Source organism: Rhinolophus sinicus, chromosome 9 (assembly GCF_057876585.1).
Source record: "Rhinolophus sinicus isolate RSI-liver-muscle chromosome 9, RSI-T2T, whole genome shotgun sequence".
NCBI classification, from domain to species: Eukaryota; Metazoa; Chordata; class Mammalia; order Chiroptera; family Rhinolophidae; genus Rhinolophus; species Rhinolophus sinicus.
In genome coordinates this window covers 32,084,163-32,228,341 of record NC_142509.1, presented here as the reverse complement: position 1 = coordinate 32,228,341, position 144,179 = coordinate 32,084,163, and the positions used below count along the sequence as shown (strand labels likewise).

Genomic DNA, 144,179 nt, shown 5'->3' with positions numbered 1-144,179 from the left:
CATGCCCAGCGAGGCTCCTCAAATATAAAAGAGTGTGGAATATGGGAGAATGACCTTTGCCTCTCCTATCATAGTCCAATCTGCCAACCTCCCATTGGAGGCTCCCATTGGCTGAAACTAACCAGAAGCAAAGGACACTGGGAATTGTAGTTTGCAGTAGTCAGCCATCTGCTATATAGAAGTGAGCCGAGAAAGGGCAGGAAATGGACTGAGGAGAAACAGACAAGTGACTGGCACAAAAAGAGTGAAAGAGCCCTCTCTCTGATTGGTCACCGTTAATGTCCTTCTTGGCTTCCAACATGGCGGCCAAAGGGGACAAACTCAGATGGAGAAAGAAACAGGCACGTTCTGCCATTGCACTGCCCAGCACAATCCTGCCCTCCACCAAAACGTCTCCGTGTGGGCCCCTGACAGTCTCAGTCTGGGCCAATGGCCTGGCCACTGCTCCCCTTTCCACTCCCATAAAGTCCAGCAGGCCTGCTGGTAACCAAAGGCCTGGCTTTGGCTGTGTACCAAGTAACTGGAGGAGACAGCGCCACTCAGAGCTCTGGGCAGTGCCAGGCAGCAGAAACCAAGCCCTTTTCCTGTCTAGAGTTTGATGAATTCTCTACCAGTTGCTTCTACCCTCAGAATTAAAAAATAATGTTTGTGTAGCCTAGCTCATTAGCATGCTTCCCTGGTGACAGAGCCCCCTCCGCCTCTCTGTGGCAGGCCTACCTTCCCAAGTTCCAGCCAGAGCGCTTGCTAACATGCTCTCTGAAAGTCATTTTTGGACCCAAAATGAGGAAATGGGGCCAAAGCTCACTTTGTGGAAAGATTTTATTTCCATCTGAGTCCACTTCAAGGAACAGCAAGGGATTCGTTTTGTTAGCTTTTTTACCTCCAAAAAAATTGCTGGGCCTTTTCGAAGCAGATTTATGGAATTGCTCGGCAATCATGTTTCAAACTACGGAGAGCAGGAGCCCCTTCTTTGGGGATGTGTCCAAACTGGCTGGCACCACTAAATATAGGCTAAATGAAAAGCATTCAGTAAGCTTGGCGTGGGGAAACCTATTCCGAGGCAGGTTTACAGAGGTTGGTGCGATGCCACAGGGGCCAGTGAATTCCCCACATGCTGGTCAAATTGGAGACAATGAGAGGAACTCATTCAAGCTCAGGTAAGAAGACTGATAAGGACACTGAAAATGGAGAGGTTTCTCCCAATTATGTTCCTGAGACCAGTGGCTCCCCAACGTCAAGGCGCACTCAACTCCCGTAAAAGAGACGTCAAATGTCCAAAGCGATCTTCGGGGATGCTATTGGTCTCCTATGGCACACTTGAACATCTGACACCCTCTTCTGGGAATGTCCTAATGATTGCAGAGCTCGCCATGACAACTATGGCCATGGTTATATTTATATTCAAACCAGAGACAAGACAGACTCGCACCAGCATTCACACGAGCAGTAGAGTTGGACAACGCTGAGCGGTGTGGCCATGGGCTCTTGGCCTGATGGAACTTATTTTCCTCATCTGCAGAATGGGCAGATGACCAACTTCACTGGGTCGTTGTGGAGATTCAACCAGATAATGTCCCTAAGGCATCCTATACGGTGTGTGGCACATAGGAAATGCTCACTGCGTGGTGTCTTTTAAACTAATAATGAATCTGGGCAGTGTATAGGAGTAGAAAAGGTCCTAAGGTAACAAGGAAGGGAAGAGGAGAAACTCAAGGATGTCTGTCTAGAGATAGAAGCTGTGGTAGAGAGGACAAAGCGAAGTCCCAGCCAAGAAGGGGCTGGGAAACTGTATCAGTCAGGGCTCCGGTGACATCTCCTGGAAGGAAACAGAGGGCCGGCTCAAATGGGTCAACGGGAGAGTTTAATAAAGGTAATATTTATAACGATTGGGGCAGAATTTAGGACACCAGCAAGGGATGGGAAGCACCCAGGGGCTTGTGACATGGGGAAAGCTCATCCTGTCACCAGTCCTGAAGGAGCAAAGAAAAAAAATGTCATGAGAACCCAGAGAGAAGGACAGGGCTCCTGATCAGGCTGAGACTTTTGGTCAAGACACTGCCATCCCTAGACAACCTGGTAGGGAAGGCACCAGGGAAATAAGGATCCAACTCCACTGTCCTCCACCCCTTGTATCTCCTACTGGTGCCTCCCATTGTCTGAATCCACTTGGAAGCCAGAGACAAGAAGTCCATTGGTGGAGTCTCCATGGGTCAGCCACATTGGGGGCGAGGGGAGAGAGGAGCTGGAAGGGCAAATACAAGGCACCTGGCACATAAACCTAGTGGAATAATGTCTCTCTCCAGATTGCATTCAGCTGCTAGGCAAAGAGACAGAATGAGCAACAGAGATGTATCTTGTCGTATGCAAAAAAAACAAACAAAAAAAAACATTTAAAGGTAATGAGGACCACCATATTGCATCGCTCTAGGGCTGACCTAGAGTTCACAGCAGAGGTGAATGGCACCTCTGGAGTTAAACGACTGGGGTTGGCTGGGCTGGTTGGGCTGGCTGGGTGACGGTATGATGCCATCAGGGTCTCAGGATGCTTGTGTCTTTCTACTCTACCATCCTTAGCACTGACTTTCACCCTCAAGGTGGCCTCATGATCACAGGTGGCTGCTGGATGGAGAGGCAGCCATCGTATTGGAAAGAGGAAGAAACGAACGAAGGGCAAGAGCTCTCTGGAAGCTCCACTCAATAACTTCTGCTTCCATCTACCGCCTTTACCGCTCATATCTGCAAGGGACGCTTCACGCTATCATTTCCCTTTTTGTTTTCAATTGGTTTTATTACTCTCCTAGAGAAATTTTTCTTTCAGATTTATTGTCCAATGTAGTTTCAAGGAAGTGGTTTCTTTTTTATTTATTTATTTATTTTTATTGGGGCACAGTGTGTTTCTCCAGGGCCCATCAGCTCCAAGTCAAGTCATTGTCCTTCAATCTAGTTGTGGAGGGCGCAGCTCAGCTCCTAGTCCAGTCGCTGTATTTCAATTTTTTAGTTGCAGGGAACGCAGCCCACCATCCCATGCGGGAATTGAACCGGCAGCCTTGTTAAGACCATGCGCTCTAACGAACTGAGCCATCCAGCCACCCCACTGGCAGCTCGTTATCTTCAATCTAGTTCTGGAGGGTGCAGTCACTGGCCCACGTGGGAATCGAACCGGCAACCCTGTTGTTCAGAGCTCACGCTCTAACCAACTGAGCCATCAGGCCGCCCCTCTAATTTCTTTTTAACTTGGCATCATGCTACTTCCAACAACACAGGGAACTTTTATTAAAGACAAAAGAATAGTTATTGTCTGAGTTGGGAGTCAGAGGACCCAGGCTGTAGTCTGTACTCTGACCCTACTTAGATGGGTGACTTTAGGCAAAACGTGGTACATCTCAGATTAACTGTTGATTCTGTGGCTCCCACGATAGCTTCCCATGCCGATCTTCCTCCTGCCGACTTCTAGGTCCCAGCACAGGCCTAGAAATACTAGTTCCATCGCTACCCACTCCTTTTGGTGTGGCAGGGATGGAAGAAAGGACAATGAACTGTTCACCTTCCAGTCTTTTCTCTATGTCAACAGGCACTATAGTTTCAAGCGTACAGCCAATTAGCAACAGACAGGGGTGTGTTGGAGGGCTGGTGCCATCCTTGTTAGCTGGATGGCCTTCAGCAAGTCCACTTAGCTTCTCTGAACCTCAGTTTCCTCCTCCGGAAAGTGGGGCTAACAAAAGCACTCGCCTAATGGAGCTGGAGAGAATGAATGAGATCGTGTGTGTAAGATTCTCAGTACGTGATAAGACACGCATGAAATGACAGCTCTGAGTATTGTAAAAAGAACATCCCTCCTCCCCACCAGGGCTGGCAGATTCTCAGCCTGAGAACATCAGGGAGAAAGAAGGGAATTGCACATCGGATAACAGGGTGCTGAAAAGTGTGAGCAGCTGCTGCAGCCAGGGGGGTGAGGCTTCTGCATCTATTTCTACACTCTTCTTACATCCCATCAGACAAGCAATGGGAAGCAACCAATTTCTGACCTGGAACACTTCCCATCCGAAATGTAAGGCCTTCATGTTGATATTCCCCAAAATGCTCTGAAAAAAATGTAGGTGTGTGTTTATTACAGAGAAAGTTTCCAAGTTCACTTTTTTAAAACTATAGGACTTGTCAAAGCCTTTAATATGCTAATAATATTTCTAAACCTTCCATAGGGGGTATCATATACAGTGTGCCCCAAATATATTTGCCGAATAACACCTTTTCCTAATAGTAATAATAACAATAACAGTAATAGTAATAACGATTTATTGAGTACCTACAAAGGGTTAGACCTTGTGCCAAATGTTTTACATTGCATCATAGTCAGCTATTATTGTGACAATGCTGCATAACAAACAAGACACAAGTATCAATGGCTCACAACAACAATATTATTTCTCACTCATTGTCCAGTGGTTAGCTGGTATGCCTCTGCTTCAGGCTGCAGACTGAATTCAATTCTGCTATCTGTGTCTATAACTCTGGAACCCAAGTTAAAGCTTCATCAACTACCCAAGGCATGCTTTTCTCATGGTTTAGGGCAGGAATACCAAAGAGCAAACCAAAACTTGACAAGCACATTTAAAGTCTCTTCTCTAATGAAGCCTGTGTTATGTCTACTCACATCCATTGGCCAAAGTAAGCCATAGGGCAGCTGAAGTTCAGAGACAAAGCGATTTGTTGGAGGTCACACAATCCTAGGCGTCAGACCTAGGGCTTGAACTATCTGAATCCTTTTTTAGGGTGGCTATACAAATGTCATTTGACTTTGATGTTCCTTAATTTCACATTTCCTTTAGTTCTTCTGTGACATTTGCCCATTTACTTTCAATGCAATGAAATGTTTTATGATGCTTTAGCCCAGAAGCTCACCTATAAACCCACAACATTTATGTACATACTTACATTATTAATATTACATGAGCCCTGTTCCTAATTTACTATGAAATCCAAGGTTGTCATCTTTAGAGCTGTGTCTCCCATAAGTAGAAATTGCACTCAGCGATGAAACAAGTAAATGTGAATTTATGGATTCAGGAGATCCCGTGGGGTGTTCACCCAGATGCTCTGAGCACACACCCTTCTTATGTATGCTGATGGCTTCCTACTGCAAGCATTTGCAGCTCTCCACCTGGGAGCTCCCCCTGGCCTTAGCACACAGGGTAGGCCAGCAGTCCGGGGAGCCGACACCTCCAGGAGTAGCCCTCAAATAATGACAAACTGAAGTTGGAGGAAAGATACTCCAGCTTCTGGTACCCCGGGGTAGGGCTGGGGGGAACAACTCTGAGACATGTTCTGAGAGCGGTCCCCAGCAGGACTGAGCCTCAGTTTTCCACAGCAATAACTTACTGATTAACACGGTCTGAATTGGCTGCTTTTCTTCCAAATTTCTCTGCACCCTTACTGGTGCTTCCTGGGCTCACCTCCTAAAGCAAAACAACACAAACATTACTGGCACTCAGATCCTTGTCTCAGGGTCTGCTTCCGGGGGAACTCTACCTAAGACAATAGATGAATATTATTAACAAAAATAGAGTCGGCGTTCACTACCTACTTCATAGTTGCTCGCATTTTTTTCATTCATTTGTTCCAAAACACGTTTTGCCTTTCTCCGGGGGGGGGAATCGCAGAGGCCCTGATACAAACTGCGGGTACTCTCAAGAGAAAAATGCACCATCACACAAAGGGCACCGTCCAGGACTCTGTGGCCCCAGGTTGATTTTTCCAATATGGGGACACACAGAAAGGAAGTAACGGGCAAGACAGCCTCAGGGACAAGAGAGCCCAGAGCGCTAACTCTGGGGAAAGCTCCTGGACAAGTGCTGAGTTCATACTCCCTTCCGTTTCTGGCTTAGCTGCATTTAGGAACATCATTCTTCATAGCTCTAAACACTAGACTAAGGAAGCAAACCCTGGTGAGGACCTGCTGTAGGAAATTCCTCATTCTGCGGCTGGGAGGGCGCTTATGGTTGTTTAGGTTGCTTATCTGCTGGCCTGGTGTTCACCTCTTCCATAGTTCCTTGACGCCTCGGCCTTCCACGATGTCACCACGGACATCAAAGGCTTCCCCACCCTTGGAAGTGACTCCTGGGTGTGTGGGTGGTGGGCGGAGGAAGCTGCAAGGAAGGCTCCAGCCTCTGGCCTCTTGACAAGGAGGGAGGGCTATTGCAGAGGCCAGAATTTCTCCAGCTAGAAGGGGGAGGGCAACACATTAGGATAAATCAAATACCCACCATCCACCCGCAAGGCCAGGCCTCCCTGTTTTCAGGTTCAAGCTCCCCACTCCACATTCATTATTCTGGCTTGGCAATATGATAGCAGGCATGGGGGGGAGAGGGGGGAGGAATGGGCTTGAAAAGCAGTCAGCCAGGCTTGAATTGGAATCCGGGGCTCAATGGAGAATGACTTTACTTGTCTACTCCGCACTTGGCTCAGCGGTAAAATAGGAAATTGGTATCTTTCTTGCCGGGTTGTTTTAAGGATCAAAGAGGAACACGAAAACCTAGTGCTGATGAGAACAGAGCACATAGTAGGTGCTCCATAATTGCCAACCTTTATAGCTGTTACTGTTATTACGACGTCCCCAAAAGGCCCCTGGCTGATTTCCCTTACTACATTTAATTCCATTTTTATGTTTTTCGCTCCTTCCCTTGCAACCCAGAGTAGGTAATTCATCTTGCTCCCCACCCCCTAAATCCTTCCTCGATTGAAATATTCTCCTGGGGTTTTCCCAGAGCCATGCTAGCCCCTGGAATTATCCCAGTGGCCCCTACGTGAGGCAATAAGATCTTTCTTTATAAAATAGACAGCCCTGGGGAAACACACACACACACAAAAAAACGCGGAAGCATTTTAGATGTGCCCTCTTGGTCCACTCAGAACAATATCCCCTCTATTGAGGCTGCGTCGTAAATATCTTACTTGCTTATCCTAGCCTAGGAAGTCGTTTCCAGGGCCAAGAGATTGCTTTCTTCCCACTTATTTATGGGAAGACTTTTAAAATTCCACTCTTTGGGTGTGTAAAGCCCATTATAGACATGGAAGATGGGAAGGTTTGACTAAAGCAAGTTACCTTATTGCTCAGTGCCTCAGTTTCCACATCTGGAAATATGGCATGATCTACTATTACTAATTATGAGGACTACTAATAAGATTATGTACTACCATTAATAATAATATTAAGAGTAACAACTCCCAGTTACCAAGGGTTCATTTAGTATGTTCAAGGCACTGTGCTAAGTGTTTAATAACCCTGTGAGATGTAGGGCATCACTATGATATGATTCCCATTTCTCAGATGAGAAAACTGAGGTTCAGGCAGGTTGCATAAACCCAATCAAGGTTATATGGTAGTAACAGATGGAGCCAGGATTTGAACTGAGGTCAACTGAGACCCAAAGCCTTAATCACCCCCAACAAATCACCACCCAGAGTCTGTTCCCATAGTGATCAAGGATCCAATAAGAAAAACCCACGGAGCGAGACCAGAGCCACTGGGCGAGATGGGGTTTGTGTTGTCCTTCTATTATTTTTATTATACGATCAGATTACCCTAGTAACTACCAGCCCCCGCAGCCCAAACAGGCGGTAACTAGGATTCAGTTAGTGTTACCGTCAGCCTTACCCAAGAACTAATAATACAACATCTGCGCCTTTTCGTGACCTTCCAGTCCCTTGGAGCTATGAGCAAGCTCATTCCCCTATAAAAACAGAGAAGCCAAATTGCTTGTAGAGCAGCTGTCTCCATTATCTGGAGGCAAGGAAATGCTGGTGGTAGCTCTCTTGGGATGCGGCCTGGTTTAGCTGTCCCTCTGTGAAAGACCTCGGGATGAGTGACTGGTGAGTTAATTCTCTCAGCCCCAGTGGAGGGTGGGCACGGGCTGCCTCCAGCCTTGGCTTCAGAACTTACATGTCCCCAGGGTCCTCTGAGAAGCTATAAGCTGACCTCCAGAAGAACTAGCCGTCAGAGCCTCTAATGCCCAGCTGGAAAGAGCTCCCCAAGGCCTGTGCTGGGCGGACTCAATTCCCTGTGCTCCTGGGCTGGTCAACAAAGTCTCTATCTTCCGTCTGCTCAGACTGAGACTAGGAGTCTGATTCCTTTATGTTTCTCTCCTACAAAGGGCGGTCCTGCAGCCAGAAGGCTCCGCCAGACTTTCCTGTAGGTGCCTCATTCTCAACCATCACATCTCAACCCAGTTGTCACCTCCTCTGAGAAGCCTTCCCTGACCACTTGACCTAGAGTATGTTCCACCCAGGTATGCTCTGTTACATCACCCAGCTTATTTCCTTTTTACTCTGAGAAATTACCTTCTTGGTTAGTTATCTGATGGCTTGTTGCCAGTGGCCCCCACTAGATTATAAGTCACAGGTTCCTTGTCTGTCTTGTTCACGGCTGTTTCCAGAATTTAAAACGGTACTTGGCATGTAAACGGGATTCGTCGAAGGAGTGAATTCAGCAAATGTGTAAGTGACCCGATGAGAGACGGAAGATGAGTACCCATTCAGCTGTTTGAGGAGAGGCAGGGCTGGTGAAAGCAGAACAAAACAGACAAGCCAGCAGCCCTGTGAGCTTCTGGAACCCTCCCTGCTTCCTCACACCCCACCCTGGCCATTTTCTCTGTCTCTACTGGGCAATCAGTTCTCCTGTCTGAGCTCCTGGAAAGAAAGAGCCTTGTTTCATTTGGCTTTTCTCCCCTCATGAGATAGAGCAGGGCTGGGGCGTCTGACTCCCTGGGTTTAAACCCCATCACTCATGTGTGATTTTTTGACAATTTATTTGTTCTCGCTAAAGCTCAGTTTCCTCATCAGTAAATGAGGATCGTAATAGAACTTGCCTCATGGAATCAACGTGAGGATAAAATAAGACAGCTGTGTGTCGTCTAGGCCAAGTTCAGTAATTATAATATTAATTACTATTGTCACTAAATGTTTTAACATCTTAAATGTGTTCTTCCTACGTAAGTGTTTGAATATGTATAAATACTAGATAAATGTTTTAAGTGTCTGATTCTTACTATTAGATATTTCAATGTTTTAAATGTATTAGTAAGACATGTTTTAATGTTGAAAATGTATGGTTATAAAATGTTTTCATTTTTGATGTATTAATTTTAATAGCTGCTGAATAAATACATTTTTTAATAAATACATATTTTTAAATGAATGCTTTTGGTCTCTGCCTGTCTGATTCCCACCGCCTCCCCTTCCCTTCCCCTCTGGAAACTGATGGCTTGCACTCTGAAACTTGCACTATGACAGCTCCATTTCTGTTTCTAGTCTTAAACCCTTTTTCTTGAACACATGTTTCTTTCCTTGCAGACGGGTCTAAAATGAGCGTTCATATGACAGAGCAGCACGAACAACAGCTTTGAAGTCCAACAGATAGGGGTTCAAATTCTGACTCTGCCACCTATCTCTTTAAGCTTTTCTTTTATTATCTGCAAAAAGAGACCCAGCAAATCTATCTACCTATTAGGTCTGTTATGGGGGTTAAATGTGAGAGTGTATGGGAGAGGACTCAGTCAAGGGTGCACATATTTCTTGAGCACCTACTATGTGCCAGCCCCAGTGCTAGAGGCTGGGAATAGCTCAGTGAACAAGGTGGGCAGAGCCCAGCCCTCATGGGGCCTCAGTGCAGCAAGCTGGTGTCTTGTCCTTTCTTAGCACATGATTCCACTGCCCTGGATCCCAAGATGCTTAAGCCCTCGTCTGGCCTGTAGCTCTCTGCCTCCTCTGGTGTTCTTTCTTCTCCATCCAGCTCTCCTTCCTCTCACATGCTTTATCCAACTCACAGTGGCAGACATTTAGAGATTGTGCAAAGCTGACAGTGCCGGGCACATAAAACTAAAAAGACATGACCTTGAATGGTGGGCAACGAAGAGCAGAGTCCACATTGTAATGGCTGCCGTGTTGTGCTGCCCATTTCCTCCCTCGGGACTAAAGGACTTATTCCCTCACCTGCCAAGAGTGTTGCCAGCGGATGGCTCTGAGCTTACAGCCTCTGTGAAAATTGCCCTTGGCTGAAGGAAGCCCTTTCTTCCAAGGTCGCACCCCCTCCTTGGGGCAACCCACACCCAACAACTGGTCCATGCTGGCCTCCTCCCAACTCAGGACAACTTAGAAAGGCCATCCCAGTTCCAGCGCTTCCTATGGGGTGAGCTTTGGCCTTGTAATTACATCACAGCTCAATTTCTCCCATTGCCTCACATTGCTTCCTTCCCTCTCTTTCCATAGCTGTTGGTTCCAAGGGCCAATAAATATTCTGTACCCTAACCTCCCTCTCAGAGTCAGCCCGGCAATGAACACAACTTGCAACACCATCGTATCCTCAGTGCTGAGCATGTGAGCAGACTCAATATCTACAAAAAGTGTACCTCCAGTATCTAAAAAGTCAGAGCCTGTCAACGTCCTCAGAACTTGGTCTGTCTCTCTTTTTGCTCAGCTCTGTTCTTTTCCCTATTAGCTCTATTCCCAGTCTAACCTTCTTCCCACGTTGGCCTCCTGGACCTCCAGGCTTACAGCCACCCAACTTCAAAACCTGCAGAAAGAGAGAGCCTCCCTTTCCCAACAGTATCAGCAAAAGTAACAAGGCTGAGTCTCGTTGGCCTGTTTTAAACTCACATGACCAAATCTAAACTAATCACACTGAATTTCACTAGGAAATAGAATCCTCTGATTGGCCAGGCTTGGGATATCTACACCCTAGGAGTTAAAGAGTACAGTCAACTCCACCTAAACCACAATGGAAATCAAAAATAGATGGATCTGTAAAGGAAAATTGAGGCAATTGTGCCAGAAAAATAGGAAATGAATGTAGGATAGTAAAAACTACAAGACAACCATTACAGACTTTGTGCAAAGAAAGTCCGTCTCATAACTTCAGTTATCCCACCTTCTTTCCATCACTCACACTTCCCAGCACTTAGGTCTTTCTGGAGACACTACGGTCTTCCCTGAAGGCATAAATGATGCTGTCGGCCAAGAAATTTTATAGGCATTCTACCCATCAACTGACAGAAAAGTTTCAATAAGCAGGAATCTTAAAAAGTGCCTGCCAGCTTCCTATTATCCTTACAAACCCAGCTCTAATGTCACAACCCCCCGGAATTCTTTCCTGGATCATTCCAGAAAATGATTTTCCAACCACTCCTTTCAGGGTCACCTCCCTCCATTCCCCACTGTACTGACTCCATCAGGTGCCTTTATCAGATAATATTTTCAACCATTTGTTTATTTAAATGTCTCCTTCACTGACCTATAAAGATATACACAATGGAGCTTTCCAGAGGAATAACCTCCAGACAATAGAAACTAAATACGGACTTATTTATTCAGGCTCAGTTCTCCAACTGGTTGATGGGAGTTTGGCTAAGATGTGCAAAACCTGCTAAAAGAAGCATTAACAACAGTTTGTGGGATTTCTAGAACTTATCTCTTTGACATAGGTGAGCTTGATCTTTAGGTAACAACTGGTAACAAGCAATGGTAACAATTGCTTATGTTTGTAAACACTTGTGTATGCATGCCCTTTATCCATGTATAATACTAGTATTATCAGTAGTCATTATTTAATGTCTTATTTGTTAAGTTCATGGTGTGCAGCAGCCCCTGAGGTAAGCCCCTTACTTATATCATCATATTAATTTCATAGGACATTCAGAAGTAGCTATCACTTATTTCATAGTTGAGTAAGCTGAGACTCTCTCAGAGAGGTTAAGTAACTTGCTCAAGGCTGCACAGCCAGTAGGGAGTGAAGCCAGGACTCCAGTCCATGTGTGTTTAGCTCTAAGATCCTTGATATTAAGCATTAAATTAGTATGATGCTTGCTTTCTTACAAGTGAGGAAAGCAAAAAGGACTTACTTATCCCCACTTTACAGGCAAAAACTGGAGGTATAGACAGTTGATACAAAATTCACAAGAAGTCACCAGTATGTCCAAAAGGGCACAAGAATCAGCTAAGCTCCTGGAAGAGAATGTTCGTATTAACTCAGAAAAAGAGAGTGAGGTTCAGAGAGCAGCAAGCTGGAGGAACACTCACTCTCCCAGAGATGTCTGGTTTCAGACACGTGTGTGAATTAAGCACTTGGCACCAAGTAGACGCTGGATGGACGTGAGCTGAAACTGAAGCAATGGACACCAGCAAGCACGGAGGGCTCCTGACAGATTGGATATTTCATGTGGGACCATTCATCCACATGATGAATGCAAGGCAGCAGGGCTGAGCCCTGGGTCCCACCAAAACCAGCATCCATGGGAGAAGCACTCCAAACCCCCAGCCCCCTCCGCACTTGGATTTGGAGCCAGCTCTCCCAGCACTGACTGTCTGGCCCTTCCCCCTCCTCCCTCAGCAATGAGCTCCGCTGTGGAACCTTAGCAAGTGTTTCCTGACCTAGCAGTAAGTACCTAACATCGCCTGTACTCACCCTGCCCACCCCCCTGCCCTGCGCACCTTGGCTACAATATCTACTCCTCATAAATCATGCAGCCATGTTAACTGTCTCTCAATCAATCTCTTCCAGGTGTGGGCTCAGACAGTCTCTCAAGGCAAGTGTCTCTCCCCTCGAGGCTTAGGCGTTAGGAGCCCCCTCGTCTGGGAACAGTTTAAAGCCAGATAGCCTCTCTCTCCTCTCGGGGTCTCTTGGTTCAGACTTGAGACCCCCAGGATCCACACAGACTGCAGAGAGCTTCAAGAAACCCGGGAGAGGGTCAAACAGACTCTGGAGGCCTGAGACGATGGTGTTTAGCAATGCCCCAGGCTTGGTAAATACGAGCCACTTGATTTTTCCACCAGCAAGTATTCCACAGGTAGGATGGAAACCCCAAAGCTGAGGCTTGAAGGGGAAAGTGTGGGGTCTTCCAAACCCAATTGTAAATACTAGTTAGTTTTAGAGAGTTGTCGACTCATGTTATCTGCCCCCTTTTTGGACATGTTGGTGGGTGTGGTAGAGATGATGCTGTGTTCATAAAATTCCATTGCAAACTTTTATTTCCCGAGATCCCTTGTGAGGCTGAAGACATGTGCCTGGGTCTTGGCCAATGAGAGGGAGACAGAAGTATATATATCCACTACTTCCAGGTTCAGCCATGGGACTCCGTGCACAACATCTATAATCTTCTGCTCTTTCCTCGATGACTTAGGGTGCTATTTGTTTAAGATGGAGGGAGCCTGGATCACTGAATCACCACTTGGAGGAGAACAGCCCAAGATGGCTGCCCAAACCATATTAGACTGTGATTGAAAGTAAGAGTGTGAAGCCACTGAGTTTTGGGGATTTGTCACTGCAGCATTACCTAGCCGACCCTGAGTCGTACAATGAGATTCAGAAAAGACAATCAGCTTGCGAGCTATGACTACAACCCACGTATGTCCCACCTTCCATAACCCATCTTTACTTATAAATGCCACAGTGGCCGTGATAGCAGTCTGTATATCTGATGGCAAGGAGAATCAACCATTGGGAATACTCCTAGCTTATTGCAAATTGGCTACCGTGTTTCCCAGAAAATAAGACCTAACCAGGAAATAAGCCCTGGCGTGATTTTTCAGGATGACATCCCCTGAACATAAGCACTAATGCGTGTTTTGGAGCAAACCCTAATATAAAACCTGGTCTTATTTTTGAGGAAACACCGTATCACTTTGCCCCACGATTAAACTGTAAATTCCATCAGGGACTCATAAAGCAGTGGTTAAGCGTGTGGACTCTGCAGTCAGGCAGGCTTGGGTTAGGTATGGTTAATTACTTGTTATTGTGTAGACTTGGGCAAGGCTTAACTTTCACTTCCTCATCTGTAAATAGGGATAATGTGTGTAACAGATCCTGTTGGCTGCGTACTGTGTAGCTGTGGCTCCTAGATCCCCCATTCAAGACTGAAGGACCAACTCCCCCACTGGAGGGATTGTCAGCTGAGGGCTTAGCTTTCAGAAATTGCCTCATCAGCAGAAAGTCACCTCATCCAAGGTCACATCCTTTCCTGGGACCGCCTACATCCAATGACAGGTCCGTGGAGAGGTATAAAGGCCTGACCCCCTTGATCCTACTTGGGACAAGTCTGAAGCATCATCCCAGCCTCAGAGTTTGTGGCAGACAGACCTTAAGATGCTCTCCCCATTATCCCTGCCTCTTGATTCTCATGTTCTTGTATAATTTCCTCCCCATGAGAATGGGTAGAACCTGTGACTTGCTTCTTCTAACAATTGAACGTGGCAAAGGTGACAGATGTCACTTCTGTGAGTACATCATATAAGATAGTAAAGTCTGTCTTCTTAGCAAACTCTCTCTCCCAGGCTGGCTTCAATGATGCAAGTGGCCTTGTTAGGGAGGTCTCCTGCCAGCAACCAACAAGACACTGAGGCCATCGCTCCTCTAACCTCCAGGAAACTGAATTCTGCCAACACCCATGTGGGCTTATAAATAAGTCCTTCCCCCAGCTGAGCCTTCAGATGAGACCCCGGCCGGGTCTAGCCCCTTGATTGCAGCTATGTGAGAGACCCTGAACCAGAGGACAGGAGAAATTATACCTGGACTCAAACGTGTGCTATTTTAAGCTGCTCAGTTTGTAATTAATATAAGGATCTCTGTGGGTTCCGCTAAGACCTTCTTTAAGACTGCATTACAGTTCCTTTCCTCCTTCTGCCCATCTGCTTCCTTCTCTCCTCTTCCACAATTGCTAATCCCAAGAGCACCCCCTAATATATCTCTCGCATGCTAAACTCCATCTCAGGGTCTGCTTCTCAGAGAACCCAGCCTGTGACATCTATCCAATACCCACGTGTTCCCTTTTCCACGTTGCTGACAAAACCCTGAACTGTTGGCCAAATCATCCTCAAAGTGACCCTGTGTTTCTGGATAGGCTGGCCCCAACCCCTGAGTGGAATCCTACTTAGACTAAGCCTATTATGAAAATCCCATTCTCCTTGCTGGTGATCCTTTTAGGAAGAGACTACCCCCAAGCCAATTCTGACCAGTGGGACTTGAGAAGGTGTGTATCAGGGGCTTCTAGGAAATAGACACAGGAGCACAGCCTCTCCTCTGCCCTGGACATGGTTAGATCTTATTGTAGGAACTGCAGCTGCAGAAGGCAGCTGACACCCATCCATGCGGAGAGCAAGAAGACAGAAGGAGGCTGGATATTTGACTGGATTGTTGTGAAATGCACCAGCCCTCGTGCTGTCCTGCCTTGAAACTACTATGGGACATAATATGCTTTCTTTTCTTTTTTTTTAATTAAATTTATTGGGGTGACAATTGTTAGTGAAATTACATAGATTTCAGGTGTACAATTCTGTATTACATCATCTATAAATCCCATTGTGTGTTCATCACCCAGAGTCAGTTCTCCTTCCATCACCATATATTCGATCCCCCTTACCCTCATCTCCCACCCCCCACCCCCCGCCCCCCTTACCCTCATGGTAACCACTAAACTATTGTCTGTGTCTATGAGTTTCTGTTTCTCATTTGTTTGTCTTGTTCTTTTGTTGTTTTTGGTTTATATACCACATAGATGAATGGATAAAGAAGTTGTGGTATATATACACAATGGAATACTATTCGGCAGTAAGAAAAGATGATATAGGAACATTTGTGACAACATGGATGGATCTTGAGAGAGTAATTCTGAGCGAAACAAGTCAGACAGAAAAAGCAGAGAACCATGTGATTTCACTGATATGTGGTACATAATATGCTTTCTTTAGGACAGCTTTCTGCATTCAACCGAATCAATTTAATTTGCTAGTTCATAGGGTAGTTTGGAGAATTGAGTGACATGGAGCTGTGGCGATTAGGAAAACGCCCCTCGCAGACCCTCACCTATAGAGGGAGTCACTGACCAAGGGCTCAGCTGCTACACTCTGAAACCCATCCCCAGGTTTGCACCAAGACCACACTTAACCTTGGGCTGCTTCCAGCCAAGGACTGAGCACAGCAGGGACACTAAGGCAGGTGTGTTCCTGGGAGACGCGGGATTCTTAGATGGATGACTTTGGCTCAAGGACTTCCCATCGGCCTTGCTGAACTGTCCTTAGAACTGCAATCTGAGACTCTTCCTACCCAAACTTCCTTCCTTCCGTTCCCCTCTCCTTCACAGGGACAGACTTGCATGAGACCTAATGGCTCTCCCAGCCTCCTCGGACTCCCTCCCTGTTTGCCCTCCTACTGACATGGATGCCCTCAGTAAATGTCCTGCAGGTCCTGTGTCATCTAGTTCTCAAAGGATCTGCACTAACACAGATGAGCTGAGTGTACAAGCAACACACAATCAATGGTGACCATAGCAGGTACTATAGGGTCCCGCTCATCATTTACCTCTAGGGTCCAGCACAGAGCCTGGCACAAAATGACACTTGGTAAATAGTTTTTGAATGAATGATTGGATGGATGGATAATGGATGATGGATGGATGGATGGATGGATGGATGGACGGACGGACGGACGGACGGATGGGCAGACAGGAGGGTGGATGGATCGATGGATGAATGATGACAGTACTTCCTTCCTTCCTTGCTGCCTCATGTCTTTACACCAAGGTGTGATGTGTCTTAAACCCTGGCCCATGGGCCTAAGTTAATATGCATGGTTTTTTTAAGGACTTTTTATTTCCTCGATGTCCATGGCAACAAGAAACCTAAGATCCCTCTGGCTTCTTCCTTAATGCACCTGATGTCGCTGGAAATGGAAAATGGAGTGCGAATGTACATTTCCCGAATGTTCCTGTCATCCACTGAGATTTTCCCATAGACTCACAAGCAAGACTGCCAGGCTGGGATAGCCTCTGTTCCCATTTAGACCAGGGAGGCAGAAGTTCTTGCCATCAGCTCTGCCATTGATTTGCTGTGTGCCCTTGTACCAGCCCCTGCCCCTCTCTGAGCCTTAGTGTTCTCCTCTGTCCAAGACGGGAATTGAACGAGGTAGTCTCTACGCCTCCCATTCTCCCTGTCATGCCCAGTCATTCAGGATATGTTCAGCTGCAAGTAACAGATAAACACATCATAACAATATTAAAATATACTGTATTTTACAATGTCACTTAACAAGAAATCTGAAGGTAAAAATTGCCAGAGCTCCTCAACAATTTCATCAAAGAGTCAGACTTTCAATCTTTTCTCTTCACCATATTTAACTTGTTGGCTTCCAAGTTCATCCTTGTTGTCTCATGGTCACATGATAGTTGCCAGAGCACCAAATATCACACTTGACTCCAGTATCCAAATCAGGGAGGAAAGGGCCAACAGTAAGGTGTTTCCTTTTTTAAAAAAGGAAAAGTTTCCCTAGAAACTCCCCAACAGATTCCCTCCATGGTTCTTTGGCCAGAACTAAACCACATGGCTCGTTCTTCCTACAAGAGAAGCTGGGAAAGCAAGTACTTGATCGAAAAAAGGCATGACACTGCCCTGGGCCTATGGCTGCCTTGATCAGGGTAAAAGAAAACGGGAATAAACTGACAGTATCTGCTTGAAAGGCCTCAGATGTGGGTATCTAGTCGTCTGTACCCCGATCTACTCAGAGAGACAAGACAACTGTGCATGAAACAATTTGAGGCTACGTATGGGCACTGATACCAGAAAATGGGGCAAAAACTGAGTGCTGAGTCAGTGTGGATTATTTGGGCTGTGGTGGGGGGATGTGGCAGGGGCGGAATCAGGGGTGTCGATTAGAAGGGAATGAGCATGAAGAGAAAGGAGATGCTGACCTCTCACGCTTCCTGACTGGGTTGAGTCCCCACCTTTGCACTTACTGCACTAAAATCCCCCACCCTCCCTCCTCACTGCGTCCAGAGTGAGCTCCCTTGCTGAAAACCTTGCCTTGGGTTTTCTGTGGTCTGAAAAGTAAAGACAAAATTCCTTACCCCAGTCTCCAAGGCCCCCTGAGGCCTGGCTCCTGCCAATCCCTCTGGCCTCGTCCCCGCTGCCCCCAGCTCTCCTGTGCTCTAGTCACATTGACTTTTCTTCCTGTTCCAAGAATTGACTAAGCTTGGGACCCACCTCCGGACCTTTGCATATTCTGTGTCCTCTGCCTAGAGAACTGTTGTCCCCCTGCTTTTGTTACTTAACTTCCACTTGCCTTTCAAATTACGACTTGAAGAACACTTCCTCTGAGCAGCCGTCACTGTGTCCCCACACTACAACATAAATCAACTTAATGTACAGGTGCTTACTCGGAGTCTAACTTCCCCACTTCCCAAAACACACAAACTTGCCTTTTAGCTACAAGAGGGGCAAGCATGGTGTCCACATTTCTTAGCAAAAGCATAACAGAGTGAGTAAAAGGAGAAGCCTTAGAGCTAAGCTAGCTGCATAGGTTTAAATCTTAGCTATTCCACATGCCAGCTGTGTGACCTCGAGCAAGTTTCTTAACCTCTCTGTGCCTCAATTTCTTCCTGTGTATAAGGTTAAGAATAAAATCTACTTCATAAGGTTGTTTTAAAATGAAGTAAGTTAATGTATATTAAAAGTTTAGCACAGTGCCTTACCTGGTATGTCTTAAGTATTCAATATACTGCTAATAATAATACATATCATTATTATTGTTAGCTCCACATTCCAAGTACCTAGCAAATGCTGGCACAGAGTAGGTGCACAACAAACACTTGTGGCATAGAGAAATAAATGTTTGTCTCACTGGAAGGGGAGATAATTACATGTCTTGCCTTCATCGCTTGGCATAGGACCTGGCACTTAGTTGATGTACAATAAATGGGGTGAAGGTGGGAACGACTCCCTAAAGAGGCCCCCTGCCCCTTCTGCCTGACTGAGCCACCTCGACTCCCAGCCTTGCTACCTGCCTCAAGCCTTTCCCCTCTCCCTTCCTGAATCCAGGTGGGACTCCTCAGTGACTTGTCGTGGGACAGTCTCCCCGCCCCCCCTTCTCCCCTACCCTGCCCAGAGACACAGAACAGCTTTGATCACTGACAGGAGTCTTCCTGGAAGAAAGAGAGAGAGAAATATGGCAATTTAAGCTCCCTGGACATGACACTTATTAATAAAACGAGTAGCTGTCAGCCTCTGCTCCAATCAACTGTCCATTGCCTCGGCAGAGGTGGAGGCTTGGGGCAGCCGAAAAGCTAGGGGTGTGGGGGGACAGCGAGCGAGAAGTTGCTGCCTCCAGATATTAAAAACATAAATAAAACCAGGCCTCAGCTGAGAGAGGTCTGGGGCCCCTGCAATATCCGACCTCACTGGGTTTTGACAGACTTAAGGGACGATATTCCCAATCTCCTCCTGTTTTCCCATTGTAATTGAGTTTTACTTATGCAATCATGAATACATTCTCCTTGCGTAAAAAAATTAATCTGACAGATAAGGCCGTAGGGACCCCACCTCCACCTTGTTCCCCTCAACATCTCCCAGGAAGTAACCATTGACGGCATTTAGGGTGTATATATCTTTCCAGAACCTGTTGTATGTTTGGCCTCCTCTGGACCTCACACAATAGGTTGTCTTGTTTTTCATGTGGATATATTATTGGTATACTCATATAGACTTTTCTGATGGGGTGGGTTGCTTTGTTTTGTTTTCTTCCGAATGGTCCCACCTTGAACATATGCTTCTGCAACTGGCTTCTTTCATTCAACGATGTGTGGGAATCTTGCCTTCCAGGTACATACAAATCAACCTCACTCTTTTTCACTGCTGCATAGTATTCCTGAAGGGAGCCAGAACCCAGGTATTCATCTCAGGCTGTATATTAAACCATCGAGGTGTGTTAGGGAGTGGTCCTTTATAAAATGTGGATGTCTGGGCCCCTCCTCAGACAAACTGAGTGAGAATTCTGCGGTCAGGGCCTAAGTATCAGAATGGTCTAATTCCCAGTGATTTTAACTTGCAGCCAGGGTCAAGACTTATTTATGTACCCAGTCCCCTATGACTGCATATTTAAGCTATTTCCAAGTCTTTGCTGGAAAAAAAAAAAAAAAGTCTTCTGAGCTTCACTTTGGCCCCTCCTCCTTGTACATCTGTGCTGGTATTTTTCTAGGGCAGGGTATCTCTACCTTGGCACTGTTATACCAACAGTATAACAGTGGGCCTGGACAATTCTTTGTAGTGGGGGCTTTCGTGTGCTCTGCAGGGTGTTGAGCAGCCTCTCATAGATGTCAGGAGTAAAACACACACACCACGACAATCAAAAATGTCTCCAGACATTGCTAAATATCCCCTGGGGTGCAAAATCGACCCTACTCTGGAGTAGGGACCCAGAAGGAAAGTGGCCGGATTGCATGGGGCTGTTTCTTGGAATCGACAGTGCTCCAATGTGCCTGCAGTAATTCACAATGTCTCAGTTTCCAGGACTACCCTGCAGGCAGACATTCTATGCCCTGTGAGTCTGGATTTAGCATGTGGGCTAGAACCCTGAGCACCTCCACTGTCACACTGCTTCCGGCAGCCCCAAAGCCCAGAAATACTGTCATGCTTCGGAGTACAATTCTAGAATCTAGAATGTGAGGTCTGGAGTACAAGGGGATATCAAATAAGCAAAAGGAGGCACCCCTTCTTTCTTTTTTTCTTTATTTCTTCCCCTGTTTTCTTTTCTTTTTTTAAGTAATTCTGCTGAGGGGAGGAGAGGATACTTTCCTCATCCTGGCCCCACCTCAAATTTCCAGAATCTACTGTCAGCATCTTTTAGGCCACAATCTCATGCCTTGGTTGCTCTCTGAGTTTTATAAGTGAGAAGATTAATGGACAAGAGGGAGAATGACAAGGTAAGCTTTCCTGAGAAATAGAGGCTTCCCAGGGTCTGTATGCATGTATCATGCGTGTGTGTGTGTGTGTGTGTGTGTGTGTGTGTGTGTGTGTCTGAAAGAAAATTAAATTCACAGGCTGGGAAGGAAGAGGAGGGGGAGAAGCAACAGGCCCAGCCGGTCATGTCTCTTTAAGCAAGATAAGCTGCCTGTCCCATCCATCTCTTTGACACTATCGGCCTGTTGTCTAAAGTACTAACAGTTCCCTCCTCAAGAGGAGAAGGCCTGACATGGGGATGCTGGGGGAGGGGAGGAAGTGAGACATTTTGGACAGGGCACCCTGGTCGGCCCGCTTCCCCAGACAGCAGGGACAGGGTTTGCAGATTAAGGACGTCACCTCCATCCCCCAACCACCACAGGGTGGGGGGGAATGGGTTGAGGGGGGTTGGGCCTGGCCTGTTTTTAGATCAATCCTGAGTGCTGGCGAGATGGACCCGCCCTGGCTCCCTACCTGGGGCCCTGTTCCCAGGGGAACCACTTGAAACCAAAACTTGTTCTCAAGTGGCCAGGGGAGAGTGTGAAACCCGGGAAAGAGAGAGTGGGCAAAAGGGAAAGGCCTTCTATAGCTGCTCAAACCGACCTCAGCTCTGCCCCATGATCCTTTAACAACTTGCGTGGCTCTTACAATACTATGGAATGGGTGCTCAGAGATCAGGAAACCAGACCCAGAGAAGTTAAGTCACTCCTCTAGGGTCACACAGCTCACTAGAGGGATGGATGGGATTTGAACCTGCATTCCTCTGAATTTGAAAGCTGACTTCTTACCCCTTTAACCAGAGTATTTCTTGCCCTCCTCTGTTATGAGAAATCATGTCAATGAAAGATTGTCTGAATGGATGTACAGACATTTATTCTTTACTCATCCAACAAATACTTTTAGAGCATGGCCTCTGTGCCAGGATCTGCTCTGGGTGCTGGTGAGAAAAGCCTGGACTCAATCGCTTACTGATGTCCATAAAATACTCCCCTAGATTAAACCAGACCTATAGAGACCTTGATAACCAGGTTTCAACATTTTAGCTTCTGGACCACTTGATTTTGCCCAGTTGTGATTTGAGGTTTGGTAACATATCAAGGGAGCCCAGGAGAAACAGTCCTATCATATTTGTTACTGGGTTTAACATGGTGGTCTCCTCAAGAATGTCACCCAAAAAAGTACATAACGCGACATCGTCTTTACAAGAACCCAAGGGAAAATTCCCTCCTGGCTTTTAGCAAACATCCCCATTTGTTTGTCTTTTGCGAACTCTTTGGGCCCTTGTAACTAACTATAATTCTCTCCTTGTTTTGGCAGCGAGGAAGCTCAGAGCCAAATATACTTCTATGAACTACACAGGATGTTCCAGTTCTGAAGGCCAAGAATCAAAACATCCTAAAACTCCGTGATGTAAACCAATTTTTTCTTATGCTTCTGGATTCTGTGGGTCAGTGATTCGGAGAGGATGGGGCAGGGCCACTCCATCTCTGTACCATGATGTCGAGAGCTGGGGACAGAATGACTTGAAGCCTCTTCACTCACATGTCTAGTGGTGAATGCTGGCTGTAGGCTGGGGGCTTCAGCTCCTGTCCAAGTGGGCTCTCCCCGTGGGCTCGTCTGTGCTTCCTCACAGCATGGCAGCTGCATTTCGAGAGCGCATATCAGCATTCAGGGGCAAGTGAGGCGGAAGTGGTGTCATGTCTTATGAAGACCTAGCCTTGGGAGGTTTTCCTACTGAGCAGGTTACCACCTGTCCCCTACCCTGGGCTTGGCCTGTTTTAGCTCAGTGCTTCATTCTGGGGAGTCTCACCACCCCTGCACCCAGTCTATTTGCCAGAAGTAAGCCATGAAGTCCAGCCTGCAATCAAGGGGCAGAATCAGACTCCACGTCTTGATTGGAGAAGCATGACAGTTCTGGAAGACAACACAGGACAAAAATATTGCTGTGGACACTTTGGGAAAAAAACCATCTGCCACCCAAGACCAAATGGAATTCACTGATATGTGCTAATCACTCTTGGCTTTATTGTTTTACGAATTGTTGTCTGTGGGTTGCATGTATTTTTGCAGCCAAAGAGTCTTTATGGAAATAGGCAGCAGACGGACATCTGTAATCATTGTTGTCTTCTGAGGGTTTGTTACATGCTGGGTGCTGTGCAAACAGATCTCTCCTTATGCCTTCATTGGTTTAATACACAAACAATCCTTTTATCAGTATCTTACAGGTGGAGAACCCAGAGTACAGGAGGTGGGAGAAGTGTCCTAGATTTGGCCTAGCAGAGAGGTGGCAGAGGTGGGGTTCCATTCCAGGCAGCCTGGTTCAGCTCTGCCATAGGAAGAGTCACCCCACGTGTCTCCATTCTCATCATCTTCACTCCACACCAAGACCCTGACTTGACATTGTCACCTGAAGCCTCTACCAAATGGAGCATTCTCCTGTCCCCAGGTATCTCCTCTGATCATGAGAATATTCACGGACCTTGGTGTATATATCAAATCAGCATTCTCTCCAGCTTAGATCAGCCAGCCTGTCAGGAATTCGGGAATTTGACAAAAAGTCTCCGAGCACCAACTTCCTGCCAGGCCCTGCGCTAACTCTCAGGAATCCCGACACAAGACATTTAATGATACATGGGACTGGGATTTATTGGAGGGCGGGGATCGTGGCATTTGGCTTTGTAGTTGGACACACTGCAAGACCCCAGCATCGCGAATGGAAGAAGTGAAAGGGTTTGTCTGTTGCAATAATGAAACCCTGGAGGAGTGACTACCCCTCTGAGCCTCCACTTGCTCACCTGTAAAACAGGGATAAAAATGGTTCCTGAACACCTCACAGCACTGTATTGGGAATCTTGTCACTGAGTAGGTCTCCATTTTTGCATCGATTTCTGAAAAGTTCAAAGACAAGTTTGGGACCTATGCATGGTAATACCAGGGGTGCCAAAAAAAAAAAAAATGTATACACATGACTCGTATTCATCTTTTATTATTGGTATATATTGAATATTACAATTTTAATACAGTTTTTTTCCTTTCTTAAAATGTGTATACATTTTTTTGGCACCCTCCGTATATAAAATGCTTCGCATATAATCAGCTCTCAATAAACAGAGCTATAAAAGCACGCTGGGTCTTCAACTTCAAACTCAATTGGTAAAGGGGAGGAAAAGAGTATAAAAAGTCACTGGTCTTCTCCCATTCCCACCTCTGGAGGTGGCAGCCTCAATGCAATGGAATGGAAGGGATGGGGGGCTAGTGTTTCAAGAACAAATGGAAATCTCCTAAAAACATTATTTTGGAAACCCTTGATCTTCCAAACCAAGGTTTTCAGCGAAACATCTGAGTCAGTGGATTTAACCAAATGCAGTCAATGACCTTCAGAAGTTGCAACTCCATGGTGAGTGCCTGGTTGAGGTGTGTCAGGGTGACAGTGGAATGGCAGCCTCTTTGAAGAACATAAGAAATTAGCTCAGCTGACCAGGGGTGGCGTTCTTTCTTGGCCTAATGAGCACCCACCTCTGTTTTTATTTTTGATGTAGAATGTGGCTGATGAGTCAGGGAGAAAGGAGAGTTGCATTCTTTGCTCTTTGCTAGCTCTTGGAAATAGCAAGAATATTTGGCCCTCCAGACAAACCCCAGCTCTGGGCCTAAAAGCTAAGTCCAGATATGTTATATATTTATTCAAGGCAGCAATTGGCCAGGAAACGACTATAAAACACACATTTTGAATAAAAGGGAGATTTATGGTGCATTTGCGAATCTGAGTCATATCTCTCAGCCTCCCCCAGGCCAGGATTCCTATAATCACTAACATACCCCCAGCTTGTACACTCGGTGGGCACAGAATTGCTTCCTTCTGGTCCCGTCCCCGTTAAAGATGTGATGGGGATTGTGCTACTTTATCTGACAGTCAGTAAATGAATTGCCGATTCATTCTGGGGGCTGGTTTTCTCCCTGGGAAGAAAAAAAAGTGGGGTCCTTTCATATGTATCTTTGATCAGTCGGGACTTGACAAATTATTTTCCTAGGAATTTCTCTATCCTTAATGCCACAGGGAAAAAATGGATTTACTCTAAAAGAATGGCTTTTATGTTTCAGAAATTAGAGCAATGTAAAAGCTTTTCTTGGGTCTCTCTCTCTCTCTCTCTCTCTCTCTCTCTCTCTCTCTCTCTCTCTCTCTTTCTCATTCTCTCCCTCCCCACCCCTTCTTACCCTTCAACTGTATTTTTCTCCAGGAAAAGATGGCAGGTAACATAGTTGGGAAAGACTACTGGCAATGGCTGGGCTTCTGGCTAAGTTATTTCAAGTGTATAAAAGTTCCTTGAAAATAAGGCTCAACTCCTTTATACCCTCAGGATTGAGAGAGCAAAGTCAAATCTTCTGCCTCAAGTTCCTCGTGTGATAGCTGGTTTTTTTCTCCCCTGTTTTAGGGACAGACTTTACCCCAAAGAATACCTGGATGGTGGTCCCACAGGACTCAACTCTACTACAACTACCTCGTGTCCATGGTTTAGAAAGGCACTTATCTGAAGGCAGACAACTAGAACAGAAGATCTGAGTTATTTCCATATTAAGGTTTTTATCAGCTATTTTAAAGAAAAGAATGAAAGGTATCAGTGGTACAGGGCTGCCATGAACAGTTGGGCATGATGTGCACTGCACAACTCCCAGAGGCACCATTCAGAGAGACTACAATTGTGCATGTTGTGCTCTGAGGGTTGCACCACATTCAACCTCTACAACTGTGGAGGGCAGCTTTGAAAGGGAAGTTACAGAGGTGAAGGGAAGCCTGGAGAGCCATAAGTATAATAAAGGGACAATCTTGGGGATCTAGGTGGAAGGAACTGAAAACGAGTTTTGTTAGAGATTAGACGGATGAGTACCATCAGTTTCAGTCTGTTTATTTCTCCACTCATGATTCTCTCCCTGGGGGAGAGACAGAAGAGATAGAGAAGAGATGGAGCTGGAGCTGGAGGTGGAGATGGAGGAAGAGAGGGAGAGATAGAGAGATAAAGAGAGAGAGCGAGAATAAGCCTTTCCTGTGTCAAGCATTCCCACCCTCTTCTCTAAGGGGGAAACTCATGGATTAACAACTTTACTCTCTTAGTTTAGGTTTTCCTCAAAGCAGACCCTAGAACAGGATTGGGGTGCAATGTTTTATTCGGGTGAGTGAGTGGGAAATGAGATGAGGGAGGGAAAGAAGCCAGTGAAAGGTATGGTAGAGACAGGTCACGTCTGTGAGCAACTGGGACTGTCTTGCTGAAGCCCCTATGAGAGACTCTGTAAAATATACTCCAAATTGTCCCAGTCAGGGGACAGGAAGCTGGGTTATGTACAAACCAACATTTGTCCCTCATTACTTAATTCCCTAGCCAAGCACACAGCTGAGGCCAGAGAAGAACTTCAAGCAGAGAGACACAGACACTGGAAGCAGGAAGTCGCTGGTGTGTGTGTGGTCACCAAAGCTGCAGGTGACCTGGAGAATGGGCCCGGGAGATAGCGCTGGGCAAACAGCATCTGCCCACCAAGGCTACACACAATGCGGGAGAGAGAACCCTCCTTAAGAAATAGGGGTGTCCTTGACTTGCTCGTCAAGTCGTGACCTCTGCTGAGCACCTCTGTTGAGTCATTTTATGAATTGATTCCAGACATAATTAATGAACGCCTTCGAAATGAAAATACAAGCAGACAAGACTAGAACGTTCCTGCCTCCTGGTCCCAGGAAAGGCCTGCAGTTAACGAAGAAGGCTGAGCTGTGATGAGTGTTAAGGAAAGAAGGGGTTCTCCCCACTGGTCTTGGGGACAGCAAAGCCTCCTAAGAAGGTCATGTCACCCTTAGATCTGTTCTTCAGCCTCTGTTTATAAACTGTGCAGGTGTCTTGCTGGGCATATACTATAAACTCTCTCCTTTAATCCCTAGTCTAGGCTTGGGAGGCAGATCTGATTATCCTTACTTTACAGAGGTGGAGACGGAGGCTTGGGAACTGAAGAACTTGCTCGCATGCTAGAGGGTTAGCTGGGCATTCATGACCAGGAAGCCAAAAGGACTTGCCCTTTTGAGGCCATCAGCCTTCAGCCACAAAGTCACAAAACCTCCTACACTTTTCTGGAGATTGAATGTTCCAAGGACTCGCCACCTGAAGGCACAGAAACTGCCCTAGCACACTCCAGCTGCCTGTCGCCCCCTGTTCCCCCCTCTCCTCTCCTGGGCCCATGGGAAAGAGCAGAGGTGACATGGCTCTGCCCATCTGCTAATTCAGGAGCTGGCAGCATGCAATGGCAGCCAAGCCACTCACAAGCAGAGTGACCTTGGATATGTCACCTAACCTCTCTGCCAAGGTGCTCCCTCATTTGTATCATGAGGATCAGATTGGCCCCTACCTCTCAGTAATGGGGTCACATAATATGCTGCTTGGTATAGAGACCCGCACACAGGATGGGGTCAATAAATGAAAGCTGTTATTACTAGTTCCGCTACTGATATCAATAGCAGAGGGTCCATCAGTAACATATTAAAACGGCACTCCCGGCTGTCTCCCAGCCCCAACACCCACAGTTCTAGGAACAGGGACCAAGTTTATAAAATTAATCTATTCAATAGGTTTAACATGAGTGGCTGCTTTTGACAGAGGTATGGGAATGCATCCTGAGGTCAGAAAGGACGCTGGATTGTCAGCCTTTCGGGATGTAGAGCGTTCTGTCCCCTCTTTGTTGTTACAGAGGATCCAGGCTTGAGTCTCTTACAAAGACAGCTATTTAACTCATCGTTGAGATGGCGCGTGAGTGGAAAGCTGTGTTTTCGTTATTGTTGAAGGTGATGATGATGGTAGTGGTGATGTTTTCATAACCCCCAATGAGCTTAAGTCTATTATCAAAATAATAGAAGCCCATGGGGCAGATTTCCCAACAAGACCACGAGGAGAAGGAAAGAGAGGAATAGCCGTAATAGTAATAATAGCCAGTACTAATTAACCTTTTTATTAGCTAACAGTGAAGGAGCCTTTCCTCTACACCAGGCACCTGTGCTCCGCGCTTTATACGCACGTTCTCATTGAATCTTCACAGACTAACTCTCTGGGGTGAGTCTCCTCATTTCATAGGTGATTAAATGGAGGGTTAAAGCAGTTACGTGATGTGCCCAAGGTCACAGAAACAGTAAGTGGCAACGTGAATTTTATAAGCCAGGTCAGGTAGAGAACAAAGGTGAGATTCTTACAACTGCCTTATTCCGTGTGTGCGTGTGTGTGTGTGTGTGTGTGTGTACACAAGAGAATAATAGTTCACCCCATGACAATAGCCCAACCCCTCAAGAGGAGTACGAAAGCAAGCAGCCATCCCAGAAACGGGAGAGAGAAGCATCCAGGCGTCTCCTGGCTTCTGAGGTAGAACATCCCGTGACCAGCCGTCAGCCTACTGGCACAGGTACCCAGGTCTGTCACTGACCAGACCAATGTTGCTCCTTAATGGATGGCCGTCCCTTCGTCCTCAAAAGAGAACAGGGTGCCCCATCTTCCTCACAAACTCGATTTTATCAATGGCCAAAAAATGAACTAGGTTTTATCTTACTAATTCTATTGCTAGTCACAAAGATCATTCATCTTCGTAACAAAAAATGAGAATTGCCCAGAGACAGACACACACAAAGGTAAACACTCACAGTCCCTCCACGGTTATTTGGTGTTGGACGGCCTCCCTGGGGTTTTTTCCCCCCTCTCAGAGCGTGAAGAATGCAGGTGCATTTAATAAAACTGGGACGCTGTTGCCCATGTTACTTGTAACCGACTTCTTTACCCATAATTTACCTTAAATATCATCTTCAAGGCATTTTCACAAACGTGTTTTTAATGGCCGTGTGGTATGCCATTGTATGAGTGTACACTGATTCATTTAACCAACCCCATATTATTGGATAACAAGGCTGTCTCCGGTTTCTTATGATTTAAGAAAATCATGATGAACTTCCCAGAAAAGAAATACTTATGGACGTCCCTGATTATTTCCTTAGGACCAATTCCCCAAAGTGGAATTATCAGATTAAATGACTGGCACTAGTTTAAGGCCATGAATATAGCTTTTGCCAAACTCTCCTCCCGAAAGGTTTATCTATATTTGTTCCAACAGGCGGTTTATGACATTTCCTATTTTCTCATTAGCAAGAAGTATCATTATTTTTAAAACATACATCTGCTGTATAAAATATCCATCTACTGTGTTCGTTCCTTTACTGGGCATTGCCACAGATACGATCTCACTTAAACCTCCCAGAGTCCTTTGAAGCTGGTAGAATATCTCAATTTAGAAAGACTGGGATGTAGGCTGCATGCTGAGCGCTGTCACACAGCAGCTGTGTGATGTTGGGGCGTGTTGCCAACCTCTCTGAGCTCAAGAACACTAATGATCTAAGTCTCTGAAAGTTCTGCTGATCCTTCTGCCCCATAACTCTGAGTCCCACACTAAAGTGTTCAGTGTTGGACCAGGAAGCCAGAAAGGTACCGTAACACCCTTCTCCCAAGTACAGAACAGCCTACCAGCTCGCAAATCCAGTCTGTCCTCTGCAGCTGTGGGAATAGCTGGAAAAGAGCAGAGTACGAGCAATAGGGCCTCAGTGAATAAGGGTTTATCTACCACGTAAAGTGGGCCCTGAACACATGCTTGCTGAACAAATGAATGAATGCAGACGGGGTGATCACTACACATTCATGAAGCAACATCTCGCTCCGCCATCACCGTGTCTGCTTTTGTCGCCCTTGTTTGGGACCCAAAGAGGTTACACTTGCATCTGTTAGGGAATGAGAGTGTCTCTTCCATGACTTATGAAACTTGCTGTGAACCAGTTTGGAATGATTTTCTAAGGGTGGCCATGGTTTGCCTGCTGGGGCATTAATTCAGTATTCCTGTCATGTTCTTATGCAAGACTAAGACTATCTTGTATAACTGGTCAATTCATTTGGAAGGTAATTTTTTCAAAAGTCACCTTTTTTTCTTTAACCCGTCAAAACAAATATCTATTTAGAGCACAGTCAGAAGTTATCCAGTGAAACTTTACTAATTAATTCTCTGTGGGAACAGAAAGGCCATTGACCTAGTTTTTCCATTGTACTTGGAAAAAAAAAAAGCCTAATTGTCATTTCTCTATAATTAATTCACGCTGCTCGGGGAATTCTTGGATTAGGAAAGGTCCCAGGGAGATATGATTAAATGAACAATTTGTAATCAACATGCCAGTTATTCCTGTTTCAAGGGATGTGACATATTGATGGTTCTTTGTAATTGAGTTTTTGTTTTTTTAAGCAGGGCTCATTTACTCACCATTTCCTCCTCTGTCCTGCCCCATAGGTGTTATAGGACCAACTCACAAATCCTAAATTTGTGGGTTTTAAGTAAATATCCATTGATGGTCAATAAAGTTTCTTACATTGGGATCTCTAAAACACTTGATTCCGGCAATTAATTCAAAGAAAGAGCTTCTTCAGAAAACCAAGTATTGGGTGTTACATATAGCGTGACTGATACCATTTTTTGATCAGGTGGAATTCCTGATGATTTTTTTCCCCCCAATGCTGACACAAATTCAATGAAAGCAAATAACTCCATTCCAGGGATATAAGCCAGGGGATAAATATATTCAGCTCTGTCACACTCAAGTACAGGGATTCTAAATACCTCAAAACAAGCAGGAGAGAGCAGATGGCGTGAAAAATTCACCTGCCAGACCTCATGGGCTCATTTGCTCCACGTAATTCCCCTTCTCTTCAGTCGGTAGAAAGAACAGGAAAAAAAAAATGGGTGTTCAAGTCCCTTGTACTTTTTTAAGCACATGGTATTTATTAGGCATTAATTGGCACACAAATATACGAAACGAGTACTGAATTCTCACCCTCCCCCCCTTAGCAACATAAAAAAGACATAATCGCTTGAAGACACTCACATAGAAACATATACTCACACACTCTCACGGACTTGGACATACTCAGCCTCGCATATTACCCTGTTCTCTTTATTAGGGTCAGTTAAAAAAAAAATTTTTTTTTCATCAAGAAAGCAAAGCACATTCGAAAGAAAAAAAAAAAAAAGAACGCAAACTTGGTTTTGAGTATCAATAAAATTAAAAGCTCTTGGCCAGCTCCCATGCTGGATTTCATTTCATGTTATTACTTAATTAGAACTCCTATTTATAAATAAATAGTACCAGTAAAATATTACATCTGAAGAACCCTGCAATAACGTTTTACTTACACACTTTTTTTATACTGTTTTCTGCTTTCCATAACCACAGTTTCGTGTCGGCGTTTGGCGATTTCTTTGGAGAGAACGAATGGGTCAGCAAGTCTTGCCTCTTCTTTAGGAATTGTGGATTTTGTTTTGCATCCAGTTGGGTCATCAGCAACAGAGGTTTGGAGGCTGGGGGCTGGCTTTGTTTTGTATCAGGACGAATATTTATTTTGGCTTTTTCACAACTCTTGTCAGCACAGAGCTTGCTCCTTGCTTATCACAGTTTGGCCCGCATGTAAACCAGGGCTTTTTAAGTTTTTCAAAGCAAGCTTTCCGGCCAGGAAGCTATAGGCCACGTTTTAGCGACAGATGGCTGGAAAGACCCAGAGCTGGGAAGACAGGAGGGCTGAGTAAGATATGATGCCAGATGGAGTCCAAAGTTATCCTGACACCACTAGAAGGCAACGCGGGGCTCCGTGATGATGAGAAGGCAGGACACAATTGGAGAAAAGCTGGGACGTAGGGAACCTTTTCAGAAACATCACATGGCAGAGGTAGGTAATTTCTTAGTCAAGGGAAGGGTGGCGAATTTAGGTTTTAGGGGTGGTATATATGAAGGGAACCCCACACATATGTACTTTGAAACGTACTTGCCTCAGACCACCCCCAAAATAAGGGACTGGGTCCCGTTAAGAAAATTGAAAGAAAAAAATATATTATTATTTATTATATAACAATGTCAACATTAACACCAAGACAGGAAAAGACTCCGCATTAGGATAAAACACTCGATGAGGCCAGACTTTCTGGAGACCAAAAGAAGGAATCAGGGAGGACATCTGGAGGTGGTGTGAACGTGGCCGGCTGAGGAATGTGGTGGTCGTGTGGGGATGGGACTTATCTTTTTTTTGTTTGTTTTTTAAGTTTTGAGAAGAAACAACAAAGTCACATTTTTTGAATTGTGGTTTCAAGCTACTGATTAGATCAGTGTCTAGGGGGTCTCGAGTGCCGATGTGAACATGGGGTGAAATGAAGAATCTTGTCCGTGGGGTTCTCTCTGCTACCGTCTCTCTCCCTCTCTCCCGCGCTCTCACTCCTCTCTCTAGCGAATGTCTGTTAAGAAGCAGACCTTGCTTTAGCTATTCTCACTCCACTCTGGCACCATGCCAACCCCATGCACGGAGTGGTACTGGTGTGGGGACAGGGTCCGTGGTACGCCATGAGAGTAGAGGAACTCAGATGGTTGGAGGCCGCCAGGGGACTGCAGGCCAGTCTGAGGCCCACACTGCCTGACCACAGGCTGGTGGGCCACGGAGGTCTGGTGCTGGAACATTCCCTCTCCGAGCTGTGGGGAGCCATGGTTGGCAATGCCAGCCAGCCGGGGGACCAGAGGCCCCGAGGTGAAATGAGCAGAGAAGTGTTGGTAGGGTAGTCTGTCCATGGGCTGCACGGTGGTGACCGTGCAGCTGCTGTAGGAAGGCATGCTGGGCCACGTGTTGCAGCTGATGTCCTCCAGGCTGGGCACCGGCTCGCTGGGTGGCGCAGAGCTGGCATACATGCAGGCCTGCCGCTGGGCGGACTCTGTCCTGTAGGAGGCGCTCAGGCCCTGCTGCTGAGGATAGCCGGAGCGATAGAAGGGGTCCTCTTCACTAGGCGATGTCTCCATGTAGGGCTTCTTATAGGGATGGTCTGCAGTGGAACATTCTTCATCTGCTGAGACAGGAGGGAAGAGACGAATGAGGCCAAGACCAGCCACCCCACAACTAAAAGTAGCAACAGCCATGTGGCTGAAGGCCTGAGGCTCAAGTCTAGATGATTAGCGCCAACTTCCATTCTGATACAAAGAGGTGGACTGTCACGGTTAAGACCTTGGGGCTAGGACGGCTGGTCTGCTCAGTGGTTAGAGCACACTGCTCATAACACCTAGGTCGCTGGTTCAATTCCCATATGGGCCAGTGAGCTGCGCCCTTCACAGCTAGATTGAAAACAACGACTTAACCTGGAGCTGAGCTGCGCCCCCTACAACTAGATTGAAAATGACTTGACATGGAGCTGATGGGTCCTGGAAAAAACACACTGCTCCTCAATATTCCCCAATAAAATAAAATTAAATTTAAAATTAAAAAAAAAGTTTTTAAAAAATGACCTTGGGGCTATGGAGTTTTAAGCAAACAGTTTGACCTTTCTGACCTCAGTTTCTTTATCTGCAAAATGGAAAGGGTAATAATAGCATTTTTCTATACAGGGAATTACTGAGAATGAAATGGGAGAATGTATATTAGTCCAGAGCTCTGTACAAGGAAACACTCAATAAATAAGAATCATTATTATTATCTTCCCTCCTCCCGGGCATATGAAGTCCACAAAGGCAGGACATTGTCTGTATTATCCATTACTACATTCCCAGAACCTAGCTCATCCCTAGGAACAAAAATAACGATAGGACCCGCGATGACAATACACAACACAGAGTGTTTACTCTAGCTGGCACTGTTCCAAGTACTCGCCACGAGCTAACCCATCTAATTTTCACAACAACCCTATGGGTTCTATTGTGATCCCCATTTTACAGAGGAGACACGGACGTGTCTAAAGCGGACATGCAATAAAGATTTGTGCAATGGAGGGAAGGATGGAAGGACAAACAGACGGGAGCTCGAATGAATCCTCAAATCCTTTCCTGATTACGCAAGTGCCTAGTTAACATCTGAGTCAGTACAAATTAATGCGTCACTGTTGTTCTGCTGGGCATGCCACTCCCTTAGTTCCAGTGTAGGGCAGTGGACATAGTTCTGTCCCCGAAAGGGGGTCATCCTTAACCACTTTGGGGTCGCTGACCCCTTTGGGAACTAACAAAAGTGCTGGGCTCTCCCCTAGAAAAATACACTGAAACACAAAGTTGGGAGACTCGTACGTGCATACAACTTCCCTAAAATCCAAGCACTCCCTAAAATCCAGATTAAGAAGTCTAGACACATCTGGGATTGAATATGGCTCTTTGACTTAATATCTGTGGGACATTAGCATCTACCTGCTCGGAGACTTACTTTCATCATCTCTGAATCAGAATTAGTAATTCTTCTTCCACTGGGCAGCTAAGAATGAAATAAGATCAAGCGTGTAAATCTCCTGACATGACATCATGAAGGGCAGCTCTTGAGCAAAGACACCACCACCATCAGTTTCACAGCAGACCCATCTGTAATAACACACCTCCAGGTATGTCCTTCAGGGGAAGCAAACCTTGGCAATCCCTACCAAGGTGTAAACCACAACCCAGATTCATTCCTTAGCTAGAATTCAACCCCCAAACTGGAGATTTTCTTTCTTCACCTTCCAATCTCTTTCTAATCAATAAATGTCCAGAAATATGTCTATCTTTAGGGGGTGTGAAGGAAAATGAAACACTGGGACATTCCCGCCACTCACCGTGAGGGTTGACGGTGTGAGGGGACGGTGTGGGACTCAGTGATGGAAGGAAATAATAGCTATTATTTATTGAGGACCTCTGAAGCGACCTTACTCTAATCTCATAATAATTCCTCAAGGTGGCTACTCTCACGCCTGTCTCACAGAGGCAGAAATGGAGGCTCAGGGAAGTGACCTACCCAAGGTCTCACAACTGGGAAGGAGCAGAGGCTGACATCAAAGCTAGGTCTGACTGGCTCTGCCTTCCACACCTTGCCGCCAGCTCTCTAGATACCTATCACGCAATGCCACTCACCCAGGCACCCAACAGATATGTATGAGACCCTACCAAGTGCCAGGTCCTGTGCCAGGTGCTGGCCACGGAGTGGTGGACAGGTTGTCCCGGTCCTGCTGTTGACAACACACAGCCTCGGCCCCTCTTCATCCTACCCCAAGCAGTGAGTGTGGAAGGCTAACCCTCTGTGATTTGGAGGTGGTCCTCAAATACAAAGCTCCAAGGCAGTCATTTCCCTCACAGGAAACCCTTTGACTTTGGACTGGATTATAAAACAGCTCCCCAGCAGAGGAAGGATAGCCTGGGTGTGGGTTCCACCCAACACCTCCATTTGTATCATTCTCTGAGTGACACCCACAGGTTAAGTCTAAAATCTCCCAAACAAAACATATCTATGCTAAAGTTTTACCCAGCGAACTGGGAGCAAATTTATTTCCAGCTAGACTCTTTCTGGGACACATCTGGGACCCATAGGATGCCCAAACATTTGTCCAAAAAAAAAAAAAGAAAAAGAAAAATACAGTCACTCTTCCAGGTGTTCTGTCTACATCATGCCAGATGTTTGAAGACATCCAGAAGAGCCAGTGACCACATAGTTCACCTTTCCACTGGCCGTTCTGTTAGCGTCTTGAAGACATTGCTACACTCAACTATTTTGTCCTCGTCACTTCCTCCCTTGGTTCCTCCCCTCCATTCTTCCTTCCACCCCCAGATCCATAAATCTGAATGTTTCCATTGTCGCTGGAATCGGAACTTTCGGGTTTTCCATTTAACCAGGGCGTTCCCCTTTTCAATAATAGAAAGTACAGCTGCAGGGTACCCTTGGCAAGAGAAAAAAAAAATAAGGCAAACTAACCATTCCCGAGTTTCTGATCCCCTTCCAGATTTGTTACAAGTAAAAAAGGAAGAATAATATGAAAAGGGCTGGAGCCCATTTTGGAAAATCGTAAAATTACACATTCCAGTCTTTAATACCCCGAAGATCTGATGCAGAGTCCTCAGAGAAGCTGGATGCTGGCTCATTGATGAAAGCAGGTCCTGGGCACTCTCAAATTCCTCTCGAACCTCACCACATTGTAAAGAAATTCCAATGCAAGCATCCAAATTTCAGGTTGTGATAAATGCTTTGGATGTAATCTCTGCGTTTATTTTGGTTATGGTTCGGTTTCTTTTCATTGGGAGACCACTAACTGATCAACAGCAAAGACCTCTCTCCCAGCCAAGTCATGTTTACCTCCCACAGTTGGGGAAGGGGCTGTAGTCACGTGTCAAGTGCTTGATGCGATGAGGCCACAGCTCAGTTTCAGAGATTTGTGTATTATGTGTGGTCCTGAGCCCAACGGAGTATCTCGGAGAGCAGTAAAGCTCTTCCTGATTCTGACCACCAATCACTGCATAGCACTGGGAAAAACCCTGGTTCCTTGCATTTTCGGGATGCTATTGATTCTGGAAAAAGTGGCTTTAATGACGAATCCAGAACACAGATTTTAGGGCACAGAGTTATGTCTCTGGCTCTCACTGGCTATGTGACCTTGGACGAACCACTGGGACCATTCCAATCTCAGTTCTTGACTGTACATGAGAATTATACCAACATTTCATGTTGGAATTGAGATAATAATAAGCGCAGTCTAGCTTCTGTCTATCTTCCTTGCACGTAACGTGTTTAAATCTTAACTGTCTAAATCACCTGGGTTATTTTACCTCTTTTCCCCCTCGGAAGATGGGACTGATGGCTCTGGCATGGTCATCCAATACGTGAAGGCATTTGGGTGGATTCCAGAGCTGGAACACTCACAGAGCTGCTTTCAAATCACAAATCCCATTGAGTAAATATTGTCACCATTCCCAAATGGGTCATTTCCCTTGGCGATTGAATTCATTCAGCCAGAGACCCTGGAGGTAGAGTGGTGAGCAGCCTCTGCCTCACTGAGTGACCTTTAGCAAGTCAGAAGTGGAACTGTGATTCAGGTCTTCTGACTCACCCAACAGTGGTCTTTCTGCTAGATGGCACTAGCCTTTCAGCTTTCGTGATACTCTTGTTCAAAAAACAGGATAGAGAGATGGGTGGATGGATGGACAGATGGACACGGACAGACGGATGAATGGATGAATGCATAGATGGATGGATTTTAGCTCTTAGCTTTAAGTAGAAAGGACTGGAACGGTATTGTGGGAATATCCTTGATTGGGAATCAAAGGACTCCAGTTCAGGTCTCACTTAGCCATTATCTGAAGCCATTACATTTATTTACTTGCTTATTATCTGTCTCCCCCAGTGATATACAAGTTTCCTGAGAGCAGAGACCTCTGCCATCTTGCCCTCTCCGTATCCCAAGTACCCAGCACAGTGCCCAGTACAAAGTAAGTGCTCAGTCAACATTTATTTGATGAGTACATCCCAGATCTGCCACTCACCAGCCACATAACCTTGACAATCTAACCTCACCTCTGAGTCCTCTGCTTACTCACTGCAAAATGGGGATGGAGGGCATCTCCCCTTGCTCAAAGATCGCAGTGAGGGTCCAGTGAAGAAAGCAATGTCAAATGGCTCTAAAAAGCACACAGGACTGAACAAATGCCCCTGCAAAGCCCTTTGCTATATCCAATTCCCCTTCCCCTCCCACCTCTGACTTCCTCTTGAATACCCAATGTTGTACATGGCTTTGCTGAAATCTTTATTTGGGTCACCTTGGGGTTTTAATGGGGTAGGGAGGGGTCGCCTGAGTGGGAGGGAGAAAGAAAGACAGACAAGTGCTCTCCCAGGCCCCTGGGTCCTGGCTGTGATTGAGTGGCATTGATAAAACACCTTCCCATCCATCGGGATAGATAGTTTGGAGACAGCTGGGTCCAAACACAAGGAGCCCTCTGGCCTGCCTAGCCCTTTGACATCTCATTGCACCAGCCTCCTGGCCTCGTTGGAAAGGAGACAGACAATGAGGGGAAGTCAGATAGCGAGTGGGGCAGGCAGGGGCCGAGGGGAAAACCACCCATGGAGTTATCACTTAACGGGAATCCCAAACTGGAAGGAAACCTCCGCTGACTCCTTATCACTCTACAATGGAGGCTGATGATGAATTGCTTTTTCTCGTCTCCTCCGAGGCAGGCAGGACAGACAGAGCTTGGCTGGAATGTTCCCTGGCCCTGGGAGCTTTCATTTGGGGGCGGACGGAGGTGAGAAGGACAGAGGTTTCTGGAAAGTTGAAAGGTGTCCTGCAGGGTGCATATGCCATGTACCCCGAGTGCACAGATGGAGGTATGGATTTGGGGCAGGGCCACTCACCAGCTGGGTGAGGCTGGGCAAGTTACTCAATCTCGCTGAGCCTCAGTTTCCGCATCGGGAAAAGGAGGTCATTCTTCACTTTGTTATCTCCGGCCAGTCACTAAGTCCTGATTCCACCCACATCTCCAGCTCATCTCCCCACTCCCAGGTCTGAGCCACCATCAGCTCACGCCCCAGAGTCTGCAACAGCCTCTCAACAGAGCTCTGGTGTCAAATCCAGTCCCTCCTTATCACAGCAAAGTGACTGCTTCACAAGAAAATCCTAATCCTGTCACTCAAGGCTTCGAACCCCTCTGATGGCTGCCCACTGGTGTTAGGATAAAATCTGAGGTCCTTCAAACGGCTCACGAGGCCTGGCATCATGCTGACCCCTACCTTTCTCATAGCCTGATATCCTATAGTTTCCCTTCACCATGCTTCAGCCCCCCTGGCCTTTTGTTCACCCTATCCCATCTTCCAAGGGGCTGCACACGTGGTTGCCTGGACACCCACCGTCTCCTTCTTCTCCTACCCAACTCTTACTCTCAGCTCAGATTCTTCCCTGATCCCCCACTCTAATGTGATACCCCCATGTTATATTTGTTAGCTCTTTGCATCTTTCCTTTCTAGCATTCAATCACCATTGCATCTAAAAATGTTACACAATTATATGCAATTATAATATCTGGCCTGTTTGGGACAGTGTGAGCTAACAGGACAGCAGCTAGCTAACATTCCCTGAACACTTACATATGTCAGGTACTGTTTTAGGTGCTTTCCATGGATAATCTCAAATCCCCATTTTGCAGAAAACATAGTTGAAGCTCAGCAAGGTGAAGCAACTTGCCCCGAGCCACGCTGCTGGAAAGAGTCAGCTACTGGGATGTCCTGCAATGGGCCAGTCACCAACTCCAGCTCCCCAGTGGCCATCTGACACTGACCTTGAGTCCACTCAAAGATCCCACAAAGTACCCCGTGAAAGTCAATGGCTTATGTAATCTAAAGCGGTTCACCCGTCTTGCATTCAAAGCCTTCCCACTGCACCCTCCAGGAGTGCACTTACAAGGATGCTGCTATAAATATTGAATCTAAAAAAGTGCCTTGATTCTTTTTAACTTCTTTTTCCTCTTCTTTTGGTCTGGCATTAATTTAATAGACAGAGCTCCCTAATTCAAACCTGGTGAGCTGGCAATCAGCACGTTTGACCCAGTCTCTAGAACACATCTCTAGTGGAGACTGAAATTTTTTGAGATTGTAGCTGATAAGCCAAGGAAACAGCATCGAGTGGTGGTTCAGGGCCCAGGCAGAGTCTGTAGCCCAGGCTTGGGTTCAAATTCCACCTTCAAGAATCACCAGCACAGGATTTTACTCTGCTGAGCCTCAGTTTCCCCATTTGTAAAGTGGGTTAATAATAGCACCTACTCCACCGGAAAGGTTGAGGTCTGGAACCTAGGCAAGGCACCCTTCAATATAATAGGAAACAGAATTTCCATGCAGGGACCTATGTTCCGTGAGACATTCTTAACCCCTGCTCGTGCCTGAAGAGGCAGACATGTTTGCAGGCATCTGGTCTCCAGCCCATCTGGCAGCAGACGTGCTGGGAGTTGGGCCAGGGGGCCTGTTGGGGTGATATTGTTCAGGCCTTTGAGATCCAAGGAGCTTGGATGGGCTTCAGGTAAGTCTGGAAACCTCAGCCTCACCCAGGTCAGTTCCCCAGCTCAGGCTTGGACCAGAGACTGCTCTTCCCTCGTTCAAAACGCAAGATTAGTAAATGTCAAAGAGTCAAACTGCTAGTTTCCGCATGTCACCCCAGCTCCAGAGAAAGCCACCAAAGCGTCCATTCCCATTGATTCTCGTGAGTGAGTCTTTTTGTAACGGTCCAGACACTGGGCACTGGACTTCCAAAGGCATCGTGTTGTCTCCTGAGGCCATGAGATACAACAGGCCACTCTAAAGATTAGGATTTGGGCCTGCGGGAGCAAAATAGTGACGGCTTATTGAGTCAACCCTGTGCTAAACATGTGACATGCATGATTTCGTGACATCTTCACCTCAAGCCTCTGAGGCAGGTCCACTCATGGGCCCAAATCGACAATTTTTTTTTAATGGGGCTTAGAGGGGTTGAGTAACTTGCTCCTAATGATAACAACTTGCAAATGACAAAGGTAGGATTCATCCCCATTGTCTGATTCTAAAGACGACAGGCATAACCACTGGCCTCTAGGGCCCTCTCCCCCTGCAAAATGGGGGTCCGTTTTCCCAAGCCGTCACCAGACAAGCAGCCTCCCTTTCACTTCCTCCTGGGACACGCTTTCTGGAGCGATACCTGCCACTTAGGCAACCATAGCTCCCACTTACTGGGTGCTTATGAGTATCAGGTGCTCTAGGGAACTTGGCTCCATTTACAAAGCAGGAAACTGAGACACAGAGAGGTGTGCAGCTCACACCAAGCAAATGTTCTAGTAAGATGACCTCAACCACACCGCCCATGACCTTCGCTTTGCTTCGATTCTGGCTTGAAAAACATGCTAGCAGAAAATTTCCTTCCTTAACCTAGTCCCTTTGGACTCAGCAGACTCAGGAAAAGTCATCCATTTCTCATTGGGCAAAGGAAACTATCAGTGTCTCAGACACCAGCCTAGTAGATTGAAAGAGGACATGCAAAGGAGAGAAAATCAGTTGTGATTTTGTGTGTGGGGGTGGGGAGGCGGGGGGTGGGGGCTGATTTTGATCTGGAAAGGAAAGAAGAGCTCAGAATCCACCTGGGAGAAACCCTGGCACATGAACTTCAGAGGGACTCCCAATTAGAAAGAAGTTCCCTGTAGTTTGGTTTGTGAGACCACCAGGAACATCGAGCAACCTCCCTGTCTGTGAGTGACAGTGACAACACAAGCTCTGCTTCATCCTTTTGAGGCAATACTCCCTCTTCACCAGGTAACAATAATGAGGAGGCTCCAGTTCATGAAAAGAATCTACAAGAATCTACAACATTCTGAAGTTTAAAAAAAAAAAATGCCAGTTGCAAAATCAATACAGTATGAAATCAACTGTTAAAAGGAAAAACAAAACGATTTTTATTTGTGTGTGTGTGCACATGTGTAAATCAATAAAATAGGTCTGGACATGTCAAATAAGTTTTCCCCAACGAAGGGGCTAGAACTGGGGGAGAGACATGTGGAGGGAGCCTTTAGTTTTACTGGTATGGTTTGAATTTCTTGCAGTCTCTATGTATTTTTGTATTGATTACATTTTTTAAATAAATAAATGTAGCTTTGTGTCCTTTTTTTTTTTTTCAAGGAAAGGAAAGAAGGAGTAGAGAAAGGCAAGTTGGGCAGGGGTTGTCACACTCACCTTTCCTCTTGGTGCAATGGTAAATTTGACCGTGCTCCTGGGGCAGTGGGTACGGGTTGGGTGGGGGCAGAAGGTCCTGGGAGGGGCCGGACACACCATTCTCACACTGGTACTGGGATCCCAAGTTAGATGAGGTGGAGAGAGCTCGAGGCTCACTGCTGAAAGGACTGTGGTTGGAGGCCACTTTTTGTCTCACTGTGCTCCTGGGAACCACGGGATATTCTTTACTAAAAGAGAGAAGATGGGAAATAACATTGATCGGTGCCCTGATACAGATCACTGCGCTGAGTGAAGCATGGGGGTCAAAGAATTCACCAGAAAACTCACAGAATGAGAAATGAAAGGGGTCTCTGATGAGCAAAGTGTGCCAATTTATACTCAAGTGCATTATCTGCCTTGGATATATATGTTTGGGCACTAACTTTTCATGCCTTATACATTAGGCAAGTAAGTTTACCAATAGTTCTATACATTTTCAGAAAGGTAAGTGAGCAGCTCCAGGTAAGAACCCCCTCTTAATGATCAATAAATACATTTGGCATTTGGCAATATTCCAACCTATTCTATGTCTTTGAACTCAAAACTAGAAGAACTGAGCAGTCATTCAGACTTAACTTCTGGGTCTCCATCATTAAAGCAGGGCTGAGGTTTTTGTCCCCCATTAGTAAAGAATGGTAGCTGACCACCTAGGACAGACAGGGGTGATCCTAGGTTACCCAAATCTGGATAATTTGCTGTTTGTGCCACAGAATTTTATTTCTTTTGAGCTGCTGTACTTGTCGCCACTGACAAGGTTTAACTTCTCCATACTTTGGTTTTTCCCCATCTGTAAAATAGGGGTAACAAAAATCCCCAGTTTAAAAGGGGTGATGAGAGATAAATGAGTGAATACATGTGAAACACTGGACAATACTTGGCACACAGTGAGTGCTTAACAAATGGCCACCATCATCGTTGCTGTCGTTAACATAATTGGTTTCCTTTGCAACCTACGCGTTTTATTTTATGCATTTAATCATATTGTCATATTCTGAGAAGTGACCCACAGGCTTCACCAGATTGCCGGAGAGGTCCATGGCACTTAAGAGGTTCAGAATCCCTGCCCCCAAAAGAAGTATGTATCAGTAGATCCCAAACTTAGCTGTGATTTTTGCCATGGACCCGACCAATTCCTCTTTAACTTAGTGTATGTTTTAAATTAAGTTTTTGCCCAAATAAGGTTAGCCTCGCTCTGAGCAATGATATCTGTGAAATTATGGGCTTGTAATGCTAAGTAGAGCTCTTCTGATGCAGCTAAAATATAAACACTTACCTATTAAAATCAAAGAATCCACCTGAAATCATCTCCCATACAAAGAGCACTACATCTAACACATTTTGAAGGATGGTGTATTAGCCCATTTCATCCTTTCCGTGACTGTAGGAAGTGGGTACTGTTCTTGTCCCCACTTTAAAGGTTAGGAAACTGAGGCCCAGGGAAATTAAGCAACTTGCCTATTGTCACAGAGCTACAAAGAGACACACCCAGAAATTGCACTCAACAGTCCTCTAATTACTTCTGTCAATATTTAAAAAACAATATGCTTTTAAGGGAGAGAGGATTTGGGGTGTAAATCCCTCTCCCACTTCTCCCACCCGTCAGGGGTGTTACAACCTCCACCCTGGGCCCCTGCCTTTGTTTGTCATGTGAAAGCACGTCAGAGTAGCCAGGCAGGGGACAGCGAAGTGTCTGCCAAGTTTCCATGAGGCTGCAAACACCCTCAGGACACCAGGGGTCTCTTAACAGAGCTTTCCCGTGGCATGGACCATCTCAAAACCAAAGCTGGAGCCATCCTGAGCAGCCACACCACTCAAAATCTCCCCCTGGGGCCAGGAGGCTGAAAGGAATGAAATTAGCTTTATAGTTCTCGCTTTGCGGCTCAAGCTACGTCATGGAAAATGAAGAAGAAAAATTATAATAATCATAAAACATAGCAGTTGTCAAATCTGACCAAAAATTCTATTTAGGTCTGCTTAGTTGAAGTACTGGGCTGTTGGAGCACAAAAAAGGGGGGGCAATCTTTTAGTTTTATATTCTTAATGGGGATGGTTATTATTTTTTAATTAAAGAAAATAACTCCCCAAAATGTTAGCTGAGGCAATTTACAAAAGAATGTATCAGTGGGCTCTGTGGAATTCTCCATTCCAGCTTTGCCAAATTGCAAAATTATTCTCTGGAAAGGGCAAATCGTGCCTTTGATTACTAACACTCACAGAAATGGGAAAGCCATCTCATCCCAATAACCAGTTGTCCCTCACAGCTTGCTTCTCTCCAAGGAGCTTGAAGCATCGTTCCCACCGTCAACCGTGCACATCTCTCTTGGTGCCTGAAATAAAACGTCCGCAAGCCCATCTGACAGGTGTCAACATAGGACCATGGAAGAGTGAACTGACTTTTCAATCAGTCTGAGATGTTAGAGGCAATGGGAAGATAGTGCTACAATCAAACGATATCTGGGTATTTTCACCAGGCTCATCACTGGACCAATCAATGGGACACAGTGAGGAGCAATACAGCAAAAGTCTCTAAAGCCCTTGTGATGAGAAGATTAACTCTTTTCCTCTACAGCTGGACAGCATCATTGAAGAATCCAGGGCACAAAAAAGTTGAAAAGCCCTTGTGTGTCTGGGAAGAGGAGCAGCAACAGAGGGTTGGTGTTCATCATCATCATCATCACCACCATCAGCACCATCATGACCATCATCATCACCACCATCACCACCATCATGACCACTATCATCACCACCATCACCACCATCACCACCACCATCAGCACCATCATGACCATCATCATCACCACCATCACCACCATCATGACCATCATCATCACCACCATCACCACCATCATGACCATCATCATCACCACCATCACCACCATCATGACCATCATCATCACCATCATCACCACCATCACCATCATCTCCATCATCACCATCATCTCCATCATCACCATCACCACCACCCTTATTCTCATCTTCCCCATCATCATCCATTGTTCTGTAAGTCTCCTAATGTCCCAGCCACTATCCTGGTTGATTTACATACTTTCTCTCATTTGATCCTGGCAAGAATCAGTATGATTAGATTTACACTGAGGTAAAGAAATTGAGGTTCAGAGATGTTAAACAACTTGCCCCAGGTCACACAGCTAAAAAGTAGTAAAGTTGAGCTTCACCACAGGGTCAGTGCTACTCCAGAGCTCTTGCCAACTTACTCTTCATAATAAGGAATTGTTGCCTTCACAGCAACTGCTGGGCAACAAAACCATCCTGTGATTAAAAACCATTCTGGTGATAACAGAGTTGGATATTGGCTATACCAGTCAATGTCAAGTTCTACCAGTCAATTTGTCGATCTCACTATTTGAGGAACCTTTCATTTGCCAACTGTCAAATCCCACTGCTTTCTGCTGTATCAACAGCTGTCCCCACATCCTGTGGACACACTCTGCTTAATCTTGGCTCACAGGACACCAGCCGAGGGTCCTGAGCACCTAGGTTCACCCTGAGTGTCAGAGCCCACAGACCAGCTTCTCCAGGGCTCGGCCCCCTCTCACATTCTGTTCCACGTGAGCGAGTGCAATGAATGATGCCATTGTCGCTGGGCCTGGGTTATAAAACGTTACAAGGGAATATTGAAATCCGCAGCCAAACTGCACCCACAGCGTGCCGCCAGCTAACGAACGCCCCTGAGAACCTTTTTCCACTGCAGCCGGCTGAATTGGCCTTTTCACAAGAGCAGGTGGCCGGGCTGCTGGCATGCTGGGGGATTTTGTTGTTGTTTTGCCCTGCCGATGCTTACTCAATTTCTGGCAGCCTTTCTCAAACAACCAAAGCAGTGCACTGGGGCAAAGCTACGAACTATAACATTCCTGTTCTCGGGGAGCAGTCCTCCTCTTGCTAGCACTTTAAGTTATGATTAAAATTTACAGAGGGGCCCCACAATCCCGCGAGAGCTTTCGCGATTTATTAACTTTCTAATATGCTTGGGGAAGTTACTCTGATGTAACATGCGTGGACATGCAAGGAACTGGGGATGGTTCACCCCAAGCGGGATTTAGCTCAGTGCAAATAATAACCGCTCTCTCCTTCACGTCTACAATCGTTTTATTACTCCGTTCATGCCACACCAGCAAGCTGCAGAAGGAGATAGTAAATGCTGGCCATTCCATCTCGAGGGAACACAAAAAGTTACCTAAATTTGCCACTGTTGATTCAACCAGGGCTGTCTGATTTCAGGGGCACCAAGAAACTCACAGACACCTCCCTCTCTGGCCTTGACCACGCACCACTTATGACAACTTTGATTTGAGACCTTGGGGCCCCTTGTTAAATTTATAAATAATTTAAGGGTGGTCAATTCAAGTTGGGGCTCTGAGGTCAGGTTGTGTGGATGGGCCTTACACCCAGTGAACTTGGCCACGTGCTGCTGGCTCGGTTCTTCCTTTATCTGAGCCTCCGTCTTCTGGTTATAAAATGGGGATAATAAGATACACCGCCTTTTAGGGTTGTAAGATGACACCGTGCATAGAAAAGCTTAGCATATATTTGGGGCCCACTGCTCAACAAACACCAGCTTAAAAATCACCCATTTTTCATATTTTTAAGCAGAAGTTCTTGCTTTGCAAGGGCTTCAAATGTTCTATATTCACCCACCAAATACCTGACATTTAGAGCTCATCAATTTTTCTACGGAGCGGTCCATACTTGCGTCAGCTACTCAGAAGGGATTTGTGATTCCAAAAGAGGTTTTGGGCAACACTACAGAGGCGGCTCTGGAGCCATGGGAAAAGTCCTGCACCAGCTGCGTGGACGACGATTCATGACATAGCCCTTTGCCTCAGTTTCTCCATTTGCAGAATGGAATAACAAGACCCGGGTCACATGTCATAGAGGCAACCTCCCAAAGTAAAAGCTGGATGTACACCTAGATTTAAAAGTTCCATGCAAACTAAACTTTTGATGGGTTCATGGTAACAGTATGTGGAATGGTGTTGCCAGGTACCTAGTACTGAATTAAAGAGCTCAGTATTTTAGTTCGGTCTTGTAAAACTAACAACGTTTTTCACAAATTTAACCATATCTCAGTTTTAGGAGGCTTTTCTTTTTTCTTTTTTTTAATGATTTTGGAAGGAGGGTGGGAAGGTGCAGAGAAGCGTTCAGAGGCTGAGCCTCCGTCCTTCTGGAAGCCAGAAGGCCAAAAGGGCTGGGACTAACTAACCTTCCTCAGACTGCTTCCCGTATTCAAGGGGATTGCGTTGAGGCATGTTGTGTTCTGAGGGGAATCATATGGGGGCCCCTGGTCAGGCAGAAGTAAGTCAAGGACCTCTGGATGACCTTCAGGTCAAATGGTGACCTTGGCAAAGTCACCCCAAAGCAACAACCCTACAGGAATGCTAAATGTTCTGTATACCATTCTACAAGTCTGCCTTTTCCCCCAGGGAAGAAAGGGGTCAAAAAGAACACCAACAGAGGAATGGGTCTCTAGAAAAAACGATTTCTAATATGGGAACATTACCTATTGGGATGGGGGTGGTTGAGAAACAGGGCTGAGGGTGGGGATAGGTAGAGACGGGGAAATCTCTCTAGGGGAGTGGGTTTCAAATTTGGCTGCAGAGTGTAATTACCTGTAGAATTTTTTTGTTTGTTTGTTGGATGCTGGCTCCTGAGCCCATCCCCCAAACAGTCTGATGTTTTTGTTCTTATGCAATGCAGCCTGGACAGAGGGAGTTTTAAAAGCGCCCCACGAGAAAGAAACCTTGTGCAAAAGAGTATATACTGTATGATTCATTGATACTAAATTCTATCACAGACAAAACTAACCTACAGTAAAAAGAATATCATAACATTGATTGCTTCTGGTGGGGAGGTGGAGGCAGGAATTCACTGGGATGGCACATGAGGGAAATTTCTGGGATGGTGGAATATGCTGTATTATGATGGGGGCTTGGGTTTCGCAGGTATGTGCTTTTATCAAGAAGCGAATGGTATACCTGAGTTTTTTTATTTCACTATGTGTAAATTCTACCTGAAATAAAGAATCGTGAACAAAAACTGAATTCTAGTTAACGATAATGCAGGCTGAAGTATATAAGGGTGGAATGTATTCATGTCTGCAACTAAGGTTGAAATGCACCCCAAAAATGTAAGATAGATGGATAGATAAATGGATGTACTGGTGGAAGGACGGCTGGATGGATGGATGGATTGGTGGATAGATGTGTGACAGACCAAATATACAGCCAATTATTAATGGTAGAACTAAGCGGTGAGTATAGTGTGCTCACTGTACAATTCTTCCATGCTTTCTATGTCTTACATTTTTCATAATAAAACATTGGAGAGCACTCCCTCCAGGGACTTCTAATGTTCAGCCAAAGCTGAGCATTGCATAGAGAAAAGGGTTCTTTTTTATAAAACAGCCCAGCACAGGAACTCTATTTCCAGAAAAATAAGATCACAATTACCTGCACGTCACTGCTCATTCTATAGGGGCCCCGGATTATCCTGGTGCCACCAAGGGACAAAGGGCAGCGTCTGACCCCTCCCTAGAGCCACTGATTCAGAACCTCTAACGGTGAGACCCAGAGATCTGCTCTTTTTAAACAAGCCCCTTCCCTCACCCCCAGGTAACTGTGATATCTGCCCAAAGTTTGAGAAACGTTGTTTAAATGTGGATGAATGAGTCACTGGCCTGTGGACACTGTCCCTGCAGAGCAGATATGCTGGGGCAGGGGGTCAGGGGAGAAAGGGGAGGGGACAACGTTGCAGATGAATGAGAAAGGGGAGGGGGCTTTTGAGCATTCATGTCTTTGCCAGACAACCATGAGCCACCATGGACTCCTTGGGACCAACGTCAACTTCACACCCAAACACAACCCCTCTCTTGTTTTACATAAACTGACACTTCCCTGGGGGAAACGCTGTGGCCAGCCAATAGTACAGCAAGAAGTGGGGAGTCAATGCCCTCTCCAGAACCTTCTCTTGGAAATCACTCCTCATTAATTGGGCATTCCGATTTCCTTTAACCACAAGCATGAGAATACAAGGGCGCTAAGTCTTCCATTTGAAAAATGACCATCTGCGGTTAGGAGCTGACTGTTCATTTAAAATCAGTAAGGAAGGCCTGGAGAAGGAAGGAAGGCGCCCGTGGAAGGGTTGTCATCTTTTAGGGGTCCCATGAATCCCAAAAAATTGTTTGATTTTTCTTTTGTACTTATATCTTGACTTTTTTCAGAGAGTCCCTCGCTTTAATTGGATTTTCAGATGGGGTCTGGGACCCCGATTAAGGAGCCACACCCTAGAGGAAGAAGACGGAGTAGGTGGTTATAAACACTAGAGAGCCAGGTGAGAACGGTCTGTTTCCAGTGTGGGTGTGTAGGGACATCCCTGGACCAGAACTGACAAAACTGACCTATTCAGTCTAGGACATCCTGGGCTCTAGTTTTCCTCTCCACTCTCTGGTTGGGGGAGGCTCAAAATCCAGGCCAGCCGACGTGGAGCCTCGGGGTACCCCAGCTACAGAGGCCACTTCCCCCCCAGTGCCTTGGTAACCCCGTAAAAGACTGACAAAGTATAAGCAGCCTCCCTTTCCAGGAGGTGCTCTGAACCAAACACAGACCCCCGAGTGTAACATGGCCACCAGCTGCTAGCCCCCCATCATGCTCCATAAGTATGGTGTATGGTGGAAAGCCCAGAGTTGCACATGGCCTTTCTGTGGTGAAATGAAGCAAGAAGGGCCAGGGGGACACACTCTGTGGTTGCCGATCTTACTCTGGGGTTCATCCGTTGTTACAGAATGACCAGCAGCGGCCTGGTGGGGCGGGAGGGGGTTTGCTCCATCCCGAAGAAACCAAGCTCACAGCCAGGCCTCTGCACCTTGGTTAGCTGTGTGACCCTGACCAAGCCAACCTAGCCTCCGGCTTCACAAGGGCACAGACCCTGTCTCACACCTAAATCACTCCAGTGTCGCTCTGGGCCACTGTGCCAGCTGCGTCTGCGCATGCCAGGGCAGTGTTAAAACATGCAGGCACACTCTTTGACTCTCCTTCTATCCAGAGGAGGGATCTCTACCCTTCCCCCTCGAATCTCAGCCCACTTGAGTGAATCCCTGGGGCTGTTCAACCAGCAGAATGCCTCGGAGGTGACACGACATGTGAGTACAGGCCACATGGGTTCGCCTGGTTCTTTTAGGGGCAGCAAGCCAGCTAGCCATGGAAGGAGCCTTACTTTCCAGAGACCACCATGCTGGAGAGGCTGTGTGCACACGCTCTAGGGAACAGCCCAGCTGAGGTCCTAGCCGAGAGCCAGCATCAAATGGGGGTCACAGGAGTGTGCCACCTGAACGTCCAGCTGGTCATGCCTTCAGATACCGTCTGCCCCAGCCAACAGCTGACTGCAAACAAGAACCTCCCAGAGGAGTCCTTCCCCAGTTCCCGACCCACAAGTCATGAACAAAACCAAAGTGCATCACTGTTACGTCTTGCTTCACCTCTCACACAGTGACAACGAGCAATGCCTACTCTTTTCACCACAAGTAGCATTTACAGAGCATTTCTGAGGGCTGGCAGATAGGAACTGAATGAAATCCAGTACTTTGATGGCCTCTGAGCACTTCACAAAAGGACTGAGTTTCCCTGTACTTCCCTGTCCCTTTAGTGGATGCACTGGGGGAAAGTGGTCTCTGGAGCTTCGCCTGTCCTAGATGTAGAGTCACACACAGAGCTGACAGCAGAGCTCGGAGCCCAGGCCTTCCCAGGTAGTCGAAGTGAAGTTTGGGAATAATTTGTTAGGTAGCAACAACAATCAGGACACACACATTACCTCATTTCATCTGTGCAACAGCCCTGGAGGTCGGTTCCATAATTATCCCCATTTTACAGATGAGGACATAGAGGCTCAGTGGAGTCGAGGTCCTGGAGCTACTCAGGAGGGTAGCCTGGACCCCAACTCCAGCACCTGCTTCTCCATCTGTGGGCCCTGCTACCCTTGGTGTCAATTCACCTTTGCATCCCAGCACCTGGCATATAGTAGGCCCTTAATAAATGTGTGTTAGCCGAATAACAAATCAACAGATCAAAAACTGAATACATGCAGGAGTCTCCAGGCCTCAGTCTCCCCTTCTGCAAAAGGGCTTGAAAGTCTGGACGGACGAGATGTCCAGAATCTCGTTCTATCTCCAGAATCCTATGCTTCTAGAAGCAGCTCTCCTCCGTGTCACCAGTCATAGCACCCCTCCAGCTTGCTTCCCAAGACCTTCAGAATCTGACCTCTCCTCCACATCCCAAGACTTTTAGAGCCCCTCCCTCTTCTTCCCTGCTCGCACCCAGAAAACCCTTCTTCCCCACAGATTCAAATCCCTGTCTTCCTGCAAGGCCTAGTACCCATCTTCTCCATAAAAGTGTCTCTCCACTCATCTCCCCACCTCCCACCCCCCGGGCCTGGCATCTTTGACCCCCAGGAAGTTCAGAACTTGTCTGAGCACATCTTAAAGACTGGAGCGAAGTTTGAAGAAAACAACGTTCTGCGAAAACTCAGCGTCTGGATCATTTCCAATAGCAATGAGGCTCCCACACCTTCGTTCCTAGGATGAGCAGGTAGGTGTATTCCCCAAATTTCTGTCATTTGTACATCACCTTGACAATGTGCGTCAAATCTTGATACCAGCCGTACTGCTATTTCGTAAATACAGAGGGGGCCCAAAAAAAGTATACACATTTTAAGAAAGGAAAACTGTATTAAAATTGTAATAGTCAATAGATACTGACAACAAAAGTTGAATACAAGTCACGTTTGACTTCTGCAATGACAAGAGGTGCTCAAAGTGGTTCCCATCAGCGTCCAGACACTTCTGATGATGGTGAACTACTGCTTGAACAACGCTGACCAAAGTGTCCACCTGTATACATATTTTTGGTACCCCTGGTATATTTCTTTAAATAATCAACCTTAAGTTAATTCCCCTTTCCTTCCTTCCATTCCTTCAAACTTAGTCTCATTCTAAGCAATAATGTCTAAGAAATCAGTCTCAATATGCTTGTGTGTCTGTGCACCCTCTAAAATCATTTCATTTGTCACCAGGGTAGGGGTACTACAATTTGGGAAATATTGATTTTTAGGATTAGATGTTTTTTTAAAACCACAGATTAACCTTTCAAAGTAATCCTGGCACTCATTTTAATTAGTCCGCGAGAGACAGGATTTTTAAATGATTTTATGTTCTTCTTTGTGCTTTCCCATAGCTCTCCCATTTTTATAATAAGCAGTTGTTGTTTCTGTAACTAGAAACCATAAATGAATGTTGGAAAATAACTAAGACACCATCTGCATTTTTCCAAACACAGAAAGTTAGGTGAAGAGAGATAGTGGGGTGAGTGCCCAGACGTTTGCCACGCTAATCCAAAAGTTACTTCTGTGGGCTAACTGGGAGTAACGCTTGGCCCGCCATAACCCCACCCCTCTCCCTCCTTCCCTTTGTTGGAATTAGAGGAAATTTCACCCCTCCTGCTTTTCTCCCTGAGCCAGCTGTCACCGGGTGTGTGTGGAACAGGAAACAGGATTAGAAGATTAACAGTGAGCCTGCCATTCCAGCCTGCCTGTTATCACAGCCGAGACTTCGGACAGCCACCTTCCCCACTTGTCACTACCTACTGCAACCTGGGGGTTGGGACCACAGCCCAGAATAAATTCTGACCAAGGGCAAAACTGAACATAATGGGGAGTCTTGCCCCAAATCATTTTATTGAACTTGGACTAGGAACCAAGCCTCCTCCAAGCATTCTCTCAAACCATCCTTACAAGAACCCTAGAGAGTGGAAGCTGTATTTATTGCCGCCCATTTTACAGATGAAGAGTCTGAGGCTCTGTGAGGTTAAATCATTTGCCCAAGGTCACAGGCGGATAAACGCAGAGCAAGGAGTGCACCCAGTTTTGCCTTCTGTTGGAACCACTCTGCTTCATTCCCTGTCCTTCCCAGGGGTCATCTCCAGGGAACTGAGCAAGTGACCCTGTCCACTACCCCCATCTGGTCATTGGTTAGTTCAGCCTTCTTGTCCCCCAATATGATGCCTCACACAGCCACAAAGACACACCTGGCTCTCAGGCTGAGCATTTTGATCCAACGTGTCAATTACTGAGTGCCTGCAATTACCAGCCACCCTTTCCTGCTGTCCATGTGCAGTGCCGACCCAGGGAGGACACCTACTCAAAGCCTCGCCAATCTGCAATGACGAGGGGACGATTAGGAAGGCCCATTCAGACCAAGCTGGAGGCAGCTGCCTAAATATCTAACCAGCTGTGTTTAGCATTGTAAGGGAGACCCCCGGGATCACTGACATTTGAGCTCTCAAACGCCTGCACTCCCCACCTGTCTCTCCTTCCATGTCTATCATCTGTCTAATCACCTTCCAAAGTGCAGGGCCCTAGCCTGACCCAGGAAATGTGGCCAGGGGAAGCTTCTTGGAGGAAGGGAAACTTAGCGATGGGCCCCAGACGGCCAAGTGAGGGATGAGGGGAGGAAGTCTGAGGCAGACCAAAGATGTTGTTCAAAGGCCCCCAAATAATAGAAAGAATAGAGGTTTGGAGAACGGCTGAAGCAGAGAGGGGGCCCTGGAGAGGGACAAACTAGGGGGAGCGGCAGGGCTTGAGGGGAAAGGCGTGGGAATCTGAGCCTTTGTTATGCAGGGTCTCAGCTCCTGCTCCCTGGTCTCTGTCCGCTTCTCTGCCAACCAACCAACCCCCTAGTGTAGCCATGGCAGTTATATTAGTGGCTAATGGCTAACCGGTAACAACTGATGGCCACCCAGCCACAGCGGATAGCCATCTACTAAGCCAGCACCTTTCCACGTGAGACGGAGAGCCTGGAAACTGCTCTCTGGGACTCTGTCCCCACCTCTTAGTTCATTAATTCTCAGTTCCCACCTATCCAGAAACTGTGTCCATTGTGTTACTTGCATTTGGAATCCCGAGCACAAAAATACTGCCATCAGGCAATTTTCAGAATCCTCAATCATATTTAAGCAAGACAGAGTCTTAGCACTCGGCTTAGAATTTCTTGAACTTAGTTTCATTTTGATACAGATTGTTGAGTGTCATGCAGGGGCTCAGCTCCCGCTCCCTGCCCAAGAACACAGGACAGGGTGAGGCCAAAAAGGAACAACAACGGAGCCACAGATAGGGGGTTCACACCACTATAGTCTCATTGGCAGCTGGGTTGGAGACACAGGGAGCAGGAGCCACACGATGCTCGACCTGCCGTCTGCTTCTCTGCCAACCAACGAACCCCACTTGCTAACTGCAACCCGCCATCCACACTTGCGAACCCCACTTGCTAGCCGCAACCCGCCATCCGCTTCTCTGCCCACCACCCCACCCCCTAGTGTAGCCATGGCAGTTATATTAGTAGCTAATAGCTAACTGGTGACAGCTGACGGCCATCTACTACTCGAGCCAACACCTTTTTACGTGAGGCCGAGAGCCTGAAAACTGCTCTCTGGGACTCTGTCCCCACAGCTTTATACTGAGGGCAGTAGGAGGCCGGGGGTGTTCTAGGTATGGAGTAACTTTGTCTGATTTGTGTTTTACAAAAATGTCTTTGGCAGCTGCCTGGAGAATGTCCTGGAGAGGAATGGGACTGAAGTCAGTTCTAAATCAGGAGGCTGCAGCAGGTAAGGATGAGGTTGGCTGGAATAGGCAGTCTGGACAGAGAAAGGGGGTAGATTCTGAGATCCACTAAGAAGGGAGAATCAACAGGGCCTGGTGACTGGTTAAGTTTGAGGGCGTGATTTGCAACACCTTAAGTCCATTACCCCACCTGCCCTTGACCCTGTGGGAAACAGGGAAGAAGTGGCAGGTGGAAAACCCCTTCATTTGCAGGGTGGAATGGGGTAACTCCTTCCTAGTCCCTATCTACACAGCCTGGACCCTTACCTGCAGGAGGACTGAAATGAGACTGTCTTCAATGGCTACGCTGCCTGAATGACAGGTAACCGTGGGGTGGGAGTTTGGATACTGTAGAAATAAACACTTGGCACTGAGACTAGGGCCCTTCAGCTTTAGGTGATGTTTGTTGTCACCTTTTCCACTGGCCATGGACTCAATCCAGCTCCAATTTCAAAATGTAGACACTTAGCACCAACTTTTTTGTAAATGAGAGTTTAAGACCTTGGTTATTTTAGCCACAAAAAGCATTTTGCTAACCCACAATCATGAAGGAAACCAATTATGACTGCAGGTGTATACGTATGAATGTGGTGTCCGTGTGTATCCCTGACGATAATGGCATAGTTATTTATATTTTTATTAAAATATAGTTGATATACAATATTAGTTTCAGGTGTAAAACATAGTCAGTACTAACATATACCTAACAAAGTGACCTCCACACTGAATCGAGGAACCCTCTGTCATCCTACAAGGTTATTACAGTATTATTGAGTATATTACTGTGAGGACAGAGTCCCAGAGAGCAATTTCCAGGCTCTCGGCCTCACGTGGAAAGGTGCTGGCTCGGGTAGTAGATGGCCGTCAGCTGTAATCAGTTAGCCATTAGCCACTGATATAACTGCCATGGCTGAGCTAGCAAACGCAGATTGCAGTTAGCAAGGGGTTGGTTGGTTGGCAGGGAAGCGGACAGCAGGCTGCGGATTGTGTGGCTCCTGCTTCCTGTGTCTCCAACCCTGCTCACTGCGCCATTTGTCACGCGGGGTGTCATGCGGGGTCTCTAGTCCCGCTCCCCGCATAAGAACACAGGATATGGTGAGGCCAAAAAGGAACACCAACGGAGCCATAGATAGGGGAGTCATACCACTATATTCTCGCTGGTGGCTGGGCTGGAGGCACAGGGAGCAGAAGCCACAGGATACGTAGCCTGCCGTCCCCTTCTCTGCCAACCAACAACCTCTTGTTAACTGCTATCCACGCTTGCTAGCTCAGCCACAGCAGTTGTATCAGTGGCTAATGGCTAACTGGTTACAGCTGATGGCCAACTAGTCACAGCTGATGGCCATTTACTACCCGAGCCAGCACCTTTCCACGTGAGGCCGAGAGCCTGGAAACTGCTCTCTGGGGCTCTGTCCCCACAATTCCCTATGCTGTACATTACATCCCCGTGACTTGTTTATTGTATAACTGAAAGTTTGTGCCTCTTATTCCCCTTCACCTATTTTGCCCTTTGTTTTCTTAAAAGTATGAGAAATTAAATCTGATAAGCCTGCTCTCTAAAAACAATTTCCATGGCATGAATTTCTAAACCCAATGTTAAAACCACAAAGCTGCGGCCTTTCTTCCTCTTTCTTAGGTTTTGTCTTCCTTTGAAAGAGTCTGTCTATCCACCTGCCTGACTTTCCTTTTTCATGTCTTCCAGAAAGGATAAGGAAAAGCTTCCTAAATGACCTCATTTTATTTTGAAACACGAAACCCTCCAAAAGAGGGGGGGAAAAAACTTTCTTGGTCAAAGGGATCAAGACGTATTTCTAGCTCTCTTGCCATATGGTAACTTATTTTGGAAGCATACCAAGAGGTAGAGAGAGTTTGACAAAATTGGCAATGCTAGTACAATCCTTTCAAATCAGACCAAATTCCCACTCTATACATTTGCTACAGACCCTTCTATTCATCATATCAGCAACTGTGACCACAGGATATGTAAAAATACCGAGCAATTTTTATCACCAGCTCTCAATCCCCCAGTGCCCTGGACGCCACATGGTGTCAAGTTTGTGCGTATTTCACCCCCAGGAAATCGAGCCATTAACTTCCCTTTCATTTACCAAGAGCTCTTGCCAGAAAGAAAATCATTCATCAGCTGTGACTTCTGGGAAGAAAGAGCGCGAGGACTTTACCAGAAGGACAGAGAGAGCGAAGGAAGAGGAGACCATGGCAGTTAGGCAGCGGGAGGCCACCTAATGCTCTCGTGCATTCTCCCCACGGGAGGCCCTCTCTCCAGGTTGCCTGGACGAGGAAAGCCCAGGTGAGGGTTATCAGAAAGTGGGATTCAAGAGGCTCATTCTCCTTCTTCTCAGGGGCTAACAGGGCCCCATTTCTCTGTGCCTGGTCTTCGGTGGGCAGGCTGACGGGTGGAGGAGGCGTCATGTGGCCGCTGGCTCACCTGGGTTATTTGGGGGGTACGCAGACAGGAATCCATTTTCTTACCTTTGCATTCTTGACATTCTGTGCAGCTCCATGTCATCGCTGCCCCGGAATCCTTTGGCAAAGGGATTATTCTCAATCTTTAATTGGGTGATCTGAAGGAAGGAGAGAGAGCAAGAGAGCTGGTTTTCACTTGATTGCTACAAGACTACCTCGGAACCTGCGCTAAGAATGTGTCGTAGACAGGCAGCCTCTGGTAACCAAAAAAAAAAGGGAATTATGTCAATGGGACCCCCCACTTCATTTGGGCGGAAGCTTTGGAAAAAAAATGTCCTAGATCAGGCAGCTTTGAAATAGGGGGGAAAAAAACCTAGATTCGGTTTGAAGATTAATTAAACTCATTGTGGGCCTCATTACAGCTGGGTTTTGTGGGTGGTGGTGTTGTTGTTTTTAATTAAAGTTTACTGGGGTGACAATTGTTAGTAAAGTTACATAGATTTCAGGTGTACAATTCTGTAATACACTATATACACAATGGAATACTAATCGGCGGTAAGAAAAGAGGAAACAGGACCATGTGTGACAACCTGTTGTTGTTGTTTTTAAGCTTAGGATGCTGTGTTTCAAACACCAACTAGGCCTCCACAGTGGGTCCCCCCGCCCCGCCTTTGGAAACTTGTGCATGCCGGCGTGATGTTGCCATCCCGCAGGGTGGGGATCCCCATTTTCAAAATGTGACTACGCCTCATTTCACCATTTCACACACTTTGCTAGCTCAGGTGGAAGACAGTGTCTAATGAAAACACACTAATGAACAGAAGTATAACATATATGATAGCTAATGAAACGGCTTCCAAACCTCTTTACTTTTATAGGTAAGGGAGAGAGCCCTCTTCTTGGAAATGTGTGCTGCAATGTACAGAACTTAATAAGAGAGCGGGGTCTGTAGTTTGAGGCCCAGAACGTTCACGGAAACCCTCCTCATGTACTCTATTAGAGGGAATGAACAGTAGTAGCGGATCCAAGTGAAAAGAGGTGTCCATATAGTGTTGGCTAGAAGTCGTTCCTGAAAAGCTGCGTGTGAATTGAATTTTTATCAATCCAATCACTTTATAGACACCAGAGCAGCAGTCATCAAAGTTCAGTCATTCAAGGTTCACCTTCACCATCACTGTCATGTCGATATAGCACCTGTGTCTGCTTAATATCTTTATTTAAATCTAACCACTTTTTACTTAAATTTATTCCATACAAAATATTATATCACTTCTCTATATGTCAAACTTGAATCACTTGCTATTCACTACAAAGAAAATTGGATCAAATTCTCTCTACCGGTACTCACAGAAAGCTCTAAACCCAAGGCTTCCCTTTTCTTTGTTGCCAGGGAAGATGAGACACTTTAGAGCAGTATTTAACACAAATGACTACTGAACTAAGACTCTCCCCCAATACTCGAATAGAAAGATAATCAAAAGAGAACAACTTTCTATGATTCCATCGTATTCAAGTAACGCCCCTGCCAAATTATCTCATCTACCTCCAGTAGTATAGTTATAGACTTTGAGAAACTGTGTACTAGGGACAATTAATAAGACACCCTCTAATTTGTCCATTTGTGGGTAGGGCATTCTGATGTGTTCTGTGTTCTGGAAGAGATTGCCTATTAAAGTCTTCTAACTCCAGGACTTTACAGTGAATACAAAATTATTACTTATGTATACGTTCACAATAAAAAGATATGTAAATTGAACATTTAAAAAAATGTGATTCCAACAATATGACATTTTAGAAAAGGCAAAATTACAGAGACTATAAAAAGATCAGTGCTTGCTAGGCTTAGAGGGGAGGGACGGATGAATGGGCAGAGCACAGAGGATTTTTAGGGCAGTGAAACTATTCTGTATGATACCACAGTGGTGGGTACATGTCATTACACATTTGTCCAAATCCATAGAATGGACACCGCCAAGACTGAATCCAAGTGGAAACTATGGAGTTTGGATGACAATGATATATCAGTGTAGGTTCAGCGATTGTAATAAATGTCCCCCTCTGGTAGGGCATGTTGATAACGGGGGAGGCTGTACGTTTGCGAGGGCGGGGGCTATGTGGGAAACCTCTATACCTTCTGCTCAACTTTCCTGGGAACCTAAAACAGCTCTAAAAACCCTACTAAAAAATATTTAAAAATATGTACGGGTATTTATGTGTATACACATTCCCTCCTCGTCGTTTTTTTTTTTAATGTACCCCTTCCTGCAGCTTTCTGATTTTGACTTAACTCTTCAGAATGAGTAGAAAAGTCTATAAACTCCCTGTAAAAGACAGGGTTTGAAATGTGCGCTCCTGAATCCAGTTCTATTTTGAGTCTCAAAACCCATCAACTAATGGAGCTTTCTTTCCTACTCAGATTTTGTCACAATGAAAGGCATCCCACTTGACCACAAATCATTTACTTAAAGGGGGAATTCTCAAAAATGCTAACTGAAAATTAGATCATTGAGAAAAAGGGGTAGAGGGAATCTTTGCTCCACTCTCTATGTCGCCCGCCCTTCCTGTCACTGAAGCCAGTCCTTTAGACAAATGGGGACGTGGCATCAGCCCTGAAGTAATGCCCAGTTTCTGATGTCACTGCTCCACCAAGAGTTCGGCACAAAAAAAATTACCCAAGAAAAAATAAAAAGGGTGGGTTTTCATATTTTATCACACAAAATCTTTTGCTCACACCATTCCTTGTACCTCATTCTTGCACTTACCGTGTTTCCCCCAAAATAAGACCTAGCTGGGCCATCAGCTCTAATGTGTCTTTTGGAGCAAAGATTAATATAAGATCCAGTCTTACATTATATTATATTATAATAAGACCCAGTCATATATTATAGTAAAATAAGCCTGGGTCCTATATAAGCCTGGTCCGGCTAAGTCTTATTTTGGGGGAAACAGGGTATCACCATGGCCTCCAAAAATATGATTGCATAGGCTAAGCGCGATTTGCTGTATAGACACTGAGGTGTATCGATCTTACATATGTCTTGCTTTGGAGACTGAGTATAGATGCCTAGAGAACATGAGAAGTTCCCTTAATAAACGTTAACATACAAGCTTAACTGCAGGTGAAAATGTCTATCTTATTTCATAATAAAAATGTTGTCTTTATTTCAGTATGTATGATAAACCTGTCCTTGAAATTCCCTTCTAATGTACTGCGAGTCAGCCAACTCATTCATGGGCACACAAACACACCAACAGATACCCTAGGATGCCTGAGTTCTACTAGAAGGTTCTCCTGAAACTGATTTCCATTTGTCATACAAATGTGCTCCCTCCAAAATGAGCATAAAACCGGATATCCGGGGGAGAGAGAGGGGTGGGGGGAAAAAAAACAAATATAAATGCCAGCTCCAACCAGTGAGACAGAGGTTGTAAAAATTAATGAGAATAATTGTTGTGAATTCTTGCTTTTGAAAAAAAAAAAGAAAAAACCCTCACGAGGGCCAAAAATCTTAATTATGTCTCTCTATTAGGGGTTCATTTCCTGGTCCCAACCAGAAAGCTCATACCTCATAAATACAGGCTCCTTACACAATGATTTAAGCAGGAGGAAAATGCCTTTTAATGGCAAAGTGAGTTAATATCAGGGGATAGACATGCTCGCATACACAGCCATTGTTGCAAGAGCAGGGAAATGAAGTACCCACGTGACCTTTTTTTAACACCTAAATATTTCTAGGGATCGCTCCGGGAGCTGCTGACAACTGCAGTGAAAACCTTACAAAAACGTGTTTCACAGAGCAAACGTCGCTGGGGAAGATTCGAGTTTTTAAATATCTTTTTCAAGCTGTCAACCATCTGGGGAAATAACTCCCAAATCCAGCTTGGGATCGCAGCTGGGCTGAGGAAATATGTCGTGTCATTAGCAGCCTGTGGTACACGGTACGTGACTACAGCCTAAGAAATGAACTCTGCCACATACCTGCCTCCACCGGGTACCTGCCTCCAAGCAGAGATCATTGTGAAGGCACTGAGCCCTTTTGACCAAAAATGGGTGGCTCATATTTTCCCAAATTGTACCTGCAATTTAATCACACGGTTTGCTTTCCTTCCCTGCTCCCCACTGCCCCGCTCACTTATCCAAAGTATAACGTTGGGCAAATAATTCTTGAATTGACAACATGAGCAGCGAGTGAACTAACTAAACCCCACCTTTTGTGGTTTTTCAACCACAGTAATAAGAATTTATTTAAAATCTCAGTCTTTCAAATTCCAAAATAGGGAAGGAAACAGTTTTCCAGAGCCTGCATGTTGGATGGAGACGCCCTGTTAATAAATTGATCGGTGTAACTAGTCAGTCAATGGAAACACCACGGCCATTCTGTGCTTCCTCTGGGCCAGAGTCCGCACTACACTTTCCACGGATTATCTCATGTAACCCTCATGATGATAATAAATAATCCTCTCGCTACCCCCATTTTACAGATGGGGAAAACTGAGTTAAGTAACTTGCCCAAAGTCAAATGGGTTTGCACGCGGGCAGTCTGCCCCAGAGTCCCACCTTCATCCTACGAGATGGTGAATAAGAGCTCAGATGACTTCTACCCGTGAAGTCAGAAGTCTCAATCCCCAGTCCAGGTGGGACAATAAAGTAACAAGACAGAGTCCACAAATCACACTCAGCCTGGCCCGCTGCTTTAAGTGACACATCATATATCCATGTGGGGAACATTTGCAGCAGCCCTGGACTTGAACTGGAAAACTGTACTGCTTTAGACTTCCTCCTGACAAAGAAAGTAGGTGCCTTTGCAACTAAAAAGTGGGGAAAAACCTCACATGGGGAGAGTGATGGAAACTTGTCTCCCGTGAAACCCCTCTTTTGGATGTCAGGCTGGCTAAAAAGTCCTGTAGGTACAGCTCAACTGGGCTTCCTGGACCAACCAATAAAGAAAAGGAGCGACTCCTGTGTATGAATCCTTTGTGTGGTCGTCAGATACACAAATATCCAAATGCGTGTTTGGAGACGCATGTCGCTAGACCCATGAGTATTTAGACACACACTCTCCTAGATTTTGCTTAAAACTCACGTGCACATACCCCATTGGGTAAGCATTCCTTCACTCACGTAGGTCATTGTAGAAGACATATTTTCAAAAATAGAAATTTGGTAGAGCAAACAGATATCAAATTATAATGTTGTACACCTGGAATTTATATGATGCTATTAAACCAATGTTACCTCAATAAACTTAATTTTTTAAATGAAGGGGAAAAAGAAGTTGGGGGCACGTTGGGTATATTCACAAGTGGTTATGGTGATAGTTTCCTGGCTATACACGTGTGGAACTTATCAAATTGTATACTTCCAGTATTGCAGGTTATTGCATGACAATTATGCCTCAATAAAGCTGTAAACAAAGAGAGCGAAAGCTCCCAGATTTAGCCCCCGTCTGATGGACCCCAAGACCGTAACCACACAGAGCTTAGGAATTTCCTCCAAAGGATCTGAGCACCCACGTGTTTCTTTAGCAGGTCACTGTCATGTACCCAGCACTTCCTGTCCTCTGTGTATAAACCTGGGCTCCCTTGGCAAAAATTAAATAAACAAATAAATAAATCTGACATATTTTTGGACCCACTGTCAGGTCTGGGAGCCTCTAAGCATATATATATATATATATATATATATATATATATATATATATATATACACATATATATATATTCATATATATATATTTTTATATATGGAATGGAGCGTCCTTGTTGCTATTTTTTCTATTTGTTTTTCCCTGTGACTGTCACCACAAAGTTAAACATAGGTTTACAGTTGCCGTAGAAAGAACAGGTTTCTAGCAGCCCAACTCAAATTAGCCTGAAATAGTTTTGCCTTAATGTTTTTGCTCTTGTTTGTTCAACAAATGGGGAGAACTCAGAAAAATCCTCGTTCCCCTTTAAAAAGTAATTGCACTTTGGGAGGGAGTAAGTTTTCTTCCGGAGGGAAGTTCTCTCAAGACCTGGGTTCCCAGGTAGGCCTTGTGGCCTAGAAGGGACCAACCATCACAGCGTGGCCTGGTCACTGACAATCTGAATCTGGAGATGACCCACAGCATTTTGTAACTGCCCTGGCTTCACTGGGGGGGGAGGGGAAGGGGCTTATCTGATACCCAGTTTGTACTGGAATGACCTTCACTGGGTGATGGGCGGCTTTAGGGTGATCTCACGCTGCTTGGCCTCTCCCACCTGGCTCTACAGCCCCTGTAATTTCCTTATCTTGCAGGTGGGATAGGAGCTGGGGGGGGAGGGGCGTCACCATCCCATGTCCATCTCCTTAAGTTGTCCATGTGACCTGTCCTCACCGGTCCCATATGGAACCCCTCCTTTCCTCTCCAGCAGCCTTCTAACTCCAAATCACTGTTTAATACTCTTAACTTTGTCCAACCCCACAGTGGCAGAGGCTACTCCCCAGCCCCCATATCTTGCCTTTTCAAATTCCAGATCCTTTCATAATAAACTTTAGGAATCATTCAATCCTGCTCCCCCAATACAATGAAACCGCGCGCACTCAGATTTCTAAAGAACACATATGAACCATGACAAGTCAAGCCAAGCCCTTTCTCCTAAGGAAGAATAAATGATACACACACCCCAAGCTGCGGTTATGGGGTGCCCGGTTCTAATGTTGCTATCAAGCTTTGAAACGCTCAAAGCAGGGCCTGGATTTTGAACAGCATGGGGTTTGAACAATCAGTCTGCTACCGACCGTCCCACCTCGATCCCAAAATGCAGCCACTTTCTCCCAAATAACCCATTGGCTATGTGCACGTCCCCCAACACACACACACACACACACACACACACACACACACACACACACACCAAGCTGTGGTTTTGCAGGATCCTGTCTAAGTCCTGGGAGGTGGTCTAGGCTGCTGGTGGCACAGTTTGCTCAGTTTTTGTTTTTGTTTTAACAATGCAAACCATGCTTTCGCATGTGGTCTGGGCTCAGTAATCACTGAAACCAATTAGAGAAGCATCTGGAAAATCCAAGCCCAAGGTTTCCGGTAACTTTGCCACCTGCCCCGATTCAACTTGAAATGCATCCAAAAGGCAGAGTGGAGGGGAGAAAAGAGGCTGATTCCAACAGAAAAGTGGCCCCATCCAAGAGCACGGACGGAGTCCTCCAATAAAGTGATGTCTCTTCTCACTGATCATTTCATGAGTGCAGTGAGATGGCTTCTTGTTGTATTTGAGTGCATGAACATCTATGGTGGGACAAGTTTGTTTGTTTGTTTGTTTGTTTTGTTTTGTTCTAGTTGGTGAGAGAGGGAGAGAAGGGGGGAAGAGATCATGCCAATAGTACAAAGAGCTACGTTCCTTCAGCTGCAACTCTGTCCCAGCCCCAACCCCCTGGGGTAGAAGTTGGTGCCCACTGTCCAGAAGAATGAAGCCACCCTTGGCCTGGAGTCTCAGCAGGAAACTCCTGCAGAGTCACGCAAATGAGCAGGCAGCCCCAGGCACTCTGGTTCCTGGGCACTGGGCTTACCTTGTGATTCTGGTAGGAAGTCACCGCGATAAACGCCGTCTCAGGAAAGACGTGGGTGCAGAATGCAGTATTCTTTGAGCCAAATCCATTATTTTCGTCCGCTTTCACAATGTGTAATCTGGGCTGGTATTTGTGCATAGAATTGAGAATAATCTAAAAATAATAAAGAAAATGAGATTGTAAGAAAAATGAAAAACCCTTTGTTTCCAGATAAAACCACCGCTCTCCACCCCCAAAATTAGCCTCCTTATATAGGCTCTCGAAAAATAGTCTGATTTTTTTTCTCTCCTGTTTTGAAAAGGGGCCAGTGATTTCATTAAAAAGAAACATTTCAAAAATGACAATTTCCAACCGAAAAAGCCAGGGTAATATTCCAGGAATCTACCCAAAGCACACACGGCAGTAAATCAGAATTCTTAATAAAGTTTGCTTAATAAATTAACTCCCTGCGTAGGGCACTTCCCACCCCCAACGGGAGCAATGTAAGTCTGGAGTAAGGAACTGGCACCCCAGGCAAGCCTGGGAGACAATTTTGGAATGAAAGGGGAAAAGAGACGAAAAAAATAAACAATCAAACATACAAATAACTACCCCCCTAAAAAAAAATAAACTCCAAGAGATGCAAAGGGGGAGACCAAGTGTTTGCGGAACTGTAATTAAAATCACGGGCTTGGCCCATTGTTTGGAAAATGTGCAAAGTGGAATCAATGAAAAAAAGAGGATAAAGGGACAATGGGTGGGACTCTAAGACTGGTGAGATGGGGGCAGGGGGAGACAGCACCCTCCCCACCTTCACCATCAAACAAGGACCTGGTTGCCCTGAGGTTCCCTTTCTCCAACTTGAGCAACATTCCAGCCTCCATAACGGGCATTATCTCCAGACGTCGTGGTCAATGACAGAAGTGCTGCATCTAGTTTGGGGGGAATATTCTTTTTCTCCTCCCTTTCAATCTTCTCAGGGTTTGGGGCACTCCCAGGAACACGGAGGGTCTGATTGCTGTGGCTGTGCTGTGACTACCACCACTAGAATCAATACTGGGAGCCAGGGGAACCTCAGGGGAACCTCCAGGCCCTGCGCTCTGTCCCGAGTCATTGGAGATCAGCCTTCTTACTAATAAACTGAGTTTGTTGTTCTGAGGACACCTGGGTTTGGATGCTCCCAGGAGGCTGTGAACGCTACTATTTATCAAAACGTTCTGATATATACCCACCGAACGGGCGAATCGCCGCGTTGGACGGGCTGAAAGTCTGGCTTGCGTTTTCCCCAGGACCGCAAGCTGGAGTGGGGAGGTTGTCTCGGTGTCTTTGATTATTTGCATTGATGACCCTGGGGCAGGGTTCTCGGGCCAACCCTTAAGACCCGCCTGGAGGAGGGGGAAGGCCCCGTGGCTCCCCAACCCCGGGCGCAGGCTCTAATCTCGGGCCGCCATGGCCCGGCCGCCTCCCTGGCCGATAGCGACGCCGGCCCGGGCGGCGTGGCGACAGAGAGACGCAGCGGAGTCTCGCAGGCCGCCGCAGCCCCCGGCAGGCGCAGCCATCGTCCCGGCTTAGCCAAATTGCTTTGACGGCAGGGGACAGTGTGGAGACATCAGCTCGAAGGCGATCTAATGGCTCCTAATTTCATTAGGGCAGCTCGAGACTCCAAGTCCTCAGTTTGGTGTGGGAATGCGTGGCAGCTGGGGAATCGGGGCAGCTCAGAGCACCACTCCCTCTTCCTGGCTCGGAAAGATCTGCAACTCGCACGAGTGCCCAGAGCTTGGTTGTATGGCTGGGCGCCTTCCCCAGGTGTGCACCCCAGCTCGACAAAATCGCAGGCAGAGCCACAGAGGGAAAACTAGGAGCCCAAATGGGGCTGGAGGACCGTCCAGCTTCCCAGCACCAACGTCCCACGGAGGCCCCCCCACAATAGGGTCCCAGCCTCCAGAAAAAGGCCAGTCAGCCCGCAGATGCATGCCGGACCTTCACAAAACAGTTCCGTCTCTCCCCAACGCTTAAGCCAAAGTATGGATTCAGTACCCGCAGGTACGACCCCGTGGAGGTCATTTCTGCTCGGAGGTGCACCAGCAAGCAGACAAAACACCTGCTTCAAACGGAAAAGACAGGGGCATTTTTCGTAGAAATGCCCCCTCTGCGCCCTCCCGACAGCGCAGAAATGGGGCCGGCCTTCCTCTCTCTGCCCCAGTGGCAATCTCACCACCAACCACTTATAAAAAGCCACATTAAGAGGGCCGGGCTGTCCCCTTCCCCCAAAGCCCCCCGCAGATTCAGTGCTTCAGCCCTGAAGCCCCCACAGGAACAGCCTTCTCATTCCACAAACTGTCCTCCGGGTCAAATTCATTCACACCCATCCCCTCATGTCCCCAAATTGGGGACAGTGTATCTGTCCATTCTCTCTAAAGAGGCAACATGGCCGAACAAGGAGCACTTTGGGAATCAGAGACCTAGCCTCAAATCCTGCTCCCAAATACAAGCTATATGACCTTGGGCAAGTCACCGCCCCTCCCCTGGACTCCCAGTTACGAAGGCTGTGTGCTTCTGTTCTACAGTACCCCTCTCTAGGCTGTTAGGGGGGTTAAATGCCCTCTGACAAACAATGGTGGTAGAACCAGCAAGCTAAGGGTTCTAAGCACTGAATTCAGAAACTGTGTTCTGTCCTGGCGATTGCTTTATTTCCAACAAAGAAATTTAGGGACATTTTCCAAAAATCCATGTTTTGTTCTTCGTTTGTTTTTCTTTGGGGAAGGAAGAGCGACGGTGCCCTATGGGGGGGCTGCATACTCAGTATCCTACACATAGTCTCAGGGGGGGCTTAGGAGGCTCCTCTCTCTTGGGGCCAATGGGACTCCAGGTTTAGGAACTGGTCTAGGTTTGTTTGCTCTGGGCATGGAGAAGGGAGGGGAAAGTTGGGGAAAAAACAGATCTGCCCAAAAGTATCAAGCAAAAGGAGGCAGAGACACCAGAGCTCGCCCCTGGTGGGTTGGTTTGCCCATCTGTAAAAGAAGCTGCAGGTGACCTAGGGGTGGCCTTCTCGGCTGGAGCATCCCAATATTAAGAGAAGCTCTGAAGGCAGAAAAAGGTATATGGTTCCCACCATGATCCAGACTGGGTGCCATCTGTGCCGAGTGCCTGCTGGATGAGTGGGACCATGTTTTTTTCTACAGGCCTGAAACACAGACCCCCACTCCTACTCTCAGATGGGACTGGGGCATAGGCTGGGTTCCAAGCCTGAGCATCCAGGCCCCGAATGTGCAGCTTCAGTCACCCCATATCCCCCACCCCTCAAGAAAGGCTGGGAGTTGGGGCTGGCGACAGAACGCAGTGAGCCTCGTGTCAGGAGAACTGGGGTGGGGGGAGGCTCACCTCCATCCACCCAGGAAAAGACAGACCAGAGTGTGAGATAATGGACCACAGGGAAGACTGCAGAGGGGCAGAGTCTGTTGGGGAGAGAGGTGGAGACCGAGAGGAAGGAGAGGAAATGGGAAGCTGCATTAGAAGGTAGGAGACCTAAGAAGAAAAGAAAGAGGAGAAAGGGGAAGAGAATGGAAGAGAAGATCCAGAAGGGAGGGGGAGAAAAAGACCAAGGGGGTGAAATGCAGCAAGGAAAGGAGAAGAGTGAGTGTGAGGAGCCCAGAAGAGAGAGGAACTCAGAAGGAGGGAGTGGGAGAGGGAGAGGGAGAGGGAGAGGGAGAGGGAGAGGGAGAGGGAGAGGGAGAGGGAGAGGGAGAGGGAGAGGGAGAGGGAGAGGGAGAGGGAGAGGGAGAGGGAGAGGGAGAGGGAGAGGGAGAGGGAGAGGGAGAGGGAGAGGGAGAGGGAGAGGGAGAGGGAGAGGGAGAGGGAGAGGGAGAGGGAGAATATGAACCTGAGGATGCCAGGCTGAGCTACACAAGGTACTTACATGCCCAAATGGGTCCAGGTGGTTGTTGGTGAGTTTGAGTTTCTGAAAGGAGACGAGCTGCCGCATCCAATGTGCCCCAGTGGCCGGTGAGTCCGGGTGCACGTACAGGCGGCCCGGCATGGCGGGCTCCGCTTTGCCCGTCACAGACCTAGACCAAGGAGAGATAGAACCACCCAGCCTTAGTGCACCGTGTAGTGTGGGTTGGTGCCCGAGCCTGGTCAGGGCGGCCGAATGTGAGGAACGGCCTGACCCTCAGGTCTCCCTTGAGCACCTGCAATGCCAGGTGCCCAGGATGCCTGACGACAATATCCAGAAGAGCTGCCCTGCCCGGTTCTTTCTTCTTCCACCTCATTCCTCCCCCAACACCAGGGGTGCACGGGGCCTCGCTGTCCATGAACAACCAGCGGGTTCTGGGAGCCTGGACGTGCAAAACAGTCTTGGAAAACTCCTCGAGCGTTTTCAGAGGGGGCTTCCTCTTTAAGCCTCTGCACTCTTGGCAGCCGTGGGAGCGATCTACCCAAGGAATGGGCCTCTTCTCTCTTGCCTGTTTTACTCAAATACCACGGGCCGATTTTGCAATTTCATAAAAAGGCATGTTCAAAGAGGGTAACTCATAAAAAGTAACCGTAAATGGTTTATACCCCCAAATACCTCCAGCGCTTGGTAACAATACCCTTTTTAGAAATCCACAACCCGCGGGTGCAGCAATAGATGTAGACACTTTGCTTCCTCTGAGCCTCAGTTTTCTCATCTCTAAAATGGGGGCTAATGGCTGCAATTTCTCCCTCTCAGGGAGAGATCAGGATGAGGCAATGGGATAGGCAGCAAAAGCTTCTAGTACACAGTAGGAACTCAAAAAATGTCTAGTGGGTCAATGGGGGAGTGCCCTCCTCACCTGCCACTCTGGTGCCTACCATTTATTATCTGCAAACTTGTATCTGTGGTCGTCGGCGGGGACGATGTCCATGAGAAGAATGTACTTCGTTTTGGGATTAAGGCCAGTCACCTTCACTTTATAACTGGGAAACATCCGCCTGGGAAAGAGGGAAGGAGGAAGGAGAGGGAGAGTGAGAGTGAAGGAGAGAAGGAGAGAGAGAGAGAGACAGAGACAGAGACAGAGAGAGAGAGAGAATTAAAGCCAATATTCTACAATGTGTGTTCACAAATTTTAATGGAAGAAGCGATTCCTTTGAGAAAGGTGAAAGAGAAAAGTAGCCCCCACTCCGCTCTTGCCAAGATCCATCCCGGGTTTCCCTTGAAGTTATGGGGAGGAGAAGGGCCCCTAGGTGGATCTAGCAGGAAAATAGAAACCAGGAGGCTAGGGCTCCAAGACAACAGGTTTTGAAGTCGGCCTGCAAGGAACCTCCATTTCAACTCTTGCTAAATGCTCTTTTAAGAACCAGACACCTACTTTTTTATATGGGGGCAGGAGGTGGCTTCTTAGGTAAAAAAGCTGGCCTCCCCCTCCACCCAGCCAGGTGCTTTGGCAGAGATGGGCAGTGCTGCCATGTCACGTGGACACCAACGTGAGTGCGCCCTAGGGACTGCACACGCGTGGGTGCCCACACACCACCTATCCTGGCTTCCGTCCTCTTCCCCCAGAGGTTGGTGACCTCTGACATGAGTCTCTTGCAGGAATTTATTCCTAAATACCCTCACAACTTCTCCAAGGCCCTTGATACTCTTCCTTGGAGAGTCTAAACTCTTCCGCTCTCGGCAAAGAAACTCAAAACCCACCCGGATTTTGGTTTCAGAAAGGCCTGGACACAGAGAGAGAATCGGGTAGTTGGAAAAACGGTGGTGTCCCGGGAACTAAGCTGCTGTGCCCACTCCCTCTCCGGCACAGGCAGCCCCCCGAATTCCCATGCCTCCCGGGAAGAGTGCAGCCTAGAAAGTAAGCATTCTTAAGGCTGGCCTGGGGCTGAAGGGATTAGTTGCTAGATCCTGGCTCACTCGGGGATGGTAGGAAGGGTTGAGTGGAGGCCTCTCCTTCAAACCTTGGAGCTGGAGCCTGGGTGTTTATCTGCCCCAGCGAGCACGCCCGGAGGCGGAGGCACAGGAGGCCTCGCTGGCCTTTTATAGTTAAATCCTCCCGGCTCAGGCTCAGGGAAGGAGGCCCCGGCCGGCTGACCGTGGCTTTCCTTCCTCGGCGGAATGGGAGAAGACCTTAGTTCTTTGATATAAACAGAATGCGCCTCCTCGTTCACCCGGGCCGAGCAGGGAAGCAGACATTGTTTAATTTCAGATAATAATAAATGTCACCGTTGTCAGTTTATTGCGGGAGGCTTTGGGCTGGAGAATCGGAGAGTCTGGCGAGGAGGCCCCACCCTCCCCCTTCACACAATCGGTGGCGTGGGCCTACCGGCCTCTCTGGCTTCACGCGCCTGCTCTGGGCCAACGTGGGGCTCTCAGCCCCTCAGGACGCGGAGGGCCAGTCCTGCACGCGTAGGGATGTGGGCAGGAGGTCCCCAGGCCTGGGCGCGCGCATGTACTCACGCACGGAGCTGCATGGCTCTCCCACCCCCTCCCCCAGAAGCCTAGCAATTCTAGCTAAAACTCAGCGAGCTTTTAAAAGGAACTTCAGGGTGAGTGTCTTGGCGAAACTGCCGTGTTTATCGGTGTCTGTATATAGAGCCCGGCCGAGCCCCGGTTCAGTTTCAAAGGCTTCGCCTTCTTTCTATAAACAATGAAAGAGGTAGCGAATACATTCAACGATTCAGACTTTGGCAATCGGGTGGGACTCTGGAACGGCTCCAAGGTCAGGGAGGGTGGGAAGGAGGGTGGGGGTGAGGGATGCAGTCTGAAACCAGGTCTCATCTCTGGGTCCTCTCTGCACCTCACTGTTTTCCCGTTTTTTCTCCCCCCTCGTACGCCTTTTGCTCATTACTAATCCATCCACACAGCACAACTTCCAAAGCTCTTGACTCTTCTTATATAAGAGGTGGAGGAAATGCCCAGTTGGAAGAAATGCCTGTTTCCCCAGTTGGTTTCTCCAGGTACTTCCCCCACCCTGATGGAGATCACTGGAGGAATTCTCTGTGCCTCTTTAACTAGAATCCCATCAAACAAAATAGTCTCTCTCTCTCTCTCTCTCTCTCTCTCTCTCTCTCTCTCTCTCTCTCTCTCTCTCTCCCTGTCTCTCCTTTCTCTGTCCCCTCTCCTTTCTCCTGCTCTCCTCTCTGCTCCCTGATCCACCTTTTCTTCTCCGCCTCTCCCACCATCTCCCCAGGACCCCTCCACAGAGGTGACCGGCTCACCGTCCAGCTTTGGTTATGATCATCTCCGTGCCCACTTCGTGGAATTTCAGCCACAGTTCTCTTTCATGGAGAAACACCTTGATCCCTTCCATGCCCTAGACGAAGGAGAGAAAAGTCACACGGACAAACCCAGGGGCAGTAGGCCTTTGCTCCCCAAACTCCCCCCAAACACAGAGATGTCTCCTCCTTCCCTCCGGGGCCTGTGGGGTCAGAGGCTGAAAATTGCCCCCAGCCCACTGCAGAGCTAGCTGCCTGGGCCGGAGCACACCTGCCCAGGAATCCCCGTATATGTTTCATAAGAAGTCTCCTACACAAGACTATGGAAAACTCCCCCACCATCAGGGTGCTCCAGAATGTCCAGTGGGGGAGGACCAGGCTGAGGAAAAAATGAAATGAGTCTCAATCCACTTTAGCCAAGATGCTACTGAGAAAGAAAAAAAAAACCTTAATCTAAAAAACCCACTCAGGATATTCTCATGGAGACCCAAATGTCCATATGCAAACATACAGATATATGTGCATGTTTATTCTCACCATGGTGGTGAAAATATAGACTTCGGTGAAATTTTAAATTGACAAATGTTTGTGTATTATAACAGGTTTCCACAGTCCAAAACAAAAACTAATTCTGAAAACCTCTATATTAATAAACCTTCTAGGCTCTCCTTAGATGCAGCTTTGGTCCCGTCAAACTGTTTTAATTACGGTCACAGCCTAAGTAAGCCACTTAACATTTCCGCTTTCAACTAAGTTATTTCACAAAAGCAATGCAAAAAAAATTATATACAAAGTCTTTACTTTGCCATAATCTATAACTGTCTAATGAGTGGATTTGTTTTTCTGTAAAACGAAAAAAAAAAAATCTAAGTTTGGGAAACTGCATGCCCACTGCTCTCTCTGCTTCTCTACAAATAGACACACACTTTCCTGAGATGTGAAGGGCAAAGTAAAGACTATGCACTAGCCAGGAAGGACATCGAAATCCCCAAGAAGGGTTTTAGCTATGTCCAAGTATCGCTTCTGGTCAAGTCGCCCCTCTTCGTCCCATCTGACACCCGATTTAAAATCAGCAAGGTCTACAGGGGCCGCCTTGAGCACCCAGTGCGCGGGGCCCGGCTTCCAGCCAGGCGAGCCCGCGGCTCCCTGCGCCCTTCCCGCACTAGTCCTCTGAGCCAGCCCTCCAGGCCCCGGCGGCAAGACAAATGGTGCCCCTCGCGGGTCTGGGCGGCAGCGCGCGGAGGAGGCGGGCGGAGGCGAAGGCTACGGAAGATCTGAAGAGGGGTCAAGCCATCGCTCAAGCCGGCCTGAAACGTCCGCTGACCCGGCCCTTAATGAGGAGCTCAGGGCTGAGTCTACACCCTAACTAGAGCAGCACGGAAAGAAGGCTCTGGGTTCTTGTTAGCCGGCCCCAAACTGCCAGATAATGAAGGCTTCTCTAACACCTTAGACGTATTTCCCAAATCCTCTCGCCATAAAAATAATCGTCACAATAAAGCGAATTGGTATATGCTGGTATTTAGGGAGACAGGGTAGAGGAAGGTGGAGCTGAGTGGGGATAAAGAGGTAAAGGGACAATCAGGGGCAATGGGCAAACCCCCCTCTCCACAGGAGGGGCTTCGGTTTCTGCAAAGGGCCCCTAGGCGCGGGTCCTCTTACCTGCTGGGTGAACGCGGCCTGCGGGGACGACGGGCTCTTGCTGGGGGCCCCTAGCGCGCTCTCTGGTTTGGAATCGCAGGGTAGGTCCTTTGAGTCAGGTTCCAGGGGAGTGTGCGCCAAGCCAAAGCCCTCGTCTGCGTCGGCCATGGTGTGCCCGGGGCCCTGTGACCGCGCGGGGTCCTGCACTAAGGACAGGAAGGAGGGGGAGAGGGAGGGAGAGAGAGAGAGAGAGAGAGAGAGAGAGAGAGAGAGAGAGAGAGAGAGAGAAGGTTGGAAGCGCAATTCTAGTGACAAGAGGCAGCAGTTGGGCCCCCACTTTCCAGCTCCCAGCACCTCCGTTCCCAGTTGAAGGAGGCAGAAGAAGGTCCCGTTATTATTATCATTACTGTTACTTCATGATCACGCACAAACTCTTGCGAAAGACCCGCGTCAGACCAGGAGGAGGCGAGGCCCGCATCTCCCCTGCGCAGGCTCCCCACGATAAGCCAGCTGCCCATCAAATTTGTCTGGACTTCTGGAAGAGCCAATAAAGATAAGGCCTGGGTATTTTTGGAAGCCATTGGGTACGGACCAAAAACAAAACAAAACAAAAACCTAGTGTCCTTTTGAGAATTTTTTTTTCTTTGTCGAATTACAGGAGGTCATCAGAACTCTGTTTATGAAAACTCGCAAGTGGAATAGTTTTGTGCAGCAGGCAAAATGTCTAAAATAACCCGTCTCTTGCAAAACCAAAAACATAAAGGGAGAAAGATTTGCAGATCAGTCCGAAAGAGAATTCGTGTTCATCTTTTGTCAGTTACAGGCCTTAAAATTAAAAGTCCTTTAACATTAAGAGTCCTCCCTTTTCCCCCAACCTTAAGGAACGTTAAAAACAAAAAAAGGAGCCGAACGAACGACCAGGCAGGAAAGCGCCGTGCAGCAGTTCAGAGGGAGACGCACTTCTGGGTGCCCGCGGCCCACGGACCGCGCTCTGCCTCCAGCCCCGGGCGCACATTCTCCTGCTTTCTCGCTCTCCAGCCCGGGACCGGCATTTTGTTGATCCGCCAGGCCGAGGTGAGCTTCTCAGAACTTCAGCCTTGCCTGGTCGCTGGAAGTGCAGGCCCAAGCTCGTCATTGGCGAGGACAAAATGGGTCCCAGTGAAATCCTGGGCTTCGGGCGTGGAATTCGCCGCCTAGGTCCGTCACAACGCAAAGAATGGCCAGGGTTTGCAGGGACAGGAGGTTGGAACACGCAAAATAACAGCTGCAGAGCTGTTCAAGCCCGATGAGGCTGCCTCCGGCTCTGATCTCCTTCCAATCTCGTGCACGTTCCCAAGTAGGGACATCCTCTCTCTCAACCCGAGAAGACTGAGAAGGGGGCACAAGGGATTGCCCCCAAATCTTAGCAGCCGCTCGAGCAGAAAGCTAGGTCCCACTCTGGTCTGCAGTAGCCAGAGACCCAGAAATGAGGCTGAGGCCAGCTGCTGAGGCCTGACTCCGAAGAGCTTCCCTCACCAAGCCCTGGGGGTTTGCGGGAGGCTGTGATGGGAGACCCGCAGCCCGCTCACAACAAAAGAAAGCGGGACTGGCTTCCGACACGTGCGCTCCCATGCACCACCAGTCACCGGCACAATCCCACCCTCATCTGGGTCCCAGGGAGCTCAGGGCTGGCAGGGGCAAACAAGATGAGGTTTGACAGAACCAGGCCGCGCGTCCTGGAAACCTCCATGCCGCTCCCCTGGCCACGGCTGCCTGCTCGGCCCCACGCACCAGGAGCTCCGGGCCGCATGAAATCTCTGCGAGCAGGGCTCTGCAGAATCCAAGATGAGGCTGCAGCCCCTCCAGGCACGCCTCCCAGAGCCCTCTCAGCCGGGGGCTCCCACCCGAGCCTCCCGGGCCATCTTCGGGCAACGTTACCTCGCTCGGTGAAGCCGGTGCATTCACCACATCCCTTGTGCTCCTAGCAGGGAAGCCGGCGGCGAGGCGGGGGCGCCGGCATGGTGACTCCGAGTTTAAGCGGGGGGGACGGCGTGCCCAGACTAGTGGCTACGGCTGCCTACAAAGGAGCACCCACCGCTGGAGCCTCAGTAGCCACGGCCCACTTCCAACACACACCTCCTCCTCAGCTCTTCGCTGCTCTCCCTAAAGACTTCCAAGTTGTCAGGCGCCAGAAGGGCTCCAAAGAACGCAAAAAGAGCAGCCAGGAGGACACCTTCTTCAATAGTATCAACTCAGTGCCCTGCTCCTCCCTGGCACCAGGGAGGGGAAGTTAGGAGACAAGAGGGAGCCGTGGGAATGGTCCAAGTCCTCGCTGAGTGCCGCTTTCAGGGTTAAAGTTCCGGAATCCGAGGTAAGATTCTCTCTCTCTCTCTCTCTCAATCTCTCTCTCTCTCTCTCTCTCTCTCTCTCTCTCTCTCTCTGAGAAATACAAGCCGACTCAGCTGAGCTCAGTGACGTTGGGCCGCCGTGATGCTTACAAAGTCCTGGAATTGCCTATCCAACTAGCTCCCACTGCACATTGCCTCTCTCTCTCTCTCTCTCTCTCTCTCTCTCTCTCCCTCCCTCCCTCCCTCCCTCCCTCCCTTCCTCCCTCTCTCGCTCCCTTCCTCCTCCCTCTCCCTACCCACTCCCTCCCCCAACCACATTTTCCATTAGATTTCCCGAACACTCACATCACAACACGACTCCCAAACCCAGACCTGGAGATCACCCCCTCCTCTCCACCCCTTTCCCAGCGTCCATCCATCTCGGCTGCTCTGAGTGCGGCTCGGTGGCTGCAAAAAATCCTGCACAAATCATCGCAAACCCGGTCGGCTTCTGCCCGGGAAGTAATCTCAGTGACGCGGGCTGAGCAGAGAACGGAGTCTGAACGCAGGACGCGTGCACACACACGCTGCGCGCCTCCTCTGCAGCTTCGCCCGCGTTCTCTCTCTAGCGCTGACCTCAAGACTGAGAGCTGCATGACCCTGCCTGGCCCAGCCGGCCGCCGCTCGCCGCCCTGACATCTCTCCCCCTCCCCACTCATCACCCAGACTCTCAGTGACTCCGGGGTGAAGGCAGGGTGAAGGTGCGTTGGGATGGGGGCCGAGATCAAAGATACCAAGAAATCGCCATTGGCCCCCACCTAACCACCACCCCCAGGGCCACTAGACCTCCCTAGCAGGAGATGTACACAAGGCAGTGACCAGTTTTATTAAAATAATCAAACAGTCACTGGGGGCTGGCCGGGATTTTCATCTCCCATCGGCTCCGCTCCCAGCCCTCCCCCTACCTTAAATGTATTATTTTGAGGGTCGAGTTGAAGAGGTCAATAGAAGCATAAACACAGTCAGTAGGTCTTAGGCTGAGCAGACCCAGGTTGAAGCACCAAATACTGTTGCTTGGAATAAATGTCAGGGTTCCTGTTCTGTTTACTCCCCCCAGTCTGCTGTATCCCCTCACCCTGTTCTTTTCTGGGGCTCTGATTAGAGACTTGGACCTGCAGGGCAAGGTCTGGGTAGAAAGAAGGAGGGAGGAGAAGTGCCCTGGAGATCAGCCGCCACCCCAGTGTAACCCTCTGTGGCCTCTGGGACCAAAAATCCCAGGACAGGCCTGACAAATCGTTACAGAATTCCAAGGTGGACTCTCCAACTGTAAAAGTGGGGCAACCTCTGAGAAAACCAACCCAAGCATTTGCTACAGTTCTCACTCTACCTTCCAGGTTTGTTTTCAAACAGCCTTTCACCGAGGCCGTTTATTTATTTGTGAAAACACTCTCACCCTTCCAAAATGTCAGCTCAGAGGACTTTGGGCTTGCTGAGGAGGCGACCCCCCGGCCAAAGACGGAATGTCTGCATCTCTGGCAGAAGGAAAGGGAAATCCAGAAAGACCTCTCCAATCCCTTTAAATTCTCAGAGATTTGCAGGATAAAATAAATTCCCATAAATAACCTTCAGGCCCCTCCCGAGAGGGAAAAATCTGGACTCCCCCGAGTCAGTAAGATTCGCTTAAGTTTGTGGAGCCCAGATGGTGCGGGCCACCAAGCGAAATTGGGATTTTGAGACCTGGAGGGGGAATCTATTCATGCCAGGTGACACCCCAAGGCAAAATGCAAGAGAGTGCATTCTTATTTTGAGGGTGAACTAGCAGCAGCGCTGGGAGGAGGGATTCAGCAGAGCCGAGTTGGGGCGGGAAGGTAGGGGGTCAGGGGCAGGCAAAGAACTGAGAGAAACCTATTCCGCCCACCCCCAGCTCTCCAGGGCGACACTCACCTCCAAAAATCCCACCTCTTCTTTCCAGTGCAGAAGCCTGGAGTGACGCCTCGCTGGGGAGGGGCGACTCAGGTGAAGAGTTTGAAAAAGACCCCCAAAAGAGACCCCTTTTAGGCCAAACCTTCTTCCAGCGTCTGTCAAGAGTAGCATGTACCTCCCAGCTCGAAGTTGGTTTGTGGTCTTCGACAAATTAAATATTACTGTTTATTACCAGGCATACCCCAATAAAATAAAGAGGCAACCAGGCGATACCGACTATCTCACCAGCCGCTGCACCTATAGGACTTGGAGACGTCACGAGTCACGCAACCGGCCCGCGCGCTGTCACGCTCGGCTGGGGGGCAGTGGCGGGAGGTTAATTTCTCTCCGTCTTCGCCTATCAGTTCCCAGGTCTGCGCAGCCACAAGTCCCGGACGCCTCGGCCACGGGAATAAATAAAGAAATAAACAAACCCAGCGCCCTCTGGGGAAATGGGGGTGGCGAACTTCAGACACAAATAGAGCCAAGATCGATTTTCTTAGGGAGGGGGAGGAGGCCTTTTGGCGAAGGGAAGTGGGAGCCCACCTCAGCCCACGATTGGAAAGAAATCAAGTTGTTCCAGGGGGAACGAGGTCTCTTGCAGGAGTCAAGAGTCTTCTTCTTATTTAAAAATTATGTTTTCAGAGGAGGAGCTCTCGGCAAGTGAATATTGCGGAGCCAATGTAGCGGGTTATGTTTCGGACGCGATAACTCAGTGTCCCCTTGCAGACCAGCATAGAAGTAATTGCTGGGTTATCGCGGAGGGGAAATGAAACAGAGACATTGGGAGGAAGAAAGACAGTCGGCCACAACGTTTCTTGCTGAGAAAAAAAGTCACTTCTGCAAATGGTCCTTTAGCTAGGTCCGGGGATGCAACTCGTCTCAGCGCAGCCCGGCGGGGGCGGGGTGCGAGTGGGTGGTGGAGTGGGGATGACGAGGGGCGATTTCTGCAGAGAAAAATTATAGCGCCGGGGACTGCAGAGGAACGAGGCGCTATATTTTGTTTTGTAATAACGACTATTAATTTTTGTCTCATTGATGGGCATAACTTCTACGCAACCCCGTGGAGGATGCGCGCGAGCTTTTGCGCGCAGCTGGAACCGCGCTAGGGTCAGTTGGGAATCCTGTACTGCGTAGATGCCACCGGCGGCGCGGAGGAAACAGCTAGGCCTGCCCAGCACAGAGCGAGCGAGCGCTGGGCCTTCCGGAAGGGTAAGTTCCCCACCAAGGGGCCCCGAGGGAGCCGGCCCGTCGAAATCTGGACTTGCCCCCAGCTTTGGGGTTCGATCCCGGCTTTTGCGCGCCCCCAGCCCCCAGGGCTTTCCGAGGCTTGGCCTGGCTCCAGGCCTGCTCGGTCCAGAGTTGGAGCAGCGGCACAAAGTGCAGGAACGCGGTCGACCGAGCAGCCCCAGGAGGAGCTAAGGTCAGGCCCGCGGGGAGAGCAGGCAGTGGTTTCCAGCGCCGGACGCGGACACCCGGGCCAGCCGGGCCGCACACTCTGCAGCTTCCAGCAAGCAGAACCCGTGTCCCCATTCTAGGCCGGGCCTCAGTGGCTTCCCCCAGCTTCGCTTTCGTTTCCCAAGTTACTCATAATTATCTTTTCCCCCCAATCCAAGGCCCACGGGTATGGCGTTTGCTCCCCGATGCCAAGAGCGCGACGCGAAATCCTTTGCCCAAAGCTTTGAGATGAGTTCCTATTTGTGGAACACTGGGCCCTCCGTGCTGGGCCGGAAACAGAGGCCTCGGCCCCGCTGGGGCTGAAAGACGAAGGCGAAACCCTAAGCAGGGAGAGTTCCTTTCCATTTGACTCCCTTCTCTCAAATCCACGGTGCAGGGCCCCAAAATCAGCCCGCCCGCTCACAAAGGATTCCGCAAGCTCAGCTTCCCAGACCCGCTTTCCCACACGCTCCAGAGGCCGCGCCAGGGGGAGAATAAATAAAGACCTCAACTAGATTTGAGAATCCCCATTCTTTTCCTCAATCATTGGGCAGTAAACTGGAAAGAGAGGCTCCAACACGTAGCATCCCTCCCTTCTTTCGGAGGACTAATGTTTTTTTCCCACCCGCTCCCAGCTCGGTTTTCTCCCGAAATCTGTTTTCCTCATTTCAAAAAATTTCTGTCCTGATTTTAATACTGCAATGGATAAGAGAGCAGAGGTTCCTATTTTTAAAAGTTAAAACAAAAGTGAGGGTTGATGGCTGTTGATCTTTTTTCTTCACTTTTGCTTTGTTTCTAAGAAAGTCGCATCCAAAACCACCATATTTCTTTCCTCTCAAAAGAGAACTCGCTTCAGAATCCACCCTTTTTCTGTTTCTTTCCCTATGTGTCCCCGTCTGACTCAGGTCTCCACTGAAGGAGAAAAGTAGGGAGAAGTGCAGATTGGACTGGGAAAATTAATAAGAATTATAATAATAATAAAAATGATGACAAAAGTAAACTGACCGACTCATTTTTCGAAAGAGAGAGTCAGGCTGAGGGTGGGAATTTCCCTCATTTCTCAGGGGGTCAACTTTCCCTCCTGCCTAGTTAAAACTGGCTCTATTATATTTTTTCCAGGATTTCAGTATCTCCCTTCCCAATGTTTTATTTGGTTCCTAGCTTCCCCATTTCTGACCGGATGTATCTAGGAAGAATGCTGGCTGTTGTGATTATTATTTTAATCTCCAATATTCTCCAGTATGTTCACCAGTTATCATTACTACTTATTTTACTCAGCATTATTCATGTTGCTATTGTTTCCTGTGCTTTGGAACTATTTCTTTCCCCTCCCCGAAGTTTTGGTGGATGATTTTCTTTTTTTCTCCTAGTCAGGGTCATGAAATGAGAAATGGAAGTGGGAACTTCTTTCTGGAGGCCCAGATGAGATATCAAGACTGGAGGTTTGCAAGCTCCAGAAGGTGGTAAGACACCACGTTTAGGAGGCAAAGGAGTACTCTCCTTGCTCCCTCCAATGTGAGGGTGTCCAGTGGGGGAGAAGGTCGAGGGTTTTGAGCTGAGAGAACCTGGTGCCGCGTACTGTCCTGGGGGCTGCCCTGAACCTGAGAACTCCGGCTGTATCTGCCGCCCAGAACCTGTAGAAAGGCCTTGGGGATGGTAACCATGTCTACATGGTCAGCATATCCCCATAGCCTCAAAAGATGTGGGGGAAAATATACTGAATTCCAGGCCTCTGACCCGGTAAGATAGAGACTCAAGCTAATACCTCCAGGTCTGGGAAGCAGGCGGGGGGCATGTCTGGATACCCCCTCCCTCAACTGGAGGGTGCAGTGGAAACTTGGGAGCCTGCTGCTCTCCGGGGCTCTGGAAAGACAAATTTTCTTTGGCAAACGGAACGGTGTCACGCTGTCGACACAGCAGACTATTTTTCTTGTTCCCTCATGGAGGGGGGGAGAAAAGAGAGCAAGAAAGAGAGGGAAATTAAATCCACACGTGTTAAGCTTGCTCAAAGGGCCGGATTCAAAACCAGAGATGAAACTAGGACTCCAGTTCTGGCTGCTCGCCGGCCTCTTTCCAGCCAGCCCCAGGCTCGCAGGGCAAGGCATCCCCACTGGAGAGAATTCGATCCGATGTTTCATAAAGCGCTTTATTTAAGGGGGAAAAGGGGTGATGGTTCCTCTCTGTCTACACTGCAGAGTCAGAATTCAGAAGCAGCAAAACAACAACAAAAAAGGAGGTAGGAATTGTGAGAAGAATTAACCCCTGTAAGAAAGCTCAGCTTGATAGCTCCCAATGAACCCAATGGTTTGTAACATTTACCCAATGGCCAAAATGAGCCAGACCAGTCGTTTTGGAAATTCCTAAGATCTGACTTTCGGACTTTGGCCTTCCTGGTTCAAGAGAACCTAAGAAGCTGTTTTATGCACGCTGGGATAGCTGGTTTAATCCGCACGGCTAACGCCCGCATCCCTACTCCTTCCTATCTTTGGAGAGAAACTTGCCTGGAGCTGAGGGTACAGGCCCCGCCGCGGGAGGAGCCCTGCTCCTGCAGGGAAGGGGTGGGGGGGCGAATGGAGTCGGCCACCCCTCCTGGAGCTGCGAGCGAAAACTCTAGTAATGACCTTGAAGGGGTGAAGGGAGGTGGGTGGGGGTTCGGGTGAGGAGAGCAGCCAAACCCCAAACTGGAGGGATCCGTCACCAAAACGATTGCTTGGTCGAGACCTCTAATTTTTCTTCCCTTTCAGCCCGGGCCCGCGAGCGCCGCAATGGGTCTCCTCTGGCCTTCGGGTCTCCTTTGGCCTCCTTGCGCTGGGTTTCCCTCCTTTCTGGGCAGCGGCGACAGAAGGGTCCGGAAGCAGGGACCGGGACGCCTCTCTCCCTGGCCACAATCACACCCGGAAAACACTAGGGTGAAAATGACAGAGGCTCTCGGTGGGGTGCAACCGACTGAGGGTCGCGGTGGGAAAGCTCCTGGCGTTGGTTTCCGCAAGGGCCCTGGGTTTCCTGGTCACCATGGCAACCCTGGAGTCCCTGCGAACAACAACCGGGCGCCCCGGGGACAATTGCTCACTTTTGCGGAGCGTTCTGAGGCCTGCGAGGCGCTTCCGCCCCTCGCTCTTGGCTTTCTGGAGGCCCCTACAAGGCGAGGATTGAAAAACTCCCCCTTTTTTTCAACGGAGGAGAAAAATCGAGGAATAGTGGAATCTGTAATAGGGTGGTTCGGGGGTTGAGCAAAAGCCCCCACTTAGCAGGGTTCAGAGCGACGACCTCGGCGGCGCGCGAATGCAGCTCACGGGATACTTACTGTCCTCGAAGCCCGCACCTCGAACGTGTCAACCGGGGACCCGGGATTCTGAGAGTCGCGGATCTCTTCTCAGCTACTGCCCACCCCCACCCCCACTCGAGATTCCTCACATCCATCCAAGCAACGCTTTCTCCTACCTGGAATAGCTTCTCCTAGATAAAGAAAGAGAAAACTCGGACACTAAACTTTCGGCGTTAATGTCTGCACGGTCTTATTGAGAGAAAGAATAAATTACACTTCTTTTCCCTTTCGAGAAATCATTTTCGATTGTAGATGCAGTATAAATAACAGTAAGATAATATTTGGGGGTTGCATTGCTTTCTTCTTGAACTTGCGGGATGTGTGTGTGGGGGAATGCTTTTCTTTTGGGAGTGGACAGTGGACAATACAGGCTGATTTATCTGTTTCCATTTTGGAGGCAACCCGCTGGGAGAAAGAACCAGGGCGCTGACCAGCTTGGACTGCCCGACTTGGCGGCGATGGAGGGTCACAAAAGAGAGAGGCCCACGGAGAAAAGGGGTCCAGGCCTGGGTGCCCACAGAGGCCTTTGGCCCAGGGATGGGAGTGACTCCTCCTCTGGGGTCTTCCCCACCTTGTTTCACTCTCTGCTGTGGACCCCATTCATTTCCATGCTTATCAGGCAAGACAAAACTTAGCTTCTCTCTGATACTTCCGCTGGGCCATCTAATGTCCCCAAAAGCTCAGGGCTGGCCAGTAGTGCCTCCACCCACACCTTTCCCGTCTGAATCCCAGGCAGCCGATACAGGTTCCTTTAATATCACTCAAGACCCTTGTCTCCTTTCTTCCCCAAAATTTTGCATTAATAGCCTCAGAAGAGCCCTGCCTGTGTCCACACAGCCACAAAGAGAGAAATGTGGATATTTGAGACTCAAAAATCGTTAACATTTGAGGTGCAGTAATAGCCAACATTTACCAAGGCCAGGAGCTATTGCAGCATGGTTTCTGCTCACTTGCTCACTTAGCTCTCAATAGCTCTGTGAGAAGGTGGTTCCTGAGACTGGCCACCGTGCATGCTCTGGTGGGATTTGAACCAGGTAGTCTGACTCCAGAAGCCAGGTGCTCCTCTTTGACAAGGCAGGGCTTCTCTACCAAATCAGGGAAGGGAAGGGGAATGCGAAGAGGTCGGTTGGATTGGGTAAGTTCAAAGGACACTTTTTAAGCACCTAAAAACACACCCAGTTTAAAATGAAAGGCAAATTTCTCCTTGAGTCCAAAGGGGTAAAGGCTTAGATCTCTTCTGTTTCTACACCCTCTCCCAACTCCCAGCAGGGAAGTAAGGGACCCACACAAAGGCCTAAGGGCATACAGCCCCAGATTCCTGAGCACTTAGCCAGATGAGAGGAAATATGGGAAGACGTCAACTTCTTCTCTCCAAACCTCAGCATTCTGTTCCCAATCCGGTTGTGTTCCCAAACCCTGGCGCACATTTATCACAGCCTCAAATCAGTACACATTGTCCCTTGGAGGGAAGGAAATTGGGTGAGTGGGATAGAGAGGGGAGAGGAGATGTGCCTGGGTGGGGGTTGTTGTTTTTTGAAACAAATAATGAGGCTCAGAGAGGGTGTGGATCCGCCCATGTCACAGAGCCTCTGCTGGAAATGCGCCTAGCTCCTTGCCATTCCCTAGGCTTCAGGTAGAGACTGAAAGGAAACCTCAGCCGCTTCCCCAGTGGAGTGTGCAGGCCACTGTGGGCTCAGCCTGCTAAGGGTGCCCCTTGGAGGTGTGGAAGCCGCAGTCTGACGCAGCTGCCCAGCCTGCGGGGTCCCAGCTTCCCTCTCCATACTCGGGGAGAGGGAGTGTGGTAGACGAGGCCCTTCCATCTTTGCACCACTCAAGACCTAACAAACAGGCTTCCTGGGGCTGCTGGAATCCCGCTGCCTCAAGGTTCCCGTGGCGGGTTTCAGGAAGGTCCCTGAGCTCTGGGGGTAGAAAGGGGGGGTCCAGACCCGGCACTCAGAAGGACCAGCTCCTGGCGCCAGTCCTGTAGCCTCCCCAGCCCAACCCCCTGGCGCTTTCTGGCTTCTCGATCCTTCTTCCCCTCACCTCGTTGTCCCTGCTGCGCACACCTCCCCCACTCGGGCTTCCGCAGGTCCAATTTAAGAAGAGGAGTTCTTTGAAGCTTGGGGACCTTGAGATGCAAACCCTAGGATGAATGCCCAGATGGGAGGCTCAAGGGGTCCCCACTCTCCAAATTCCTCCCTGCAGTGTCCTCCACCGGGGCCCCAAGCGTCCTTCAGGGACTGAGCCTTCCTGCTCTACGCAAAATGCACTCCCTCTGATGCAGTCCCATCTCCAGGAGCCCTGAGGACCTCCACACTCCCTCCCCCAGGACGCTGGCGACCGACACCAGGCTGGTTGTTTGGGGGTTTCTCCCAGACCTCTCAGCACCAGCTCCTCACCAACAATAGCTCCCCAAGAGCCAGGTTTACAGGTTCCTAGTGCGTCTGGGTGAGGGCCCAGGACCCAGGAATGAGTGCCGGACCCCAGAACACCTGAATCTGAGCTCCGGCCAGGGTCAGTCCTGCAGCGTTCCCCAACCTCCATCCCTGTCTCCATCTGGTAACACAGCTCAAGTCTCTCTTACCCACTGGAGAGGTGGGCTGTGTGGCCCCTTCTGCGTGGCTGAATATGACATTACCCCCAAGTCTGTCTGGATGACACTGTGTCATTAGAGAAGGGACTCAGGTGCCTCTTTGCTGTTGTGTTACTTTGTGTGCGTGTCATTGAGGGTCCTTCCTGGAGGGAGGGTATTTTAAAATATTTTTTTCTGTGTACCTCCTTATGTGAAAACACCTGCGAGTCTGCGATGGATGCCTGGCGGCCCTGAGTACGTGTGGTGAGGGCTGGTGTGGGTCCGTGTGTTGTTGTGGAATGCCTGTGTGTATATCGCCTGCAAGACGGCCACCACCCAAACATCACCACAGGGTCAAATGGTGCCCTGGGCTCATAACCCAATGTTCAACTCTCCTCCATTTTTATTGGCCACTTTTATGATTATTATTTTTTACAGACAGCTCCAAGTGGGGGCCAGTGGGCCTGGGTCTCCTGGAAAGCAGTTCTGCCGTTCAGATGGGAGGCCAAAGGGGCTGTCACAGGCACCAGGGCCACCAGAGTCTATATTTAGAAACAAATTCCACAGTCACTTCCTGGGAACTGGGCGAAAGGTGCCTGAGAGCAGAGAGGACAATGTCATAAAAGAAACCCCCTCCATGCTTCCCAGAGTTCAGGGGAGGTCCCCACACTCCTGGCACATTGGAAACTCAGGCTCAAGAAATGGGCCGGGATAGACAGCTGGACAGAAGGCAGAGCACAGTTACTTCCTCCGCAGGCAGTTAAGGAGGTGGGGGAGTTCATGCACAAGCACAGGGACCCACTGGCCCATAGCACCCCACAGTTGTGTACCTGTTCCCAGGGCAGAGGAGTTGACTCTAAATCCTAACGTTGTTTATTTTTGGAAGTTGGTTCCAAGGGAGCAGGTGCTACAGCCTGGCTGCCCCAAGGGCCTGACCCCTAGGCAGGCTTTGAGCTTGTCCTCCAAGTCCGTGGGCCTGGTGGGCTCCCATGGGGTGAGCTACTCCCTGCAGCCCTATAGATGCCAGGGCAAGACCACTGGGGACAGCTCTTACCTGAGCCACTGAGCCCATCCCTCTACCAGCCCTGCACTGAAAGCAGCAAAGCTTCTGGCCTCTGCCACTTCCACGCCGTGGTGCTGGGAGGAAGCTGGCTTGCCTGAGCCCCCCATCCTGACCATCTGTCCCCAACGGGTCAAGCAACAAGCTGCCCCAGACCCAGCCACTTGGGAGTCACATGTAGCACACACAGCTATGCAGAGTCACCTGCTGCATGTCCAGGGGTGGCGATTCTGTCACACACACACACACTCACATCAGGCAGTCACCCACCACAGAGGTAGATGCAGCGGTTTGTTGCACACGGCACTGGCCATACTCATCATCACTGCTTCACAAGCACATACCCCCTGATTCTGTCACACACACGAGTACAAAGACACACTCCCTCACTTGGTCTCACACAATCTTACACAGGCAAATACACAGCGGTTTAGTCACATACACATACTCCCGTCCTCATTGTCTCACAAAGACACACAATCATGGTCACACACAAGCACCCATAGGCTCATGCCTGCACATATGTGGACATTAAGCCAGTCGCACATGCAATCCCAAGCCGTCATATTCGCCCACACTCACGCACAGAAAGTCACCCACACAATTACAGCCCTTCACCCTGAGTCACACCCACGAGCCATGTGGGCTTGCGTGCACACACATGCTGCCAGGCACGCTCACGTCCACATCTGTTCATCCGGGATTGACATTCAGTCACTGTCTGTGGGACCCCTTGGACCCTCACATCTCCTCTCCTGCAGCCTGGAGCATGGGTGCCCTCAGTCGGGCTGCCCCTGCCCAGCCTGGCAGAAGTAACTGGGTGGGCACAATCAGGGGTCATTCACCAATGGCATGGGGTGGTTCCCCTGGAGAGAACCCCTGGTGTCAACAGCCCCACCCAGGCTGGGAATCACCAATTCTTGGGGAGGAAGGACTGAGGGTTTTTGTAGCAAGTGAGGGAGAAGCCAGTCTCTAGATACACCTACCTCTTCCTCAGCCTCCTATCAACCCCCCACAGAGGCCCCAGGGCTTTGACATGGACCCCTCCCAGGGGGTGAGACCCAAGTGGGCCCTTAGCAAAAACTAGTCCAGCTTTTTAATTTTACATATAAGGAAACTGAGATCTAGAGGTGCAGAGATAAGAAAGGGACGTGCCCAAGTTTTCCAGGACTTTGGAGCAGAGCTGGGACGGAAACCCCATCTTCTGCACCCCGTGCAGACCACACTGTAAGATTACTGGATACCCGCCCCCCACCACCACCATTGCCATCACCAGCCTTGCACCCACGGCTCAGTTCAGCCTCCAAGGAAGCCTGAGCTACTTGCCCCTAAGCAAAAATGAGGCAGCCATCAGATCATGTCCCATCCTTACTCACAACCCTCCAAAGGGCATCTTCAAGGTCTTACAATAAAATCCCAGCTCCTTCCCATATCTTTAAGGCTCGGCTGGAGGTGGATCCCACCTGCCCCTCCCACCTCATCTCCCGCCCCCCCCCTTTCTGTCTCCACATTCTATCCACCTCCTCCTGCTCCTCATTTGCACCAACCCTTGTGCCCACCTCAGGGCCTTTGCACAGCCATTCCCTCTGCTCCCGGCTCTCCTCATAGCCACTGCCTTCTATCATGTTTGTTATGTGTTAGTTTATTATCTGTCTCCACCTTAGCCTCTAAGCTGCTGAGAACAAAGATTGTGGCTGTCTTTTCAACACGGTATCCATCCCTTTCACATAGTCAGTACTAGATAAAATGTGTTGAATAAAACATATAAAGGTATTATAACAGATGGAGTCAGAACCAAGGATGTGGAGACACAAACAAAACATATATGTGGAATCAATGAAATGCACAAGACTGTAGAACTTGCCCCACTCTGTGCATGAATAAGACGTCTGAATGGTATAAGTTTGGAGGGAACAGAACCCAGTAGCATATTTTTGGCTTTCTGAGCCTCGAAGCCTGAGCTGCTTCCTCTCTCTGTGCCCCAAGTGCCCCCCTCCCCCCCAAACCCGGCCATCCCTCCCTTGTCCTCTGGGCCTTTCTTTTGTCCACCCTTCCATCTGTTCCCAGGAACCTGGAGAAGGAACCAGTCGATAAGTGAAAGTAGTATTTTTATAGGCTGATAAAAACCATGCTTATCTAGAAAGCTCTGTCCCATCTCTCCAAGTGCCCCTAATTGGTCATTTGCCCAGTGCCCTCTCCACCAGGGCTATAGACACCCTGGGAAAGGTGAAACAAGCCACCCTCCCTGGCTTTCTTGCTTCTGTTCTGTTTCCCTCTGCCCTCCCCCTCAGTGAGGGCGGGCCCACAGGAAACCTTTGCCAGGAGGATTTGGGATCAGGAGGGAGGTGAGAAAGGATGGGGAAGAGGGGCCGTGGTGAGGGAGGGGTCCGGACTTCCCCAAGTGGGTTCACTATGCCACTATTTAATGGTGCCAACTATATTAAATTCTATACTCCAGCAGCCTCTTAAATCCATTTATGGCCCAAGCTAGACCCTGAGCTGTAATAATAATAAAAATAAAAGAAAGAATTTATGCACCCAGGGTGTGGACCCGTCACCGGCAGAAAAGAAAGAGCTGTTTCTAGCTGATCTTGCTGGCCTGCTGCCCACCCCCTGGCCTCCTGTTTCCCCTGGGTGGAGGCTCCCAGGGGAAGGGAGGAGAAATGGGCTTCTAGTGGGAGGGGAGATTTCAGGAGCCAAGAGTCAGCGTAAAGGAGCATTTACTGGAGTGTCTCCTTTTCTCTCTGGGGCTCACGGAGGAGAACTTTCTTGTATTATATTTATATTTCTTGTATTATATTTAGAGTAGATCTAGATCCAACCTGTGGTCAAGGATTGAGGAGAGAGCAAAGAACTGGGTGGAAAAGGCTTAGAGAGGTAGGAAGCTGGGTTTGGTGGTTCAGCTCCTACGTATCGCCATGGGTTCAAATCCAGTCACTTCCTGGTGGTGTGAAGTGAACAAATCTTTTCACCCCTCCCAGTCTCAGTGTCTCCGTCTGTACAATGATTCTCATTAGAATACCAGCTTCAGGTGGTGGTGTGAGGGGAAAAAGAAATGATATAATATATGTGAAACTTCTGGCACAGGCTTAGAGTAGGGCTTGATAAATGCATCTTTCCTCTCAAGGTGAGTAGAGAGACAGGGTTCACGGAAGACTGAGCCTGGGGTGGGGAGGGAGAGGTAGGAGAGGAGGGTGGGAACTGGATTGGCAGCTATACGTGTAACTGGTCCCCTGGAAAGCGTTAGTACCAATCTACAGTATCTGGAAGGAAGAGCTGGCTTTCCACTGATCAAGGCTTCTGAGGAATGAGAGGCAGGGTGAGGACAGAAGAAGGAGGCCTGGTCTGAAAGGCCCAGAGACACCCCCCAGCCTTACCTCTGTTTGCCTGTTGCAGCCCTTTCCCATATCTCTGCAAAGAACCTAAGATGTAACCACTGATTTCCAGCCGGGTTCCAGTAGGAGACAACCTTTCTGGGGCAGGAATGGTGTAATTGTTGGCCCCCGGCTCCCAGACCATCAAGAAACGCTTGAGTGGGTGGCTGAAAGACTGAATGGAGACTGGGACCTTTGGCTTTGTCATTCTGGCATCAGGTGTCAATGAGGCTAGAGCCAGGACCAGGAGTGAGACTGTTCTGTTTTCCTACTTGCTGTGGCACCATTCTCACTTCCTGATTACCTTCTCGTCAGGCAACTAAAAGAATAGACTTGGAGCCTATGGAAGATCTATTGCATTTAATGACGCAATTTTGCACACCACCTTATGCCCACACCTTTGGGGAGCCCCCTCTCACACCGACTCTGGACTTGGCCTCTGTGACTTGCTTTGGCCATGGGACAGTAAACAACTTGACACCTTGTGTATTTCTGCTCTCTTGTTCCTCTGCCTTCTCCATTTATAGCTGGGCTAGCCTGCTGTGGATGAGACACAAAGCTGAGTCAGCCCAGTGGTCCCAGCCAAGGCCATGGATAAGTAAGAAAGCCCAACCAAGGTCAGTAAAGCCACCTGACTGCAGCTGACCCACAGGTGACCACAAACACCTGAGTAAGCCCCTATTGGCAGACCCATCGAGCTAACCCATAGATTCATAAGCAAAAATACATATTGTTGTAGCCACTGGCATTGGTGGTTATTTGTTATGCAGCATTACTGTGGCAGTATCTAACTGATACAGAGGCTTGAGCTAAATCCAGCCCTAACTATCCTCACATTCCAGGTTTGGCCAAGGACAAGAGTTTTAAAGTTCCAGTTGCAAAATCTCAGGCCCTGGCTTTCATTTCAAAGGATGGTTATTTAAAGCATCAGAAATAGATTGGTGCTTCTGGCTTCCAACCATGGAAACTGGAGCAGACGAGGAGTGGGGAGAGTTCCTGTAAGGCCAGGTCTACACTGAAGCAATTTGCTGTTAATCGAAAACACATAGACCTGCGTTTAGTGAGACAGGATGAGTGATCCTTCTGAGAAACACTATGGTGGGTTTTACCGTAGCACACATTGTCATGTCACAGTGGACAGCGTCCATTTCCTCCTTGGTTATAGAACCCTGATTTTTCCCTGGGAAACAACCCCTACCTCACTCTCATTACCCAGTAGATGACCAATTAGCATATTCCATCCCCAGCCACGATGATTGGTTCAACAGTAGGCACGTGTTCAAATGCTATCCAATCAGAAGTTATTGTGGGACTTTTGCCAGACACCTTGGGAAGAAAAGGCCTCTTTCCACTGGACTTAGAGTTTTACGGATGGAAAGCCTCGTGTTGCTGGTCACCATTTTATTACGCCAGGGAGTACCTGCCCAAACAGGCAAGTGCCTGACACCCGTAAGACTGTTTTCTCACATGTAAGAAGAGGCTAATAATGGTGTCCCCTCATAGAATTGTTGTGAGGCTTTGAATGAGATAATACATGAAAAGTACCAGGCGAGTGATCCATAAATGTTAGCTATTGTGATTCATTTGGTGCAACCATTGGCCTAGATCTGTAATTGATATTTAACCTGTAACTCAAAATGAGCAGATATATAACAAGCATCTCTATGATGCTTTCCATGTGCACATGGATGCTGGTAAACATATTGCATGGCATACACTCCCAGATGCGCTAGTAAAAATTCAAGCCCGTCTTTTCAAGTAAAGAGACTCCTGACTCCAGCCAGCCATGTCCTTTGGCTTACTCTAGTGAGGCGGAGGTTTGAAAGGAGCCACCCCGAACTCTCCCTGGTCACCAGAGGCACAGATGTGGCCACAGCAGAAGTTTCAGTTTGCAATGAGGACCAGTCGAGTTTGGATTAAGTTTACCTTCATCACCATCCTCAGCGTCTCCCTTCTCTCCAGGACTGTGTTAAAATACCTCAGACCGAGTGGCTCAAACAACAAAAATTTATTATCTCACAGTTTTGGAGGCTGGTCTGAAACCAAGGTGTCAGCAGGGTTGGTTCTTTCTGAGGGCTGTGAGGGAGAATCTGTTCCATGCCTGTCTCCCAGCTTCTAGAAATTTGCTGGCCGTCTCTGGTGTTCCTTGCCTTGTAGACACATCACTCTGATCTCTGCCTTCCTTTACACATGGCGCTCTCCCTATGCGCGTGTCTGTATCCAACTCTCCTCTTTTTATAAGGACACCAGTTGTATTGGATTAGGGCCACCCTAATGACCTCATTGTAACTTAATTACCATTGTAAAGCTCTATCTCCAAATAATGTCACATTGAAGTACTGGGCGTTAGGACTTCAACATATGGATTATTTGTGGGGACAATTCACCCCATAACAAGGGGGTCGTATCTTCTGTGCTCACCCACAGAGTATATCCAGACCTGTGGGCACGTTTCCAGCATCCGTTTAACTAAAATCCACAGCCGTGGGCCACAGGGACGTCATGAGGGCAATGCCTACATGGCAGGCATTCTGAAAAAAGAAGAAAAGCAACAGGGAGCTGATCTGCCTCTTGCTATGTGACCCTTATGAATGATTGAGCCTCTCTGAGCTTCCACTTCCCCAGCTGTTCCACAGGCTTGATGGGAGAGGGAAAGTGTTATAAGAATTACATGAAGTCACACATGGGAAACAAAGATGGCGGGCATGTCACTAGCGAACAACGTGATATGCTTTAGAGCCCATCCATCTGGGGTCCAGTCCTGGCACTGACAATTACAGACGGTGTGGCCCTGGTCAGTTAACAAACTCTTTGAGCCTCAGTTTCTTCACATCTAAAATCAAGGTAATTTCAGGACTCACCTCGTCATATTAGGAAGATAGTTAAATGACAGTAGTAAGTGTCGGGTACAGTGCTTACAACCTATTAAGTGTTCAATAACTGTTAGTGATTTCCCTCCCCAATTCTCCCCCCTGATAATTGCTTTAATCCCAATTTTGAAGACTAGATTAAATACACACACTATGGTATACATCCTGGGAGCCGAGACTTGAGCAAGACAAGTCATCCAGAATTTCTGCTGCAGATCACCCGACTCGTCTCTGCGGAGAGATGTGACCTGTTTCATGAGCAGATGAGACCTCGTCTCATGCTGTATTCTCCAGGAAGTGTCTGTAATGTGGTAGCAACTGAAGCTGAGATTGTAAAATAACTTCAGCAGCTCCAAGCCCAAAAGCAAAGGTGTTGGTTCAAACACCTAGCGCTATCTAGGCACTGTTTTATGACAATACAGCTGTAGGCTGTCCCAGTCCCATTTTCTACCACCCACCCACCCCCACCCCCATAGCTCATAAAGCAGGCATGCTTCGATTTATGTGACGAGACAATGAGTGAATGTGTGTTGACCCATCATCTCCTATGAGACCGCAGTAATTTACCTGGAACAACTTACATTTCAATGATGAAAGATATTTACACAGCCCGCATGGATCACGGTAACAACATCCTCTTTTCCCAGGAATATTAGTCTCTGTTTATTTATATCAAAGCCTTATTTCCCTCTTCACACCCCTAAAAAGAAAGCAAACAGTAGGGGGATGCAATATACCAAGAGACCCCCAGGAGGTTATTAAGCACTAATGGGGGGCGGTCTTACTTAGAGCTGACTTATAGTTCCTCTCCTGCTGGATTATGAAGGCAGTTCAAAGGGTGGCCCGAACGTCAAGGTGGCTTGCTTAAGGGTTGGGAAATCTTAAATAGGGCCTTTCATCTCTGTGACCACATTCTAGCTGAAAGTCATTACCATCTGCTTGGAGCTGGGTGGCCAGAGGGTCGAGCTGGTGGTCACTCACACCAGCTACAGCCCAATTTCCACATTTCAGTAGCCCTGGACAGTTGCCTGGAAGGGTGTATTCATGTGGCCATGCATGAATTCAGTGACTATTTCTTTAGACGCCAATATCACAATATTTCCTGGCCCATGCATTATCGAACATCTCATTTCACTGATGAAGGAAAAGGGATCATGAAGTTTTTAGCAGGCTCTCGTGTGATGTGAAAACAAGCCAATACCTCCTGGCCAAGGGCTTATTGAGGGGTGAGAAAGGGATTCACAATGTCAAAGCCCATTTTCAATGGGGCTCAGTAACTGGACCTGCTGTGAAGGGCATTGAGGTGTCGAGGTTCAGAGCCTAGACAGGCAGACTTGGTTGGCCATGGGTAAGTTACTAAACTTTTCTGAGCCTCAGTTTCCTCTCCTGCAAAATGGACCTACTAGAACCTCCCTTCTGGGATTGCTGAGAGGATTAAAGGATTAAGTAAGATATTCATGTAGAACACTTAACACACCACTGACAGAGGGCCACCAGATGTAGGGAAATTACCGTTCTTCCTCTCTGTGGTCCATGTGTAAAGCTGAGAAAACTTGCTTCTCTTAACCCACAACAAAGGGTTCAGGCCTTTTAATGGGAAGGAAAGTCAATCCTGAATAGGTTGTTCCTCAGCCTCAATGACTTTATCTGAAAAGATGAAATTGTGAACACCCACCTTGTAGGGTTATTGTGAGGATGACAGATAAAGCTTGTGAAGTGCCTGGCACAGGGGAGAAACACAATAGCTGGAGATCAAGTATAATTAGAATCATAAGTGGCGAATCAGATCAAGAGCCCCTGGGACAGAATTTACTGAGCCTTAGTTCACTGCTATCCCCTTAACACACCCTTCAGCTCCAATATCAGCATTTACTTACGGCCTCAGTGTTTGAAGGCTGAGAACATCCTTTCCACCCATTTCCCTGGACCAATTGAAAGAGATTTAACAAATGGAGATCTGAGCTATACCTGGAATTCATTTCATGCTCTAACCCCATCTTATTCCAAAATCAACCTCCAGGGCTGCCAAGCAGGGGCTTGTAATTTATGTAAATATTGACTGTGTGTCTACTATCTACACTACTCTTGGTGCTGAAGTTAGTGATCAAAGTCAATAAACATCTCTGTCCTCAAGAAGCTCATATTCTAATGTCACGCTACTCAACCGCAAACAAATAAGGGGCTTGCACTACTCAACGTTAGCTGCCTCAGCCCCAGCTTTCTCTCAAATGTTATTCTAGAAAGGATCGTGCAGGTCTTTATTTGCAAAGGAAAGGGTGAACTTTACCCACGTAGAGAGGTAAATAGAGATACATAGACACACACAAATACATAGCTGGAGATGCAGAAAACGATTTGAGCACAAATGCTGTGTTGGCCATTTTGCTAAATATGCGACTGACTTTAATACAAATTTAATCCTCACAGCAACCTAGGAAATAAGTATTGTTTATGGATGAGAACACTTGAGGCTCAGATAATAAAAGTGATTTCACTCAACAAAGAATCACTGCAGAACTCCACCGTAATTGGTGTAAGTGCAACCTGTGAGTAAAACCTCAGTTATTGGAATGGATTAGAGAATATGAAGTAGATTCAGACAAGGTGGAATATGGAGCAATGGTAATGGTTTGAGTGTAAATGGTTAAATAAAGGGAAGCAAAGACTTTTATGTTTTTACAAGAAGACTGCCTTCCTGAACACATCTTAAGAGGGACCCAAATCTGTAAGCAGATTTATGGAAGCACATCTAGCTGAAGATGACCTAAAATGCCCTGTGGGCTTTAAGGTAGCGCTGAAAAAGTCACATGGTCTTTGAAAACCCAGCACCCATAAAAGTTTGGCCAACGAGCGTCATGAAACCATGAGCCAGTAACACAGGAAACTTGGATGGGCTTCCTTCAAAGCCCACTTCTATGAGTTCACAGAAACCAAAGGCTTGGAGCAATGTTATATTAGGTGTCTAATGAAAAAGCTATCACCTTCCAAAGGACTAAACATTATGCTTGCAAAAAAGCACGTGGAAACATCAGACAAACTCAAATAGAGGGACATTTTCCAAAACAACGGGTCCGTACACTTCAAAAATGTCACGGTCAAAAAAGACAAAGAAAGCCTGAGAAATTCTTCCAGATTAAAGGAGAGCAACATGTGGCTCAATGTAATGTGTGATCCTGGATTGGATTTTGAATGGGTGGGGGCAGAGGAGGCACGGCACCTATGAAGACTATTACTGGGTCACGTGATGGAAATGTGGATTTGGTAATAGTATTGACTCAATATTGTATTTTCTGATTCGGGCACAGTGCTGTGATTATGTGAGAGAACATCCTTGTTCTTAGTAAATACTTGCTGGTGTGTTTAGAGTAAAAAAGAACTATGTCTCTAACTTATTCAGATGGTTCATTAAAAATTGTGTGTGTGTACATATATGTACATCAATGTGTGTTTGTATATACATACATATGTGTGTATGTATATATACTACACAGACACACACAGAAATCATACGTGAGTGTGCTATAAGCCTATTGGCTATAAGCCCAGAGCATCTAGTGACTACTATCTGGAAACATCTTATCTGATGATGAATCCAGCAGAGAGGAACCAGAGCCGAAAGATGAAGGGGCATTGTTGAGGTCCTTGATCCAAATGTGCCTGAAGCCAACACGCTCTCAGACTTCCCAATTTAATGAGCCAATAAAATCCTCCCCTTTTAAATCAATTGTTTTTGCTCGAGCCAGTTTGAGTTGTGTTTCCGTCAGTTGAGTGAAGTACTTTGAGAAAGGCCTGGGCCCTGATGGTGACTGCATTGCTCTAGTATCGGACCACTCCGGTGCAGGCACTATGCTAGACGACAGGTGTACTAAGATGAGTAAGACCGAATCCCTGGGTAACGGTGTCAGCGTGGTCCAATAGGGAGATGGACAGATAACAAACTAGTACAATACAATGCCATCCAATCTTTTTCAACTCTCCTGGCTTGAAATAGCCTCATCTCTTTTTCCCACCTATGCAAATTCTCATTTCCTTCTGGCCTGGAGGGGCCCGCCCAAGTTCATCCTCCTTCAGGAGCCTTCACTGACCACTGCTTCCATTGGGATCAACCATCAAACATCCACTTGTGTGAGGAACGGTATATGACACTGCATACCCTACCTTGCCAACTGCGTTCGCAGTTTGTGGGGCATGAAATGTGTAGAGACCTGGTATGTAATAATCATTAAGGACTGTTTTTGGAATTCATTATATCATATAAATAGCCTCCTTGGTGATTGGAAGAGCACGGGGTTGTGAGGTGGGGGTTAATGACATCTGCCAAGAGAGAGTAGCTGAAAACAGATTCTGAGACGAACATGACTTTCTCAGGCCTGAGAGACCCTCAGAAACATCGGACAACGTGAACCGCATCTTGAACTGTGACGCGGGGCCAGAAGCTCTTCACAATACTTCAGCCTGATTAATAATGATTGCCTTTCACAGAATTCTAAAATCTTTACCTAAAAATTACGATGGGTTAGAGTCACTGGGGATTAGTCACCCTTCTCATGTGATAACCACATTCCTGGATGACAACATTTCTGTGAATTTGCCAAGAAGGCAACAAGAAAGCACTGCTTCGATCCAGTTTCCACTATTATTTTTTGTGGTTTGTGTCATCATCTTGGATCTAAATGAAGCCTGAGTCTATGTCTGCATATGGCTAATCACGGGGACGATAAATTAGGCCCTCCCATGAATATATACTCAATATGCTTTATATTAATTTGTTAGGGCTGCCATAACAGAGCACTGCAGGCTGGGTGGTTTGAACAACAGACGTGTATTTTCTCATGATTCTGGAGGCTAGAAGTCCAAGATCAAGGTGTTGGCAGGGCTAGTTTCTTCTGAGTCCACCCTTCTCCGCTTGCAGATAGCTACCTTCTCCCTTTGCCTTCACATGTTTTTTCCTCTGTGTTTTGTTTGTGTCTTCATGTCCCCTTCTATGAGGATACCAGTCATAATGAGTTAAGGTCCACCTGTATGACCTCACTTTACCTTAATTACCTCTTTAAAAGATGTACCTCCACATACAGTCACATTCTGAGGTACCAGGGGTTAGAAATTCAACATGTGGCTTTTTGGAGGACACAGTTCAGCCCATTGCATGCATTTACTTACTTGTCGAAAAACTCATGAGGTTCCAGGGCACTGTGCAAACACTTTATGTGCCTGCTTTATTTCATTCTCACAATAAGCCCATAAAGATGGCACGCTCATCCCCATTTCACTGATGGGGAGACTGAGGCTCAAAGCGGGTAACTTGAACAAAGTTGCATAGCTATGAAATGTTAGAGCTGAGGTTTAAATCAGTTCTGACTGACACCAACCCCTATGTTCTTAACATCACCCTAAAGTGTCCCACACTCTGGACACTCTCAAGATGATTTTAGGTGAAACTAGATGAACTTTAGGGGGGAAAAGGTAAATATGTATACATTCATTTTAACATGTACTGTGTTTTAAAAAAGACTAACCCACCAAGTTCATGATTCCTCAGGACGAGCCCAAGGTAGATATTCAGGTTTAGCACAGTGGATAAAAAGGAAAATAGAATAGATAATGTTCAAATGTGGCAGAAACGATAAGGTGAGCTGAACAACAACTGAAGTATGGGGAGTGATGCGTTCTCAATCTACAAATTCGTGCAAACACATTACAAAGCCACCATAGTCCATTGCTTGTCAGCGTGACACCCATACACATCTCCTGAAACCATATTTTATCCCGACACTAACAACACTAGCAAACTCTATTTCTTCCTAATATGATACAGCTACACTGCATACGGGAATACACCTGGTTAGGCTCACCCTTTCCCCACCCGAGGGTACAAACTCTATTTTGGTCTTTGAGTAATGTCCGCTCTCCGTTCTTCTCCTAGACAATCGATAAAAACAGAAGACATTTCTTTCATCATTTGCCTTCAAACTCTCTCTCTCTCTCTCTCTCTCTCTCTCTCTCTCTCTCTCTCTCTCTCTCTCTCTCTCTCTCCCCCCTACCCCCATCCCCTCTATCTTTCCAGCCCCATTATTCCCACATCATCAGCCTTTGGAAAACTAAGCCAGCCATTCTACCACCAGGGCTTGGCTGAAGGAGCAGGTTGGGACCGCCGGTGAAGCTCACTTCTGATTTTCTCCCTTCCCCCAAGGATAGGGTGCATTGTTTTCCTGCACCCGGCAGCAGCCAGCATCTTTCATCAGTTCTTTACCATGGATTCTGCGGCTTTATTAGCAAATGAAAATGGCCCAACTCCAACTGACATCAATGGGGTCTCAGCTACGAGCAGGTCCAGAGCTTTTCCTGTGGCCCCAAGCTTCAGACAAACCAGTTTGAAGAGAAGCCAGTTGGCTTTACTCAAGCTACCAGTGAGCTATTTTTGACATAAAAAGAAGCTGAATTTAGCTGATAACTGATTGAAGAAATTTTAAACACAACTCTGTATTTGGGGGTTTTAACGTCTTGGCAGCAGTGGCAGAGAAACAAAGGAACGATACTGAATTTGGTCAGGCACCATGTTTTGAAAACAACTAATTAAATTACATCAACTAACCAATTGTTTGCAAAACAACGGTTTGAGCGAGTTGCATCTGTGTATTTTTCTCTCCCTCCCATCTTTCTACTACTTTCTATTACTACTTTCTACTATTTAAGTTTGTGTAGGAAAACAAAGCCTTAATATTTTCATGAATGAGAATTTGGCACTGCAATGAGAAAAATTCTGTAACGCACGAATATAATGTGGACCTTTTAGCCCCCAATTTCTAAAGTTCAGATAATGTTTTCTAAAATGTATAGGATATGGATGCAACAGACAAATGGTTTCTGAATGTCCATCCAAATCTTAGGTACAGAAAATCATACCTTTGTGTCTGCTTCAGATCTTTTATTTTCAATCATTTAAAAAGGATTCATCCAATTCACATCCCTACCACCCACCCCACCGTCTACCCATCTATGTTTCTTCATAGCAAGAAGATATAATTCTTTTTCCTTGAGATCTGGAGAAATAGACACGCAGAAAGATTGAGGGATCTGCCCAGAGTTGCACAGCCATCATCAACGGGCCCAGAATGGTCCAGTTCTACTTGAAGTCTCTGCTTCATTTTGTTCACTCTGGGTCGTTTGATGTGGTTTGATATAAAAATTTAACAGAAGTCCCTGTTGCTTATTTTTAAGCCTATAAAATAATAACAACTAAGAGGCATTGTTAGTTGGGTCCTAAAGATCATTTTTCAACTTTGGAATGTGTCTCATTGATAAGAGTCTGGCCAGCCTTGCCAGAGTACAATGCCACAGTAATATTCTTATTACAAACTATAACAGCTACTAGTTATTGAGTGTTTACCACATATAGCTCCTTTAATCTCCACCTCAACCTTTACAAGCCAGCCCTTATGTCTCCATTTTACAAAGGAAGAAACCGAGGGTCAGCAAGGTGAAGGCTACCCAACATCCCATGTGCACACGTGACATTGAAAATGTTTGGTAAAGCCAGCCGTGCATACACTCAAAGTCCCAGCATTCTTCCGGGCATCAATTTGATAGAAACTCTTGTACATAGAATAATAACCGGCACATATGAAGAAACAAGCACGAAGATGTTCATTGTATCATTGTTTATAGTGGTGAGAATAAAAAGGAAACAACCTAAATATCCATCAACAGAGAAAGTGGCCTTGGATTGGTTACTTAACTGTACGCCTCAGTTTCCTTACCCAGATAATGAGGACAGCAATAGTACGTTTCTCATAGATTTGAGAATTAAGTGAATTTGTTACATAAACTGCCTGGAACAGTGCTTGGCACATGGAAAATGCTATGTATGTGTTAGCTACGATTATTATTCTACAGATGATTGCTATGTAACAATTAAAATGAACAAAATCTATTTATATAATATTTGCAATTATGTATTATATCTATTTACCAAGACAAATTAAACTCAGAAATATAATGTTGGGTGAAAAAAGCAAATTGTAGAACTGTCTACACAGTATGAGGTTCATGCAAATTAAGGAATACAAACTGAATTTTTGCGTCACTTATGGAGAAGTGCATATTTTATAAAAGCCTAAAAATGTGGACTGCAGATAATTACCAAAATTATGATAATGGTTACCTTCAAGGATAGGAAGAGACAGGGGATGAGGTTAGAAAAAGGAAAAGCACTTCAACTTTATAACATTTTACTTCTGTTGTTAAAAAAAAAAAAAAAGATTTGACATGAATATGACCACAAGTTAATAGGTGGGGTTTTTTCTGGGTGTAAGTACACAGGTATTAGAGATATTAATCTATGTACTTTTCTGTATTTAAATAATTTTTTCCAAGTGTAAAGAAAAAGCCCACAAAATTTTTGTTTTTGTGGCTCTGAGAAGCCCACCATCACCACATTTGTGATCTCGTTACCCTCCTAATTTTTTGGCTTTTTCCTGGTAGAAAAGAGGAATAGATTTTACTTACTAATGAGCAAAAACAGAAAAGCATCATTTACCATCCAACTGTACGACGGTCTTTGCAAAGAACTATGAAGTCACTGTCTAAACATATCTCCAGGGAAGAACGCAGCGTTAGCTGCTGTCTCCATAAGGTGCAGAAAACTTCAACCGCACACCTTAAACCGCAGACCCCAGCCTGAGAGAGCCCTCCATTACCAACCTGCAAATTCTCTCCAAAGAATGCAGGGGAAACACCTTCTACCAAAGGTAGAATATTTCCTGCCAAGATATGAGTCAATTTAAGTAAACAATGCTTGAGCATACTTATAAAAGGGGATGAATTTTTACCCAGAAGAATGCATTTAAAAAGGCAATGGATAATTTATAATTCCTGCAGCAGCCTTAAATTTGTAAATACCACCCTACTTTTTAATATGACCACAGACATTTTCAAGTTTACGCAAATTTCCTTCCTTATTGAGGTCTACCCACATGCAAAGTAGCCAGATTCTGGGTTCAGGCATTTGCTTCAACTGCTGATATCACACACACACACACACACACACACACACACACACACACACACATAACAGAAATACCAATTCTACTTTGTACAACCATCCTCTCATTTTGGAAGAAACCAGGCTTAGACAATTTTAGCATCTTCCCCCTTTTTCGAATGTTTCAAGCTGTAGGATACTTCCTCTGATGGTAAAACCTAATTCCTCAATTATTTTTCGAGCCACAGTCTAAGATTCTATGACCTACATCAGGAAGGAACCCAGGGAAGGAGAATGGGACAGCAAGACAGAGTGACTAGATCACATTTATTATTCATTCTAATATTAATAGCTACTATTCATGTATCCTTTCTCTGGGTGAGGTACAATCCTAAATGCTTTGCATGTTTTGTCACATTTAATCCTCATAGGAAACCTTTAAGGCAGGTACTAATATCAACCCCATTTTACAGATGAGAAAACCAAGGCAGAGAAGTTGAAGAACTTGCTCAAGATCACAGAGCTAAAAAGTCATGGCCCAGTGGATGGATCCAGGCACCTGAACTCTCTCACACAAGGCTACATGTTGAGTCTAAAAGGTTACCATTCAAATAAGAAGCAATTAACCATGCATAGATTATATCCAGAAATATACAAGAAAGGAGCCACTTTTGGAATTGCCTGGGAAGAAGGAAACTGGAGGTCTGCCGAAAGGGGCTGAGCTGGAGACATATTTTCACTGCATAATTTTAAATGAGAGTTTGAATTTACGTTTCGTACTATACAAGCATATATGAAACTAACACATATTGTAGCATCTTGAACATGTAGTGCCCTGGACATCTTAGACACTCAAGAGCCATGCTGACTTGGCTCTGAGTTAGTCCCATCTGCCACAAGCTAGGATTGCTGGTATTTTCTCGGGTGTTACTCTGGTGGAAAAGGAATGCATTTGAAGTTTGAAGGCATCACACGCAGAAGCCCCATTCTCAGATAAGAGGAAATTTGGTAACCTCCAGCTCCTACCTTTAAGGGCTCTGCGCCGGAATCTGAGCGCCACATCCGATCTTAACCGGGACATTTTCTGAAACCATATTCTCACACCCCATTACCTTTCAGGGCTTAGAGCTGGCTCCGGGAATGAGGACTCACTAGGATTTATGGGAACCGCTGTAGGAGCTGTAGAAAAGGACAGACTTGGGACCAAATCCTCTTGAAGCATCGAGTCCACGGGTGGGTTTCCTATGCGCAGCCGAGACATGCCTGACTCCCTTCTGTCTCCAACTTCCAGTCCACCTCTCGGTGCCTTCTGCTACCATGTCTTCTGGCAAAACTATCTGCATTTACATGAGAACCGCTCCACCTGCCTTTGTCTGGACTTTAGCTGTTCTCTCTCAAGCATTTTGTTTTCACATATTCACTTGTGAGTGCTGCGAGATGAGATGGAAATCAAGGATAAGACAAGGGTTAGAGGAGTTGGAAAAAGGGGGGAAAATGTGGACGGGGAGGAGGATGCTGAAATAGAGGTTAGTGAGATTGTAGTTATTCCATTTAGGGTAATAGACTATCTGGGTTTGGAAACATCTTCCTAAGTATGTGACCTCGGGCAGCAGATTTGCCTCTCAGAGCCTCAGTTTATATACCTGTAAAATGGGGCTACAGATGCCTCTTGGCAAAACTGATGCAAGGATGAAATGAGATGTTTTTAAAATGGTTGGCTGCACCCCTGCACACATGGTGAGGGTTCACCAGATGGTAAGCATCCTTCTGAAAGGGAAAAGAGAAGAGAAGGGGGCAATCTGGGGGCTGCTGGGGAAAGGACCATGAGGACCACAACCATTTCCTATTGTTTTTTTCAATTCAATTAAGAATTTCCTTTGGCATAGGTAAAACGTGCAAGAGGCAAAACAGCAGGAAACGGACAAAAGAGTACACAGTGAAAAGTGAAAATTTCTCCCTCAACTATTCAGTCAACTTCCTAGAAGTAACTGGTGACAAGGTGACAGGGTCTTTTCTGTACACCCTTCCACAAAGCTTGTACATGAGCACATGTTTCCTCTCGCAAACAATAGCATGCTATGCAAACTGTTCTGCCCCTGGCTTTTAATTTTATATTTTTACGTATATCCCACAGATCTGTTCTTATCTGTACGTACAGAGAGCCCTCAATCTTTTCCACTGCTGCATAATATTTTACTGCTCTTTTTACCATGATTAGTTTCAGCACATCCCCATTAATATCTATCAAGTGGTTTTCCAACTTTTGCTGTGACAGCAGTGCTGCACTGAATGTCCTTATACAGATCTCCTTTTTGCCTGTGTATGTTTACATCTGTAGGATCAACATCTCGGAGGGAAATTGCTGAGTTAAAGGGGTATGCTCTCCTATTTTTTGGTGGATGTGCCACATTGTGCCCCCCCCCCATATTGGTTGTAACCATTTACCCTCTCCCACACCCTCATTGGCACTGTCTGTTAATTAAATGTTTTCATTTTTACCAATCCTCTTACTGGTTTCTAAGCTTCAAGAGAGCTCAGCAAACAATGGCTTAAAAAGCAAGACTCATGCTGCTGAGGTCATTCCAGAAAAGCCAGACATAAAGGGCTGTGGTCAGGAAAATGAAGAGGGAGGCTGCTACGAGCATTTCTTTCCTGAAGCCACCTCCTGGATCCCCACACAAGAGCACCTCTTTCTCCCTGTTTCTAGAAGCACAAGTCCCCAGCATGGGTCCCAGGGGAGCGTCTCCCTGCAGGAGGCTACGTTTGCCCTGGTGTTGCCACTGGCTCAGAGATGTCAACATTTTCTTCCTGTCTGGTCTGAACTGCAGGCTGAGTTTCAGGCCTGGGAGGAAATGACCTCTTATTAATAAGGAAGCTTGGGAAAGGTAGATGGGGTGGAGGCGACTTACAGGGGCACAGTGGTCAAATGTTAATATTCTCATCACCTAGGAAAAGGGGCAAGGGTGGAGAATTCCTACACTCTTTGTCAAAGCAAAGAAGTGAAATGGTTAGAAGATGGATGTTGGTGGCTCTGAACAGCATATTATGGAACATGAAGCTTTTCATTCAGGTATATTTATGTGATTTTTATTTACCTAATAAATACAACAATGGATGAACAGCTGTTGAGAAAGGGGAGACCTGGGCTCAGAAAGGGGGGAAAAAAAGAAATCTGTCATCCAGGAAGGGAGCTAGGTGGTCCCAGCAGGAGTTTAAGCTTGGGTGGTTGTTTGTCTTCTTGAAATTCATGCTAACTCTTGGCGAGGTTTTCTCCTGGGCTCTCAGGACAGACCAAGATGAGAATAAAATGGGCAGCAGACACGCACAGACCCTGATATGTACGTGTGGATGATAACACATAGGACAGACTGCTGATAACTGGGTATTTCCCCCAGATATTTCGTTCACATGAACAATCCTGCTGACTCTGGAACCTTTGAATTGGTATTAACCTTCTAGCCCGGTCTCCTCTCCAAGACACCCAGTCCTGGAGAGGCTGGTGCTAACTGAACGCAGGACTTCTGGATGCTGGTATTAAAGGTGCCTCCCTTTCTGATTTTCTCCAGGCCAATGTAACCTGTCTTTAGTTGGATTTTCCATAATCAAGACAGTTTCAGTTCAACTGCTGCACATTCTAAGCCAAGCAGTGCAGAACTCAAGCAGAAGGAAAAGGAAAGGAGGGAAGAAAATAAAATAATAGGTGGGTGTGAGGGGGTAAGGGGAAATGCAAATCGTATAAATAAAGAAAAATACACCAGAGAGAAGGGGTGGGGCTTGGAATCCTGCAAATGTGAGGAGAAAAAGAAGGGAAAGCAAGAAAGAAAATTGAGCATATAATCGGAAAGACGGGATCCAGGAGGGAAGGCGAAAGCAGAAAGAGAAACAAGAAAGGGAAGAAGGAAGGTGGGAGGGAGGAGGGGGAAAGGAAAAGAAGGAAAGAAAATGATGAAACAGGAGGGAGGGAGGAAGTTAAAACTTGGAGGAGAAAGAAAGCAGAAGAGACCCAGAGGACGCTGCAGGATGAGAAATGGTCAAGACAGCTTCCGACTGGCAGTGTTTCGGAAACTCTGTCCAAAGCACTCCCTTTTGCGGCAGCACATACGTCTAACCTCTTACAAGCTTTTGCTTATGGCTAGGCATATAAAGGCATTTTCGATTAAACCTAATTAGACGAGCTAAAAGGCCTCCCCGGCGGGGCTGGAAGGAGGAAGCAGGGCCCCATCTCCCGTGACCCAGGCTATGAGGACATCGGGGCCCTGCGCACCGGAGGCCAGGACCTCGGCCTGGTCCCTTTCTCTCCGGCTAGCGAGGCCACCCGGTTTGGGACAGAGTCTTTCCCAATGTCCAGTTGCTCAGGCGCGGGGATGGAGCCCGCAAACAGCCTCGGCGCATCGGTGCGCGCTGCTCCGGCTCCAAGTCTCTTTAGAACTCACAACCCGCCTTTCTCGAGCCGCCGCGCTTAGGCCTCTTTACAACACAAACCTATAATTTACACATTTTGATTCCGCCTGTAATTTCGCCCTCCGAGCTCCGATGCCATAAAACTCGTGGGGCCTGGCAAAGGGACCCCCACCCCACCCCACCCCCAAGGCCCCAGCTCTCCCAGAAGTTCCCTGTACTGCTTCAAATAATCGCGTGGAAGGCGGCCAAGAATAACTAGAAAATAAACACAGCTCCCCCGGCCCTCAGAGCGCAGGCCCTGGGTCCCTGCCGGCCCCACCTGGCTCTCGGGCCCCGGGGAGGCGCTGAGGCGGCACCGAGAGCTCCGTGCTGGTCGAGCTGCGGGTAACCCTGGAACCACTCCTGGACCTCCATTCAAAACTGGTGACCCTGCGCTGGCTGGCCTTTGTCCCCGCTGTCTTTCCTAGGGGGAACATCGTCTGGCTTCCGACCTCTGTCCGAAAAATGAACGACAATAAAGAACGTACGCGGACTTGAGGGAGTTTTTTCTTCTAAGCTCCGGAACTTCCCGAGAAGATAAGAGATCGCGCCCTCATGCTTCTGTTAACCCTCGAGGACTTCTCCTGTGGGGGTGCGCCAAGGACTGTGCAGAAGTGCCAGGGCAGCGGGAATGCCCAAATGTACGTGTGTGTGTATAAAATGAAGTGTATACGCGCTAATGCGCGTGCAAAGAATTGTGTGGGCGCAAAGATGAATCTGTCCGCAGATAATTATGCATAGATTTCCGTGGCTCAGAAGATGCAAACAACACATGCAAACGATTAGCGATGTGCAAATAATTCCGGGCCCACGTGCAGGACAATTTGGGGTGCGCAAGTATGTGCGTACAATTCTTGGGGCAAATTGTTCCGTGTGCAAGCGTGTTGGTGTTCGCACCTACGTTTCTACCGCTGCAAACAATTGTGCTGATGTGTGATATCTTTACAGAGCCGAAGAAAAAGGGCCCCCAAAAATCGTGTCTCTAAGGTTCGTCAGGGTGCACATCTGCGAAATTGGCTAAGTCCCGAGAAGCTGCGCGTGGAAGAAAAAATTGTCTTGCTTCCCACGGTGCCATCTCCACGCAGACTCTGCCTACTCCGGGAGCCCAAGGAAAGCAGGGGGTGGAAGAGCGGATAGGCATTTTGGGGTCCTCTCTGTGCCTCTCCCAAACTTCCGGCTCTGAGAGGTCCCCGCATTCAGGGCAGTGGCTTGCGTTTACACAGCGCTGTGCGGCGCATACGGTCACGAATTCCCTCCCACGTGCGGTCTCCTTGCTGCCGCCACAGAGTGCCGGGACCCTGCCAAGGTCTCCCAGTGCCCCGGAACCTCCTAAAACCTTCTTGAGCCCGGTGCAAGCGACCCAGACCAGCGTCACCGGGAGAAAATTCTTGCGTTTTACCAAGCGCTCGAGCACACTGCAATACCCCAGTTGACAACCACTGGGGAAAAGGTGGGGACAGTAAGCCCATGTGTCCCCCACGGGCACTGTAATGGCGAAGCATGCCCCAGCTAAAGCAGTCCCTCCCAGTACGCACACGTGTGTCCAGAATTATAATACAATATAACACATCGTAATATTGGATGTTATGCCGCATTTACCTTCCATTAGGATGTGTATATTGTGTTAGGCTGTGCTTATGTGTTTGTTACGATGTGCTGTGATATTGTATCTCTCAATCTCACTACCATGCCCCACGCACCTACTCGATTACTTGACCCGCACGGTGACCCCGGAAGCAAGACTCAATTCTCCCACTGCACGCAGGAGGCACAGAGAGGGACACTTGCCCAAAGTTATCCAGCTAGAAAAGGGCAGGGTTTGGGTTGGAACCCACAGCTTGGGGACTGGCAGTAAAGGTGAGAAGCGGGCATCCCCCCACACAGCTCGGGTAGAAGAGATGCTCCACCACACACGGCTGTTTCTGGAATAGCCCAACAATATAGATTTATTTTATGACGCTCACACCATCTGGCTGAGATGGGCGGCTGCCAGTCGACACTCTGCCACCCTCTGGCTGAGAACTCAGCTCCGAAAGGCCTGTAGCTCCACTAGCGGAGCTCAGACCCCATCTTGGCCCAGCCATCCCTCCTCCTGCCCCCTTTATTGAACGACCTGAGGAGGAAAATACTGTCACCCTCCTGTCCTGGTTCACAGATGAGAATGAAGTTCAGAGAGGTTAAATCGCTTGCCCAATGTCACTCAGCAAATGATGAGAGGTACAGTTCAGACATTCCAACTGCAGAACCCTTGATTTTAACACCTACATTCCCAGCCCCACCTGAGGTGTCCAGTGTAACTGGACTCCCAAGGTAGGTGGGGGACCGCCGGCGGGGAAACAGATCCTAGTGACACTGTTCTTAACATTTGGGACTTAGGAACATCCTTGGGGTGCAATAAAAACAGGGAGGAGGAGATCCATGAACTTGGATTAAAGTCTCTGGAACCACGATTGAGGTCCAGGGCCTGGTATGTGATTGGGTTGGAGCCCCCCCAGGCTTCCTAGGGGACAGAGGATGGATCCTTCACATAGCCTAAATTTCTCTCCTCTTCTGTGCTGGCTGGAAGGGGAAGGCGGGGGACGCCCACGCAGACACAGCCACAGGACACAGTTTGACCCCCTGCCTCCAACTGTAAAAGTCAAGGGGACACTGTCTTCTCTAGACACTCAAAAATGTCCCCCACAACTAGGGAGAGAACAAGAACCAACCCCAATACCCGAGGAGCCTCGGGGAGGGGACTTCTCCGTCTTGGTGTTCAGACTTTCTTGCTTCCAAGCAAAGGTGGACACTGGTAAGATGAAGGGCAGGAGAGAGGACTCAAGACCCGTCGTGCCTGAATTATTCCCCCCTGCCCCCAGCCGGCCATACGTTTTCCTTTCCAAATATCCAAATCCCTGGGTAAACCTTGTGTTCTGCTCGGGTAGAACCGGCCTCATCCTAGGGCTCTGTCGGAGGTACTAGACGCCGGGGAAACCCTCTCCCTTGCAGGGGCTCTCCAGGAAACGGAAGGGTCAGAAATTGGCGCCTCCGGCAAACCGATATCCGCTCCCGGTGAGATCTAACAGACGTTTCCGAAGCTGCAAAAGTCGACAAAATCGTCCCAAACCCTGGCCCGACTCTGCCGCTGCCCAGTTCCTCCCGCTGGGTTTGAGGGGCAAGCGGCTGCCAAGTGCAAGGAGAGAGATGTTTAAAACAAACAAACACAGGGTTTTTTGTTTTGTTTTGTTTTGCCTTTCAAGATAAAACACGTGTATCTACACCTTCCTTGAAAGAATAAAGAAGGGAACTAGAAAGTTTTCCGGAAATTTTGGCCTTCGCTTTCCCTCTCCCATATACACTTAATTATCTGGACATTTGGGGAAAGGTTAGAGATTTAGTGTCTGGGTGGCTGGAAGCAGCGCTGTGATTTTTCTATTTCTGTGTGTATGTTGGGGAGTGCTGTCTGTGTGTATGGGGGGGGGAGTGGGTACCTCATTTGTGAAACCTGGTGCCAATTTGGGGACTCTTCCCTAGGCAGGGAAAACACCTTGAAACCCATAAAGTCTGAGAAGAGGCCAAGTGGACCGTCCTCACCACACCCATTTCTTCCTCCCTTCATCCCAGCCCTGGGGGCGTCGGGGAAATTTGGCAAAAGAAAAAAAACTCCAGACGTTTCTGGAAAATTCAGGAGACGGTGTACCCTTCCGAGTCATAGCTGGAGGACTATTTCACCCTTTGCTAACAGAATCTGGACAATTGTCCCCCGTAAGAACAGATTTTGACCGCCTGGCAAATCCAGGAAATTCTGGATAAGTCAGTATAATAACATCTGGGTAATTGGAAATTTCGCCTGGATAATTCAAGAGACATATGATGGGGGAATTTGTAACGAGGCAGCGATTTCGAGCCAAGATAAAAAGTTTAGTTGGGTTTTTCGTTTTGTTTTAATTCAAAACGCGCGGTTTTGGCTAGAATTTCCGCCTCCACCACACTCCCGAGGCACTGAGAACTACATCGTGATGGACACTTTCATCCGAGGCCAAGCCCCCCTGGAGCAAAGCCCTGGCTCGGCGGGGCCGAAGTGGGGGCCACTCGGAGGGAAGGGTCGGTGGGCGCGCGCGGAGCACATTTGCCCGCGCGCACCCAGAAAAGATGACATAAGTGGCGCTGACGAGTGCTGCCCGGCTTGAAACGCGCTTAAATAAAGGGTCCGCCGGCAGCGTGGGCCGGAGGGATTGCCTCACACTCCGGAATCGGGCCCAGACACGTTTAGAAATGTTTTGCTGGACGCCTGCCCCGCGAGGGCGACAGCGGCAGCCGGCGGCCTGGGCGAAGCTGCGCTGCGGGTCACAGGCTGGCGCTGAGTGGCGGCCGTGGTGAAGCAGAAAGTCTCCTGCCTTTGCCTCTGTGTGTGTGTGTGTGTGTGTGTGTGTGTGTGTGTGTGTGTGTACACGCGCACCCTTCACGTTTGTGTCCCCCTTGGGGGCAGGGCTCTGTCTGCAGCACCCCAGCTGTGACCAGAAAGGCGTTGAGGAAGTGAACAGACAAGAGTTTGGCACCGACTGAGGCACTGTTGGTTTTAACATCGGTTTCCCCCGTGATCCGAGGGCTGCGCGGGGCAGAGGTCCATCCTGGTCACAGCTGGGTCCCCAGAGCCCAGAAGGGAGCTTGAAACTAATGGGATATTATTTATTGAGTGAATGAAGGAATCCAGAAATCAGGTTTTCAATCCTATCATAATCCCTTCTGGGACACTGAATGTCTCTCTCTGGCCCACGTCCCCTCATAGAATAACAGGGCAGTCTTGTGGTTCCTGCCAGGCAGTCACAACTCAGTCATAATAAGTGATAACCACAATAACATCTGACACTCATTGACCACCTACGCTTTTCATCAAGCTTTATATTTAATTCCCTAAGAACTAATAGGGGTAGGTACCCTTATATTCCCATTTTACAGATGAACAAACCGGAGCTCCAAACAGCTAATAAACTAAGGCTGCCTAGTTCACTCAGGGACTTGATGACTGTGTGAGTCCCGTGCTCTGCAGGCCAGCGTCACTCACGCGTGCTGAGCCGGTGGCCCCCAATTTCTCCAGACTTACTACAATTCTCCACAAGTCCTTCCAACAGCACTGAGGGTCTGCTTCTTCCCTAGCTGTGTATCTATCTGAATCCAAGCAGCCCAGCCAGACTAAGCCAGGACCCTTGGAGGAGGCTGCAACCAGCTCTAAACTTATAGATCAGGGCTAGGGCCCATAACTGTTTGGGCATCTGTGTTCACTCGCCCTTACTCTGGAGGCGAGAAGAGATCCTGCCCAAAGCCGCGCATAAAACTACTTCTTAGAATCCCTAAAGCCCCTAAGAACCTAAAGTGTCCCCAGGTCACTGCAGAAAGGGTCCTGAGAAAGGTCACTCCAGGGGCGGATGTGACGGATTTAAGCCCTGCGCCTTCACTCTGTGCGCCCCACCCGCGTCTTTACGCACCGGAGCAATTGCGCCCCGCGCGTTGGCGCAAAATAGGATCCTGCCCGCTGGTCTCCAGTCCCTCCAGGCTTCGGCCACTGCACACTAGTCAACGTAATGAATGGAGAGAGAAAAGAGGGGAGGGGAAGGAGGGGGCATTGTGAAGGGGGTGAAATATCTTGGAAATAATACACGGAGAGAAGGAAATATGGACAACAGTTTATCAGCACCCCGCCCCCATTGCCCGCATGTTTAAAACCCCTAAGTAATTTTAGATCGTGTCTTCAGTTAATATATCTCTCTCCCTTTCCCGCGGGCTGACAGGGAAGCGCCGTTGCTGCAAGATGTCTGCAGAAAAGGGTCTTTAAGAGTTTCCACATTGTTTAGCTACACAAACGTGTTTGTGGTTCCCGAGGTCCTCCCCCTCCCCCACCCGCCTCCGAATCTCATTTCACTTTATGACTCCAATTGTTTGAGGATGCCCGCGCCACATAAATCCTGCTTCGAGATTAATCTTTCTGCTCGCTCGCGCTGGGCGCAGTGATTTTTTTTTATTTTTTTTTTCAGTTCTTTAAAAGAGGGCGCCGGGCGGAGATTTATTAACAAGGAAAAATAGTTTATTTTTATAGTCGACCTCGGAAAAGTGGGGGTGGGAGCAGGCTGGGGAAGGGGAGTCGTTCAGATGGATAAACAATGAGGCTGAAGGGGCCGGGGTGTTAAAGACCACTTCAGCTGAGAGTGGGCTGGCGACTTGAACTTTTCTCCTGGCCACTCGCAGCTAGCTGTGGGTGCCCCGCTAGGGGTGTGTGGGACCACGCCAGTACCTTCGAGCTGCATCTGTGTGTCTGCTGATGGAGTGTGTGTGTGTGTGTGTGTGTGTGTGTGTGTGTGTGTGTGTGTGTGTGATTGAGGATCTCACACACTCCAGAGGACAGCTTCTTCAGCGACACGGTGCCCAGAGGGACTCCCTCAAACCGGTCTCTCTCCCCCAAGGGTTGTGATCTTTTTCCTGTGGAAGTGAAATCACTTTGCCGTGACTACATGGATGGCCATCAATGGCCTGCAGAGCACTGTATGCTCTTCGCAAAACTGTGTATGTTGGTGTCTTTTTCTAGAAAAAATTCAGTTTTCATCAGCTTCTCTGTGGCTACTTTGTCATCCAAAAGGTTAAAAACCCACTAATGAAGGAAAAAGCTAAGCTGGGCCTTTCACCTTCCCATGCTGCTGGCAGCTGCGCACTCCACCCGGTTTTGTCCTTCAAATCTGTGTAGCATGTGCCATTAAGGACTAACAATGACTAGAAGCCACCACCTTAATCTGGGGTGTTTTGGAGGCTGATTTTGACTTCATCTTGGACCCATGACACTTAGGATTCTTAGGAACATTAGGTTAAGAGACGAGGGTCCTGAGTGTTGCTTTCAGCCTCCTCTGTGCTGTCTGACCTTGAGCCAGTGGCAGTTCCTCTCTGGACCTCAGTTTCCCTTTAAACTTCTCAAAGGGGCATTTCTAAGGGGTGTGTGTGCGTGTGCGTGCGTGTGTGTTTCCTTTCTTGCAGCCAGCTGCCTTGAGGCTCCATGTAGGAGAAGACCACAATCTGGAATGTTCTGCCACGCACTAAGGTTAAGGTTTTGAGATCCTGGTGAGGAAGGGTGGTTCTTAACCTTTGGGGGAATGTACACCCTACTGGGAAGCTGATTAAAAAGTATCCTTTCTCCACACCAATAAAGGAAACAACAACAACACTCAAATAGGCGATGTTGCATGCAATTTGCTGGATCCCTGGACAGATGAAGGTCCCCTGCTTAAAGCGAAGAGATGGAGCATAAGCCCTGGCCAGTGCCTTAGGGAAGGGCCCCAGCAAGCCTGGGGGCTCCGGGCCCTGTGTGCCCACCGGTCAGAGCCACGCTCAATGCTCCCAGCGAGCAGAGTAGGGCAGGGTGAAAGGGTGAGAGGAGGAGTCCTCTCCTCCTTTGATTCACAGACCCGGGCGCAGCCGGAGACCGCCCGGCACCGCGGCGTCTGTCTGTCTGCGCGTCTGCCCGCGGGTCCCCGGCTGTCCCCAGTGAACTCGAAGCGCGCCGAGCGCGCGCGGTTGGACCAGTGCGAGGGCGCGCGGGGAGCCGACAGCGCCCTGGAGAAGACGCGCTGGGGGGCCAGGTTCTGGCCGCGGTCTCCCAGAGGCCCCGACCCGAGCCGCTTGTTTGGGATACTGGAATTAAAGGCCTCTGAGACGCCTTTGGCTGAGGTCTGCAACCCTTGTCGGAGAATCACTGGCTCCCGGCATCGTTCCTCCCAAACGTCTTTCCCGAGGCTGCGGACACCTGCTCAGAGCAGAAACGGTCCGTGGTTCAACCTGCTTGACCCGGGCGCCTTCTGGGGGAACACACACCCCAGCCAGCTGGGCTCCCTGTTGACTCTCCCTAGACAGTGTCAAATTTTTCTAATACTAATAGACCACCAAAAATAAGGCTCTTTCTATTTTTATAACGCTCTGCCAAACCATCATCTTACTAAACCCCAACGATCCACTTAGTTGCTATTAGAATTTCTCCCTCCAAGAGGGAGGCTAGGCCCAGAGAGGTTAAGCAGCCAGCCCGGGAGTGCACAGTAAAAAGCAGAAAGACTGAACGGAAACTCAGGGCTTCAGACTCCAAATCCCTGTCGTTTTCTAATGCACCACAATCACCTTCTACTACAGGTCTTCCCATCCCAACACGCAGGTACCCCAACATGCATGCTGGCAGCGGAGTGGAAGACTGCACAAGGCGTTATCAGGGGAGGCTCAGTTGTGGGCAAGTGACAAGACACAGCATCTTTACCAGCAACTGGGGGTGAACAGCCCTCTGCATCCCAGCACCTCGTCTCCCACTGCCCTCCTGTTATCCCCATCCTGACGCCCTCGGCGCGCGCCATGAAGTTGCACTGACCCCAAAGCATCCCTGCTTTGGCTCCCACCTCTACACCCCGTCTCCACCCTCCCCACCCCTTCGCTCATAAAATGCCAGCCCAAAGAGAGCAGTCCCCTGAGCGTGGAGGCGCGTCAACCGCTGCACACCCACCTGATGCCTTACCTGGTCGCGGGTGGCTGGGCGAAGATCTGCACTCCGCGGAGCCTACGCGCTGGCGCGGGCGCCCCAGGACGCAATCCGCTCCATCCAGCATCCACTGGCCTCCAGCCGCGTTTCCGGTTGTAGCACTGGGCGCCCCCGGAGTGGGCCCGATAAGCTATCGGCCGGCCCAGGAGGGGCGGTCAGCGGCGAGCCAGGGCACCTCGGGCCGGCTCCCCACTCCGGTCCGGCTGCCTGCCAGCGGCCGCTAAGGACAGCAGCGAGATGCCTGCCGAGGTGTTTCTGGTTACAATCACCTCACACACAGGCCCGCATTCCGCCCCAATCCCCCCCCCCATCCTTACCATTATGTCTGAAGTCACACCTTCTGCCGGGCCTGGGGAGCTTTGTCGGGGTGGGGGCGATGAGTGCTTGAGAGTTGGGCCAAAATTGTTAATCTATAGAGCTTCCAGCAGGTCCGTAAAAAGGAATATTTTTGGTGGTCAGAAACTCAACATTGAGTAGCTATACGGCCTCCTTCTCCTATCCAACGGGAGCTAATTTTCTACCAATTCATCCAGCACAGCTGTGCGTTCCTGATTATTTTCTGGAAGGGCTGAGGCATACAGTTTAATGGATTGATTTGTTTTCACCTTCAGAAAATGGAGGGCTTCAGAGATAAGAAAGGATTTTCAAGAGAAAGCTAATCTTGCCTCTTATGCAGTCTAAAAAATAATAGTGATATTGTAGTTACCATTTATTGAGCCCTTATGTGTTTCCATCCTTTGAAAATGTCTAGGAGGTGGGAAGTATTATTTTGCCCATTTTGCAGATGAAGAACTGAGGCTTAAAAAAGGTGATGTGATGTCCCAGAGTCACAGAGCTGTAGGAAGATCAGCCCCAAATGGCCCTCAATCTGCCTCACCCAGGCACTCAGTAGGTCTGTGATAAAGGTTTGGGGAAGTCTGGATGATGGAGGGAAAGGATGCCTTCACTAGCTTGTCTTGGGGTGCAGCCTGCCACTCAAAGGACAAGCAGTCAGACCCCAAAAGGCCCCATACCATTTCTTCCCCACTCCATGAAATGATTCATGCCCGTGAAGAATTCCAAACAGAATGTCCCTTGATTTGCCCTGAGAATGGGGCTCAGAGGGGTCCAGCCTGACTCACTCTGGATAGGATGGAGTCTGGTGCTTTCCCAGGCTTCAATAAGAATTGCAACCAAACCATTTGGGCTTCTCTGCTAGCCCAGTGTCCCAGGGGTGAAAGCTTAGATTCCAGCCACCCCTCTCCAGGCTGACAGTCTGGTTTCTCTGTTTGGTCCAGCCTAGGAGCTGGAGCCTTCTCCATACCTCTGGGGTCACTCCAGGCTTTGTTGAACCTCCCCCCATCTGGAGAACAGGGCCGCCCAGGATCCATAGAGCAATTAACCTCACCCACCCTCTCCCTACCAGTTTCCTTAAAATAAATGTGACAAACGTGCGCCTAATGATCTGCGGAGGGAAGATGTATATGCTTCAGGACCGTAACACATGGCTCCCTCCCTCCCTGGTGGAGCAGCCGCCGCACTTCAAAGAACAGCCAGTTGGTGATATTACAGGGGTTTCCTGGTTTTCAGGAAACAAACAAACAATCAACCAGGTTCTCTAGGGGTAGAATAACAGCCACAGACCCTCACACTAAAAATGATGATGATAATGATGATGAAGATGAAGATGATGATGATGATGGGGCCAATATTTATTAACTACAGGTGTCAGGTTGGGTGCGAAGAGCTTTGCAGCCCTAACTCATCTGTTCTTTGCAACAACTCTAAGAGGAAGACAATACAACTGTCCCATTTTACAGCCAAGGACCATTGAAGTCACATGTCCACACCGCCATGTCTAGTGGTAGAGCAGGATTTCAATCAGATCTGCTAACCTTTAAATAATAATAATAATAACAATATATTTAAAATAATAAATTCTCATGATTATCAAATAAGAGATGAATATGACATGCAATGACTCCCGACCAGTACTTCTCTGGTTTCCTCTCCTTGCCTCTCCCCTGCTGAGCTCCACCGCTGAGACCCAAGTTTGCGTGTTTTTTTGTATATCTTTTTGTTTTCTGCCTCCTTTTAAATTGCAAATGGAACTCACAATACAAACTGCTCTGCACTTTGCATTTTGATTATTGGGTTAACTTGAGGATGCGTTTTTTTAAAGCCTGGGCTTTTACTCACTGATTACTGTAGGTAAAAAGAGATTTTTGCCAAGCAAACACACCAACAAAAAGGGCGTTGATGAGGCTGGTTTCCTGTGGAACGGTGCGCGATCAAGTTCTGCTCAGGGTCATTTTAGCTGCTCAGGGACACAAACGGAGGGAGGGAGAGAGGAAGAGAGGGAGGCAGAGAATGGAGAGGCAGGAGCGAGGAGGTGGAAAGCGCAGGCATCTCTTACATTCCAATCAGAGATAGCAGATGTCCCAGGAACAAAACATGCTCATCCGCTCTTGGCACAGGGGTGTCACTAGACTTGCATTTCAGAGCAAGAGGTTTTCAAAGCCTTAAATGGTCTCTCAGAGTCGTGGCAGAGCTGTATCCACTCTCCACTCTGTGTGGAGGGGCAGGCTTTCAGGGTGGAGGGCTGAGTGACATCAGCCCCCGCTGGACACCAGGAACTGGGGGGTGAGGCTGGCCTATTTTGGGCCTGGCTCCCCATGTGGTCCTCCCTGCCAGGGTGCAGTGAAGTTTAAGGAATCATCCAGTTCACACCATTCCTCACCCCCAGCCCCAACACAATCACCACTTAATTTTTGTAAATCTCCCTTTTTATATGTTTTGGCTCAAATCACACAGGCAAAGGGATTTTCTCAAATGGTATTTGTGTTCCTATGGTTTTTAAACACAAAGTGCCTTCTTGACAAACCCGTGAAGCTCCAAAGGCTGCTAGGCTATCTGTCTCCCAAGTGGCAGGTGGGCAGGGCCAGGGCCGGTGGAATCTGCTCAGGGAAGTTGGAGTGGCCAGCGTGCAAGGCAAAGGGTAAGTCCCTTGGAGAAGAGTTCCTGACGCACAGTATCTGCTCCTTGTTAGAATAATAATGACCAATGGTTTGGTCTGCGTCTCACTGTCTCCTGGGCCACAGTTAATAGCTCTCTAGCAAAAGATAATAATCCATCCATTTACTCTCGATCTCTTCCATTTCCGTTTTCTCTCACTCCTATTCTCTCTTTGCTCCTCTGTGACCCTTCCTTCTTTCCTTCCCTCTCTCCCTCCCTCCTTCCCTCTCCTCCTTCCTCCCTCCTTTCCTTCCTCTACTTAGCATTCTCTTTTCCCACTATAGCCACGTCTCCCCCTTTACCTCTCTGCTCGGACCTCTATTATTTTGGGAAGGAGAATTATAACATAATGAGAAATACATGCCAAATCTCTGGGGTCTTCCAATTCTGGATCTCTGGGGAACTGATCTTAACTGAAACAGCAAGTCTTGTTTACTATACTGGGGGGACCACAAATGGAAACAACCTACTGAAGGTGCCTTGGCAGTTTGCAGTTCATTTTAAAGGTGCACACATGACTGTTTGCCTTCTAGAAAACTTGTCTAAAGAAATCACCAGAAATGTGGGCAAATATCTGTCTATAAGAATGTCTATAGCAATGAAATATATAACAACAACAACCACCAAAAAAAAAAAAAAGTTAAGCGCTTAGATACACAAAAATAGGAGGTTGGTAAAATTATGCCTTATCTATAGATGGAGAGTTTTGTAGCCACTACAAATCCAATTTTTGCTCTGTAGCCACTAAAAATCCATTTTTAAGTGAGAAAAGTAGATTTAAAATAGTTCGTATTTTATGATTCTATTTTCTTTATATGTATGTGTGTCTGCGTGTGTGTATTCCCCATACATTAAGAAGACGGTGTGTCTACATCAAGATGTTAACTCTGGGAGGTAAGATCACAGAATTTTGCAACGTTTGTGTTTTTCTATCTTCCTCTCCCAAATGTCTATGTTTGAAGCTGAGTGATGACAGTATAGTGTCTTTTCTGCTTCAGTATATGTCTGACTGAAACTTTTCCATAATACAGTCTTTTCAGTGTTTACAATGATGCATGGTTATTTCAGAAGTGCTAAAGACATAGTTCAAGTTCATTTCCCCTTTGGGGCTCTTGTTTTAGAGCTTCCACATAGCTCCCTTTGCCCTTGCAGCCAGGACTCTGGATTCTGGGGGTTCATAAACCCAATTACACCCTGAAAACCAGAATGGAGCCATGGTGAGAGGAGGGGCTGCTGCCCACTCGGGCTTCACTCCTGTCCGATAATGACCTGGCCAGGACGGCCGGCGAGGACTGGAAAGGGGGTGAAGTCAATTAGGTGGGTTTGCAATAAGAGGTTGTTCGGAGAGGCCAGGCATTAACATACACAGGCTTGTGGCCACGGGGAGCGAGAAGGAGAGCCTTTTAGGCCTGGGGGACATTTGGTTGCTATTATGAATGAACAAACCCAGGGAAACTAAAACAGGAAAATGGCAGAGTTGGGCATCTCAGTGGGCTGGAGGGAGGCCCAATGACCCTGGGGCTAAGTAATTCCAAATGGTCTTTGAAACCTTCTGACAGTGGAGCCACTGAGACCTGGGGGCCATGGGGAAGCAGGGCAGAGGTCCCGTTACAAAGGGGCTGAGGTTCTAGGCACGGAGCCATTTTCGAGGTTAATGATTGCCCTCCCTTGCCGAAACCCTTAAAGGAACCACCAGAAGTAAGTGTTCTTACCCACCAGCCTGCAGAAAACCTGCACACTGGCTTTTGAGAGAAGGGAGATGAAGTGGAAATTTTTCACAGCTGGAAACAGAATCTGTCAGCTCAGCCACCAGCATGGCAGCCTGTGAGCTCCCGGGGCCGGGTCTTCCACTGGTTCTGCGGGGTCAGCTTGGCTGCAGTGCCTGGAACACAAGAGGCACCAATAACCACTTGATACACGAATAAATTGATTGATTCGTCCATTAATATTGTGTGGCTTTGTGCAGAATGGCCCCACCTTTATTGAAGTATTGCTAGCAGTGTGTATTTGGGACCACCTGCTGACCCATGGCTGGACGGATGGATTACAAGCACTGATTCCTCGGCCTCACCCCAACCTCATGAACCAGACTCTCTGATGTGTATCACCAGCTATTTTAACACTCACCCCAGGTCATTCAGATGCCCCCACAATCTGAGTACTGCTGTAGTAGGTGTCATGGCCACTCACGCCTAGAAGAAGGAAACAAGTTGTGCAAAGTCATGAGACCATAACTGAGACTCCTACCATTTAGGCTGTGTTTTTTTTAATATAGAAAAATATCACAGGTAAATATTATACTTAGCTTTAATTTCAGATTTATTACGTGTCGAGAATTGTGTCTATATGATCTCATTTAATCCCAAAACAGCTCCTTCAAGTAAATAGCATGCCTGTTTTACAGGAGAGGAATTGACGCATAGAGAGGTGGAAGGGATTTGCCCGGAATCACACACCTTGCAACAATAATGGCGGTAGCAGCAACCATAGCAATATCTGTTTATTGAGGGCATCCTGGGAGCCAGGTACTGTGCGAAGCATAGGTTTTTAAACAATTTTCATTCAACCCATGTAATTTAGCTTTACGTGGACGATTTCATTTCATTCCCATGACTTTATAAGGTAAGTACCATTACTATACCCATTTTATGGATGAGGAAACTGAAGCCTAGGAAGATTCACATCTCCTGGCCACAGAGTTGAGGAGCAGTGGTGGCAGGATTTGACCCCAAGTCACAACTTCTAAAAACTTCAGGATGTGATGTAATGTGGGGGCTCAGGCTGCTTTCTAGTGATAACCCAGGACTCTCTACCCATTCGCTTACACAGCTAGCCGTTTTTAAACCGCAGGCCGGCTTTTAGCCTAGTAGACTGTGCATAGAGGCTCCAAGGTATCTGGGGGGCAGAGATGACGTAGAACAAAAATTAGGCATTCTAGACGTTAGCCTTGAATGTCTGTGGGTGATCTCTCACTCAGTTTATCTACTGGTTAAAAATGGGGAGATGGGCCCCTGAGAGTGGTCCAACAAGGGTTAAATAGGAGGTGGGTAAAGTACCCATTAAGGAAAAGAACAATGGACCAAAAGTTGAAGACAGCCCAGTCCTGAGCGCAGAGCTGACCCCAGCTCACCAAGTGCTTAGGCAAAGCAGTGCCCCCTCTTTGGGGCTCCGTTTCCAAGACTGTCCCACACCCTGAGACCCTTTGTTCCTGAGCCCTGTCTTTCCTGAACTTCAGTTCAAGCTCCCTGTGAGCCCTTTTTGACAGCTCAGATTTTATAAGAAAATAATAATAATAATAATAATAGTAAATACAAGTTAAGATTCGGGGATAAAAATGCTCCAAAATACAAGTGGCCTGGGGGAGTTTTCCAGTCATTAAAAAGGGAAAACCAGCCGCCCTAAGCAAACAAATTCTCCTCTCACTGTAAGTCCAGGTTATCAATCGGAATTCTGATGACTTCGGGGCTGACAATTTTAACAACCACTTAAGTCTTGCCCTGTGCCTTTTATCTGAGTGCTACACAAACATTGTTAAACACACAAGCTGAGGCCAGGGAAAATGGTATCATCCTGGAGGGGAGAAGACCCAGGGAACTGAGGTGTCCACAGGCCATCCCCTCCCACTCTTCCCTCAACAGAGCTAATCAATGGCCTGGCTAGGCTTAGAATTAATAAGTCTGGACTCTTGCACTTTTGACCTAGCTGTTAGATAACAATTCCTTGAGGTAGGCTGTGGGTTATTAGGCATGGAGAGTCAATGTGATAAATAGATGTCATTTTATTTATCTAAATTTCTGGAGGAATGGTGTTTATTTTAAAAGAGAAGAATGTAATTTATAAATAATTTATTTGCACAGTATGAGTTAAAACATTGAATCCTTATTGGAGAAGAAAAAAAATAACTGGAAAGATTCTTTCGTTTACCTAGCCTTCAATTTTTAGCGTGTCCACTATGTTATTAATGAGTCATAAAAACTGGAAATGTTAAACATTAAATGATTTGGAGCAGAAGCATTGATAGGTCTTGCAGAATAACATGTACGTGTACTGACTGTGTAAATAAAGTGTGTTGTATGCCAAAAAAACGAACAAACAAACCTAAAAGGTATCTCATTCTTTACTGATTTAAAAACAAAAACAAAAACTGGACTCTTTATACCTGGGTTTTTCCTCATCTTTTTTCAGTCTCCTTAATGCCTGAGTGGCATTTTGATTCGTTGTTCTAATATTTTTGCATTGAATCTCGTGGTTGGAAATGGCGTTCTCATTTGCCACAGATCAGTTATAATTCTGCAATGATTTTTAATTCTGCAAAGTCGGAAATAGCCTAACTAATACCTAACTGAGGATGGGATAAATGAATGATGATACCTCTGCAAAATGGAATATATGCCTGACATCCTAATATTCTAGAACTTTATTCATGTAGTCTCTTTCACATGCAAACAGTCTCTCTGTCTCTCTCTATTTCTATCTCTGTCTCTATTAATATCGATATTGCTATCTCTATTTCTATCTACCGATCTCTTTCTCATCACTGAGTAAATGAAAAAACACAATCAGGTTACAAAATAGTTTGATTGCAGTTTCTTAAACATGTTCAAATGTTTAAGAAATAACTTGTTATCAAAATAACAAGTACACATGCCCTGTGACCCAGCAATGCCCCCTCCAGATGCATTTGCAAATTTTCATAATGATATAGCTACAAGAGTAGTCTTTGCAACATTGTTCAGAATAACATAAGATTGGAAACATTTTAAATGCCCAGCAGTAAGGGTCTGGTTAGATAAATCATGATTGAATCTCTACAGTGGAACACTACACAGCCATTAAAAGGAGGGAAAGGGGGAGCCATCTCTGAGATACATGGCTAAAGAGAAAGCTAAGACCCATAACACTGGGTCAAGTATGTGCCAGTGTGTACAAAAGAGGAGAAAGAGACCCAAAAAAGGTAATGACAAGAGTTGCTCTGGGCTGGGGAACGGAGCTGCAGGGCACAAAAGTGGGAGGCAGATTTTTTTCACTCTTTGTACTTTTGTAGCTTTGGAAATGGGAACCATGTGAATGCTTTCCTATTAAAAATAAATGAAAGTATAAATAGCCAGAGGACACCTGTGAATCTCTATGCGTAGAAGACTGTTTAAAAAGACACATAGATTTGGTTATCTCTGGGTGCTTTGGTCTGTGGGTATTTTTATACTTTTCCCTCTTTCTCTTGCCCACGTTTTCTGATATTTATGAAATGCACATAAAAAGAGTTCTTTTGTAGATTAAAAGAAAAGAAAGGATGAAAATGACTTTCCCTTCTTCACTCTCAATGATATGAATTCCTTAATATATGTATTAAAACCTCTGTAAAATGACTGGGGGTGGTGGGAGACAGGGGGAAAGACTAATAAAAAGAGGTTTATGGGCATTTGGGTGGGAAGAGAAGGATTTCCAGATGCATGCAAGCCAAGATTTGAGAAGAGGGAAGAGGGGGCCCTGTGCCAGGCTGGAGTGAGATGCACTTTCGAAGTTTATGGCTGCCCTGGGTCTTCCTGCTAAGAAACCCCAAATGCTCAGCACGCATGATGATTGCCCGTTTGGAAAACAGAGAGAGGGGAGAAGGAGTCAGGATCCCTTTTCAAGGAGAAAGAAAGTCAGATGTTGAATGAGGCCCCTCCAAGGTCATCTAAGACCACGGAGAAGAGATTCTGAGTTTCCCTTCCTGGTGAGAGTCCCTTCCTTTGCTGTGATAATGACGACAAAAAGAATACTTCTTTGCAATCCAGTGCTTACTCCATGCCAGACTCAGAGCAAAACACTCTATGTGTATTATCTTGCTCAACCTCATAGGTTGCTGTCAGGATTAAACAAGATAATACCCCTTGAGCAGTAGACAACCCTTAGAACTGACCAGGGCTACACTCTCTATACTCTCTTGTCAGCAGGTTAAATCTAAGAGGTAAATGTGGCCACCTATGACAGAGGCTCCATTAGTGCCTGCTCGTGTCTGTTCACATTTTCCTTTACAGCACGCTAGTGGACCTTCCAACTGCCAGCACCTGAAATTCTTTGCCTGAGGACTTTCTCTAGCCATTGGAGCCTACCTTGCTTGCTGATGGGCAAATTGGAATTGCCACTTCCACCCCAGGGCAGCCCTCAGTCAATGATCAATGGAACAAGGGTATAGAAATACTCCAGCTTCCTTGCCCCTAGCATGGGTTACTCTGGGTGCTCGGTTGGCACTGTTCCCCACAATTCCCCAGTGGGGTGAAGCTCCACGGAGGTGCCTTGGTTCACGGCGTACCCTGTATTGGCTCCCTCCCTTTCTTGCCCCTCTCCCCCACTCCCTTAGTTTCTCCTGGGATCACCTCCCAAATCAACTACTTGTACTTGAAATCTTGTCTCTCTCAGGGTCTGCTCCTGGGGACCCAGACATCGACTGTGGTCCCATCTTATGCCCTTTTAAAAAATCTGCTCTCTTTTGCTTCCTCTCTTGTAATACATAATCAATAGAGCATTTGATGGGTTTCAAATCTCATTCACATCTCTCTTATCTCAACTGAACTTCCCCCATTCTGTGAGACAGCCTGCAGTCATGACCACCCCGCCCCTCCTTTTACAGATAAGGATGCTGAGAATTAGAGAGGGGGCAGAGCCCAAATCCTAGCCTTTTTTAACAAGTTTATACATTGCTTCATACATCTTTATTTATTTGTTTGTTTATTTTATTGCGGAAGGGGAACAGGACTTTTATTGGGGAACAGTGTGTCAATCTTAGTTGTGCAGGGTGCCGTTCAGCTTCAAGCTGTTATCCTTTCAGTCTTAGTTGTGGAGGGTGCAGCTCAGCTCCAGGTCCAGTTGCAGGGGGCACAGCCCACCATCCCTTGCGGGACTCGAGGAATCGAACTGGCAACCTTGTGGTTGAGAGCCCACTGGTCCATGTGGGAAATGAACCAGCAGCCTTCGGAGTTAGGAGCATGGAGCTCTAACCGCCTGAGCCACCGGGTCGGCCCCAGATCCTAGCCTTTTGATTCTATATACTCACCCTGAGTCCATTATGCTATTCCGCCTATCCCTTCTCTCATAAGAATACCTCATATTTATATATCACTGCATATTTTTTCTGGAGAAAAATCTCATTCAAAGTTCTCTGTATTTTATTATTATTGTCATTATCATGTAGGGATGAAGAACCCGAGACTCATAGAAGTTAAGCCATTTGTCTAAAATCGCGGACAAATAGGTCTTTTGACTCCCGGGCCAGTTCTCATTCTGTGAACTAAGCACAATAAAGTCACAGCAGCGTGAGGAAGGCAAGGGTCAGCCTGCCCTGGTGACTTCTCAGAATACTAGGATGTTGAGCCTTTATTGTGATACATTCCCCAATGGTTTGGCCCATCCTACCAACCCCATTGCCCTTGTCTGTGATTGGTAGGAATATACCTGTGACCCAACTCTGGCCAATGACATACAAGGAGAAGTGTGCGAGGAGGAGGGGGCTATGGGAAACCAGGCCTCCCAGTATTGAGGTCCTCGTGTTGTCTTTGCCCCTTGAATCTGGGTTGGCCCTGGGATGGACTTTTGACTCATAGGCTATGGTGACAGTGATGCTGTGTGACAGTGATGCTGTGTGACGTCATAAGAAGCCTTGTAGCTTCCAACTAGATCTCTTACTCTGGGCGAAGCCAGCTGCCATGTGACAAGTCTGATTATCCTGAGAATGCCATGGTGTGAGCAAGCCCGTTAACCACGTGGAAAGGCTACATGGAGAGAGAGAGAGAGAGAGAGAGAGAGAGAGACAGAGAGAGAGACAGAGAGAGAGACAGAGAGAGAGACAGAGAGAGACAGAGAGAGAGACAGAGAGACAGAGAGAGAGAGAGACCTGGCCACCTTCCATCTGTTCAGTCATTCCAGATGGAGTTCTAGACAAGAAGCCGTCTTGGACACTGAAATGAGTTGACATTCAAATGACTGCAGCACCAGCTGGGATGTGACTACAGTCTCTATCAGATGACAGACCCCAAACGAGAACTGCCCAGCTAAGCCCAGTCAACTCAAAGAACCAGGAAAGGGAAGCTTCTAAGAAACAGACATAGAGCAAGATGCTCCCCCACCTCCTTTCCTCTGCACGTGTCAGGTCTAGATGCAAGCAACATGGGGACACAAGAGACCTAGTTGTTGAAGGCAAGGTCCATACACCAAAGATGGCAGAACAAAGAGAAGGAAAGAATCTGAGTCTTTGATGGTGCTGTAGCACTGTTCAATCCACCAGCCCTGAAATCCACCCTACCTTGGACTTCTGTTGGGTGAAACAATGCCTTCAGTGTTGACACCAGTTTGGGCTTTGTGTTACTTGCATAGAAAGCTTCCCAATTCGTCCTTAGCTCTGGGCTGGAAGGGAATAGAATAGAAGGGTTAGGTAAAGTCAACATGGGTTTCAATATGGGCTCTGATACTTCCTAGCTGCATGGCCTTGGAAAGCCACTTAACTTCCTATGAACCTCAGCCTCCTCATCTGTGAAATGGGGAGAATAATTCTGCCCATCGCATAGGATTGCTATGAGGAGTCAATGAATGGATGTATGTAAGTGCCTGACCCACAGCAGATACACGGGTCCTGTAAGCCATGGTTGTCACTAAGGAAGTCCCCTGGACTTCCGACACCTCTTCAGAAAGGGAGTAGCTTGGGAACGGCCCCAGAGATCACCAGATGAAAGGTCTCACCAGAACACAATGTGTTCCTGTCATCGACCTGGGGTTTCCGAGAGTCTGAGGTCCACCCCGGCACATCAGGACCCCAGATGCCTTCCCTCCACACACCTGGTTCTTCATCAGCTCAGGGGCAACCTTCCCTTTGAAGTTGGCCTGTCACACCACCTGCTCCCAACTGGTTTGAAATTGAAGTTTAAAACCAAACCAAAGTTTCCTCTTCCTCTCTCTGTTCTGTTTAACTTTCCTCCATACACAGAAGCTTGTGTACAGTTAACGGGCAGAGGAGCAGGGGAGAAAGGCGACTGGGAGGTGCTCACCAGACTTTGTTTAATTAAAACAAATGGTGGCTCTCCTGGGTGTACAACGTCCTAAGCGGTTTCAGTAGAGTGGAGGTGGCACGCATGCAGAAGTGGATGTGACCGGCCCAGAGCTTCCCCCTCTCTGCTTGCCCTATTGGAAGAATCAAAAATGGAGGGATCATTTGAGAATGTCTCAGGTATTTCAGGTGTGAAAGCAGGAATCCCAGATGCAACTGGATCCTACAATTAAAAATTAGGGAATAAACAGCCATAAAGAAGAATGAAATCTTGCCATTTGTGACAATGTGGATGGACATAGAGGGTATTACATTAAGTGAAATAAGTCAGACAGAGAAGAACATACATAGTATAAGTGAAATACAGTGATGCTGGGAGTCCGTGTAAGCTATGCGCCTCAGAGTTAACCCACCTAAGGAATGGGACAGCTGGAGGATTTATACAGCAATTTCCAGAACTCATTGGTTACAGGCTGTTCACAAGGAGGCGGTTGAATCCCCAGCACTTCTTGGCCCTGATAAGCAAGAGAGTTTCCAGGCACAGAAATGCAGGCACTGAAATGATACAGGCGAGAAGACAGGGGTGGGGTGAGAGAATATTCAATAGAAGTCTCTAGAGCTCACTGGTATTTACTGGAAACACAAAGGATGGGGGAACACGTGACACCATCAGGGCATTACATAACGATAAAGGGGTCAATCCCAAGAAGACATAACAATCTTCAACATGTACGCGCCTAACAACAGGGACTTCAAAATACACACGGCAAAAGTTGATAGAACTGCAAGGAGTAATGGACAAACCCACTATTACAGTTGGAGAATTCAGCACGCTCTATGAGTAGGAATGGAGCCAGCACGAAAAAGTCCATAAGGACATAGTTGAACTCAACAATATCATCGATCAACTGGATACTATCAACATTTATAGGCTAGTTTATCCAACAACTGTGAAATACACGCTCTTCTCAGGCTCACATGGAATGTTCACCAAGACAGACCACACTCTGGGCCATAAAACACACCTTAACATATATAAAAGAACAGAAACCACACAATAAATGCCCTTAGATCACAATGAAATTAAACCAGAAATCAGCGGAATTAAACTTGAAAAATAGCTAGAAAATCCCCAAATATCTGGAGATCCAACAACATACTGTAAATAATAACATTAATAGATTAAGCTTATAATAGATTAAACACCACTTCTAAATAACACATGAGTCAAAGAAGTCTCAAGAGATATTAAGAAATAGTTTGATGAAATTAAAATACAACTTACCAAAATTTGTGGAATTTAGTGAAAGCAGTGTTCAGAGGGAAATTGACAGCATTGAATGCATATATTTAGGAAAGAAGAAAGATCTAAAATCAATCATCTAAACTTCTATCTTAGGAAACTAGAACAAGAAGAGGAAAATAAAGTAAGTAGAGGAAAAGGCATAATAAAAAATTAAAGCAATAATCAATGAACTTGAAAATGGGAAATCAATAGAGAGAAGAAATGAAACGACACACAGGAAGCAAACGACAAATCCAGAATCTATTATTTATTTCTACAATAAGTCAATAGCATAAAAAAAGAGTTGTGTTGGAGATGGGGCGCTGTTCTAAATGAAAAAATATCTAAGAGGCATATCAACCAAATATAATATGTGCACTTTATTTGGAGCCTAATTAGAAAACAACAACAACATGAAAACCTTTTTTTCATCAATCAGGAAAATTTGATTCTAAACTGAGTATTAGATGATAGAAGAGATTCATTGTTAAATTTGTCAATGTGATAATAGCATTGAGGGGACATTAAAAAAGAAAAAGTCCGTGTTAGTTAGAGGTGCCCACAGAAGTGTGTAAGGATGAAAGAACACGATGGCTGGGATTTCTTTTAAAATTCTCCAGCAACAAATTTTAAACAAAAACAGGGTCTGACCGCCCCTCCCCCCAGCTCTTTACTTTTCCTCAACTTAATCCTAGACCTGTCAGATCTCGTGTTTATTTAAAATTTAAATAAAATTTAAAATCCTACATTATTTTGTATTAATTTTGATTTTTTTAAAAATTATTACATTAAGATACTATTATCTTGATGACCGAGTTTGTTGGTGCCCCCTTAAATTCTATGGGAGTGAAGCAACAACAGTCGTGGCCTTGAACTCAAGTGGCCTTATTCCCTGCCTTGGGGCGGCCCTCCTTGGGGGTAACCAGAGTTGGTCACTGTTTTCTAGGTAATAACCCACTGAAGGTTTCACCACCATCCACTCTCACCACACCTAAATATTTAACACCCTCTTCCACCCTTCAAGGAGCCATAATGGAGGACATGGGCAGTCCAAAGTTAGGACATGGTGGCTTGTGGTTAATTAGGAGTCTCGCCAATGGGGAACACATTTTTTACAATCCCTGCCTTGAATGGCAGGTCCACCCTGCGAGGCTGCCTGGAGTTTTGCTAGTGTTTTCAAAGCAGCTTAAAAATACCCATAGCCATTCCCAGGGCTCCTGTCCACGGCTTACTCTTCAAGCCCTTACCTCCACCCACTTCTAACCTGATGGAAGCCACCTTCTCCTGCCACGACTCCTACTCCCACCCCCACCCCCAGGGGGGCGCCTTATGGATTCTCAGGGATTGATTCCCTGCCCAACTGCCAGCAGAAAATAGAGACAGCTGAGTCTTTCTCTGACTGAGCACAAATGCGATGCTTCCTCGCTCTCAGGTGCAAGAGTTCTTGTTCAATGTGTGGCATTCTACTTCACATGTTCCTAAAACCCTCTTGGAAAAGAATAAACTGTCACACTGGGAAGAGCCCTAAAGAATAAGTGAATCCCATGCCTCTTAACTCTTTTTAGGAGGTAAATGATTAAAGCTCTGGGAATCAGATGGATCTGGGTTCAAATTCCGACTCTACTGCTGTGGGTCTTTTGATAAGTGATTAACCTCTCTGAGCCTCTGTCTCTTATCTGTCAAACAGGGATAAAAATAGTATCAACCTCATAGGGTTATTGAGACAGTAAGTGAGGTGATTACCTGTGAAGTGCTTAGCATAATTCTTGGAACAAAGTAAGTGCTTAATACATGCTGATTTCAGTGCTTATTTTGGGGGTCACCTGTACCTCTTTGAGGATCTATAAAAAGCTATGAAAGAACCCTCAGAAAAATATACATCAAATGTTTGTACTCTTTTACATTAAAAAAGAACTACATATGTTTTTAAAATGAACTGAGACAGGCATTTTATATTATTGTTGTTTATATTACTATTAACATATTTTAATTTGTGAAAAAGGAAAAATAATAAAAATACCACAGGAGTATACAGTAAAATAATTGAACAGACGATGTGTAAAATAGAGGGAAAGCATTCACTTCCTACCTCATAACAGAGAGGTCGTTCTGGTTCCCAGCATTTCCTCCACCAAGTGGCTAGGCTGATGCCCATGGCTTGGATTCTTGCAAAGCCAAGAGTAGTCACGGTAAATACACGTCGTTATCCTGTTTGTTCCACTCACCAAGATAGACTAAATTCTTCCTCACGTTGCTACGCAGACTTCATACATATTATTTTTAACCATCACTGTTTTCTTCTGATTGTGCAACTGATACACGCCTTCATATGTGGATAAAGTGAAAAAGAAAGTGTCATAATCCAGCCCTAGAGACAAGCATTGATACATTGGTATACATCCTTCCAGAATTTGCTCAGTGCAGTTACAACGTGTGTAAGTACACATACCCGGTGTGGCAGGACATCTACAGAGAGGCGGTTTGTCACATGGCTGCAGGTAGGAACGTCCACATCCCACACACCTGGTTTTGCATCCTGGCTCCATGTCCTTGAGTGACCTTGGACAGTCCTCTTAACATCTCCCAACCTCATTTCCTCATCCGTAAAACAGAGAAAGTAATCATAATAACTAGCCTGAAGAATTGTTGCAAATCTGAAATGAGTTGATGCATGTAAAGGGTTTTTCCACCTGGCCACAGTTGACATCTGGGGCTGGATAATTCTTTGATGCAGGGGCTGTCCCATGCATTGTAGGACTCTTAGCAGCGTGCCCAGTCTTTACTAGAGGCCAATAGCAAGCCCCTCTCCCACCGGTTGTAACAATCAAATCTCCAGACATTGTCAAATGACCCCTGAAGGGCACATGACTCATCCTCCCTCAGGGAAAACCACTGCCTTCCCACAATACCTGGAACATAGTAAGTGCTCAATAAACCCTCCCTTAAATCATCAGCATTATAACAGGGTACCCCATTACTGAACATAAAACATTCAATTGTTCAATTAACACAAATCGACTGGTATTTTAACTGTCCATGAAGGAGTCCATTTTTTAATTTACTCATAGGCTTTTCAGACCAAATCCTCAGTTTAACCTCAGATGCAAACTTCTCCTTAGAAGAGCTTTTCATCTGTACAATATTAAACTACTGGTGAAATACTCCATAATGATAGGATTCAGCTAATTTTATTGGCCCTAACCCTCCTGAATCTCTCCTTTCTCTGCCCCTTCCCCCATGCCGGTGAGAGACAACGTGGAGCCCACAAGGAACATGCTCCTTTTCCCCGCTGTATACACCTAATTTCTCGTCCCTCGTTTTGCATTGATCGAGGTGTTTTGCCACGGAGCTCTAGGAAGATGGGATTATGTGTGTGCATGTATTCATTCGCAGGCTGGTTAGGATCGAAACCCCCGGGGATGCATTTGGAAAACGACCGAATTAATCACTTATGATCTGCATTCGGTGCACATTATCATAATATTGATATAATACACACACTGTTCTTTGCTTATTTCTATATTGAGTGAGGCCCTGCAGCAATTTTGAGGAAATTTGAGACTCACGCACCTGGCTAAACGCTCTCTCTAAATAACCCCAGGTCTCCTGGTTTGCAAGGATTGGCCTAAAATGAGTTACAGTTGCCAGAACATTTTTAAGTAGGGAAATAAATTAGAGTGGTAATAATCATAACAATTATATAATAAATGTTAAAAATTGTAAGTTCCCCAGCGTCCTTAATAACTTTATTTTGGTGGTGGTTGGGGGGGGGGGGCGGGATGTGGAAATTCCATCGCGGGTTTCTGGTGACATCATCAGGCTGAAGTGAGAGGACAGGCTTCTAAATTCCAAATGTCACCAAGGTGCCGAATGAGGTGGCACTTTGCCTTTCTCAGCCGAGTTTGCTGGGCTTGAATTATTAAAGTCATCGTTTGCAAAATAAATTTAGGACTTCGTGAAAGTTTCTGGATTGACCATCTCCGTCTTCCACCTTCTCCCTTTCTCTCCCTTTTTCTTTCTCTCTCTCATTTTCTTTCTCCATAAGGGAACCCAAGGCAGCCACAGCTGCACAAATCATCCAGATGCCCTCACTCCCAACAATTCCCCCATCTCCAGCTGCAGGCAGAAGAAAAATAGGGCTAAAAAAAGGGATGACAGCATGTCCCCAAAAAAGAGACCCTTCCAGGAAGCCCTGGTGACCGGAAGCATGTGAAAAATGCCCTAAGTGCCCAAACCTACATGCTGGGCTGTAGGGTTTGGTCTGAGATGCATCCACTCAGTACACAGATGAGAACTAAGGGTTCAACCATGTGCAAATCAACGTGTTTCACAATCACGCTAGCCATCATTCCTATGCCAGGCGCTGTGCTAAACACTTTGCTTGTATTATCTCACTTCTCCCACAGTAGGGACTATTATCCTATTTCACAGATGTGGAAACTGAGGCTCAGAAGGCATAGATCAATTGCTCAAGGTTACAAGAGCTGTAAGCAGGAGAGGTGGGAGGTTAAAGCCAAATCAGAGTCCCTGCTCTGATGCTGTGGACCCATGATACTATGTAACTAGGACACACTGTATCCTTGCAGGATGAAAAGACTTTCAAATTGTCAAGGTAGGCCTGCAAAGCTGATGCAGTAATGCATGATGTGAACAAATTTTAGCACAACCAGAATATGGATGTTATGGAATTGAGCCCTAACGAGCGTCTAAGTGAGTTCTCTCCATGACGATTTGGAAGCTCCTTTATGTCAAAAGTCAGTGCTATGATGTTATCAAGCATAAAGAACCAAAGCAGAGTTTACGCTCTGACCAGCTCTCTCTGTTCCTTTTCAGGGTACCACCAATAGACCATCACTTGAAGTAATGGCCTGTGCTCTATTCCTCTTCTTGTTGGGTCACGTGTTTCCCAACCTCCAAGGATCCCCATTACAAATGGCTGGAAGCCCAGGCGATGGTTAGTCCCAGGTTTGAAAGCTGACTTCCCCTCTCACCAGTGTTGTGGCCCTGAGCCCGGGACTCCGCCTCTCTGAACCTCAGTGTGCCCACCTGTGAAGGGGAGGGATGGTAACAGCCAGGGTTACTGTTAGTCTGTACCGTGCCCTTGCAAAATTAGAAAAAGGCATGCCTTCCCCAAGTCACCTTACTTCTTCCATGTTGGAAATGTGTCTTAATATACTGATGTCATTAAAACAAGACACTCTACTGCCATCTGCTGGAAAGCTGTTGTAATAAATATATATAATGCGCAAAGGTGAGCGTGAATGGCATCCCCTTTGTGCAGTGCATGACCGGCACAACTGTACATGGTTGACAATAATTACTCACTGGATTGTTGGGGAGAGAAAATTCGATATTGCCCCCAAGTGTTTACTTGGCACTTTAGTAGACATGGCTCACCTGTCCTCAGCAAATGCTCGTTGCTCTGTTAAGCTCTGGCTCAAACAGGTTGGAAGATGGTATTTCTTCTGGACACTGATCACTAGAAATCTCATGTAGCATCATCTGGCTTGGGGGATGGTATCTCCGAGTCAATCTCAGCCCTTATCCAAGTTTCCACGCTTCCGGGCAACTCTGGCTGACCTGAACAACCACTTTACACTCCTGAACACGTCTCCTTCTCCTGACTCCTGGAGAAGAGACTAAGAACTTTCTGAGCCTTGCTCTTAGAACTCTGGCATTTCTTTGGTGCTTTGATTCTCTGAGGCTTCCCGGACAGCCTTGCAAAAGGTTTAGTATGTGGGGCAGCCGGTTGGCTCAGTTGGTTAGAGTGCAGTGCTCTTAGCAACAGAGTTGCAGGTTCGATCCCCACATGGGCCACTTATGAGCTGCACCCTCCACAACTAGATTGAAACAACTACTTGACTTGGAGCTGATGGGTCCTGGAAAAAACACACTTAAATAAATAAAAGTTTAAAAGAGATAAAAAGGTTTAGTATGTTCCTTCAGCTTTGCCCCTGGTCCAAAGTTTCCTAGAATGGGTTAAGAACATGGTGTCTGGAGTTCAACAAATACTGGCTTTGAATCCTAGCTTTTTCATTTACTGTAATTGCTGTGTGACCCTGGGTGAATAATTTAGCCTGGCTGTGCTTCACTTTCCTCGCAGGTGAAAAGGCAAGACTTATTCATCTATCACAGCAGTGTGGAGTGAAGACAAAAGGAGAAAATGTGTTTAAAGCCCTGAAGAGTAAGCCCTCTATGCATCAAAATTATTATGACCATTAGCGACAGGAAAAAATATTTCAGAGTTTGTTATAGGTCGTCCATTTCCAGCTGCCCATCGGATCTCTGATGACCTTGTTTCCTGAACCCAACATTAGAACCCCAAATCTCACAGACCTAAAAAGAAACAAAAAAACAAAACATGCCTTCCCTGAGTGGTTTATGTGAAAAGCTAAAAGTCTCAGTATGTTTACTTCTGCACTGAAGGCACCACACAAAATCAGATGTCCCCAGCTTCTGTGGGACACAGAGTTGCTTCACTCAGGAAGTGTTTTTTAACTTCACAGCTGTTTCCTCTTCAACAACAAATACTCTAGAGATATGAAGGACGACGCATGGGGACCAACCGGGATGCTTTCCTCTCTATGACACTCATACTGCTGCAACCGTTCCTCTAATCATTGCATCCTTTTTATTTTCTTGGAATTTTAGGCAGGATCAGGACATTTTCTCTGCCCAGTTTCTCCTCTTATGTTTTCGGTCTGCTCCATCCGCCATCCATGGCTCCAGACTTCCAGAGCCTTCTCTCTCGGCCTGAGGCTCTGTGGCTTATTGAAACGCCTTTGGTACACAGAGTCCATGCCTAGGTTGTTACTGGCTAAAAAGCAGCTGTTTTTGGATGACGGTTTAGTTCATTCTGGGGGACATGAGCAGGGCAAGGAAGGCCAGTCTGCACGCAGATGATCCAGAAAGTGCCGAGCCGAGGCAGCTTCTGCAAACTGCCTTGGCTGTGTGACTTTGAACAAGTGGCCTCACCTCTCTGAATTTCCCCACACTTCCGTTCTTAAGTCTCCTTAAAGGCAAATGCAGCAAAATTTTCACAAATGTGTTCTGCTTGAAAACTGGATCTTTGGAGGAAACTCACCTGATCTCTGAAGTCTATCTTTCAGCTGCTGTGTGACCTTAAACAAATTACTTCCCCTCTCTGGGCCTCAGTTTCTTCATTTGTTGAATGGGGATAATGGATAGATCCTATCTCCTGGACTTGTTGTGAAGATTAAAAGAGATAATACTTTGAAAATGCTTGGCGAAGTGTCTGACCTGGGGTGAACACTCCATAAATCTTAGCCATTATTATACGCCTTTTAATAAAATGGAGGCTTTCTGGGGATTGAAAAATAGAAGAAAAAGAAAAAAAACCATGAATGAGCCAAAAGCATTTTGGAAAACTGCTTTATTTAACATGTTCTCGATGTATCTGGCTGGTCTTTTCCACTAAAAAAAAAAAAAAATTTCCCCAAGGAGGCCACAGTCTCGGCACAGCAGGGCCTGCCCCAGGCCACACAGTAAGTTTGATTCGAGCTCCCAGGAACGAAATCCAGGCCTCTGACCCCACGTCAGATGGTCAAGGCTCCCTGCTCTCAATCACAGCCAGAGATGTCACAAGGAACGGTGCCACATCCTAGGGGAGGAAAATGAGATTCCTCACTTGCCTTGATCTGACCGGTGGCCCCCGTCAGAAAACAAGTTCAGCACCCTCAAAATCTCCCTTTTTGCCTTCTGTCCTCCAATTCCTGAGTACCCAGGCCTCTCTGCAGTGCCCCAATCCCCAGCTGTTCTCCAACCCAGGAAGGGACCAAAGCAAGCCTCCCGACGCTGCAGATAAGGTGGGGGCAAAAATCTCAGTAATCCAGATAAATCATATTTTGATGCAATATATTTTAAAAAATCAAAATGAATGCAAAAAAAGGTCCACGATGATGAATAAAATGTCACCATTTTAAATAAAGAAAAAAATCGCTGGCCAGGATAGACCCTCTCACCTGCAGCTCACAAGGTAACCAAAGGGAGTGAGATTCAATTCTGCCCCCACCCCCTGAGCCTAGCCCCTTGAATTTCCTGCGAGGGCCACAGCCATAAATTTCCACCTTCCCTCCCTGGGCGCCCCCCTTCCCCACAGAGGTGAGCTGGGGTGAACAGCACAGAGGCTGTTTGGAAGGCTGAAGAGGACTTGGGTTAAAGAGGACTTGGGTGGGACATTCCAACTTTCCATCTTGTTTTTGAACTCCATCTAGGCTTCTCTCCTTAATCAATAAAACAGGAATTAGGTCTCAGCTCCAAGAGTCGCTTTCTGTCTTCCCGTTTATGACCTTGGCCACCTCGCAGCCCTTTAAAGTTGCCGGGCTGGCTTCTTCAAATACCTGAGGTCGCAGAAAGCAGGTAGAAAACAGATTTGGGAGTTTCCTGCCGCGAAGTGGGCGGGCAAGCTCAACGGCCGGCTCCCTCCACGCCAGGCGTTCTGGGCGCAGAGTGCTCGCTCGCCAAGAACTTTAAACTTTTTTCTTTGATGCCCCTCTTTTTTTTTGAGGTGGGGGGAGCGTCCTTGTGGGGAGGGGGGAACAGCGGGGAAACGAGGTGCTGAAGCAAAGTCTTTCTGCTCTCCTTCCTCTGGCTCCAGCTCCGCCCTCGCTCAAGGGGGAGGATTCTGAATTCCAGACCCGGAATCCTACACCTTTTGAAATTGATCGATTTTATCCGGGAGCTTCAAATCGAAACCAGGAGAGGGGGCTTTGAAATGTCAAAGAAAAGTTGCAAAAGGAAAAAGGAGGTGGGGTGAGGAGGGGGAGATAAAAAATAAGAGGGGTGGGCAGACAGAGGTTTTCTTCTGAAAACCTACCTTTGTACCGATTGGTAACCTTTTCACCCTTTCAGCGGTGGTGGTGGGTTCCTGGGAGCTCTTTGAAAATCGGATGAGAGCTGTGGACCCACCCCCCCCACCCCCCAAAAAAAATGCCCTTTAGGGACGTGCAACGTTTGCATTCAATTTCTGGAGGCCGAGTGGAACCGTTTTTGCTCCATTCGGGAAAGTTTTTGCAAAACCCTCTGCTGGGCCATTTGCATTGGAATTGAACAGTCCCCAACTTAAATTTTGGACGAGACGTGTTTGCCTGGAGTAATCTTGACCTAATTTTTTAAAATTATTATTTGGAATAATAAAAAAAAAATCCAGCCACCTTCTGGAGAAGGGAAGAGCTGGCAGGCATGACTTCTAGCGGGGGAGTCGGGTGTGGCCCCAGACTCGGAGCATGAAAACCTGGGCAAGTTGGAAGCTCCGCCCGCGTCCCTATTTCCAGCGAGGCCACCTCCTCAGGCTGGTGACGCCCGCTGCCCCAGACCTTTCCTTCTGGTTCCCAGGACCCACACTCCGGCAGCGAGGTGCTGGGCCAGGGGGCTTCTAAAATCGGCTCTCTCTCTCCTCTTCCCTTTAGGCATCAAATTGGTAAGACCCCACCCTGGCTGGTGCCCAAAAGTACCTCTTTAGGCGACGGGCACTGTGGGAGGCCCGGAAAATGTAGATTCGGTTCTTAGCAGGGAGCTTCCAGGCTTCTTCAGGCGGCCAATGGGGCTAAGGGGATTGAAACACATATTTTAGGAGTTATGGCAAACCTAGTTCAAATTGTTTTTAATTGGAATTTTGAAGAGCTCCAGATGGCTAGGCACCCTGGGTCTGGGCAGGAGAAAGTGGGTGCCTGGTCTAACCCAGACAGGGCTGAGCTCACTCTGTCACTTTCTTCTCCAGCAGCCCAGGGCTGGCGCTGCAGGTGAGAGGGAGGCAAAATGGGCACTGAGGGTTCTGGGGTCTCTGAGGGCAGCTCCCCCAAAAGGCCAGTTGCGGGGGGGGGGAGGCATTGAGAGATTCATCAGCTTAGGAAACACGGAAGGTGCATCAGACATAAATGTACAGAGATAAACAGAGAGGGATGAGCATCGAGCAAAGACACAGAGAGAGGAAGAGACGCAGGAAAGCCAGAAACTCGGGAACAGTGGCACAGAGCTGATGGAAGCAGAGGGAGAGCAATAGACAATGAGAGACACACAGGGAACTGCAGAGAGAGACACAGAATTACAGCATCCTGGGTGACCAAGCTGTCATACGGACCCTCACCTAAGTGAGGGGCTAAGCCAGAGCTAGAATGGATCTCCTGGACCGACAGCTCCCGTGTCCTTTCCAGGGCTTTGGAGATGGGAGACTTGAGTTCCCCCCAGGAGAGTTACAGGACGCAAGTTCAATAGGAGTGGATCAGGTGGGTCACTTGCCCCTGGAAGCTGCTATGGGGTGAGGGGGTGAATCTTTGCCTTTGAGCTTCTGACCCCACTCATCTGCCTCTGCCTCTGAGCTGCACTCCCAGGCAGAGGGAAAAAAAACAAGCCATTGGGCTGGACACCTGGGCAGACCCATCCCTGACACCGGGGCTCCCAGGATGAGGGTACCAATCGAGGTCCACATACTCTGAGAACTTCCAAGTTATAATCAAGCTGGCAAAGTATTAAGGAAACGTGTGCTATCATCTGACAAGTTGACACGTGTATCTTTCTAATAACCTGGGAGGCCAAGTGGACTTGAGTTCTGTCCCAGAATCTGGTAATGTGGGAAGAGCTGACACCCAGCCTTCCCTTTACGCCCCACCGCAGTCTGTCTTTACCGAGATAGACGCGGTGCACATGTGTGGACACCCCAGCGGGCAAGTCCAAGCCTCATTCACATCCCCTCAGCAAACAGCCACCCCTTGACTGTCCCCCAGCCTTAGGGGTGAGCATGAGGGTGGGGAGATTTACCCTCCAGGGATGGATCCACGGGATCGGACCACGCAGGATCTGGATGCAGGGTGGTGCCCGTATGGGCAGAAGTCTCTGTGTCCAGTACCCTGAACATGGGGTATTAGTACTAGGGGGATGTGCCCCTGCCCCTAGGAGAGGGGCATACTCTGGAGAGAGGCAGAACAGAGCTCGCTAAAGCATAGAGACCCTCTAGTGGGGGACTGCCAGACCCCACTGTAGATGCCCCCCAGAATACCCCCCCAATCACTGCAAACCCTGCTGTGGGTGCTTTCTGACACACACAGCTTACCCGCTCTCCGAGGCCCCAGCCACACTCAACTCCTGCCATGGCAGACGTTTCCTCTGGGAGCAAATTCTGCAAGAAACTCAATCTGCTGTGTACAGAATTATGGGCTGTTCTTGGCTGCGGCCTCCCCTCGCCCTCGGTGCAAACACAGACATCCACACAGAGCCGAGCGGGCTTTGCTGCCGCGCCATGGGGCTTGGGGCTATGCCGGGGAGACCGACCTCTCGTTTCTCCCTTTCTGGGGCTGGAATCCTCCCAGCACCAAGCAGGGAAAAACAAAGGCATTCAGGAGCAGACTTGGAGGGACACCCACCTTCCCTTCTCTGGTGCCCCCCACAGAGATACAGCTTGCCCTGCACCACGGAGAAGGCCTCTCTGCCTCCCTTCCCAGATCACAGTCCAGCTGAAGTTTCTGAGGTGATCCCCGCATGTACTAGAACCTCCATGAGGGCAGCCCCCACCCCACATGGTATGCAGTACTGTATATGTCTATACCTCTGTCTCTCTAGACCTGTGTGTGTCTGTGCATGTGGGGGTGCAGGGGGCCTCAGTTTTCTTCAGGTTATCCAAGATGTCCATGACCCCAAAAGGGGTTTGGACTCCTGGGCTAGGCGGTTGAGGGTGTTCGAGGGCAAACGGTGCCCAAGGTCACCAGTCTGTGTGCAAGAACCTTCGTGACAACGTCGTTGCTAGGTGACTGACTACATTGCGATAGGGTCATCGAGAAGAACACGATTCTGCAAATGAACCAGCTACCACCTCCCGCAAAAACATGGATGAATCTCCCCAGCGTAACACTGAGTGAACCGAGCAGACACAATAGAGCTCTGGAGATGCCACTTCATTGACACACGCGGGGAACCCAGCTGGACTTGAACCACGGTTTGTCTCACCCTTTCAAACTCCCGAGGGCTACGCTGTTTAAATTACTCTGCTAACGCTGGTCTTGGAATGGTCCCCGAGAGTTTAGGACGGAGAACCTGCCCCCTTCGTAATGCTGAGAGAGGCAGGGGCAGGGGACACTTAACGGGGCAACATACCCCGCATGTGGGGACTTAACTAGTCCGGGACAGTGCAGACAGAGGGGCGAAGGGGCTCTGGAGCATGGAAAATAATTATTTTCCAGCCTGGATTATGGTCCCTTGGAGCACATTAAGGTTTGAAACTCAATTCTGACCATTCCAAGAAGGACATTTAAAAGTTTGGCTCTACCATCACTCTACTCTTCCTTTGAAAACTAATTGAAGAAAAACAAAAACAAAAATCTTACAATCCCCCACCCGCCTCCAAATCCTTTAAAAAGGCCACAATATGACGATTCAGGCAGCATTACTGATCACAACTTGCCCAGAGAGGTTATCCTAATAATCCTTTGAAGTACGACTTTGCTTTCAACCCTTCCAAATATACTGAATAGCTATGTATATATTTCCCTCTGTTTTCTCCCTCATTAAATTCCTCAGATGCAGGAGCCAAAGGAAGCCTCCTGCAGAACCCAATTATCTGTGTTCCACATGTTTGGTTTTTAATAATAAAATAAAATGAAACCCAAAGGGCGCAAGTCTTCTGACCAAGCTTTTATTACCTGAGCAGAACATATGTCGCAGCCACGCATGGGGAGCGCTTTCTTCTCTGACCCGATCTGTCCAGGAAAAAGCTCTTATCTTGTCCCCTGACCCCATGGAGAGAGAACTCCAGGGGACTGCTCTGGAGATCTCGTCACCCACGTTTGGCTCTTCTGAAAGGGCTGTAGGTTCTTCTGGCAGAGGGTGAGCTCCAGCTGAGAAGTAGCGGAGTCCAGAAGTAATTAAGTTCACGATTCAAAAATGGGTTTTCATACAGCTTAGGTCACTACATCTGTTCGCCCAAGCTCCTTTGTTTTCCTGTTCATTAATTCAAGAAATATTTATTTTGAGCATCTATTGTGTGCACTCAGTGTGCTGGAGCGAGGGAGAAAAAGAACAAACTGGATGGATGTGATTCCTTTGTTGGAGAGGTAGCCATTCCAGCGAAAAGATCCAGACAGAAGCAAGCAATATACACACACACATATTGTGTGTATATGTGTGTGTGTAATTATCTGCATAGTACTTAATGATTTCTAAAATTATATAATATATAATTATATATACTATTTTAGAAATTTATATGCAGAAAATCATATCTGTATACACACACATATCCTCACTCACTATAATTCTCTCACATGATTTTGTTTTATTTTCTGCATACAAGGTGTGATCAAATAATATGGTGAATGTTTAAATAAAAAAATTATTACAGTAAAAGACACATTGCCATTAATCCCCCTCAAAATACTCCCCCCTCACTTTGTACACACTTATCCCATCGTTCTTGCCACTTTCTGAAGCAGTTCTGGAAGTCCTCTTCCGTGAGTGTCTTCAGTTGCGCTGCTGTGGCTGCCTCGAGGTCCTGAATCGATTCAAAATATTTACCTTTCATGGTCATTTTGACTTTGGGGAAGAGCCAGACGTCGCATGGTGCCAGATCCGGTGAGTAAGGTGGATGAGGACACACCGTAATGTTTTTGTTTGACAGAAATTGCCGTACCAGAAGCGATATGTGACACGGAGAGTTGTCACGATGGAGAAGGAAACCGTTTGCTTATTTCATGTTAATGTGTTGTTCGTGATCCGTGATTGATGCCACACTTTAAAACACACCTTCTCTCAACCGTAGCTCACACCCGACTGACTGCACCGAACAACCTGAAACTTGTCACACACACTGTTACTAGGGTTCCACGTGCTGCTTCCTGTATTGAAGGTCCCTGCCTTTCTGTTGCGTGGCACTCGGCAGCAGCATTCACTGTATTCTTTGATCACACCTTGTAGTACTTAATGATTTCTAAAATTATATATGTGATATTATATATGAATATATATTATAAAATTGTATAAAATTACAAATAAAGTTATATATATGTATATAAAATTTTAGCATCGTTACATACTATGTAGAAATAAAATCACGGGAGAGAGAATCATGGTGGGTGAGAACGTCATTTAGATAAAATGGGGCTGGAGAAGTCCTCTCTAAAGAAGAAAGCTTTTTTTTTTAAAAGACAGATTTACTGAGTTAAATTTACATATATTAAGTTCACCCGTAATCGTCATACAGTTCAATGCGTGTTGACAAATGTGTACAGTTGTGTAACTACCATTGCTACCAAGGTGTACGACACATCCCTCGCCCCCAAAAGTTTCTTTGAATTCCTTTACAGTCAGTCTGCCCTTCTCCCAGCCCCTGGCAACCACTGAGCTGCTTTCCGTCCTATAGTTCTGCTTTTTCTGGAATGTCACATAAATGGAACTATGTAGTATGTAGTCTTTTGTACCCGGCTTTTTTCACTTAGCCCAGTGCTCTTGAGTTGTTGCACGTCTCATCCGTCTGTTCCTTTTCATGGTTGAATAATATTCCTTGGTATGGACGTACCACAGTGTTTGTCCATGCTGTCGCTGATAGACACAGGAAGTTGCCTCTAGTTTCGGGCTATTGTGAGTAAAACTGCTACAGACATTCATGCCCACGTCTTTGTGTGGACATAAGTTGTCCCTTCTCGTGGATAAATCTTTCGGCATATAATTGCTGGCTCATATGGTAACTCTATGTAGACCTTCACAAGAAACTGCCAAACTGTGTTTCCAAGTGGCTCCACCATTTTGCGTCCCCCCCAGCAACAGGTGAGCACACCGGTGGTTACACATCCTCACCAATACTCGACATTGTCAGACTTTTTACTTTGGGCCATTTGAGTGTGTGCATAGCTTTTCCCTGAAGACTGGTAATGGTGAGCATCTTTTCAGGAACTTGTTGGCCATTATTATATGACCCTTTAATTTTTTTATATGTTTATAATATATTATAATGTATATGTCATGTATAGGCCTATAATTATTTAACACATATTATATAAAATATATTTGAATTACTTCAATGCTGATAAGAAGGCAGACATGGGAAGAGGCAGGGAAGACTGTTCCAGGCTGAGGGAACAGCAATGACAAAGATCCTGAGGTGGGAACCAGCGAGGGATGGCTGAGGAGAAGAAAGGCCAGTGCAGGGCTATGTACCTCACAAAGGGAAAAATAGAGTCCTTCAGACACTATTGTTGCATAACAAACTATCGCAAGACTTCACGGATTTAAATAACAGCTCTCTGATTATGCTCCTAGATTCTGAGAGTCAGGAATTTAGACTGGGTATTGCAAAGATGGTTTATCACCATTTCACAATGTCTGAGACCTGAGCTGGGGAGGTTCCCATGGCCAGAGGTGACTTGATGACTAGGGCTAGGAACCTTCTAAAAGCTCCTTTGCATATGCCTGGGGCCTGGATAAGGACCACTCGGAGGCTGGGCTCAGCTGGAACTGTCAACAGAGCACCTCTACTTGCCCTCCTCAGGTGGTCTGACTTTCTTACTACATAGCAGCCTCGGGGGTCCAAGCAGAAGTATTCCAGGGAGCAAAGCTGAAGCGGCATTGGCTTTTATGCCCCAGCCTTGGAAGCCACACATCACGTCTGCCCCTTCTCATTGGAAGAAGCAGTCCAAAACCTGCCCAGATTGAAGAGCAGAAAAGCAAGACTCATGATTGAGAGTGTGAAGTCACATTGGAGAATAAGATGGAGGATGGAGGAGATTGTCATGGCAGCCTTTGGAAGATAGAATCAGCCACAGAGTCAGAGCTGGTCGCGATGCAGCTTGTTCTGCTCAACAAATGCTCCTCACGGGTGATGAATAAGCATGTGGATGAAAAAGACCCTGTCCCTGAACTTGAGGAATTCTCAAGGCAAATGGAGGAGATGGCTATATAAATAAAAACCATACTGTACAGACTTCAACAGCATGTATCACATTAGGCTGTAAAGTCCCCAGGAAGTAATCCATATCGCCTGGGAGGTGGACGGGGGCTTGGGCTCTGGGGCGTGTGCAGGAATTTACCAGTTAAGCAAGGACAGTGAGAGCATGAGAACCAAGAGCCGGATCAAACAGTGGTTGTTCAGGCAGGAGAGGAGGGTGGAGATGAGGTTCGCAAGGCAGGCTGAGCCCAGGTAAGAAGAGGTTCCAAGTGAAGGCTGGGCAGTTGGACTCAAGCACATGGATAATGGAAAACCACTGGGGGATTAAGTGCTGTGCTCAGGTGCCTGCTACAGGAGAAGCCTTGGGGGGGGGGGGGGCTAGAAGGGCGGATGGATTGACAATTGACAAGGGATATGCTAAAAGCACAGACGCCCACAGGGAGGTTTATGTAGCAGTTCAGGTGAGAAGTGATGAGTACTGGGGCCAAGGATGGAGAGAATGGCACGGTTAGGAATCTGAGTAGTGGTCCCCAAGAATGGGGAGGAGCTAAGGGGAAGGAGAATGTCCCACATCTGAGCAGCTGTGCACCTCATCAGTTCTCAACCCCGACCACGTACTTGAGTCACCTGGGGGGAGCTTTACCCAGCCAGAAATGTCCGCTCACACCAACTCAGCTCAACCCAAACTTTCAGGTTGGGCACCAGGCATTGGTGTCTTTTAAAAGCTCCCCAGCAGATTCTGAGGTTGGAGACTGATGAAATAAGTGATGCATTCCCTAAGACTCTTTAGGGAAATTCTAGAACACTGGTTTGGGCAGAGCGAAGAAAGAGAGAAGTGATTTTGATGTGGGACATGCTGGGTTCATGATAGCAAGGGTGTCAAATCTTTCTCCAAGAGGCATAACACAGTGTAACAAAAGTTGGTTAATCCATAAAAAGAGATTAAGTTACTTCTCCACCCGCAGAGTTCCGAAGGGGACGCAGCGGGCCTGGAAGCCACAGAAAAAAATTTCTTGTATTCCTAACGGTCTAGCACAAAGCTGTGGGTTTTCTATCAGTCCCACTAAATGCTGTGATTATCACACTCATTTTGCAGAGGCGGAAACAGAGGCTCAGAAAGAGCAAGGAACTAGCCCTCGGTTACACAGAGAGGAAGTAAGTGGTGGAACCCGGAGTCAAAGGCAGGCAGTCTGATCTCTGAGGGAGAGCACGCAATTCCTGAGCAAGAACTTGCTCCATCGTTGCATATCATTAGCACTGTTGAAATTCATGCCCTCATGGAACCCAGCCCTGTTAATTCCCATCACCTCTGTGTCGTCACGACTCCCACCGCAAACCCTCCTGACCATCACTAGTGCCTTTTCACTCACACGGTCCTCCAGGCCCAAAGGCCTCTGAGAATTT

The 144,179-nt window shown here is 47.3% G+C and overlaps 1 protein-coding gene and 2 long non-coding RNA genes across 12 annotated transcripts; 1 reads left to right on the top strand and 2 right to left on the bottom strand.

Moving 5' to 3' along the window:
- Positions 1 to 31,650: 31,650 nt before the first annotated feature.
- Positions 31,651 to 113,706, bottom strand: TBX5 (T-box transcription factor 5). Of its 10 annotated transcripts, none has more exons than XM_088800992.1 (9): positions 113,568 to 113,706; positions 72,748 to 72,932; positions 71,092 to 71,186; positions 68,749 to 68,868; positions 67,835 to 67,982; positions 63,940 to 64,092; positions 56,463 to 56,554; positions 41,274 to 41,500; positions 31,651 to 32,670 (listed from the first exon to the last, which is right to left on the bottom strand). In XM_088800992.1, the coding sequence occupies exons 1-9, from the start codon at positions 113,656 to 113,658 to the stop codon at positions 32,093 to 32,095; spliced, it is 1,689 nt and encodes a 562-aa protein (XP_088657118.1). In that variant the 5' UTR covers positions 113,659 to 113,706; the 3' UTR covers positions 31,651 to 32,092. The 10 variants fall into 10 exon arrangements, with proteins under 10 accessions (XP_088657118.1, XP_074177507.1, XP_074177508.1 ...); XM_074321406.2 differs by lacking the exon at positions 113,568 to 113,706 and adding an exon at positions 76,977 to 77,126 and having other exon boundaries at positions 72,748 to 72,927; XM_074321407.2 differs by lacking the exon at positions 113,568 to 113,706 and adding an exon at positions 76,977 to 77,126 and having other exon boundaries at positions 31,651 to 32,667; positions 72,748 to 72,927.
- Positions 78,067 to 81,995, top strand: LOC141569180 (uncharacterized). Its single transcript, XR_012492632.2, has 3 exons — positions 78,067 to 78,206; positions 79,802 to 79,894; positions 81,176 to 81,995. It is a non-coding gene; the product is annotated as an uncharacterized LOC141569180 (long non-coding RNA).
- Positions 113,707 to 134,258: 20,552 nt separating the features above from the next.
- LOC148757331 (uncharacterized) lies at positions 134,259 to 139,904 on the bottom strand. Its single transcript, XR_016022456.1, has 3 exons — positions 139,540 to 139,904; positions 136,363 to 136,454; positions 134,259 to 134,510 (listed from the first exon to the last, which is right to left on the bottom strand). It is a non-coding gene; the product is annotated as an uncharacterized LOC148757331 (long non-coding RNA).
- Between the last annotated feature and the right edge of the window lie 4,275 nt (positions 139,905 to 144,179).

What these genes read in the sequence shown, in the direction of transcription:
- TBX5 (XM_074321406.2), bottom strand. Translation starts at nt 77,126, where the DNA reads ATGCTACTCTTGACAGACGCTGGAAGAAGGTTTGGCCTAAAAGGGGTC. An exon ending in AGGCCGCGTTCACCCAGCAG is followed by an intron (nt 71,187 to 72,747) that starts GTAAGAGGACCC and finishes TCCTTCGTCTAG; the next exon opens with GGCATGGAAGGGATCAAGGT. An exon ending in ACCTGGACCCATTTGGGCAT is followed by an intron (nt 64,093 to 67,834) that starts GTAAGTACCTTG and finishes TATTATTTTTAG; the next exon opens with ATTATTCTCAATTCTATGCA.